This window comes from Hemiscyllium ocellatum, chromosome 20, assembly GCF_020745735.1.
Source record: "Hemiscyllium ocellatum isolate sHemOce1 chromosome 20, sHemOce1.pat.X.cur, whole genome shotgun sequence".
NCBI classification, from domain to species: domain Eukaryota; kingdom Metazoa; phylum Chordata; class Chondrichthyes; order Orectolobiformes; family Hemiscylliidae; genus Hemiscyllium; species Hemiscyllium ocellatum.
The window spans coordinates 49,934,379-50,078,557 of record NC_083420.1 but is presented as its reverse complement, the minus strand read 5'-3'; the positions used below and the strand labels follow the sequence as shown (position 1 = coordinate 50,078,557).

At 41.7% G+C, this 144,179-nt stretch overlaps 1 protein-coding gene across 1 annotated transcript; it reads left to right on the top strand.

Moving 5' to 3' along the window:
* Positions 1–95,492: 95,492 nt before the first annotated feature.
* fscn1a (fascin actin-bundling protein 1a) lies at positions 95,493–140,741 on the top strand. The gene is made up of 5 exons (XM_060840840.1): positions 95,493–96,498; positions 108,978–109,134; positions 128,216–128,337; positions 136,142–136,309; positions 138,431–140,741. The coding sequence occupies exons 1-5, from the start codon at positions 95,679–95,681 to the stop codon at positions 138,631–138,633; spliced, it is 1,470 nt and encodes a 489-aa protein (XP_060696823.1). The 5' UTR covers positions 95,493–95,678; the 3' UTR covers positions 138,634–140,741.
* The last annotated feature ends 3,438 nt before the right edge of the window (positions 140,742–144,179 follow it).

Below are 144,179 nucleotides of genomic sequence, written 5' to 3'. Positions count from 1 at the left end.
ATAGTTTCTCACACAGTGAACTGTAAACATCTCTGCCTCGTTCCTGGCCCATTGGAAAGACAGCCCCTCTGATAGGATAGCACTCTCTCAGTGCTACACTAGGAGTAGCTGCCTGGAATTTTATGTTCAACTCTCTAGGTACAACAACAAGTCCACAATTTTCTGACTCAGAGGTGGCGATGTTAACACTGAAAAACACATCTGACTTGGCTTGTTGTTGACAGCAAGCATGTTACAATTTGCTTGGATTCCAGTGATGGAGAAAAGGCCCAGACTTCCACACCTAATCTCTATAATGTCAGTCCTAGGTTGACTCATACAGTGAGGTTAGAGTTGATTTCTATGCTTCCTGAGATTAAAACAGCCTGCCAACACTCACTGTCCAGGCTGACAGACAAAGACTGGCCACATGGGAGAGCTACCGTCAGACCTTCCTGTGGAATGGTAAACATGAGACACTGCCCCTGAAGTAGGAGCAAAAGCTATTGGGAAAAGGGAGATGAAAAGTGCCAAAATGTAGAGTACAAATGTTGTAAATTCTTTTCTAATTCCAATAGACTGCAACAAATTTCAAGACATTTAATACTCAAATTAGGATACAGGGCCAGTCTCCTCTCCTCACGTATATATTCTTAGATTGAACTCATCGAAGCAAGGAAGTACTTAGTTCCTGATAAGGACCAGCACAACTGTCCTCATAACTGAGCATTGGACCCCACTAGGCTTAATCTTGCTGGAAGTTATCCAAAGTGCTGGTAGAAAGAAGGAGAGATGGCAAGGCTTGGCCTTTGTTGAAAATGCGTTGCTGGTTAAAGCACAGCAGGTCAGGCAGCATCCAAGGAATGATGCTGCCTGACCTGCTGTGCTTTAACCAGCAACGCATTTTCAACTATGATCTCCAGCATCTGCAGACCTCATTTTTTACCCGAAGGCTTGGCCTTTTTCTGGATCCTCTGTGAATCAAATGCCAGCTCCAAAAGCTTCATGAGAAAAGTTTTGTCAATGAAGAACTATGAGTGATGTACACAAATAATGACCAATTGGACAAAGTATTGAAGGTGACAAAGATGTCACCAAAGAATTTAAAATGGCATGTTTAAAGAAAGAAAGAATCTTTCTTTAAGAACTAAAAATATGTTGGATCGCATTACGTATTTATTTTCCTGTCTCTTTTGATACCAATTTAAAATGAGTATAATTGCATAAAACCTGAACTTCCAACCATCATATAAGCTCTGCAAAGACTGGAGAGAAGAATGTTGAATTGCACACCCAAAGCTAGCCTTGAATTAATTGGCTGTCATTCATTTTTTCACATCTGAACATTACTTGATTTAGACTTGTCAAGAACATGTTAATTAGTTCCAATCGTTTGAAGCAATGAATTAAGAACACATAGATTTGAGATCTAAATGAGAAAAAAATCAAATTATTATGATTTAGCAGGTAAATCATATTAATCATATTTTTTATGATCAGCATTGGGACTAAATCACAATTTTGTTTTATTGATATTCTCAATGGTTACCACATTTCCTAGATTCACATGTGAGGAACAACAGCTTGAAAGTTACAGTAGAACTGTTAAATAGATGTTACCACAGCGTGTCAGCAGACAGGAGGCTAGACAGTCAGATAAAGTACAAATAAGAATTGATACACTGACCCAGATACTCAAGACTCCATGACTTATTCTAAATGATGCTGGGAACCAGAATCTGGGAAATCATAGCAATATTTCTGAACAACCCTATTTTTGCTGACAGGAAATTATGTACAGAATATGACTCACAATGGGGAAGACCCAAACTCAGTAAGGGCCATTTGAACTCATTATTGTGTTCATACCAAGTCTAATTTCCACGGACCATTATTCCCCAGCATGTCACATCAGAATAGATTTTCAGAGTAGATTTAGGTGCTTTTAGAAAATGAATAAGATCTGTGGAATTGTCAATTTGTCAAGCTATTTAAACACCCTACGCTTTAAATTTTGAAAAAGACCAGTCTACCTGCCCAAATCTCTAAGTTGCAAAAAAAAACAGTGCTCGCTCTATCAATGGCTATTTGTGGGCATAACCCTATGGGCTATAATTATAGCATTATTAACTGCTCCTACAAACCATTATCAACACATTGAAGAGCTCCAATTTCAGGGGTTGATTGGCAGTTTATTCTTAAAAGATTAGCTGTCTTTGATGTGGGGCTATGGATATGATTTTTTAAATACTTAAAAGGCATGAAAGTGAAGTTAAGGATTATCATATCAGCCATAATCTCATTGAATGGTGGAGAAGACTCAGTCTGGTGTATGGCCTGCTTCTGCTCTTAAGCCTTATAGTCTTAATAATTTAAAGTTACTGAATGTGCATTTATCAATGTGAACTTCTTGATAAAGTCTGCAGTAGTTACTTAGAACTTTGTTTCTCAGCAAGTTATTAAAGGGGCTAAAAAGGACCACATGAATAAGTAGAGGGGCATGGGTTGGCATGGAGGGTACGAGTAACCATTGGGGGTATGAGGGAACATAGTTTGGCATGGATACAACATAGGATTGGGCGGAGGTGATCGGGTGTCAAAAGTGAGGGCTAGAGGATCTAATATTATATAACTCAAGTGGGACGAAGTTCTAGAGAAATGAGGCAGACCTTTAAACAATGCTACCTTGGCACTTGGTAACCTCTGTGTTCATCCCCGAATGGTGATGACCCCAGCACACATCCAACACGCCCCCCCCCCCGCCCCCAATCATTTCTATCATCATTCCTCAGAATGGAGATCCTACTTTTCAGGGTACTTTATTCTTGATGCTGATCTGCCAAGACAGAAAATTTCTGGACTCTGTCCACCTACCTTAGGAATGAAAATTCATATCACTGGTTTGAGGCTTCACATTAGTTCGCAGAGACTCATACATAGGAAGAGTTTAAAGGGTTTTTAGTTAGCAGATGACCCATATATAGGAAGACATTGAGGAGTTTATTAATTAACGGATTGCCCATACATAGGAAGACGAGCAATTTATAGTATTCAGTGCCTTCCGTCTCTTCCATCTTCAGTTAGATTGTGGATCATCTATGTCTTAACATTCCACGCTTCGGTTACATAAACCTTACTTTCTTTGGCTAATGAAAATCGAATGTTTTGAAATGAAGTGTTGCTGATTTCCACTGTTGTTTATTTGAAATTATACTTCCTTGCATCATTCGAAAACAGTTTTGCTCTTGGCGGCACAGTGGCTCAGTGGTTAGCACTGCTGCTTCACAGCTCCAGGGACCTGGGTTCAATTCCCGTCTCAGGCAACTGTCTGTGTGGAGTTTGCACATTCTCCCCATGTCTGCATGGGTTTCCTCTGGGTGCCCTGGTTTCCTCCCACAGTCACAAAGATGTTCAGGTTAGGTGAATTGGCCATGCTAAATTGCCCAAAGTGTAAGGTGCATTAGTCGGGGTAAATGTAGGGGAATGGGTCTGGGTGTGTTGTTCTTCGGAGGGTTGGTGTGGACTTGTTGGGCCAAAGGGCCTGTATCCACACTATAGGGAATCTAATCTAATCTAAATTTTTAAGGATATGGCACATCGGTCTGGATTTTTCCCACTTCTAAAAACAGCTTCAGTTTACCCTATCAAATCCCTTAATCATCATCCTGCAATCCAAAAGCAGAAAGATCCTCACAGTAATGCTGGAGTCATGAGAGTTGGTTCACTTTACTTTGATGAACAATTCTCTCTCTGGTTACAAAGGGAAGGTCAAACAGGGCTGTTAATGGCTATCCAGCAACTCAGACAGGGATGCATCTTTCATGAAATGAGGTAATAACAAACTCAGACCTGATTGTGATATCCCTCACATTGATTGGAATGCCATCACTCATTGTCAAAGGTTAAATATGAATAATGGATCTTTGACAGTTGGAGAGGCTGAGGGAAAAGCATTAGCAGAGAAATATTAACACTATAAGTATTGGCTATGGCTTCCATATCTTCTTCAATTTCCTCATTTAAATTAAAAATTATTTTATACACAAACTCTAATGAAAAACCATTCGCCCACGGAACCAACAATGCTGGCAATCTGGATGGGATAGATAATATTATTTTATTTTGTAAGGTAATATCATTTTACTTTGGAAAGCCATTATTATTCCTACACCTTTCAAAATATCCATTGAACAAATAAATTATTACAGCTCAGTATTCTCAATTTGCCACTGCAAAACCACACAGCTAAACTGCGGTTAGTTAGGTCAAACAGGTTTAGAAACAGAAATCGAGAATCCCATTGAGGTTCATAACTATTCCACCTAATGATGCTGTGGCAATGTCTATAAATGAGTTTCCATAGATGGAACACTGAAACTGTTTGTTGTTGTTTGATTCTGTCAAATGGAAAATGTGAAATTAAATCAGAGGGATCTATGGATTAATCCTTTGAGAGCTCTTAAGGTCTGGGGAACAAATGAATGAAGGCCTTGGTCTGAGCTGCAATGATGTCTCGGCATTGATCATAGTTAGGCAACTGTGGAGCAAGACGCACAGCCAGCAAAACCTTGACTATACCATGGTTTATGTGCTGTCTGCTGGTAGAGAATTTATGATGTGCATACACCAACACACCCATACACAAACCCATTCACCCGTCTATTCCTGAGTGGCTATTTTTATGATAGATGGAAAATTCCTCCCTCTCATGACATTACATTAATACAAGGCAGGATTTAAAGTAGACAAGGCCCTGGTCCTACCCACCACATGGGTCAGATAACTAGTTTCCTGGAGTTGTGGCTTCCAAGGCAGGATGACCCACCTCCAAAATGGACTCCTCTTCTGTCTAAGCAGTGTGAATGGAAAGAGTCCACATAATCTGGAGTAAGCTCGGGTGAGTGAGACCAGGGATTGCCGAGGGCAATTCCTCATCAGGGATAGTCGACTGTAGAAAGCGATGGTGGGTTGTATCTTATAGCATGGTAATCAATGCTGCTGGCAATGCAGCCTATTAGGACAACCCCACCCTTTGTCTCACAAGCAGGTCATTAATGTTCAGTTAAAGCTATTACATGATGCTTAGTGGGACAATAAATACAGTATTGGAGTTATATCTTTTTGTCAATCACAGGCACATCCTGTAAACAACATTTTTTTAATTGAATGAAAGGAACCTAATCATTCCTTCATCTGCAATGATTGCAAGTCATCAGTCTGTCATATTCATGAGCTAAGATCATTAATGCACCACTGACAGCACAATATTCTGTTCTGCTTCACAACATCTTTATTTCAACATTCAAGAATGACCATAGTCATTGCCAATTTTATTGATCTCAAAAATAATTATAAACTTGGATTATATAAGATGTATTTTAGAGGCTACCTTAATGAACTCAACCAGCAGGATCTTTGGATAGAAGCCCTACAAATTTAAAACAGTTTTTATTTTAATTGAACGTGCATTTGTTTATTCATGAATTGCCACGGATAATTCTCATCATTTCTCCATAATAAAGGTACTTGCTGGAAAAGGGAGAGATTAATGCTTGACATTCATGTATATTGGAAAGGGTAGGAAGCATTTTATTGTCTGTCTTAGTTGAGAAAGTCTTCACAGTCAGTTTCTTCTCCCACGCTGCTGGTTTCCTGAAAGAGGTGCCTCTTGTCCACAATCTTATGGTAATACTTAGTGGGCAAACTTGCCTCAAGTGGTGTACAATATAAACAGGTGGAAAAATAAGACTCTCTTGCCAGTTCAAATCTCATTATGGAGAATACTAAAGGGGGTTATCCAGCCTATTTCAGTGCAATAATGCAGAATTATCTTATAATGCTCCGATTGCAGCACCTATTTTGTTCTGGAATTATTCCAATATCTTTATTTTCACGATGCTATCTAAGAGTCCATTCTATGTATTCATTATTCTCTCCTTAAAACCTATGCTTAGGCAGCTGTTATCATCTCCTGATGTGGCTCAATGGTGAGTTTTGACTGATGACATAGCTGTGGAAATGTCCTGGGACATTTTGCTGCATTGAGCAAATTCTAAAATGCCAGGTTTTTATTTAATCATTACCATAGAGATGTACAGCATGGAAACAGAGCCTTTGGTCCAACCCGTCCATGCCGACCAGATATCCCAACCCAATCTAGTTCCACCTGCCAGCACCCGGCCCATATCCCTCCAAACCCTTTTTTTAGATTAGATTAGATTAGATTTACAGTGTGGAAACAGGCCCTTCGGCCCAACAAGTCCACACCGACCCGCCGAAGCGAAACCCACCCATACCCCTACATTTACCCCTTACCTAACACTATGGACAATTTAGCATGGTCAATTCACCTAACCTGCACATCTTTGGACTGTGGGAGGAAACCGGAGCACCCGGAGGAAACCCACGCAGACACGGGGAGAACGTGCAAACTCCACACAGTCAGTCGCCTGAGTCGGGAATTGAACCCGGGTCTCCGGCGCTGTGAGGCAGCAGTGCTAACCACTGTGCCACCGTGCCGCCCATATATCCATCCAGCTGCCTTTTAAATGTTGCAATTGTACCAGCCTCCACCACTTCCTCTGGCAGCTCATTCCATACACGTACCACCCTCTGAGTGAAAAAGTTGCCCCTTCGGTCTCTTTTATATCTTTCCCCTCTCACCCTAAACCTATGCTCTCTGGTTCTGGTCTCCCCCACCCCAGGGAAAAATCTTTGTCTATTTATCCTATCCATGCCTCTCATAATTTTATAAACCTCTATAAGGTCACCCCTCAGCCTCTGATGCTCCCAGGGAAAACAGCCCCAGCCTATTCAACCTCTACCTGTAGCTCAAATCCTCCAACCCTGGCAACATCCTTGTAATCTTTTCTGAACCCTTTCCAGTTTCACAACATCTTTCTGATAGGAAGGAGACCAGAATTGCACGCAATATTCCAACAGTGGCCTAACCATTGTCCTGTACAGCTGCAACGTGACCTCCCAACTCCTATACTCAATAGCTGAAAAATATGTTGCTGGAAAAGCGCAGCAGGTCAGGCAGCATCCAAGGAGCAGGAGAATCAGCGTTTCGGACATAAGCCCTTCTCCTGCTCCTTGGATGCTGCCTGACCTGCTGCGCTTTTTCAGCAACACGTTTTTCAGCTCTGATCTCCAGCATCCGCTGTCCTCACTTTCTCCTGACTCAGTGCTCTGACCAATAAAGGAAAGCATACCAAACACCTTCTTCACTATCCCATCTACTTGCGAGTCCGCTTTCAAGCAGCTCTGAACTCTAAGGTCTCTTTGTTCATACTAGGAGAAAGTGAGGACAGCAGATGCTGGAGATCAGTCGAAAAGAGTGGTGCTGGAAAAACACAGCAGGTCAGGCAGCATCCAGGAAGCAGGGGAAAAGGATGTTTTGGGCATGCTTTTCAAGGTTGTTATTTATGTAAGGAGAAATTGCCAGATAATAGTGCAAAATTTGCCTTTAACTGGCTAGGGTATAGAATGCTACAGTTTGTTCAATGACCCATATTTGCTTTTAGTAACAACAATGCTACCTCACTAACCTTTGATCTAGTGAATGTTATATGGAACTTTGATAAGGCAAATCCTGCTTGCACCCACCATCCATATCTGGAAATTTTCCTGCAAGGATCACAAAGAACTGAAAGAAAGCCTTGCGTTCATGTAGAGCCTTTCATGACTTCGTGACATTCCAAAATGTTTTACAGCTAATAATGTACTTTTCAAGTGTAGTTGCTGTGTAGGAACTAATGCCTCAGTCCTGCACTGGAGTATTAGTCTTGAATTTTTAATGCAAATCCTGAAGTCGGACTTTAAACCACAAATACTATTACAGTGTTTTGCCAAACAAACGCAGAGCATACCAGAGTGCAAATAGAGAGCCAACTCTTGTTGGACATATTCCTGGAGGTTTATTACAAGATCTCATGCCTCCAACCACCTGGTATTGTACCACTGCTATTCATCACCTAGAACATGCTTCTGCATATCTTTCCCCCAAGGTATTAGTCATAAACAGACACCCATTGACTGTGTATAGCACCCTTTTTTTAAAAATCATTCAATATTTTTTGAACAAATAATTGGAAAACTGCTCAAGAAGGGGAAAAAGACTCTTTTAAGATATCGTTATAATGTTTAATCCAGATTGTTTGCATCGCTATCCTGGAAGTAACTCCTGGAGAACTAGTGTAATCCAGAAACATTGACAATCATATAGTGCTATCAGTAGGATTTTTTTTGTGTAATTCATGTGAAATGTTTAATAGGGTCTCTGCTACGTTTTTATGACCACATGTTAGATATTTCCTTATCAACCTGTTCAGAGATATTATCACATGCCTCTGGAGCAGGTGGGATTTGAACATGGGCCTCTGGCTCAGAGGCAGGGACACTACCACAGCATCACAGATATCCTTTTCTTCTGCTTTTTTATATATCGAAACAAAGACTGTACATTTAACAATTCGAGACAGCTGCTTATACCGTTCAGAGGCATGAAGTGTCCCTATTTCATTGGTTTGATGTAGTTTCAAGGTAATTATGTTCTGGTTCTTTCATGTTCTTCAGCAAGTATTGCAATTTGCATACATCAGATCTTTTAGGTAGGCAGTACTGTAGTTGATACTTTTTACCAGAATGTCTTAATTTATAATGGCTCTTTATGAACACCTTCTAGTTGCTTTAGCTTGCAAAAGCTTTCTGTTTAATATTCCATCGATCCAAACAATATATTGTGAAATTGCAAAGGTTAATTGTAATCTTTAGGTCACACATCCTGAAAAAGGCGAATCTTGCTTGTGCTTCCTGGTGACTTGGACTGAGCAGTACAAGCCTGGTACAATCTCTGGTCTCTACTGATTTGACCAATATCAATTGAAGTGACAACAGGAGTTCCACAATTGGCCTCAATGTCACTGAGAATTGTCAAGGGCTCATACTCCTGACTATTGAATGGCAGCCCTTATTAGGTGTGAATGTGATTGTTGGTTGAAATAGGCTTGGACTCAGCAGAATTATAACCAGACCCCGGGTGAGCTTCACCAAATTATCACAGTTCTGGACAAGACACACCAAATCGCCAAACTCCTAGGTGTGGAGGGATGAACAGGCTCCCCTCCTGATTAGATTACCTACAGTGTGGAAACAGGCCCTTCGGCCCAACAAGTCCACACCGACCCTCCCCGAAGAGCAACCCACCCAGGATTAAATCCCCTAGATTTGCCCCTTCACCTAACACTACAGGCAATTTAGCATGGCCAATTCACCTAACCTGCACGTTTTCTTTTGGGCTGTGGGAGGAAACCAGAGCACCTGGAGGAAACCCACGCAGGCCCGGGGAGAATCTCCACACAGACAGTTACCTGAGGCGGGAATTGAACCCAGGTCTCTGGCACTGTGAGACAGCAGTGCTAACCACCGTGCCACCGTGCCTGTTCATCCCTCCACACATAGGAGTTTTGGTATGTCTCATCTAGAACTGTGCCGTTCTGTATTCATGCACCCATTCTGTTGGTCAAAACATGGTTCATGTTGAATCAGATCCCTTCCCTTGTGAAGGTCTTTCTTCCAGACCAAAGTTAATTATATGTTAAAAGGAGCCCATTTAGCTAGGCTTTGGTGAGTTAATGAAAGAATGAGTTTTTTTTGTTATTAAATGCAGAAAATATATAATTGTATAATCCCCACATTACAGACAGAGGCTACTCAGCACATTGTGTTTACACTGACCATCTGAAAAGCATCCCTCTCCTCCCACCTTATCCCTGTAACTCCATTTACCGCACTAATCCAGCTAGTCTGCACATGCCTGGACACTACAGAGAAATTCAGCATGACCTATCTATCTAACCTGCATATCTTTGAACTAAGGGAGGAAACAGGAACACCCGGAAGTAATCCACATAGACACAGGGAGAACGTACCAACAGACCGTCACCCAAGGCTGGAATCAAACCTGGGTCCATGACACTGTGAGGCAGCAGTGCTCACCACTATGCTGCCCATAATGCAACATATAAGTACAGATTAGAAGCGAGAAGTCAATCATAAGAAAGATAAATGTTAAGATATACAGGTCAATCTCAATGAAGAATAGAAAGTGGAAGAATGTTGTAGCAGGGACAATGGATGAAGCTCCTGGATGAAGCACTGTTGTTGTGATCTGCTTGGAATTTATACGGTTCTGTCTGTCATGGCTGATGCCTTATTTTCGATTTTATACTGTAGTGGTCTGTAGATGTGGTCTACTTCAACATGTTTGTTCATGGCACCAGTGAATGAATACCAGGCCACAAGGAATTCCTGAGCTTGTTTTTGTTTTGCCTGTCCTAGTACTGTAACGTTGTCCCAGTTGAATTGGTGTTCTTCATTGTCAGTATGTATTGATATGAGGGAGAGCTGGTCATGTCGTTTTGTTGCAAGCTGATGCTCACATGTTCTGGTGGTGAGTTTCCTGCCTGTTGTCCTGTGTAATGTTTCTCGCAGTTGCTGCACGGTATTTTGTATAGCACATTTGTGCTGCATGTTATGAGTATGGGGTCTTTTGTCTTGGATAGTAGCTGGCAAAGTGTGGCTGTTGGTTTGTGTGTTGTCATTACTCCCAGAGGACATAAGAGTCTTGGTAGTCAGTTCTGAGATGTTTCTAATATAGGGTAGGGTGGTCAGTATGTTGGCGTGCGCAGTGTCTTCTTAGTATTGTTTGTATGCTAAGCATTGGTGGATGAGCAGTTAGGATACCCATTATTAGCAAAGACTTTGTGTAGGTGTTCCCTCTTTATTTCCTGTCATTTTTTTTTGCAAAGCTCTGGGGTGTTGCAGTGTGTTATAGCTTGTTTAAGTAGAGGCTTGACACAGCTCTGCTCGTGGATGTTGAGATAGTTATTGTTGTAATTAAGAACCTGGTCTGTATGTGTAGGTTCTGAATCCCTTACCAGGGTGTACAGAAAGGATCACCTATAAGTAAACATCAGCGATGACAAATCCCCAAACAATTTTTCTAGTCAATGGAATCTCTAAAGTAGCTTTACCATAGCATTTGAAAAAAAGTGTGCAGAAAATTAATCACTTGTAGGGCTTTCAATACAGTACATTTCTGCTTAAAGTATTCACCTACCACTCCAATTAAAAAGAAAAGCAAATTGGTTAATTTTCGTACAATTCGTCACAAAGCATCACAATTCTTCATCAGGCTGCATCCTTTAATAGTTCAATTAAAATCTAATTATATTGAATTTGGTGACATAATTAATTCAGAGACAAGGGCCTCAATTTTGGTGCCCGTCCCTGCCTAAAAGACAGAATGATGGTCAGGGAGGTTCAATCTTTGATGTAGCTGTCTCCTGGTCATGTGACCTATTCTTTCACATTCCCCCTCCTGATCATCAGCCACAGCTTGCAACTCATACTTTCTCACTGCCCCATAACTATTGATGACTGAAAATCGTTCCCTTGGTTCGTGGCTTCAGCCTCCTTTTATTAATTTCTTCCTTGACATCCAGACTGTCAATCTGGCTGGTTGATGGACAAGAGTCTGCAGTAATTTCTTTAACTAACAACCTAGAGTTGAGAATGAATCTCCATATTCTGACTAGACTAACATGACTAGGCTCTACCATAGTCTAGAGTCCTCCCATTAAGGCCAATGTTCTGACTTATAAAGATTATATTATGATATCATTTATCCAAATAATATAAATTCCCTTCCTAATCATTGACAAATCCATTTATCTCCCCTTCTTTCCTTAAGAGATGCATATGAATTACAGCAGAAACTAATTATTTGACCAATCAGTGCATATTACTGTTTATCAAACACATTAACAATGTTCTCAATATCATGTGCTTGCTCTGCTCCATCTGCCATTTGTCCCTCTTTTCTGCAACAAGTCTATTCTTCAAGGTTAATATGGTTAGTGCTTCAGTTTCCCACACCTGTAGTTGCTCTGTAGTGTCACAAGTAAAAAATGAGGTCTGCAGATGCTGGAGATCACAGCTGAAAATGTGTTGCTGGTTAAAGCACAGCAGGTTAGGCAGCATCTCAGGAATAGGGAATTCGACGTTTCGAGCATAAGCCCTTCATCAGGAAGGGCTCTTCCTCCCTCTACAAGGATTTCAGTGAGTCTCTCTCTCACTGCACCCCCCAGGTCATCTCCTCTGCACAGAAACTCTTCAGCCACGTTCTCAAACAGAAAACCATTCCTGATGAAGGGCTTATGCTCGAAAGGTCGAATTCCCTATTCCTGAGATGCTGCCTAACCTGCTGTGCTTTAACCAGCAACACATTTTCAGCTGTAGTATCACAAGCCTCAGTATAAATGATATTCCCTGCATTTAGTGTGGTACATTTCCATACTGTCTCTAACAATGATAATAATTGCACGTTGTAGGTAGCTTTTAAACCCCCTTATTTCCAATCTTACATCCGCCATCAGAAAATAATGCATTACTAAACAAGTGATGTCTGTAACAAGGTCTGACTTCCAGAATGGAATTTATTTCCATTCCCTTGAGTTGAGCTTGGAGGCAGAGGGGGAATTTCATTGTGCAGGATGATGAGAACTATCTGCTTGTGTTCTGAATAATTCTGTCAGGGCAACTGAGAGCCATTCTTCTGCCCTTGCCTCCAACCTGTCCCCACCCCTCTATTGTGATTCCATCTGCCTTTATTCAACTAGTTCGCTTGCTAGTTCTGAGACTTGGGTGATGCATTGCCCATGGTAACTACCAGTGATGCTAATGGCCATGAAAAGCTTCCACTCTCAGATCAGACTGCAGCTTTTGAGGAAGCAGGACCTTAGGGTCTTTGACTCTGGGGAAAACCCACCACTGGCTATTTAATATAGTGGAGTTTCTCCAAAGGAGGTAACATGGAGTACACACTGTCTCTCTAATGGCAAGTCAAATACCATTCCTTGTTCTTCAGCTAGCTGAAGGCATCAGTAAGTCTACAGCATGGATTGCTTTGCTTAAACTTCATCCCTAGAATGTGGGCATCATTGCCAGCAATTATTTCTCAAAGTTGTTCTGAAGTGGTAGAAATGTAGAGTCTGCTACCCAATTTGTCCGGTCATTTCAATGGTTAGCACAAAACCATGGAAATGGAGTCATGTATAGGCCAGATTAGAGAAAAACTTTAGCATGATGCTGGAGACTGTCCAAGTGGAATGCAAGTCCTCCAGTCACCTCTGATGTGACCTGTGTGGTAGACAGTGCTGGGAGGGTATTCATGGATCTTCCCTGCATGCAACAGAGGCCTCCCAATTCTTGCTGTCATGTATCAAACAGATGTACTTACTAATGTAACTTCTTACAAATTTGGAACTTGCAAATCTGGTCAAAATATTCAAAGACTCACAGAGTCATAGAGATGTACAGCACGGAAAAAGACCCTTCGGTCCAACCCATCCATGCCGACCAGATATTCCAACCCCAATCTAGTCCCACCTGCCAACACCCGGCCCACACCCCTCCAAACCCTTCCTATTTATATACCTATCCAGATGCCTTTTAAATGTTGCAATTGTACCAGCCTCCACCACTTCCTCTGGCAGCTCATTCCATACAAACATCACCCTCCACGTGAAAATGTTGCCCGTAGGTATCTTTTATATCTTTCCCCCTCACCCTAAACCTATGCCCTCTAGTTCTGGACTTTCCCACCCCAGAGAAAAGACTTTGCCTGTTTATCCTATCCATGCCCCTCATGATTTTATCGACGTCTATAAGGTCACCCTTCAGCCCCTGACGCTCCAGGGAAAACATCCCTAACCGATTCAACCTCTTCCTACGGCTCAAATCCTCCAACCCTGGCAACATCCTTGCAAATCTTTTCTGAACCCGTTCAAATTTCACAATATCATTCTAATAGGAAGGAGACCATAATTGCACATAATATTTTAAAAGTGGCCTAACCAATGTTCTGTACAGCCGCAACATGACCTCCCAACTCCTGTACTCAATACTCTGACCAATAAAGGAAAGCATACCAAACATCTTCTTCACTATCCTATCCACCTGTGACTCCACTTTGAAGGAGCTATGAACCTGCACTCCAAGGTTTCTTTGTTCAGTAACACTCCCTAGGACCTTACCATTAAGTGTATAGGTCCTGCTAAGATTTGCTTTCCCAAAATGCAGCACCTCACATTTATCTGAATTAAACTCCATCTGCCACTTCACAGCCCATTGGCCCATCTGATCAAGGCCCCTTTGTAATCTGAGGTAACCTTCTTCACTGTCCACCACACCTCCAATTTTGGTGTCAACAGCAAACTTACTAACTATCCCTCTTATGCTCACATCCAAATTATTTGTATAAATAACGAAAAGTAGTGGACCCAGCACCAATCCTTGTGGCACTCCACAGATTACAGGCCTCAGGCCTCAGGCCTCCAGTCTGAAAAACAACCCTCCACCACCACCCTCTGTCTTCTACCTTTGAGCCAGTTCTGCATCTAAATGGCTAGTTATCCCTGTATTCCATGAGATGTAACCTTGCTAACCAGTCTCCCATTGGGAATCTTGTCGAATGCATTACTGAAGTCCATATGGATCATGCCTACCGCTCTGCTCTCATCAATCCTCTTTGTTACTTCTTCAAAAAACTCAATCAAGTTTGTGAAACATGATTTCCCATGCATAAAGCCATGTTAACTATACCTAATCAGTCCTTGCCTTTCCAAATACATGTATATCCTGTCCCTCAGGATTCCCTCCAACAACTTGCCCACCACTGGCATCAGGCTCACTGGTCTATAGTTCTCTGGCTTGTCCTTACCACTCTTCCTAAACAGTGGCACCACGTTAGCCAGCCTCCAGTCTCCGGCACCTCACCTGTGTTTATCGATGATACAAATATCTCAGTAAGAGGTCCAGGAATCACTTCCCTAGCTTCCCACAGAGTTCTAGGGTACACCTGATCAGGTGCTGGGGATTTATCCACTTTTATGCTTTTCAAGATATCCAGCACTTCCTCCTTTGTAATAAAGGCATTTTTCAAATGTTACCATCTATTTCCCTACACTCTATACCTTCCATATCCTTTCCACAGTAAACACTGATGCAAAATACTCATTTAGTATCTCCCCCATCTCCTGCGGCTCCACACAAAGGCTGCCTTGCTGATCTTTGAGGGGCCCTATTCTTTCTCTAGTTACCCTTTCGTCCTTAATGTATTTGTAAAGATCCTTTGGATTCTCCTTAATTCTATTTGCCAATGCTATCTCATGTCATTTTTTGCCCTCCTGATTTCCCTCTTTAGCATATTCCTACTGCCTTTATACCCTTCTAAGGATCTATCCTGTCTGTACTTGACAAATGCTTCCTTCTTTTTCTTAATCAAACCCTCAATTTCTTCAGTCATCCAGCATTCCTGCACCTCGCAACCTTTCCTTTCACCTTAACAGGAATATACTCTCTCTGGACTCTCATTATCTCATTTCTGAAGGCTTCCCATTTTCCAGCTGTCCCTTTAACTCGAACATCTGCCCCCAATCATCTTTTGATAGTTCTTGCCTAACACCATCAAAATTAGTCTTCCTCCAATTTGGAACTTCAATTTTTAGATCTGGTCTATCCTTTTCCATCACTATATTACATTCAACTGCTACTTCTGAAAGAAACTGCATTCAGCCATGAGAGGGATCTAGCAGTGGCGTTCCTTAAAGGGCCAGGATACAGTCTTGCAGGTACAGTCATTTGGAACAACATCATCCATTTCAAAAAGAAGTCTTCAATTTGGCAAGAAATGTTGCTGTATCCTCAAAGGGAGTACAGAGCATCTTCACCCAACGGCAGCTACTGGGGACTGTATTTGCAGTGCCTCTAGATATGCAACATGACAGTAAAGATGGAGCAGAGGATACAGAGTGTACAGGTAAGAGGATTTGTTAATAAGATTTGCAGTCTCAAAGGAGACAACAACATATATTGTAAACACTACCTCATTATTATTCTTTTAGCACAACAATTCCATTACTTGCAGTACAAATCAAATAGTTTGGGCTGTTTACAACGCTACTAATTTAAGATGTAGAGATGCCAGTGTTGGACTGCAGTGGACAAAGTTAAAAATCACACAACACCAGGTTATAGTCCAACAGGTTTATTTGGAAGAACAAGCTTTCAGAGCGCTGTTCCTTCAGCAGGTAGCAAGTGGAGTAGGATCATAGGACACAGAATTTATAACAAAAGATTATGGTGTCACACTGATGCAATTTTTAAACAAACCTAGATTTGTTCAAGATATCACGTTCAAAATATGTCCTGTGATCCTACTCCACTAGCTACCTGATGAAGGAGCAGCATTTTGAAAGCTTTTACTTCCAAATAAATCTGTTGGACTATAACCTGGTGTCATGTGATTTTTAGGCTAATTTAAGAAGCAGAGCACTCTGGTAGGCACTAGCTACAGAGATAGTGGATGCACTGCTCAGGTCTAAGTAGGAATCTGTGAAACAAATTTTTCCAACTTCGAAGGAAGGAATCCATAGATCCGGGAAATGTCACAGAGAATTGGAAATCTGCTAGTGAAACACTCTTTATTTTAAAAGGAAGTAGTCAAGATAACTATGGGCTAGTTAGCTAAACATCTTTAATGGGAAATTGTTAGTGTCTACTATAAAGGATGTAATTGCAGAGCAATTAAAATACATAATATGACCAAGCATGGCTTCATGAAGGGGAAATCATGCCTGTCAAATTTACTGGAATTCTTTGAGGCAGTAACAAGCAGCAGAGATAAAGGGGAAGCAGTAGATGTAATAAATTTGGATTTTCAGAAGGCAGTTTGCTAAGATTCTGCTTAATAAGATAAGAGCCCATTGTTTGGAGGCAGTATATTAGCGCGGATAGAAAATAAGAGCATTAGAAATAGGAACAGGCATAGTTCATTCAATCCCTCAAGCCTGTTCTGTCATGCAATAGGATCATGGTTGTTCCAACATTCATCACATCCACTTTCCTGCCCTTTCTCCATAACCCTTGATTTCTTTAATGTCAATAATCTATCTATCTCAGCCTTACATGTACACAAGGACACTGCCCCCGCATCACTCTGTGACAAGGACTTCCAAAGACTCTCAACCTTCTGAGAGAAGATATTCTTCCTCAACTTAGTCTTAAATTGGCACCCCTTTATTCTGAGACTGTATCCTCTTGTCCTGGACTCTCCCATCAGAGGAAACATCTTCTCAGCATTTACCCTGTCAAGCCCTTTAAGAATCCAACATGTTTCAATTCGATCACCTCTCATTCTTCTAGATTCCAGTGAGTAAAGTCCCAACCTGTTTAACCTTCACTTATGACAAACTCTCTATATCCAGAATGAACATTCTTAATGAACCTTCTTTGAACTGTATCCAATAAAATTATCTCTTTCTTTAGAATTGCGGACCAAACTGATCACAATACTCCAGATGTGGTCCTGCCAGCACCTTTCAGTAAAATGTCTCTACTCTTGTACTCCAACTCCCTTGAGATAAGGGCCAATATTCCATTAGCCTTCCTGATTACCTGCTGCACCTGTGTGCTAACTTTCTGTATTTCATGCACAAATATCTCCAAGACTCTTTGTGTTGCAGCTTTCTGTAGCATTCCCCATGTAAATAGTACCCTGTTCTTATGTTCTTCCTTCCAAAATGAACAACTTTGCTTGATTTTTTTTTCTTTTAATGTAAAACTCTCCTTAACTGCTTTGGTTAACCATGCTTGCTTTATCTCTCTCTTAAAATGTTTTGTCATTACTGGGATGTATTTTTGCTGAGAGTCATGAATTAACTCTTTAAACATCTGCCCCTGCTTGGCTATTGTCATTCCTGCTAATCTATCTACTCAGTTCACTTTAGCTTATTTTATCTTCATTTCTTTGTAATTCCTTTTATTTAAGTTAAATACAGTTGTTTCTGACCCAAGTTTCTCACTCTCGAACTGAATATTAAATTCTATCATGTTACGATCATTACTTTCTAAGGGATCTTTTATTCAGACATCATTTAAACCTGCCTAATTATCCATTACCAGATCCAAGATTGTCTACTCCCTTGTTGGCTCAATGTTATATTGCTCTAGAAGATTACCCAAATATACTCTATGAATTTGTTATCGTAGCTGTCCTTTCCAATTTGATTAACCCAATCAATATAAAGTCACCCATTATTATTGCTCTATTGTTCATATATGCCCTTTGCTGATTTATAGCCTTTCCCACAGAGTGGCTACTGTTTGGGAGGGGGGGGGGGTCTGTACACTAATCCTATGACAGTCGTCTTTCCCTTGCTGTTTTTCACCTCTGCACAAATGGACACTACATCATCGAAGCTTAGATTGATTTTCATAACTGTTCTCATTTCATTGCTTATTAACAGTGCTACTCCACCACCTTTTCCATCCTTCCTGTCTATCCAAAAGGTCAAATATTCCCAAATGTTAAGTTCCCAGGTTTGATGTCCTTGTAACCATGTTTCCATAATGCCTCTGAGATCATATTCATTTACTTCAATTTGCACTAGTGGTTCATCTATCTTATTCCAAATGCTTCATGCATTAAGATACAAAGCCTTGAGGTTTGTTCTATTATCGAATTTCCCTACACTTTTATGGTTTCTTGATACAATATGACAATCATACCTTGTCTCTTTTTTTTTATTTTCTGGTAACATTCAGATCCATCACCAATCTGCAAACCTACCTCCTCCTTTACCTTTGACTTTCTAGTTTTCCATGTAATTGACTCCGCCCCCCCCACCTTCCCTGATATACACACCCTCCCTACCTTTTACTTACTTACTTACTCTCTCTCACACACACACACTCACTCACACACACTCACACACACACACTCACACACACACACACACACACAATTTAAAGCCCTATCTACAGCTCTAGTTATACGATTCATGACAACTCCTGTCCCAGTGTAATTCAGGTGGAGCCAGTCCAATCAGAACAGCTCCCAATTACTGGTACCAATGTTCCCCAAATTCAAATGAGCCATGCGATTACCTCTTTAATCTGGGGTTGACCCTGTTTCAATTAACTCATGGCTCCAGTAGAGTTCCGGAGATTATTACCTTTTAAGTTTTTCTTTTTAATCTAGCCTCTTGCTGCTCATGTTCCCTCGGCAGAATCTCTTTCCTCTTGCCATCTATATTGCTGGTACTTGCATGGACCATGACAATGGGATCTCTCCCTTCCCATCCTTTGCAGCCCAGATGAAATATCCTGGTCCTGGGCATCAGGCAGGTAACACAGCCTTTGGAACTCATGATCCTGGCCACAGAAAACAGTGTCTATTCCCCAGATTTTACTATCCTGATTCCAACTACATTTCTCTTTTCTTCCCCCCAACCCTTTGAATGGCTTCCTGTACCATGGTGCTATCGTCAGTTTGCTCATTTTCCTACAGCTGTTGGCTTTGTCCACACAGTGAGCAAAAATCTCCAATCTGATAGAGAAGCTCAAGGGTTGAGGTTCCTTCAGATCTACCTCTGCAATCCTGTAGTCATCCCCTCCTGCCTCTGACCACTGACTGAATTCAAGTTAGTTAAGATAAGGGATTGAACTGCTTCCTGAAACACAATGTCCAGGTAACTCTTGCCCTCCCAGATGTGTTCCAGTGTTTGAAGTTCAAGCTCCAGCTCATCATTTCTGAGCTGGAGTTCCTCAAACAACTAACACTTGCCACAGATGTGGTCACTTTGAAATGGGGTCCACCAGCTCCCACATCATGCAGGTAATACAATACATGGCCCTGCATCTCTATTTTATTTACTTCATTCTTAATTCATTTTTTAAAAAATCTTATTGGTCTTTTATCTTGTAATCTGTAAATATTCCCCTATATACCTTTTGAAAATAACCTATAATAGATGGTCAAATTAATAGCTGTTACAAACCAATTAAATTTATGGTTTTCCTGTGTTAATACTCTTTGCTTTGTACTGGGTCCCAATCCCAGGCTTTAATTTAATCTGTTAAAAAGACCTGACAAATGATGAGCTAAAAAGGCAAGCAAAAAACACCTCTTCCTCTCTGCACCAAATTTCTACATTGTTCCAATATCCCCAAACGATATACTCACTTGGGCTGTGTCTCGCTCTGGTTGTGATCTCTCCTTCCTAACCATGTGCAGCTTAATGATAAAGGATTAGCAAACCAACAGAAGATAACAAGTTGGGATAAGGGGGACATTTTCAGGATGGCAAGCTGTAACTAATGAAGTACTACAGGAATCAATGCTGGAGCCGCAATTATTTACAATGTATATTAACGACTGAGTTGAGAAAAGTGAATGTACTATAGTCAGGTTTGGAAATCTTAAAACTTAAAAATTTGTAAATGGAATATAATGTGGGAAAGCATCAGGTTTTGAACTTTGGCAGGAAGAAATAGAATATTATTTAAATGGAAGAATAAGTGCAGAAAGCTACAAAACACAAGGATTTGGGAGTTCTTATGCAAGAATGACAAAAAGCTAGCATCCAGTTTTAGCAGGTAATAGGGAAAGCAAATAGAGCGTTGGCTCTATATCAAAGAAAATGGAGTATAAAAGTTAGGAGGTTTTGCTAAAACTATACAAGGCACTATTCAGACCAAAGCTGATACAGAATCATAGGAGCCTTACAGTGAGGAAAAGGCCATTCTGCTCATTGAGACCCTCCAAAGAGCATCACACCTAGAGCCCCACCCTATCCATGTAACCCCACATTTACCATGGCTAATCTACCTAGCCTTCAAATCCCTGGACGCTGCAGACAATTTCCAATAGCCAATTCACGTAACCTGCACATCTCTAGACTGTGGGATGTAATCCCCACCCACACAAGGAGAATGTGCAAATTCCACACAGACAGTCATCCAAGGCTAGTCTCACATCCAGGTCCCTGGCACTGTGAGGCACTCACATTCTATGAACAGTTTGCAACCCTGATTTAAGGAAAGATATATTAGCACTGAGGGAAGTCTGGAGAAGGCTCAGTAGTTTGAGGGACTGTTTTATGAGGAGAGGTTGAATAGTTTGTGCCTGCACTCATTAGAAATTTAGAAAAAGGAGCGGTGACCTTATTGAAGCATGTAAGACACTAGGGGGACTTGGCAAGGTCAATGTTTCCCCTTGTGGGAGAGTCTATGACTCTCAGAATAAAAGTTCATACATACAAGACAGAGATGAGGAGGCATTGTTTTTCTCAAGAGAGTGGCAAACCAATGGAATTGTTTACCACAGAAGGTGTTTGAGGCTGGTTTTTGGTATTATCAAGGCTGATGTTGATAGATTTTAAATGGAATTGAGGGTTATAGAAAAGTGGCAGGAAGCGGAGTTGAGGTTTGTCAGATCAGCCATGATCTTGTTGAATAGCAGAGGAGATTAAATGGGCTGAATCGCCTAGATCTGCTCCTTGCCTCATGGTTACATTGAGGTCACTCTGTCTGAGCAATAGAGCCAAAGGATGCCTCAGGTTCTATTCATGGCTCAACAATATCTCTATTACTTCTGAGCCTTGATGTTGATGTAACTTTCACTCCAGAGGTTCAAGTAGATAATTCAGACTGATGCATCACAGCGTTAAAGCATCATACTGATGTACCATCATTCACATAAGGCATTAAACTATATACTGTACACACACACACTCACTCACTGACACATGCACACTCTCTCACAGACAGACAGACAGACACACACACTCTCTCTCTCTCTCTCTCTCTCTCTCTCTCTCTCTCTTTCCCCTTCCACCCCTGCTCATGGTGTTCTTCAGAAAGGGGCAAGCCAATTCTCATGATGTCCTGGCTAATATTTATCCTGTCAAGCAAATGAAGACAAATTACCTCATTGTTGTTTGCGGGAACTTGTAGTGAGCAAATTGGCTGCATTTTTTTTAACATTAGAGCAATGCAGACTATACTTTGAATCCATCATTGGCTGTGAAGTGTTTTTAGTCACCCTGAGGTCATGAAAAGCCCAATATAAATGCATGCTTTTTTCTGAGTCTGTGCTGGGTAGGTAGGTCTGAGCTGGGGTGGAGTCACTACAGTTGGCTGCAGTTGATAGGAACATCTGCCTAGGTTCCTACTCCCTATTACCTCACAGGATATGCTTGTCAGTAATTGCTAATTGAGGCCTGGATTGAACATGGCTGTCATTTCCTCTACAATTGTGTAGCTTGCCAGCACTCAGTATTAAGGCTCACACATCTAGAAAAGCCTCGGGCAGGGAACCAGATGGTAACCACTGCCTTTCTAACCGTATCCCATTCAGAAAGTCAAAGAGGCTGAAAAAAATCGAATAACATTCATTCATCAGGTTACTCAAGTGAAACGTTACGATGGTAACTACCTAGGTTTGAAGACAAATGGGCTCCTCGTTATCTGACTGGATGGTAATCGAGTTTCAAGTAAACATCTCTTGAAATCCCAAACGTCGAGGCATGCTGTAAATCAGAAATAATACTCAATTCTGTGTTCACTGAAATGGTCCATATAATAAAAAAATGAGTATTTGCATTCATTTTCCAAACTGAAGCCTCTTCCTTGAACAGCACATAATGCACCTTTCAGTGCTTACTGGATGTGATTTTTTTCGTCATTGATAATGCTCATAACCATGAATGTGATGTGGCAAAGTTTCTGATCTGTGCTCATAACAGGTATGATTGCAAACCTTAAGGAATTGAAGGTTGATTTGTGAGGATATTCCTGCTTGTAATCCAGCATAAAAAGCATGGGACATTCAACAAAAAATTGGATTTGCTTTCTCATTTCCTTTTGAATTTCTATTGGTTATAAAATTATGGGAGATGATAAAAAGTATTAGTTCTGAGAAAGAGTCATTTAGTTGAAATACATCAAATATCTTTCTCTCTCTCTCTCTCTCTCTCTCTCTCCACAAATGCTGTCTGGCTTGCAGAGTATTCCCAGCAATTTTCATTTTTGGTTTGGATTGGCAGCACATCTGGTGTTTGGCTTTTAGATTTAAATAGATGTTTAATTGAAGGTTGAGCATCATCCATTTGGGAAATGATAAGTCTGCTTGCGTTCAACTAAGTTGGATATGGTGGGCCAACATGAGGAGGGACATGGGCAGCACAGTGGCTCAGTAACTAGCACTGCTGCCTCACAGCACCAGGGACCCGGGGTCTATTCCACCCTCAGTGATTGTCTGTATGGAGTTTGCCGTGTTTGTGTGGGTTTCCTGTGGATGCTCCAGTTTCCTCCCACAGTCCAAAGATGTGCAGGTTAGATGCATTGACCATGGAAAATGCAGGATTAAAGGTATTGAATGGGATGCTCTTCGGAGGGTCTGTGTTCATTCGATGGGCCAAATAGCCTGCTTCCATACTGTAGGGATTCTATATCAGGGAACGAATGGCAAAGTACTGAGGACAATTTGGAAGAGCGGAACAGGGCAGTTGGAAGCTAGAAGTCATCGGTTTCTGGGAATACTCCAATTAAAATTGACAACCCAGATGACAGGGAGCCTCCAAGCTCAGATTATCAACTTGGAGTGACCGTGATGATGTAATCAAGTGACCTTTGACCCATCATTTACAAACCCATTCCCAATAACGCTTTTTTTTATTTTAGTATGGATGAATGGTGTAAACTGTGAATTTATTGCATCTCTATGTAGATGGGCAACTTTTTCACACAGAGGGTGGCACGTGTATGTATTGAGCTGCCAGAAGAAGTGGTGGAGGCTGGTACAATTGCAACATTTAAAAGGCATCTGGATGGGTATATGAATAGGAAGGGTTTGGAGGGATATGGGCCGGGTGCTGGCAGGTGGGACTAGATTTATTTGGGACATCTGGTCGGCATGGACGGGTTGGACGGTAGGGTCTGTTTCCATGCTGTACATCTCTATGACTATGTTTCAATGGAAAGTAGAAGCACACCCTGATTTCATTCCAATCACAAGTATTTATTCTGTGAATCATCCTTCCCATTTGAACAATACAGAGCTTCGATGAGTGGTCAAATCTGCACCGCCCTATTAACCTGCTTACATCGTACGCTGCAGCAAAGCAGAATCTGGCCCGCTCAGATGTGAGTAAGGTCTCTTAGAAGAAAGCTGCCTATGTTTCTAAGTTTTTAGATTTTTAATCAATGTGATTTATCTAGTAAAGTGATTGGCTGAAAAAAGTCAAACTGCAAAATATAATGACTCTCTCAGAATGTGTTTAATAGCCACCAGGGGGTTGATGGCAAATCTGATACGTTTCTGGTCTTATGCCAGGGTTGCCAACCTTACTCTCAACTATGAAGTCAAACTTGAATGTTAGCTCTTAGTTTCTGATCATGTCATGTTGTCATATTGTTCAAAAACAGCACAAATGCTGTTTTCTTACAACTGGTTGAAGACCTTATCACAGCCTCTTATCTGTCTATATATAAAACTTTGTCTTTTGATGTTTCTTCACATAAATACCTCTCATCTTGCTGAAGAGGTAACAGAAATAGTCAAAGTCAGAAGTCACATGACACCAGGTTATAGTCCAAAAGGTTTATTTGAATTCACAAGCTTTCGGACCACTGCTCCTTCATCAGGTGAAGTCTTTGGTTCACCTGACTTCATTTCTCTTCACCTGACAAAGGAACAGCGCTCCGAAAGCTTATGATTTAAAATAAATCTGTTTTACTATAACCTGATGTCATGTGACTTCCGATGTTATCCACCCTAGTCCAACATCGGCACCTCCACATCATAGATAGTCAAAATACGTTATTCTTTTAACTGTAGGATTCTGAAGATATCATCGAAGGAAAGAAACCGTATATAGTCTAAATGCTGAAACATTCAATTCTTTATTACTCAGCAGCAGAGGAAAGATGAGAAATATAGTGAAACAAAAACACAAGAAAACCCTTCCACAAGGGCACTTTTAAGAAGTAAATTCTCACAGCTTTGTCCATTAGGATGCAACAATTATCACCTCTCAAATACCCATTATCTTCACAGGAGCTTGAATGACGTCCATAAGCTCTTTGATTACATAGGTCATTACAATCAAATTTAATATTGTCTTTATGGTAGAACGGGGGGCAGGGAGTGTCTCATGAAGAATCTTCACTGAACTTTTCTGAATTCCCGTGCAGTTTCTTTCCATCTTCCAACCGAGATCTTCAAAAGTGAGGAAAACACACTATCGGATCTCTTTCTATCTCACTCTCCTAACTCTCTCCTATTTCTCTCTCTTTCTTTATCTACTGTGGCTGCTTTCAAAACATTTCTTAATAAATGTAAAAAAAAAGAAATGCAGATGCTGGAAATCAGAAACAAAAACTAGAAATTGCTTTAAAAACCTTGGCAGGTCTGGTAGCGTGTGTGGAGAGAAAGCAGAGTTAATGTTTTGAGTACAGTAAATGGTCCAGTAAATCTTCTTCGGAACAATGCTTTCTCTCAACAAATATTGCCAGACCTACTGAGTTTTTCCAGCAATTTCTGTTCTTGTTTTTTTAATAAATGTTCCTCCTCAAAACCTGGTTTCTGTCAAGTTTCTGTAGGACCTGTTTTCCAACAATGACAACTTCAGCAATAACACATAATAAGGTTTAAGCTTCACCTATTTGCATCTCTTTGCAATATGAACTAGCTTTTGCATTGTTTGGACAATGGTAGTCATTATTCATAGGAAGGATCCACGGCATTACATACTATTTCAATGAAAATTCTCAAGAATCATTTGTATTTTTATGGTTTATCCAGACAAGGAAGCTGATTCTCAGTCTAGTGTAATTACATGTATATTAGCAGAAAGGAGGCCACTTTAGGGGAAAAAGTAATTTAAAAAAAAGTTATACCAAGAAATGAACATAGAGTCATAGAGATGTACAGCATGGAACAGACCCTTCGGTCCAACTCGTCCACGCCGACCAGATATCCCAACCCAATCTAGTCCCACCTGCCAGCACCCGGCCCATATCCCTTCCTATTTATATGCCCATCCAAATGCCTTTTAAATGTTGCCATTGTACTAGCGTCCACCACTTCCTCTGGCATCTCATTCCATACACGTACCACTCGCTGCTTGGAAAAAGTTGCCCCTTAGGTCTCTTTTATATCTTTCCCTCTCACCCTAAACCTATGCCCTCTGGTCCTGGACTCCCCCACCCCAAGGAAAATACTTTGTCTATTTATCCTATCCATTCCGCTCATAATTTTGTAAACCTCTATAAGATCACCCCTCAGCCTTCGACGCTCCAGGCAAAATAGCCCCAGCCTGTTGAGCCTCTCCCTATAGCTCAAATCCTCCAACCTGATCTCTACTTTGAGGAATACAACAGTCATTTGGAAATTTTACAGTTTTTTCCTTCCGAGCCATTTTGTTTCAAATATAGTTTCCATTCTTCATTTTGTTTTTAAAAGCAGTGTTTATTTTCCATAAACCATGAAAATAATTGTGCAAATGACACACTACATAAAAGCAGCATGCAGCACATCAGGTTGTTTAAGCTGATGGCCCAAATTCCCAAACCAATTTTGATCTGGGGAAACTTGTGACAAAAAGGCTTTAAGCTGGTCTTCCTGGCAGCTGGTTCAATCTGATTTGCACCCTTACATTCTGCACTCAAGCTTCCTTTAGTTGGGGCACCTGCTTGCATCCGCCAGAACAACTCACATTTATACAGCTCCTTTACTGGATTAAAACAACACAAGGTTTGAGAATCAAACAAAAATAAATTGTCAGAGGCAACAAAGGAATCTGTTTCGAAATCAGCTAAAATGGAGGAGAAAATTGTAGAGAGCTTATTCCATCTCAGTTGAACATAAAACTATGAGACTTTGAAAAGACTGAGGTTTCCCAGTGTTCAGGTTGACAGTTCTAATCACACAATGTATGCCCTTTAGAGAGCTAACAAGGATAACAATTATTTACATATTATTAGTTACTGAAGCATGCCAAGATTTGATTTCTTACTCATGTATCAGTTTTATTTCAACAGCAGACTGTGCTAGCTCTTAATTCACCACTTGATCGTATAGTATATTTTATTTGTGGTTGCAGTGTCTAATTACATTATATTTTAAAAGTATCTTCATCTAAAACTCTTTGGGATATCCTGTGGTTGTGCAAGGTGCCTTATAAATACAGGAAGTTCTTTTTCATGTGACTAGCTGTCCATACTTGGAATAAAATTTTGGATGTTTTGTTTAAGCAGGAATAATATGTTGTCATTTAAGAATCATTGAGTTCAGTGATGGGAACAATTGATTCTTACTGATTGATGAGCTGCGATAATCTGTTTTATCCCTCATTGATGTGACATTGTGATGAGTCTTCTCAAATGATTTGTAGACTCCTATTGGTAACAAGGTGAATAAGGTCATCAGTGAATGGAACTTGCAGGCATGCTTAGGGATGATTTGGAGATGCCGGTGTTGGACTGGGGTGTACAAAGTTAAAAATCACATAGCACCAGGTTATAGTCCAACAGGTTTAATTGGAAGCACACTAGCTTTCGGAGCGATGCTCCTTCATCACGTGATTGTCCACAACCGCCTGATGAAGGACCGTTGCTCTGAAAGCTATTGTGCTTCCAATTAAACCTGTTGGACTATAACCTGGTGTTGTGTGATTTTTAACTTTATGCTGAGGGATGACATACAATAGAAAGGTTCTGTTGACATTCTGCTTCACTCATCTGGTAATCAACATTGTATTCTGCTTAACTTCAGACACACACTATTACGTCGTGCTGTGTAACTATATTTCTTGAACTTATTAATTTTTTTCTTGAAAACATGACTGCCTTTGCCTAACCAGTTATTACCAAACTAACTTCTGCAAAGGCTTCTGTTCCCAGTATCAAATGTTTAATTCCAGTGAACCAGGAATAATTAATTCCAGGATCTACCTGTAACCTCCCCTATTTCTCATCCACATGTGTCCTTGGTTTCATCTCCTGAAACCATCATGTCAGGTTCCACATGTGCGCTAACGATACCCAAATCTATCTCACCACCTCCATCTCTTGATCTTTTAGGCTTGTTGTCAAACATCTGAATTTAATAAGATTGTTTATATTCTGGTGAATAACCATTAAGAAGTTTTATAAAACAAACAATATACAAGGAACGTTAAGAGAGGACATTTTCTGGAACCCTACAGACTCATGTTTCAGCTCTGTATAATCTGACATTGCTTGGACTTAGTTACACAGCATTGGTAGCTACTATGAGTGTAAATATATACTGGATAAGTAGAAATTTTAACCAAACGCTGGGAAGACCAAAGTCATAAATTTTCATCCCTGCTACAAACTCTACTCCCGCCCACTCATTTCATCCTCCTTCCTGGATATTATCACAGGATGAACCAAACCATTTGCAACCCTGTATCCTATGTAAACTTCAGCTGTGTTTCTGACCCTATCCTCTCTGATACAAAGCCATCAAATTCCATCCCAGTATTATTGCTTGCCTCCACCAATGTGTCTGCCCACTTGCTATTGAATCTCATTCTTTTATTATTTACAGACTCGACTATGCCATTCATTAAAGCCAAACACTGCAGATCCAGGAAATCTAAAGCAAATACAGATAATGCTGGAGAAACTCAGCAGCTCTGGTAGCTACTGTGGAGAGCGAAACAGAGTTAACATTTCGAAGACAGTATGATCCTGCTGCAGAACTTGAACACATGACTGCCTTCGCTGAACCAGTTATTATTGAATTGAATTTATTGTCACGTGTACCGAGGCACAGTGAAAAGCTTTGTCTTGCGAGCAATACAGGCAGGTCAGAGTTGAGTAACACAGATAAGTAAACAATAGATAAAGGGAGCAAAAACAAAAACACAGGTTTAGGTGAATGTTAAGAGATTGTGAGTCCATTCGGTATTCTAACAACAGTACGAAACTGGCTGGTGCGTGTGTTCAGGTTTCTGTACCATCTCCCCGATGGTAAAGGTTGTAGCAAAACATTGCCAGGGTGGGATGGATCTTTGAGAATGCTGCCAGCCTTTCCTTGACAGCGGGCCTGTTAGATGGATTCTATAGATGGGAGGTTGGCCTTTGTGATTGTCCGGGCCGAGTTCACCTCTCTGGGTAACCGTCTCCGATCTTGAATGGTACAGTTGCCATACCAGATAGTGATACATCCAGACAGAATGCTCTTGATGGCGCACCTATAAAGGTTCGCAAGGGTATTCACCATCATGCCAAATTTCCTCAGCTGCCTTTGTAACCAGTGTGTCCACATGAAGAATCCAACAAATCTTGTTGTGGACGACCACTCCCAGGAGCTTGACACTCTCCATTTGTTCCATCTCTGTGCTGTAATTTGTAGGGGGACATGAGTAACATCCCGCTGAAAGTCAATAATGAGTTCCTTGGTTTTGCTGGCAATGAGAGCTAGGTTGTTCTCAGTGCACCAGTTTCCCAGGTCTTCTACCTCCCTTCTGTAGTTTGTTTCATCGCCATGTGAGATTCAACCGACTATGGTGGTGTCATCAGCAAATTTGTAAATGACATTAGTCTGATATTCGGCGATGCAGTCATGGGTATACAATGAGTGCAGTTGGGGGGTGAGTATGCACCCGTGGAGGACTCCAGTGTTGAGTGTTAGTGACGATGAAATGTTGTCCTCAATCTTCACTGACTGTGGCCTGTGGGTCAGGAAACTGAGGATCCAGTTACAGATCACTATGTTTAGCAATCAGTTTTGAGGGAATAATAGTGTTGAAGCCTAAGCTGTAGTCATTGAGTAGGATTTTTACGTAGTTGTTCTTGGTGTCAAGATGTTCAAGGGAGGAGCGAAGGGCAAGTGGTATGACATCTGACGTAGATCTGTTGGTCTGATAGGCAAATTGGAGTGGGTCACAAGTAGTGGGGAGGCTGGAGTTGATTAATGCCATGACCAGCCTTTCAAAGCACTTCATGACCACCGGAGTTAGGGCCACTGGGCGGTAGTCATTGAGACATGCTGCATAAGCCTTCCTAGGCACAGGGATGATGTTGGCCCTCTTGAAACAGGCAGGAACAGTGGTCTGCTGCAGGGAGAGGTTGAAGATGTCCGAGAAGGCCTTGGCCAGTTGATCTGTGCATGCTCTGAGTGCACGGCCTGGTACTCCGTCTGGTTCTATCACTGCCCTTGGATTCACACCAAGGAAAACTAATCTGACCTCTGATCCAGTGACTGTTGGGATAGGTTCATCAGGACTTGTTGCCTCTCCCCCAAAATTCTGCTCAAAGCGAGCATAGAAGGCATTGAGGCAATCTGGGAGGGATATGTCATCGTCTGCTTTGTTGCGCTATCTCTTTTTAGAGCCTGTGAAGTTATTCAGTCCTTGCCATAGTTGCTGAGTGTCTGTCTGGGTCTCTAGTTTGGATCGGTATTGGTCCTTGGCTGTCTTAATGGCTCTGTGTAGGTCATACTTGGATTCCTTATATTTGAGTGGGTCTCCTGATCTGAAGGCCTCAAGCCTGGTTTTTAGCAGGTTCTGTATGTCCTGATTCATCCAGAGTTTCCTGTTGGGGAATACTCGGATTGACTGCCTCGGTATGCAGTCCTCCATACACTCGCTGATAAAGTCTGTGACAGTGGTGGCGTACTCGTCCAAGGTACCTGCGGACTGGTATCTTGAACATGGCCCAATCAGCCGATTCCAGACAGCACCGCAGTTGATCTTCTGCCTCCTCCGACTAGAACTGGACCTGTATCTGCGAGGGGGTCTCCTGCTTGAGCTTTTGCCTGTAAGCCGGGGTAAGAAACATGGCACTGTGGTCAGAGTTCCCGAAATGAGGGCGGGGTATGGAGCGATAGGCATTCTTCACAATGGTGTAACAGTGCTCTAAAATGTTCGGGCTCCTGGTGGGGCAGGCAATATTCTGATGTACTCGAGCCATTATCAAACTTGGGTTATTACCAAACTAACTTCTGCAAAGTTCTATTGTTCACCTGGTTGGTTTCTCATTTTCCATCAAAAGCCCCTTCTACCATATTCCATTCCCCCTTCTGCTGTACTCACTGACCTCCAGTGACTTTGAGTTCATTTTTGTCATCAATTTAAATTTCTTGTCCTGTGTTCAGCTCCCTCCATGGCCTCCATCCCTATGTCTATAATCTCTTACAGCCCGAAAGCCTTCCTAGATCTTGATGCTCATCCAATTCTGGCCTCTAGCCCATCCTGATTTTCATCACTCCACAATTGGTGGAAATGACTTCAGCTGTCAAAAGACCTAACCTCTGAAAGTCCCTCCTTAAGCTTCTTCACCTCTTGGCTTCTCTCATTTCCTTTACAATGCTCCTCAAAATCCATCTCTTTAACAAAGCATTTCATCACATCACCCCATATCTCATTCACTGGCTGGGTGCCAATTATTTATTTATATTCCAGTGAAAAACACTGGGACATTTTTCTGTGTTAGAAATACAAATCACTGTTGTTTATCCACTAGTATTGGAAGAAAGAAGCTTTGATATGAAGTAAAATCATACGGTGATTTTCTTGTCCCTAACACAGATCCTGTGAACCTGACATACAGATTGGGGCCACGTAAATCTCTCATCTGGGGCTGCTGTTCTTCTTCAGGATTTCTATGTATAAATGCATCCTTTTCACGATTGTTAGTTCTAAACAGTGTGTAAAAAACATCTTTTTTTAAAGCTAAATCTGCTTTATTGCGGTGAATTGAAAGAAGCAATAACATTCAATCATTAATTAAATGTATTTTATGGCTAAAATTCAGTTAAATTGCTAAATATCATTTTAATGACTAAAAATATTATATCTTGGTCCAATCTAATATTTGTTGCTGAGGGCTCTATTTAATCGGTAATGATGGAACTACTCACTTAAATCTTCAAAATTTCCGAAGAATATGTTTCACCTTTTATTTCTAGGGTTTGACTAAGGATAATAGGAGAATCTCATGTAGAGAGTGAACATGGTATTGAATAATTGAACCAAATAACTTGTATCTGAGCTCTTGTTTCTATCTCTCCACCTTCCTGTTTAACCGGAACACAACACACATAGAAGGTGAAAGAAAGTTATGCAGTTTTGGGGGCTTTTTAAGTCAGTGTGATGATCATGAGTCAGGTTAGGTATTCAGGTCTTTTCAGATATTATTTTATATTTTTTATTTCGGGGAAAATGTACAAAACACTTTTACCTTGATTATCATTTACTTGCATGCCATTCACAAGTATGCATAACTGTTAGACTGACAACTAAATTTCTTCCATACCATGTTTTGACAAAGTGCTCAGTTACGTTCATCCATTATGGTTGATCGATTGTAAAGGACAGAGACTGTTTCTGTATCTCATGTTGTTTTTGGCAACCTTTTTTATGCTTGTTTTCCTGTCTATGTTGGCAGTGGTAGAGGAAAGAGGCTGAGACAAAACCACTTTGAACACGACAGAACCTGGGTTCCCACACTTTCTGAACCAAAGCTTCTCTGGTTCACAGCACCTCCCCCAACCCAAAAATGTCACAAGCTTGTTGAGAGTATTGTTTCTGAGTCAAACAATTTCAGTGCTTTGCATTCATACTATGACAAGTAGGTGATGTTAATTAACCCTTTGAAATTTGAGTTCTTCCAACTAAATAATGATATATACATAGCCACTTACAGTGTTGCCACTTCACATTTTCATTCATTTGGAATTGGTACCATTGTTTGTCCAATACTCTCAAAACCTTTTACTTCATGATAAATTCCAAACTTGTTTTTAAAATACTTTGCCAATCTACCACTGGCAAGGAATTAGCAAAAGATTGGGGTAAGTCTAGCTATCTTTGCAATAGCTTCTTATAACAGGACATCAAGGCCTCTCAGCCCATCTAAATCCACTCAGCAACTCCTTGCATTTGCATCATACCTCTGACATTGGGAAACATCTCAATATGCTTCACAGGGACATTATCCATCCGATTTCATTTCATTACTGAGACATAGTAGCAATTGATACAACTGAGTGGCTTGCTTGGCCATTTAAGAGGGCAGTTCGGAGTCAATCACTTTGCTGTGGATTTGGAATCACACATAGGCCAGGTCAAGTCAGGATGGCAGATTTCCTTCTGTGAAGGACATGAGTGATCATAGCTGAGCTGTATTTCCCCTGACCATTGAACACTGGAACCAGACATCAGCATTATGATTCTGTGAGTGACAGAGATGATGTGAGGTTTGCTTCCAGCAAGGCATTTCACGAGAAGTGTCAGGAGGGATAACATAAACATTGCCTTAAGAAACTAGACATAGATATCGTGGGATTGAAGAATCCAACAAATGTTTATTACAATTAATGATTATTTACAAACATTTCATTCCTCAGGCTTGAATCTTACATTTTTTGATGAAGTCTGAGTTGCTTCATGTTTTTTAGATTGCTTTTTAATCAAGGCTTAATGAATTTTCTTGTATATCTTACCAAACTTGATGCAATAATTACCCGCCCCCACCATTATGGCATCTCTCACACCCATTCTGGTCCCACCTTAATACACAGAGTTCACAGAACATCTCACCACTCAGAGTGGATAACCCAGAACTTAATGGCATTCCTTATGCTTCTGCCATCTGTAAAAGCCTATGGTGCACCCAGACAAGCACTGTCAGTTGAGAGCTGCCCTGCACAGTTTCTGACATTTACCTTGCAATGGTAGCCAGGGGGAAATCGTTGCCCCACTTTGCAGGCAGTGTCCTGGTAGACATAGTGGTGCACAGGCAGGAACTCCTCTTCCCACAGAACCAGCAGTGGAGTCCACAATCGCAGACCATGCCAATGTGATCTGAAGTTGCCACTGAGTCAATGCAGTTTGCAGGTTCAGAATAAGTGTACACAATGGCAGCAATCAAAGAGCCCAGAGATGTTGCTTGCTCCAATTTACGAGCAGAGTGCAGGCCCTGAGTACACAGAGTACTTGCTGCAAGAATGCAATGAGAGGTGCTGGTGCAACATTGAAGTGCATAAATGTCCTATCCGTGGATTGTGATGTGCTACTGTTCGAGGCTGATTCATACTGGATACTAATGTCCATGGGCATTTGGTATGTGTGACTGGTATCCATGGAGTGTGCCTTGAGATGTTGATAGCTAGTGCCCAACATAGAGATTGATCGGAATGAGTGGTGAACTGAATTCACCAGGTAACACCTTTGGTTTCCATCGAGAGTTTCCTTGATGTCTAATTTGTTTAGCAAGTTTGGTAAGTAAGAAGCTTAATATTGATAAGGCAAGTTGAGCCATTAACAGGTGTTTAACAAGCAATAGTCCCCCTTAATTGGCAACTTGCTGCTGCCTAGCAGCAGATGCACCTTGACACTTGAGCAGGGTATAAAACATGGTGTGAGTTGGTCCTGACATTGAAGTGGGCCTTGCTGGAGTTCTCATCTGATTCTGTCAGACATCTTACCGTCCATGTCACTCAGGCCCCTTAAGATTCCACGTATTAATGTCTGGGCTAACGTCAAGGTATTAGTCACAGCAGAGCAATATTCTTTCAATTCAGACTCAGGGTGATGTGCCAACTCTGAGGGTTATATTCTTGTGGGTTCAATCACATGATTACTGACCTCCTACTGCTATAAGAAAGAAAGAGGTTTTATGCATATTAAAAAGTATTAAGATAGATAAATCCCCCAGTCCTGATGGGATCTATCCCAGAATATTTAGGGAGATAAAAGAACAAATTACTGGAGCATTGACAGACATCTTTGTCACTTCTTTGGTCACAGGTGTGCTCCCGGAGGACTGGAGCATAGCCAGTGTTGTCCCATTAACAAGGTTAGTTCTGGAAATTACAGATCTGTGAGCCTCAATGGGAGGGAAATTATTGGAAAAGATTCTCAGGGACAAGACTTATATGCATTAACAAACAAATGACTTATTCACAATAGACTGCATGGTTTTGTGTGAGGGATGTTGTGCCTCACCAACTTGATCGAGTTTTTTGGGGAAGTGACAAAGTTGATGGATGAGGGTAAAGGGGTTGATGTCGTCTACATAGGCTTCAGAAAAGCCTTTGACAAGGTCCCTGGTGTCAGACTGGCGCAAAAGATTAAGTCACATGGTATCAGGGTGAGCTGGCAAGATGGCTTAGTCATAGGAGACAAAGGGTAGCAGTGGAAGGATGCTTTTCAGATAGAGGATTGTGACTAGTGATGTTCCACAGGGATTAGTGCTGGAACCTCTGCTGTATGTGATCTACATAAATGATTTGGAGGGAAATGTAGCTGGTCTAATTAGTACGATTAATTAGTCTAATTAGATGATGCAAAGATTGATTCAGTTGCAGATAGTGAGGAGGATTGTCAGAGGATACAGCAGGATATAGGTCAATTGGAGGCATGGCTGGAAAATGGCAGATGGAGTTCAATCTGGGCAAATGTGAGGTGATGCATTTGGAAGGTCATCACTGACAGAAATTTACAGTGAATAGCAGAACCCTTAGGAGTATTGATATGCAAAAGGATCCGGGTGTGCAGATCCATAGATCACTGAAGATAACCATACAGGTAGATAAGGTAGTAAAAAAGGCTTATGGCACGTTTACTTCCATTGGAAGAGACACTGAGTATAAGGATATATAAGTTATGCTGCAGTTTTACAGAACTTTAGTTAGGCCACACTTGTAATATTGCATACAGTTCTGATCACTGTTGGGACGGACCCGTAGAGTCTCGTCTCCACGTGTTCTTTTGGAAGGAGAGATCAGACCGGCTAGAGTTTGGAGCAAAAACACCGTTTATTACAGAATCAAGACTGGCAAGCTATACAACGAATTCAAAGGCATGCAATTCGTTGGAGAAGGCGTTCTCCCTCCCTCTACGGTCCTGGAGCAGTTATACTTCGCGCTTCCTCGAGTTCCCGGTCAGGTTCCCCTCGTTCGGTTCTCTCATTGGTCGGTTCACCTGTCTGTGAAGGGATTAGTGTCTCTATTGGCTGCCCCGAGATACCTGTCCAGCTCCTGCTGTGCTGAACAATGGGTAGACATCCTGGGTTTAGCAGTTTCCGATCTTGTAATTTAAAAGTTTATTGTTTGGAAGGGTTTCCTCATTGCTATGCGCCTGGCTGTCTGGGCGTTCACAATAGTTCTCCATAGTTGAATATACAGGTATTATCATTTAACACAGGACCCGAATGAGTTTGACGTCAGCGGAGGCATTAGCAAGTACTTTATCAATCAAGTGTAGTATCGGTGCGATTTACACTATCCGATAGTTACCGGTTTCCTTTATTAACAATGAGAGTGTAACAGGATGATCTGAAACTGACGGACATGTTCTAATCCCCCAGGAATGTGGCCTCAGGCAGTCAGTCCTGCAGTGGCTGGGTTTACTTTACATGGCTGTGTTTTAGCTGGTACCTGACAGTGTCTGCTTTAATAATGGTGCTCCCCTCCCTAGCCCCAATGTAGGTACCCCGATAGCAGATTCTCCCCAACATTCCCTCCCTTGGCCTCGAAAGAGGCCACACCCCCTTATCCCGTAAGGAACGCAACCCCACGAGGCGACCGGTGTCCGGTGTTGCATCGACCAGATTCACCGGTTCTAAGGAGACAGTCATATGGGGATGAAGGGTGCCCTGAAAAACGCGCCGCTACACAATTAAGCAATAGATGGTCACAGCTGCATGCTAAGCTAAACTAATAGTTGAAGTAATTGAGGCAGCGTCTGCAGAAATAACGAAAAGCACAGGATTAGACAAGCATTGCAATAAGTCATTCAGAGCTGGCGGAATGTACGCGAGTGGGTTAGAATGAGTAAGCCATTTAGTAAACGCAAGTCTGTAGTCCAAAGAGCCGGCAAATGTAAATAGGCATTGTAAGTTTGGAAAGGGAGTAGGAACAGCCTGGTACCAGCAGGTAGGTACCCGCTAGAGATGTGAAACCCAGTGTGAAACTGTACTGTGCCCCGGTGGTCCCGTAGATCAGTATGTTCCAGAGAGCAGCAGTGCTGTCCAACCGTCCGACATGGATGCAGGCAGGCAGAAATCTCATCAAAGGGAGACAAACGGAGGCCACCCGTTCCGATGTCAATGCGCGACTGTGCCTGTCTTAGGTTGTCCCTCGCCCGAGGGATCTTACCTGTCATTGGCTAACCAGTCATGCTGCATTGAGTACTCGATGCCGTTTCACCACCCCAAGGACAGGCGTGGGCAGCTCAGTAGCATGGTCAGTGGCCTCCGAGGGTGGCTGAGGCCAGTCAGGAATACTGGACAGTCCGCAAAGGCCGCTTGCGAGAACAGCAGTGTCTCAATTGCCAAGGCACACAGTACATTTCACCCACCCACTGTTATGGAAGGATGAATTCACATATCCCCAATTTAAACGGGCAAAATAAATAAGTGGGGGGTTCTTTGGACAACCGGGCTTCATTTAGCGTACATGAAGATGAAAAGTTAGTCATGAGTACAACAGGATCAGACGAATTCGAAAGAAAGCCATTGAGGGAGCCGACACGCACCGGAGAGATAGCACAGACGCCTGTATGTATTAAAAACGCAATGTTTGAAGAGTAACAAACATTTGGCCAAGAGTTGTGTCGAAAAAATAGAGTAAGTCCCTTGAGAGGGAAGTGGGATTGGTGATAGTGAGAAGGGGACCACAGTAGACTGCATAGGGGAAGGCAAACGGTACGCTTTGATAATGAACGGTAAGGGGCACAAGTAGTATCGATTTGTACCGCGGGGAACTGCCCGTGCTCGGGGTGCGCAACCAGTGGGGCTGTCGTAGGACTACCGTTTGATGAGCCACCCATGGAGACCGTTTAGGATAAGGGTCATTAATGTGGAAATGATGAGGATCCCCATCAGCTCTGTGGTAATAGGACAATAGAGCAGGTGAAATTCCAGTGTGTGGTTAGGGAAGAGAAGGAGATGCCCCTAGCCTCACAGGGCGCGCAGAATAAGCGGCAAGGTAGCCGGGGACCCCCTTTAGCAAGCAGGGCGGGATTGTCACCCCCAGACACTTGGGTAGAATATTGGAGCGATCCGCGACTGTGAGGCAGAAAGTATTGGTAACATCAGGAAAGGTGCCTATACAATGGAGAAAGACCAATGTAGACAAAAAGGGGTTGAGCCACCAGCTAAAGGGCACAAACTTATCCTGACGGCTATTTGCCCGCTCGAAGCGGAGTCTATGATAAACAAGGTGGACCTCCCAAGAGAAGGCCCAATGGAGAGTTTAGACAGCAGAATAAAGTACAAGAAGAGCAAAGATATCAGTGAAACAGACCCATGTCGGTGTAGAAGGGCAGCAACCCAAACCCTACGTAGAAACCGTGCCAAGGTGGGGTTGCATGATCCCCTCTCTTTCTGCACCTCCCCGTCAGGTCCCGTCTCATCGAGTGACTTTAGGGTTATATTAGGTTGTGCTGACCTGGAGCAATGAGAGAAGTGGTGTGTGTGGTGGCCTATGTGTTTCCAGCCAGCTCAGTATAAGATATGATGATGATGATTATGGAGAGGGGGACAATGTAAAACTCTGGGCAATTAGGAGATTTGCGGTGGGACGAAATTGGACTGTTTGCCTGAGGGGACTTGTCCCCCCAAACGAGATACAGAACGAGAGGTGCAAGTATAATCCTTGTGTATGCAAGAATCTGTGTGTGTGAAGGGCCGTGTGTCATAGCCAAAAGAGAATGCGCAGGTGCTGCGGGCATATCGGACTTCATCCCTGTGTAGAGGAGAGGGAGAGGGAGAGTATCATAAAAGGATGGTCAGACAGGTCAGGACAGAAATTGTCTGTGTAGCACTTTCCTCCGTTTGACACTTGAGGATTTGATCAGTTTGAGGGAAGTGACAGCCTTTAAAAGATACCCCGGGAAAAGAATCATAAAGGAACCTGGTGACCCTGCTGTTCTCAGCGCGAACCAGCGCCTTGCAAAAGATACAAACAGATGAGTTGGAGAGGAGTACTCGCAGTTGAAGAGACTGAAGGATTTGGGCAGGAGCTGAGTATTGATCCCTGTGGGAGGCGATTGTATGTATAATGCCTTCAAGCAAAAGGCGACGGCAAAGTGCTGCTGATACTGTAGGTGCGGTGGAGGACAAAAGAGAGCGTTGGCCAGGAGTGTAACAGAGAAAAATGAAAGGCAGGCGTGAGCGCCCACAGTGCAACAGAGGGGTCGGGAACCTTTAAGTTTGCAGTGGCGGTGGCACCATTTATTATTTGGAGATGACGTGATGAATCCTGGTAGCAAACCTCAGGGAGCATGAGAGTGGGGAAAGTCCTGGTAGCAAACCTCAGGGAGCATGAGATTGGGGAAAGAAGCCATTTAGTTTTTGGAGATGACGTGCCGAACCCTGGTAGGAAACCTCAGGGAGCATAAGACTTTGGAAAGAAGATGGGGCGCAGAGCACGGCAGTGGAAGCATAGTGAGTGAAATGCCCTAATGGAGAGATGAGGCCAGAAGATGAGTTACTGTGTCCTGGTAGAAAACCTCAGGGAGCTGAAAACCTTAAAAGAGATGGAGCGTAAGGATCCGCGGATCTTCTATTCAGCAAGACCCAGTTGAATTCATGCAAGCTGAATGAAAGACAGAACTAAGACGACCTCAGATCTGGCGGTGAACATAAAGTGTGTGGGTTTGGGAGAAAACGATAAAGGGGCGTGACTATGGCGTGGGGAATGGGGAGCGGGGTTGTAGGATAGGGCAGTACAATCGGCAAGAGGAGTCTGTACGAGATTTCAATGGGAAGGTTTGGTACTGACTGTCAGTTACAGGTTGCATGTTCAAAGCATTGGAGAGTGTAGCCTCAGACAGGTAGACTGGCTGGCATCTTCACCCCGCACGGTTGCCAATACCCGCTTTAGGGACTGGAAATGGCAGTGTCTGTGGCAGCAGTAGCTCAACCCTCCCTAGCCGCAAACTTGAGGAGGGGGGGGGGGGGCAAGTAGCAGGAGGAAATTGCTTTAAAATGAGCGTCCATAATGCTTTAGCGAAAGAAAAAATCTGTGGACTTGGGAGAAAAGATAAAAATGGGTGCGTGAGAAGGGGCATTAAAATTTGGAGGGCATAGACGGAAGAAGGAGTAGGTGGGCCCCCCCTCATTCTTGGCACTTTGTGAACAGAAGGGGAAAGGGATGGCCTAAACACCCATGTCGGCGGACAAAAAGATGAGTGAGCGGCCGCGAGGAAAAGAGATGGGCCAAGCACCCTGCTGTGTGCTGAGTAGCACGTCCTAGTTGGAGGCCTGAGGCCTGTGACCAGCGGGGGAAAAAGAGAGAGAGACAAAAATAAGTGGGTTGGGGGATATTTGGGCAGTGGGACGGCCAAACACTGGACATACAAAACATTGTAAATGAAAACGCACAGTATGGCGATACGGCAATGCGCATGTTGTTGGTCGGGACGTTATAATTAAAAGTAAAAGGTACAACCTGTCAAACAAGATGTGGTTAGAGGCATGATTCATATCGACATCCCAGTAACTGAAGAGGACCTGTTCATCGAGTAATGCCAAGGAGTAGGGCAATGACGCTTGAGAGACCCATCGGTGTAGTGGTGGCGCGGTAGTTGAGCTAATAGGGTGGCGGAACGTCCGCAGGCGAGCAGCCCCTTCTAGACTGTGCAATCCTGCCAAGAGTGAGCATTCGCGCCAAAAGCGAACGGGCACCGCCCCAACTGAGCGTTCGCGCCAAAAGTCAGCTGGCCCCGCCCAACCTGAGCCTTCGCACCAAAAGCAAGAAAGCCCGCCAAGAACTGAGGTGACCCGCCCAGAGAAGGGTGACCCGCCAAAACTAGGGTGAGCACGGGACACCCCGGGATTTTCCGTCTTAGGATTCCACAACCATAGTGTTATTAAAATAAAAAGCTCCACCATCCCTTCCTGCGCCCCCTCCCTACATCCAGGTATTCCTTTCCAAGTATAAGAGTAATTAAAAGTGATAGTGGGGGAACAAGCGGTATTTAATCCTAAAAATCAAGACGAGACTATGGACAAAAACCCCAGACCATTAAGTGATCAATCCCAAACCGCGAAGTGTAGGGAACAACACTCACATACTCCGACAGCAGTAAAACTGCTTTCGGCTGCTGGGCGGCTTCCCACGGTCCCTCTCCGTCACTCAGGCTGTCTTGCCGGTCCACTGTACACCGAGACCTGGGATGAAACATTTGCTGCGACACCTCCGTTCGCCACGTCTGTTAAAAATCACTGCACTCACTCACTCACTCCCTCTCTCACTGGGCCGGCCCCACACTGGTTTTCATCCACATACATGCCAATCCACGCATACTGTCGGTGTGTCCGTACTCTCGTCTCAGCCTGTCGCAGTCCCTTGTCCCTAGTTTTAGTGACATGTTTCGAGGCATTATATCCTCGCAGAAACTGACAATCTGTGTGAAATCGTAGCAAATCTCGGTCGGGGGCGTCCGAAATGGCTGGGGCTGTGGTGGAGGTACAGTGGCCCCCTTGCCACTGCGGGTTGAATGTGACTAACAGTTTCGTCTTCCACCCCAGGGATTTATCGGCGGTCGGTGGTGCCCAATCAGTAGGGGGTTTCCCTAGGGCTATTGTTTGCCGCACTGAATACTGCGGCGAGAGTAGGAGACCGTTTAAAATCTTGGTCATTAGCGCCGTATCAGTGAAGGTCTCTTTTAGTCTCGTCAATATCAGGTCTTTTTGGGCGGGCGCTTGGTTAAACACTTGATCCAGTGCTGTCTTGTGCACTGCTACACTGTCCAGTAATAATTGGGCATGCCAAGTTACGTCTGTGCCAACCGTGAGGTGCCACCAGGGCACTCCGGGGCGTAATGGTCGAAATTGGGTCATTTTTGGTGGTCCAAAGTTCAAGTCCCCCATGACGGATCTCACCTGGTGGGTTCCGCTTTAAAAACAGAGCGTTTTTCAAAAGCCTGACCTTCGCGTGGCAGATCTCTGCTCTTAACAACCGGTCTAAGGCAAACGCCTGTGCAGGTAAACCCTAACCAGGAGATGAGATCCGCCCTCTGTCCCCTTAGGATGCTAGCAGCGAGTGTGTCTATCGATAGTTGTCAGAGTTAAAGTGCTTATTAAAAAGAGAAAGGATCCAATCAGTCAAGTGCGGTCAGCGCTGTATTAATTAATTTCAAAAAGCGTCCAGGCTCCGTAAGCCACGCGGTACCTTAACTCAGACCCAGAGTTTTTTTCCCCACTAACGCATCGGGCCCAACAAAATCCCCCATTCAGAAGAAAATTACTGCAGCACTGGACGTCTCGCGTGTCAGAGCCTTCGTTACCTCTGAAGACAGTCCATCAGGGCACCTTGTTACCTTCGAAAATTGTCCGTCAGAGCACCTTGGCACCTCTGAAAATTGGGCAGTACTGGACATCTCGCGTGTCAGAGCCTTCGTTACCTCTGAAGACAGTCCATCAGGGCACCTTGTTACCTTCAAAAATTGGCCATCAGAGCACTTTGTCACCTCTGAAAATTGGGCTGCCGGAACCACTTGTGACCTCCGGGAAAAACACACTTTAAAAACTCAGAAACCGCGTCCAGGATCCGAAATCCACGCATTAACTTAACTCAAAAACTGCGTCCAGGATCCAAAATTCACGCATTAACTCAACTCAGAAACCTCGTCCAGGATCCAAAATTCACGTATTAACTCAACTCAAAAACTTCATCCAGGATCCAAAATTCACGTATTAACTCAACTCAAAAACTGCGTCTAGGATCCAAAATTCACGTATTAACTCAACTCAAAAACTTCATCCAGGATCCAAAATTCACGTATTAACTCAACTCAAAAACTTCATCCAGGATCCAAAATTCACGTATTAACTCAACTCAAAAACTGCATCTAGGATCCAAAATTCACGTATTAACTCAACTCAAAAACTTCATCCAGGATCCAAAATTCACGTATTAACTCAACTCAAAAACTGCGTCCAGGATCCAAAATTCACGTATTAACTCAACTCAAAAACTTCATCCAGGATCCAAAATTCACGTATTAACTCAACTCAAAAACTGCGTCCAGGATCCAAAATTCACGTATTAACTCAACTCAAAAACTGCGTCCAGGATCCAAAATTCACGTATTAACTCAACTCAAAAACTGCGTCTTAACTTAAGGCTAGCCATGGATCAATTAGTCACTTCAGTACCGCGAAAACAGGCAGGTATTAGTGAAGAAGTGAGAAAATAGCTTACCAGTATGGACTCTGCAACGTTGCTGCCAAACTGATTTAAAAGTACTGTTTGTGTTGGTGAGGATCAGGGAGCAGACAAAGACTGACTAACTAAAAAATTTACCTACTGGAAGTCTTTGCTTTAACAGGCGCTTCCTGACCTTTTAAAAGTTCGGCCGAAAGTTTGTCTGCCCTCTGGTCCGCCAACGTGGCCAACTTGCGGTCGTCTCTTTCCCTTCCCACGTTCAGGCTCACCATCTGTTGGGACGGACCCGTAGAGTCTCGTCTCCACGTGTTCTTTTGGAAGGAGAGATCAGACCGGCTAGAGTTTGGAGCAAAAACACCGTTTATTACAGAATCAAGACTGGCAAACTATACAACGAATTCAAAGGCATGCAATTCGTTGGAGAAGGCGTTCTCCCTCCCTCTACGGTCCTGGAGCAGTTATACTTCGCGCTTCCTCGAGTTCCCGGTCAGGTTCCCCTCGTTCGGTTCTCTCATTGGTCGGTTCACCTGTCTGTGAAGGGATTAGTGTCTCTATTGGCTGCCCCGAGATACCTGTCCAGCTCCTGCTGTGCTGAACAATGGGTAGACATCCTGGGTTTAGCAGTTTCCGATCTTGTAATTTAAAAGTTTATTGTTTGGAAGGGTTTCCTCATTGCTATGCGCCTGGCTGTCTGGGCGTTCACAATAGTTCTCCATAGTTGAATATACAGGTATTATCATTTAACACAGGACCCGAATGAGTTTGACGTCAGCGGAGGCATTAGCAAGTACTTTATCAATCAAGTGTAGTATCGGTGCGATTTACACTATCCGATAGTTACCGGTTTCCTTTATTAACAATGAGAGTGTAACAGGATGATCTGAAACTGACGGACATGTTCTAATCCCCCAGGAATGTGGCCTCAGGCAGTCAGTCCTGCAGTGGCTGGGTTTACTTTACATGGCTGTGTTTTAGCTGGTACCTGACAGTGTCTGCTTTAATAATGGTGCTCCCCTCCCTAGCCCCAATGTAGGTACCCCGATAGCAGATTCTCCCCAACATCACCACACCACCAGAAGGATGTGGATGCTTTGGAGAGGGTACAGAAAAGGTTTACCTGGATGTTGCCTGATATGGGGGTTTTAGTGATGAAGAAAATTTGGATAGACTGGGTTTATTTTCACTAGAACACAGAAGATTATGGGGCAACCTGATAGAAGTTTATGATTGTGATTTGGACATACTGGTGTTGGACTGAACTGTACAAAGTTAAAAATCATACAACACCAGGTGATAGTCCAACAGGTTTATTTGGAAGCACTAGCTTTCAGAGCGCTGCTCCTTCATCAGTGGTTGTCCACAAATACATGAACAGCAAGGGAATAGAGTTTTGCAGATTCTGTAAGTGACAGTTTTAGTTTGGAAGGACAAAATGTGTCAGCACAGGCATGGAGGGCTGAAGGGCCTATTCCTGTGCTGTATTGTTCTTTGTTCTTTGTTTTCCAACCAACCCACCCTCACAATCCTACCATTGTTCACCCAAACATATTATTGTAGCTTAGCAACTGTAAAATCGACAGATTTTTCATGATTTTTCTTATCATATTAAAATTAATAAATGAAAGTGTTGAATGATCCCAGTGAGAGATGAAGTATGAGACTTCTATATCCTCAGGTTACCTGCTACAATGCCGTGATGATTTCATAAGTTTTATGTTTAAGATTCTGTGACACACTGACCATGAGACAACAGAAGAGACCTTAAGCAGTTGGAAAATGGTTTTTGTTTAAAAAATGTCTGAAATATTATAAATGTAGGACTAGAAAACCATATTATATCTGACATAATGGTTATGAAAAAAAATGCTTTTTGTGTTTATTGGCCCTCCATAAACAATAAGAGAAAACAATTTACAAAGTATTTTCATGAAGGCCAGTACTCTTTAATGTACAAAGTTAAAAATCACACAACACCAGGTTATAGTCCAACAGGTTTATTTGGAAACATCAGCTTTCGGTGCGCCACTCCTTCATCAAGTGGTTGTGGGGTATAAGATCAATTTGGAGGAGCTAGTGTTGGACTTGGTGTGTACAAAGTTAAAAATCATATAACACCAGGTTATATTCCAACAGGTTTATTTGGAAGCAGCAGCTTTTGGAGCACTGCTCCTTCATCAGGTGGTTGTAGAGTACAGTATATGTGAAGTATACTCCACAACCTCCTGATGAAGGATCTGCGCTCCGAAAGCTGATGTTTCCAAGTAAACCTGTTGGACTATAACTGATTTTAAGATCTTAAGACACAGAATTTATGGCAAAAATTTATGGTGTGATGTAACTGAAAATATAATTTTCACACAACCTAGTGTTGTGTGATTTTTAACTTTGTACACCCCAGTCCAACACTGGCATCTCCAAATCTTTTAATGTAGTACATACAAAAATACTAGGCACAAAGCTATTTTGAAGGCAGGTCTTATTTTCTCAAGTTGTCCCCATGGTGAACTGGCTGGGTTGGACAAAAGGTTGTGGAGGAAGATAATTCTGTCAGCTCCCTGACACTCCTACACTACTTTCAGGATTTTCTGTCCAATATGAGATTAGGCATATCATGTGTCTTAAGTACAGTGGAAGTATTATAATGGAATGCAATTAGTAGGTCACATTCAGCATGCAATGGTATTTTCTGTTATTTTCACCTTGGCAATGCAGAACAAAAAGAATGTTAGTGGACTCCCACGGTGGACAGGTGAGAATCCTTACCCAGTGCTTGAGAACTAAATGTATTTAGTTTTTACAAATACATCCAATTCCTCAGTGGACTATCTGTCACTGATGTGGAGGTGCCGGTGTTGGACTGGGGTAGACAAATCAAAACTCACATGACACCAGGTTTTCGTCCAACAGGTTCATTTGAAATCATAAACTTTTGGAGCTTAGCCCCTTTGAAGCCCTATGACACAGGAAGAGAATCATAAGGACAATTCAACATTTCATTTATTAATTTGTATATGGTCAGAAAATTGCAAAACATCTGTTGATTTTACAGTTGCTAAGTTACAATACTATGGTTGGATGAACAATGGCAGGCATGGAGAGTGTGGGTTGGTTAGAGGTTGGCAATCATGTGATTAAACCGCCAGGATTATAACCCCAGAATGTTGGCATGTCACCCTGATCCTGAACCACCACCTTCAGTCTCCCCCACAGCCCCCACCAGGACAATAGTCACCAGGGGACCTGCGGCTCGGGCAGCCCAATCCCATTGTTTTGCTGAAGATCTGCTGCAAACAGGAAAATTGGCCAGTCAGTATTTTCCATTGAGGAATATTCCTCCATCTACTCTGACAGCAGCTGAAGATTCCTCAGAGACTTAGACCTAGACTTAGATGCACAGATGTGGATGAATTAGAACTTAAGGCCCTTACATAACTCTTACAGAATGCGTCTACAAACATACACTCCCTTTGTTCTGAGTGAAGGTAGTTTTTGGCCCATTTTTTTTTCACATAACTTTACCCAGATGAGTTTTAAAGGTTGTGGAGAAGGAACTAGCAATATCCCACAGGGGTATGTTACAAAATGAAATGATCATTTCTGATTGGTGTGAATTCTGAGTGGCCTGATTGCAGAACAAGTGCTGGCCGAGAGATGCACTCTGCAATGACCCAGCTGCCTGGGCATGACAATCTGTGTTTTACATCTGTTTCAATTAAATGCCGATCTGCACTGAGCATGTTGAGTCCAGCTAGTGTGCTCTCATTCCAGGGTTGAACGGAATGGTCCTATTAATTATCTCTTGCTGAGATATCAGATAAGGAGAAAATTCCCTAGGTCTTGCCACAACTTACTCTCCAGGACCCTGTCTGCAAAATGTCTCCTCATTTTCTAAAACCATAAATGAAGGATATCAACTCATCGGATCGTCAGGTGCAAAGCGTCCACCCACTTTTGGTGACTGCGTAAAGAAGAAGCAGAGATGAAGCCTGTGAAATCAATTCCCAGTAAATTAATCTGGCCAGGGGAGAAAATTGGAGGAGGGGTGCAGGCTATTATCTATGATGGAAGCTTTCAGCTTATGATCAATTTCATTGGGGGGTCATGTTTCAAACCTCATGTGAGCTACATAAAAATGTGAGCAGATTTAAAATACACTGTGTTCCTCTTTAAATATAAAGTGGGACAAATGTTAGAGAACAGCTAATACTAACCAACAGGCATGAACAAACTGTACAAGTGAGAGAGTGTGTTGGAGGAGGAAATTGGGGAACAATGGCTGCTAAGTGGTAGTTTTTTTGAACAAAAATTGTAAATAAGTACAAAATTAAAAATCACACAACACCAGGTTATAGCCCAACGGGTTTATTTGGAAGCACTAGCTTTTGGAGCTCTGCTCCTTCATCAGGTGGTTGTGGAGTATAAGGTTGTAGGACACAGAATTTACAGCATAGTGTGATGGAACTGAAATTATATATTAAAAAAGACCTGGATTGTTTATTGAGTCTGTAGATATGTGTAATTATAATGATTTATAAAATGTATTGTCATTAGAAGGGCAGTTAAAACAAAAATTGCCCATATGGTTACCCAAAAGATTAGTCAACATGAAAAGGAGCACAAAACTGATAAGCATGATTTGGAGTTGCTGGTGTTGAACGGGGGTGGACAAAGTTAAAAATCACATAACACCAGGTTATAGTCCAACAGTTTAATTGGAAGCACTAGCTTTCAGAGCGCTGCTACTTCATCAGGTGGGTGTGTAATGAAGGAGCAGTGCTCCGAAAGCTAGTGCTTCCAGTTAAATCTGTTGGACTATAACCTGGTGTTGTGTGATTTAAAACTGATATGGTTTGGGAATCACTTATTGATAAGAGCAGGATTTGTGTCATATCATGAACAACTTCATCCCAAGAGTATCTCACTCAAATGTTGCAACAGTGCAGACTCCAGATGGGTTTTGTCGCTGGCAACAGATTGGACTGGAAAGATCTCGAAGTAAAAACGAAAAATAAAGACAGGAAGTTTCATGGAGAAGATTAGCACAAAAGGAAAGTATTCTACTGAATTTGAATTGGCTCTTTTGAAGAGCAATCCATTTAGTCCATTTCCCTGCACTTTTACCTTATCCTTGCAATTTTTTCCATTCCATGTTTTATTCCATCTTCTTTGAACTGTGATTAGTATTTCGCCAGGCCATGAATTCCAAATCCTAATCTCTCATTGCTTTTTAAAAAAAAGATTTCCTCTTTCTATACTCTGCTTAAACACCATGACTTTGAACACCTCTGTGAAAATACTTCTCTGTTCTGAGGAGAACAATCCAGTTTTTATCCATCCATACAACTGTATTCTATCATCTCTGAAACCACTCTGGTAAATCTCTTCTTATATTCTCTAAAACCTTCAGGTCCTTCCCAATCTGTTGATTGTGAGATCCCAGAAAAGCTCTCATTCAAAATATCAAACTTTTCATAGCTAGGTACCATCTCTTATTTTCATTGGAAATGATTGAAGTCTGCTTATTGCATACTCTGATCATGCATGATATTTTTACAGGAAAATGTACAAAGAACAGAGATGTAAGACTAAATTTTCCAAGGACCAGCATAAGCATGATATACTAAGTGACTATTCCATGCTGCATCATTCTATAATCTATGACATCATCTAGATATGCTTCAATTAACACTCTGCCTCACAAAGACACTTGAATTAGGAGCCAAATTTAACAACCAGTTTGCTGTCAGCAAGATCCTATAAATAGCAAAAAGCTAAATGATCTTTTGAAGTTATTTGAAGGATAAACATTGGTCAGGATATTGCAAGTTCTTTAGTGACTTCAGATCTTTTACACCCACAAAAGAAGAAATTAAACTTCATTTTCATGATCCAGATAAGGGCTTTAGACTTGGAGATAGATTATTTTCAGAATGGAGCTGGTTACACATCATTGGAACGTGTACTGACTCTAACCTGAAGCCATTATCACTACATTGACCCAACAGACAGAAAACAATAAGTCTCCTTTTCCAATGACTTCCCACTCATTTTATATTACAGAATGTAGAGGGGTATAAAGTCCAGCAGTGTCTTTAATTGAATGAATTGAATTGAATTAGCTTTGTCACATGCAGTCAAATGAGTACAATAAAAAGTTTACAAGTGACCACTTATGATGTCGTCTTAGGTACAGATTTTTCAGTACAAGTTCTTCGGTAAAAAAAATTAGGAAAATGAAATAAAAAATGTCTAGCATTACAGATCACAGGAATAAACTAGAAAAGAGAAATAAAAAGTTGAGAACCCAGTTCACAGTGGAACCTAGCATCCTATCCAAAACATGGTGGGCTTCACCTCGAAGTTCTCCAGGCTAGGAGACCGCTCTGGAATCACCTTGAGGCATGAAGTCCACCCTGAGGCCACGCTAGGCCAGACTGGCAGACAGCCACATCAGGCCAAGAGGGTATCACACTGTGTCCAAGGCTGAGTCCAAGCTGAGGCCAAGAGTTCAGGATGTTGCTAGGAAGAGAGAGAAAAACACAGTAGATTAAAAACAAAGAAATCTTTAAGACTAACACAGGTATTTCCTTCTGTTTCTAGTTAACCTGCTCCTCACCTAGTTTGTGCATTCCCAAAGCTATAGTGAGCTGAAGCTCAGTTTGGACCTTTGCAGTATTGCAATGTTGCACAATGTATTAATGACAGGAGAACTGATGGTCAGCATGGCTTTGTGCATGAGAAATCACGTCTCATAAACTTTATTGAGTTTTTTTGAAGATGTAACAAAGAGGATTGATGAGGGCAGAGCGGTGGACATGATCTATACGGACTTCAGTAAGGCGTTCAACAAGGTTCCTCATTTGAGATTGGTTAGCAATGTTAGATCTCATGGAATACAGGGAGAGCTAGCCATTTGGATACAGAATTGTCTCGAAGGTAGAAGGCAGAGAGTGGTGGTGGAGGGTTGTTTTTCAGACTGGAGGCCTGTGACCAGTGGTGTGCCACAAGGATTGGTGCTGGGTCCTCAACTTTTTGTCATTTAAATAAATGATTTGGCGTTAACATAGGAGGTATAGTTAGTAACTTTTCAGGTGATACCAAAATTGGAGATGTAGTGAACAGCAAAGAAGGTTACTCAGAGTACAACGGGATCTTGATCAGATGGGCCAATGGGCAGAGAAGTGGCAGATGGGAGTTTAATTTAGATAGATATGAGGTGCTGCATTTTGGAAAAGCAAATCAGAACAGGACTTATACACTCAATGGTAAGGTCTCAGGGAGTGTTGCTGAACAAAGAGACTTTGGAGTACAGGTTCATAGCTCCTTGAAAGTAGATTCGCAGGTAGAAAGGATAGTGAAGAAGGTGTTTGGTGTGCTTTCCTTTATTGGTAAGAGTACTGAGTACAGGAGTTTGGAGATAATTTGGGACTGTACAGGACATTGGTTAGTCCACTTTTGGAATATTGTGTGCAATTCTGTTCTCTTTCTATCAGAAGGATGTTGTGAAACTTGAAAGGGTTCAAAAAAGATTTACAAGGATGTTGCCAGGGTTGGAGGATTTGAGCTATAGGAAAGAGGTTGAATAGGCTGGGGCTGTTTTCCCTGGAACGTCAGAGGCTGAGGGGTGACCTCATAGAGGTTTATAAAATCATGAAGGGCATGGATAGGATAAATAGACAAGGACTTTACGCTGGGGTAGAGGAATCCAGAACTAGAGGCATAGGTTTAGTGTGAGAAAGGAAAGATATAGAAGGGACCTGAGGTACATCTTTTTCACGCAAAGGGTGGTGTGTGTATTGAATGAGCTGCCAGCAGAAGTGGTGGAGGCTGGTACAATTACAACATTTAAAAGTAAACTGGGTGCGTATATGAATAGGAAGGGTTTGGAGGGATATGGGCCAAGTGCTGGCAAATGGGACGAGATTAGATTAGGATATCTGGTCGGCATGGACAAGTTGGACCAAACAGTCTGTTTGCGTGCTGTACATCTCTATGACTGTATAACTGAAAATGTGATTACTTTATAGTCCTATGGATCATCCAGCTAGCACAGCTTGTATAAAATTAAATCATCTGGTGCACTCATCTTCCATTGGCCTTTATCTTCAGAATTAATATTTATATTATCCCTAACAAAGAAATTATGTTGGAAATCTGAAGCAAAAACAGAATTTTTCCAGCAATTTCTATTTTTGTTTATATTGTCCTTGTCGGGTTTATGTAAAAAGTGAGGTCTGCAGATGCTGGAGATCAGAGCTGAAAATGTGTTGCTGGTTAAAGCACAGCAGGTTAGGCAGCATCCAAGGAGCAGGAAATTCGACGTTTTGGGCCGGAGCCCTTCATCATGAAGGGCTCTGGCCCGAAACGTCGAATTTCCTGTTCCTTGGATGCTGCCTAACCTGCTGTGCTTTAACCAGCAACACATTTTCAGCTTGTCGGGTTTATGGTAATTTCCCCCCCTCTTGCTATTTGAACAAGAAGCTTATAGAGAAGGGGGAGCTGCAATGATGATAGTGGATTGTTTGTCAGTTCCCCGAATTTATGGAGATACAACTAAAAAAAGAATTGATTTGGAGATGCCGGTGTTGGACGGGGGTGTACAAAGTTAAAAATCACACAACACGAGGTTATAATACAACAGGTTGTTGGACTATACTTATAACTATACCTGTTGGACTATAACCTGGATGTTGTCTGATTTTTAACTTAATAAAATAATTGAAACACTGGGTCTAATTTTAACACAGAAATATTATAAAACTAACTTATCTATGTTATATTTGTAAGGCTGTTTGGCTAAGGTATCTACAGAAATGGAGATTTAGGTTGAAGTGTCTCTCTTTGTTGCAATGGTCTTTTATCTGAAGAACACAATGGAGTCAATCATCTGTAACCTTCCTTAAAGTAAGGTCAGTCACTTGAATCCTAATGACCTTCCGTGCATGGGATTTTGTGTGTGTTTTGCAGAGACTTCTTATCCACCTCCCTCCCCCATTCCGACAGCCTGTTCTTCCTGCTGTGTATTCCTCCAAGAAACAATTGGCTGCATTTAGACGAAAACATGGTTGTAATCTCACTAACTTTGCTTCAAACACAAAGATTCCCTTTCCCTCTTGACCACCCGTGTTACATTGATGGGACTTTTGCAAACCACCTGCAAACAAATTGGGAATAGATCAGAACGCCAGTTGCGTCTGGTTAAATCCAGAAATGACAGACATCCTGCTGCAAAAATCTTCACAAAGGTTTTCACAAAGGCTGACAAAAAAAGTACTTTGAGGATTAGGATCTCAAACCTCTCCATTCAAGATGCTCTTGAAATGCAAGAAAGGATTATTGGGTGTGAAGTATTCATTTCTCACCCTCCAAGAGAGGAATATGACCCTAAGGGGAAACTGCCGACAAAATTAACAATGGTCTGTCAGGTTAACAACTTTCTCTACACCATAGGTCCTGAAGGCAGTGGCTCATATTACAGTATTGTTCATTGGGTGTTAACAGCTCTCCTCAAATTAGGAGTTTGTCTGAATGCAAGTGTTCTAATTTATATTTTTCAATTTTGTATTACAACATTAAGACCAGTTAAGACTGTAGATGCATTTAAAGGAAAGCTGGATGAATACATTTGACAAATGGATTTGAAAGGTATGTTGATGGAGTGGGAAGCAGTGCATGTGGAGCTCCCTCATCCATAATTAACATAAACTATCTTCACCTTCATGGAATGAGGAGGCTTTTACCACACATTATTATCAGTTGCAAACCTTGGGTGACGCAAAGTGCACACAACAAATATCCAGCAAAACAAACACAGAGAATACAGGACTGGACAAACTCAGCAGGTGCGGCAGCATCTGTGGTGAGAGAAATACAGTTAATATTTCACAGCAATGCAAAAAACAAGGAGGCTGCTAATTGTGCATGGGCATCTCCAGCAGGATACTACCACCAAACACATCTTCCTCTCCCTTTGACTGTCAGCATTCGGCAGAGACCATTCCTCTGGTGAGACCTTGGCCCTCACTTCCATCACTTCTTCACTCCACCATGACACCTTCCCATGTAATCCCAGGTACAACACTTGCCCAATCACCTCCTGCCTTCTCACAGTCAAAGACCCCAAAATACATTTCCCTTGTACATATTTCAATCCAGTCTAGTCTGTTTGCTGCTCACAATTTGGTCTCCTTTGCATTGGCAAGACCAAATACAGGCTAGGTGACTGCTTTGTGGAATACCTCCGCTCTGTCTGTAGGAATGACCTCCCAGTTACTTGCCATTTCATTAAAGCACCTTGCCATCAGAGTAACATTTCTATCCTGGGCCTGCTGCAATATTCCACAACACTAACTCAAGGAACAACATCTCATTTTCTGGTTAGGCACTTTACAGCCTCAAGTTCTCAAAATTCAATTCAAGAATTCAGAGACTGATTGCATTGTGGCTATTATCCATATTTTCTCAAATTCCTCCCCTCAGCTGTCACTACCACCACCACAACCAAGTCTTGTTTGTCCCTTGTTTATTTTGCTCTTAGTATAGTGGACACATTACTTCCCTTTTACATCTTAACTTATGCCCATTTTACATCCCTTGAGAAGGAGTCACCATACTTGTTAACAGTGCTCTCCCCTCACAGAAGTTGTCAGACCTGCTGAGTTTTGCCAGCAAAGTGTGTTAATTTGTGCCTCTTCTTCTCTTTCTCCACCATTAACAATCCCTTTGATCTTTGCTCTGAGCCTCTGCCTTTGTCAGAAGTCCACAAGAACACATTTCCGATGTGACATGAGCAGTAGAACACACCCTTCAATTATGAAGAAGGCGCATTCCAGACTCAAAGCATTAACTCTGTTTCTCTCTGCATAGATGCTCCCAGACCTGCTGAGTTTCACCAGAAAACTATTTCAGGGTTTTCTGCATCCACACTAGTTTGCCATTATTCAAGAAATCCAACAAATTGATTTCATGATGCAGAATTCTTCCCCAGCAAAAACACATACATAATCTTAGTCCAGAAACATGTCGTTTTCTGAATCATTAATGTTTCATTACACTGTAGTTTGAGCTCTTGTGAGAGAGCAGGCTTCTAACAAATTGACTTAAAAAGCAATCTGCTGATTTTTTTTGTGCATTGCATTTTGCTAATGGCCAAGGGATGTACATTCAAATGGATATGTGGCCCTGAAAACATTATTGAATCTCACAACAGTGTCTTTTTGTCATGAAGGTGGGAGCACAGCAAATTATTGCATAGGCAATGTGATATTTCTCAAAACTTATCCTTCCCTCACCCATTAATAGCACACAATGAATTCCTTTACAAACAATTCTAAGGCAGGAACTGCATCCTCTTGTTAACAATGTTTAAATTCTACACCTCAACAGCATACTTCGGTTGGATTCCAACACTGATTTCGGTAAAATTCAACAGAATAGTTGGGAAATCCCAAAGAGAAGGCTTTTTCAATAAGAAACGTTAATCATATAGAATTTTCCTTCTTATTTCGTCTCAATGAGCATCTCCGTCTTTACTTGACAGTAGTTGTTTGTGAGAGGGACATGAGCAGCAATTCAGTCCTTTGCCTTCTGCCTGCACAACCTCCCACCTCATGGTAAAGAAATAATTGTTTTTTGTAACTTATAAGGTCCCTTCAATCCCATCTGGAGGATGTTTATTCTCACTATTTATTGTCAGCAGGTGGTTAGGTTCTTGCAAAGTACTCTTGCAGCAAACTGAAACCTATTCAGTCCACTGAAGTTGTGTTCAGTTTACAGTGTGTTTATACTCTGACTCAGTCGCCCAGTTAGTGCAGAAAGAATAACTATTTTGACTACATTGTAGAACACATGTAGAGCCATTCTTCACCCCCTGGCCATGTGTATTCTCTGGTAGGATGTATTCCTGAAGATTTCATCACTTGATATCCTACTGGCATCTGCTTTATCCCCACACTCCTCCCAATGGTCAGCTGACATGGTCAGTCATGGGATGTGCTGCCTATCCATGCCAATCAAAACATGAATAGCCAAGGACTCCTGGTTGTGGTAGGCCCAGATCCGGGGTCTCCCGGTTATCGGCAAGGTGGCGGTGTCAGCGGAGCCGGGGGTTCCTGGTTGCAGGACCCAGCATCAGCGGCCCATTGGCAATATGGCCTCAGCGAAGATGAGATGTTGCTTGAAGAGTGACATCTTGGTGGGTCTGGCACAAGTGGCAGAGGGTTGGCGGTGCAGGTGTTGTTGGTCAGCCAACACAGGACTCATGGCAGAGGCAGTGGGATGAAGATGGACTCTCTTCCAGCTTTATCTTTTCATTCTTATTATCTATTCAAAATGGCACCAGCTTGAGGTGACAGAGCTTTTCACTGTACTTTACTGTGTTGTTCATTGTAGAATACAAGTGACAATAAATCATTATTCAGCATACATTCATTCTCTTCCTTAATCAGATTGTTGATGAACTGCCCTATCCAGTATTTTCATAACAAACATAATAAAATTGTTCAAAATATTAATGTTGTAATAATTATATTGTAGCATCCTCGAGATTAATCTTTAATATCTTGGTATATTTAGTAATGCTGGAAGTCCACAATCCTATCAATACCACTTTGAAATCTTCTGTGTTGTTTTTGGATACATTAGCCAATTCAGCTTAATCCACAGATCAAATCAGAACTTACTTCATTAATATATAGCAGCATAGGGGAACTTCCTGCAACCTAATGTACATTTGATGAACTATATGGTAATATTATTCATAATGGTATCTTATATTTCAGTCAATGTAAATTATGTTAGTTTAATCCTATAATTTATCATTATGGCATTCTTTTAAAATGCAACTTCAACAGTTCAGTAAATATTTGAGACTGACTCATCAAAGAATGCTGTTCCATTAGGAAGAAACACCAAATTAAAAGGCTCAGAGGATCCTTTTATTAAAGGATCTCTGTTTCAGAGATTCACTGAGCATTATATTCCAGTGGCAACACAATGATATACAGGCAGCTCCATCAGGCCACCATTCCTCACTCAATATGTTCCATCCAAAAGACGAGTTAATCATTCATCTCCATGCACTTTGTGGATTCTTGTGTTAAACAAAAATGGCTGCCACATTTTCTCACATAACGTTTGTGTCCAGGAATGTGCAGGCTGGGTGGATAGGCCATGGGAAATGCAGAGTTACAGGAATAGAGTGGGGGATTTGAACTTAGTGGGCTGCTCTGTGGATGTTCAGTGTGGACTCAATGGGCTGATAGCCTGCTTTCACAGTCTGATTCTTTGACTTAGAGTCATAGAGCTGTACAGCAAGGAAACAGACTCTTCGGTCCAACTCGTCCATGCTGACTAGGTTTCCCAAATTAATCTAGCCTCATTTGCCTGCATTAAGCCCATTTTCCTCCAAGCAGTGAAATCGACATTTCGGGCAAAAGCCCTTCATCAGGAATAAAGGCAGCCGAAACGTCGATTTCATTGCTCATTGGATGCTGCCTGAACTGCTGTGCTCTTCCAGCACCACTGATCCAGAATCTGGTTTCCAGCATCTGCAGTCATTGTTTTTACCCATTTTCCTCCAAGCCCTTTCTATTCATATACCCATCCAGATGCCTTTTAAGTGTTGTAATTGTACCAGCTCCATCACTTTCTCTGGCAGCTCATTCCAGACACACACCACCCGCAATGTGAAAGCATTGTCTCTTAGGTCCCTTTTAAATCTTTCCCCTCCCACTCTACACCTATCTTACCATGGGGAGAAAGGACCTTGGCTAGGTAAAAATAATGACTGCAGATGCTGGAAACCAGAGTTTAGATTAGAGTGGTGCTGGAAAAGCACAGCAGTTCAGGCAGCATCCGAGGAGCAGTAAAATCGACGTTTCGGGCAAAAGCCCTTCATCAGGAATACAGACAGAATGCCTGAAGAGTGGAGAGATAAAAGGACCTTGGCTATTCATCCTAGCCATGAACCTCATGGTTTTATAAACCTCTATAAGATCACCCCTCAGCCTCCAACCCTCCAGGGAAAATATCCCTAACCTATTTAGCCTCTCCCTGTAGCTCAATCCCTCCAACCCTGACAACATCCTTGTAAATATTTTCTGAACCTTTTCAAGTTTCATAACACCTTTCCTAAGCAGGGAGATCAGAATTGAATGCAGCATTTCAAAAGCGGCCTAATCTATATCACAATCACAGCCGCAACATCCTCTACTCAATTCATTGACCAATAAAGCCGAAAATGTGTTGCTGGAAAAGCGCAGCAGGTCAGGCAGCATCCAAGGAACAGGAGATTTGACGTTTCGGGCATAAGCCCTTCTTCAGGAATGGGCTTCTTCCTCATCAGCCCTTCTTCCTCATCGACCAATAAAGGCAAGCATACCAAATGCCTTCTTCATTATCCTGTCTACCTGCGACTCCACTTTACAAGAACTTTGAACCTGCACTCCAAGGTGTCTTTGTTCAGAAATATTCCCCAGGATTGTACCATTAAGAATATAAGTCCTGCCTGATTTGTCTTTCCAAAATGCACATTTATCTAAATTAAACTCCATCTGCCAATCCTCAGTAGTCTGTCCGTTACACCTCCAATTTTGGTGTCATCAGCAAATTTACTAACCATACCTCCTATATTCACATCCAAATCATTTATATAAATGATGAAAAGCAATGGACCCTGCACCGATCCTTGCGGCACACCATTGGTCCCAGGCCTCCAGTCTGAAACCTTTCAATCCCTACCTTCTGTCTATGGGGGAGAGGTATGGGGGGATATAGGCCAAATGACTAGTTCTCCTTGTTTTCCATGTGATCTTCTAGCACTATTAACAAGCATCAGTAACGCTGACCATGAAGAAGAAAAATAAAGACTTGCATTTACATAGAGCCTTTCCTGCTATTCCAATGAAATATTTCTAAAATACAGTCACTACTATAATGAAAGAACTTTGACTGCAAAATTTCATACATCTAGCTGCTACAAACAACTGATGATCTTTTTCTGCGGTGTTTCCTGAGGATAAATATTAAATAAGGCACTGGGGAAACCTACCGTTAGTTTAATCAAATTGTGCTACGGGATCTTTTGAGTTTATCTGCTTGAGTGTGCAGCACATCTGCTTAATGTCTTATCTGTAAAGTGAATCTGACAATGTGACATTCCCTTCACTCTACACCACAGCATCAGTCTGGATATTGTGGTAAGTGTTCACGAGTGGGACTTGAACCTGTGATTTTCTGAGTCAGACATTGCTGGATTGTCACATAAACAGATTAACTCTCACAACAATGTGATCGTGTCTCAAACGTTCTGCAAAGTGGAGTAGCAGGCGTTTGAATTTAACACAGTCCATGAAGCAGACTTGCTGACAACTTCTGAGCTGAGCTAAGAATGGACAATAAATGTCACCAACATTCACTGCCTGAAGACAATTTTTTTACAGAAATATTTGCATCTCTGCACAATTAATTGCATTCAAAATGCTTCAAGACGTTAATAAGGAAGGTCTTAATGGGCTATATACATGCAAATCTTTCCATTATGAAGACCAGCAAAAACAGCCTGCATGAAATGTAAATTCAGATTCAGGTTGTCCAGAAATGCCCCTGACCTTTCCTATCATCGTCTGAACCCTTAGATTAAACTAGGAATTCATTATTCATCCCCATTCACCCAATGTTCTCTTCGTTATTCAACAGACACAGCTCATTCTCCTCATTATGCAATCTGTGATTAATAGCTGCATACACCTCCCTTTGGCATTCACCCTTCATTATTAATCCTTTGTCACACAGGAGCAGAAATATAGGAGTGTTACTTATTGAATAATGTATAAATCTTATTAATGGGCTACTTGATTTTTTCATTATTCATTCATAACAAAACCAAAGATTACTACTTATTGGCCTTTCATACACAGCAAGTATACTCCCATAGGGTGGAAAACTAATGGAAGTTCCTGTCTCTGATCAAGTTGATAGTTTAACTTTAATCCAGGATGGCAGTTTTTTTTCTTGGTCAATGCAGCATGTAACTGGGAATTATCATTGCAGCAAGAATATGAAAGGAACAAGGTGCAATGAAGCATGCTAGTCAATTGCAAGATTTGAACAGAGTGAAGATTTTGGTATGATATTCAGTATGCCCTCTCCTCTCCCAGAATACTGAAGTGTTATTTTCAGTCCCTGTTCTGGTTACTTCTAGAATTAGAAGCAGCACTGCCTACAAGGAGCTAGTGACCACAAAATTTGCTTCCACAAGTGCCACTGTTTTCAATGGTACAGGAGTATGAGATAGAAAGAGGAGGGGTTGGGGGAGTGTGTATTAGCTTGTGATGACCTCCAGCACAGCTTGTTGTAACTGGCAGCATCACTGCTGGCCTGGAATCAGACAGAGTGTGCAAATGATGGCATCAATCAGGCTCTAGAGCTGATTTGGTATATAACTACCACTTTTGATTCTGCAGCCCATGCTAACACCCTTTCTTAAGGGAGAGATGGCCTGGTGGTAGTATTGCTAGACAATTAATCCAGAAACTGTTCTGATGACCCAGGTTCAAATCCTGCTGTGGCAAAAGGTGGATTTTGAATTCAATAAATATCTGAAACTAAGAGTCTAGTGATGACAATGAAATCACTGTTGATTGTTGGAAAAACCTGTCTGGTTCAATAATATCCTTCATGGAAGGAAATGTACCATCCTTATCCTGGTGTGGCCTGCATGTGATTTCAGACTCACAGCAATGTGGTTGACTCACAGTTCCTCTCTGAATTGGCCTAGCAATCTACTCAGTTGTGTCAATTGCACAAAGTCTCAATAAAAAAATGAAACTAATTGAACTATCTGGCATTAGCCTAGGTAGCGGAAACACCAAGGGCTTCAGAGCACATCTTCAGGACACCCGCACCAACCCCACCCCATGTAGTCTCATGGCTTCAGGCCAAGCAGAGACAAGGAAAGTTCCTGCTGATTGCCCACATATCATCCTCCCTTAGCTGATGATTCTGTGCTCCTCCATGTTGAACAACATTTGGAGGAAGCATTGAAGGAACAAGATGTACTTTTAGTGGGGGATTTCAATGTGACCATCAAGTGCGGTTCGGCAGCAGCACTACTGTTCAAGCTAGTTGGGTGCGAAAGGACGTAACTGCTAGACTGGGTCTGTGGTAAGTGGTGAGGGAACCTACAAGAGGGAAAAACCTCATCCTTACCAATTTGCTTACGATAGATGCATTTGTCCATACCAGTATTGTTAAGCGTGACCATTGTACAGTCCTTGTGAAGATGAAATCTTGTCTTCATATTGATATTACCTTACATCGTGTTGTGTGACACAATTGTTATGGGCCAGACAAAACCCCCTCAAAGTACATTAGGAAGGTAACTAGATCTTAACTTCTTCTTATTTCAAAGCTAAGGTGTTGCATTCCAGATGCAATTTAGTTGGTCTAACTACTCGACTTTAAGCAAATTACAATTTAGATTTGCACTACAGTTAAAGTACAGGCAGAATAAAAACAAAATAAAAGAATTTGCTTAACTGTAACTTTATCGAAATGCTTAACAAAATAATATATATATTAAGTATTACTAATTAACTGTTCCAATGTGGTAAAATCCCATAAACACACCTTAGGCAAAGGCAAAGTCAGTAAAATCAATTGTCTCACATGCAATTCTAGCAGCAGGAAGAGAATCTCCAGCTTTTAACTGTAACAGAGAGAGGAATAAGAGCTTCCACATCAAGCTTCAAACTCCCAGCAACTGCAGAAAGCTAAAACTAAAAATCCTGTTTCTGTGGGAGCTTGACCCCACCCATTCAGAGTGCTTCTATTATTCTAACATTTTAAAAAACTCAAACTTCAACCTCACAAGCTGGTTACTTTTTTGGCTCTGAGTAGACTACTCGTCAACCACATCTCAACTTTTCTTCCCAAAAAATAGACAATATCCACCTCTTAAAGCCATAGCATTAGCACTATGCTAAATGGGATTGACTTTGAACAGACCTAACAAATCAAGACTAGGTATCTATGAGTGGACCACGTGTGGCCGCAGAATAGCACTTTAACGCAATCTGCAATCTCATGGCCCAGCGTATCCCCTATTCAATCCATTACCATCAATATAGGGGATTAACTCTGGTTCAATGGAGAAAGCAGGAGGACATGCCAGGAGCAGATTCAGGCATACCTGAAGATGAGCTGTCAAGCTACCAAACAGGACTACTTACATATCAAACAGCATTGGCACCAAGTGACAGACAGAGCTAAATGATCCCAAAGCCAAAAGATCAGTTCTAAGCTCTGCAGTCCTGCCAGAGCCAGTTGTGAAAAGTGGTGGACAATTGAACAACTAACTGGAGGAGGAGGCTCCACAAAATCCCCATTGTCAATGCTGGAGGAGCCCAGCACTTCAGAGCAAAAGATAAGACTGAAGCTTTTGCAGCAATCTTCAGCCAGAAGTGCCAAGTGGATGATCCATCGCGGCCAACTCCAGTGGGCCCCAACATTGCAGATACCATTCTTCGTTCAATTTGATATCAAGAAACATGTGTTATCAAGAAACAGTTGGAGACACTGGATACTGCAAAGGCCCTTTCAATATTCTGAAGACCTGTGCTGAAGAGCCTGCTAACAGCCTAGCCAAGCTTTTCCACAACACTGGCAAATACGCAACAATGTGGAAAATTGCCCAGTTATCTCCTGCATACAAAAAGCATGATAAATCCAACCTGGTCAATTACTGCCTCATCAGTCTATTCTCAAGCATCAGTGAATTGATAGGAGAAACAGAAAAAATGCTATCAATGGTGTTCTGCTCAGCAATTACCTGCTCACTGACACTAAGTTTGGGTTCCACCAGGGCCATCCAGATCCTGATCTCATTACAGCCTTAGTTCAAACATGGACTAGACAGCTGAAATCCCAAGGTGGGATGAGAGTCACCTCAAGGTATCAGGGAGCTCTGGTAAAACTGGAATCAACGGAAATCGGATGGAAAACATTCCGCTGGTTGAAGTCATACCTGGCACACAGGAAGATAATTATGGTTGATGTTGGTCAGTCATCTCAGCTCCAGGACATTTCTTCTGAAGTTCCTTAGGATAGTGTCCTAGGCCTAACCATCTTCAGCTGTTTCACCAATGACTTTCCCTCCATCATAAGGTCAGAGGTGAGGATGTTCACTGATGATTGTACAATGTTCAGTACCATTCATGACTCCCCAAATACTGAAGCAGTCTATGTTCTAATGCGACATGATCTGGGCAATATCCAGCCTTGGACTGAATAATAGCAATTAACATTTATGCCACAAGAAAATGGCCACTTCCATCAGGACGAATCTAACCACTGCCCTATGTCATTCAGTGGTGCTACCATCACCAAATGCCCACTGTCAACACCCTGGGAGTTACCACTGACCAGAAGTTGAACTAGACTCACCATTTATAAACTGTGGTTCCAGGAGCAGGTCAGATGTTAGGAACATTGTAGAAAGTAGTTCACCTCTTGAACCCCAAAGCCTGTCCACTATCTAAAAGGCACAACTCAGGTGAAGTGCTTGGATGAATGTAGCTCCAAAAGCATTCAAGAACATTTTTTACACCGTCCAGGACAAAGCAGTTCACTTGATTGGCATCACGTCCAGAAATATTCACCCCTGTACCCGCAATGGTCAGTGACAGTAATCTGTAGGAGCACAAGATACACTGCAAAAATTCACCAAACTTCCTCAGATAGCACCTTCTAAACCCATGACCACTTCCATCTAGAAGGACAGGGGCAGCCGATATATGGGAATCCCATCACTTGCAAGTTCACCTCCAAGTCACTCACCAGCCTGACTTGGAAATAAATAATCATTTCTTCAAGTTCGCTGGGTCAAATCCAGGGATTTCTTTCCTAATGGCAATGTGAGCCAATACAGCACATGGGCTCACAGTTCAAGGCAATTCACCACCACCTTCTCAAGGGCAACTAGAGATGGGCAGTAAATGCTAGCCCAACCAGCAACTCTCTCATTACACAAGCTAATTTTTTTTTAAATTAAGAAGAAATATAGCTGAAAATTTCTGATCAGGTGCCCAAGGAATTTTCCTTCTCATGTGCACATTCCTCTCTCACCACCCAACCCTCGTCACCAGAGTTCACCTTGCAGGGAAAGCGCATTTGACTTCCTTTTGCTGTTGTATAATTGGTGAAAATATCACAGGAGTCAACAAAAATTCTTTCATTCACAAGAAAGTGATGCTGAACCTTGAGGGATGAATTTGTAAGGTCTCCCATTGGTTACTAATCTGGTGCCCCCAAGAAACTGTACCCAGAGCCAAAGAGCAGGTCAAAGTCTATGTTTCAAAGACTATCAAAGTCCAGATTCTACATTTCAGATCAACTTCTAGCTCGAGCTGATGAGATTGGCAATATTGTTCTTTTCACCATCCATTGTACCATCCAGGAAATTACAGGGATCTTCACCTCAGGACAGATAGGAGGAGGGGCCAAATGGCTTTACTAGGCTGTTGGAAAACAGAATGTATAATAAACCATCAACTGGATACACATGTTTCTCCACAGACATTTTCATGAGCTTAAATTAAAAATGGCTTCAGTAGAAGGTTCATCACTCTGGAGATGGGAGTGTACGTGGGTGGCATGATGGAGGCAGCTTTCATTTTAAATCTGCAGGTTGATTGGAAAATCCCAACCAGAATCTGTTAACAGACAACAAAAGCCCCTTAATTACTCAGATCAGGTCTCCACTACATGTGGGGAAATCCCATCGCTGGGAGGGATAGTGCTGACAATCACCATGCAGACCAAGGGGCACAGGATTACAGATGTGCCCGTTCTCTATTCCTGCCACCATATCAGGGTTAAAATCCTGACCCAGATCTGAGTTAATCACAGGGCCTTAGAAAAAGAGTATCTACTCAAATTGCACTATGTAGGGGAGGGTTAAATATTGCATCATAACTGTTATGATTCTTAATAACATTCTCCACACCCTAAAATAAAGTAAGCTTAGAACCATGCATGCATGAAATTAATGCTTGACAGCAGCTCCACAGGCGATTCTTGTCACAAAACAAAATCCTACGAAAGGTTTAGTAATCAATGTGAAGGGAAATCTTCAATGGCTGTTGATGTTCTCAATATTATTTAATGCTGGAAATATGTTAATACATGTTTTGTGAAAGAAACTGCCTTCGTCATGGAATGATGTAACACAGAAGATCATTCAATCCATTATGACAGCGCTGGCTCTTTAAACTATCCATTTCCCGAGATAGCCCTTTTCCCTGCTCTTTCCTCACCCTCAAGTATTTGAAAGCTACTATTTAATTTACTTTCACCACCCTGCCACAAGATGCATTCCAGATCATAACACTGCCAATGTTATCTAGTTCCACCTTGAACAACGCTATCGGAAGGATGTTGTGAAACTTGAAAGGGTTCAGAAAAGATTTACAAGGATGTTGCCAGGGTTGGAGAATTTGAGCTACAGACAGAGAGAGGCTGAACAGGCTGGGGCTGTCTTCCCTGGAGCATCAGAGGCTGAGGGGTGACCTTATAGAGGTTTACAAAATTATGAGGGGCATGGATAGGATAAATAGGTAAAGTCTTTTCCCTGGGGTGGGGGAGTCCAGAACTAGAGGGCATAGGTTTAGGGTGAGAGGGGAAAGATATAAAAGAGACATAAGGGGCAACTTTTTCACACAGAGGGTGGCACGGGTATGGAATGAGCTGCCAGAGGATGTGGTGGAGGTTGGTACAATTGCAACATTTAAAAGGCATCTGGTTGGGTATATGAATAGGAAGGGTTTGGAGGGATATGGGCCGGGTGATGGCAGGTGGGCGTAGATTGGGTTTGGATATCTGGTCAGCATGGACGGGTTGGACCGAAGGGTCTGTTTCCATGCTGTACATCTCTATGACTCTATGACTATGACCAGGTTATAGTGCAATGGGTTTATTTGGAAATATTAGCCTTCAGATCACTCCTCCTTCATCAGGAACAAGTTAGACCACTCTGACCAGAATATTATGAAAGAATTTGCTCAGGTGTCCCATAAAACCGAATTGGTCAAATCAATACAAACACAAGCGGTTACAGATGCAAAACAGTCCCAACTCGATTCGGAACAAAGTTGCAATAAACTTTAATACGAAACATACAATCTCCAATCCAACTTGGCCCTTAATATTACAATACTTCCCAAGTCTCTTGTAGATTTATACAGTCGCTCACTCTCTGCTCTAGGTCTGTGAAGCTGCTTTCTCCTTCTCTCTCTCTCTCTCTCTGGATGCTCAGCTGGTCTCTTCCTCTTGCCACACTGGTCTCTCGGAAAGCCTCCAGAAGATTCCAGAGAGGTTCCAAGAGAGAATCCTGTTTTTTAGCTTTTAGATCATTTTCTGGAACTTTCTACAGTTCTGGCCAATCAAGGAGATATACAATAGTTTGAAACAGAATCAATCATTAGGATGGCATACTACTGTTAGCTTTCTTCTGTAACAGGACCCGATGCCTTCCTGTCTGGGCTCTCTTTTGTTTAGTGGGTAAGTTGTTGAGGGTATGTCTGTCCAGGATATCTGCTGCCTTTTCCTTTATGCTAATACAACTAGCACCTGGCTGCTGTGTTTACATTGTGTCTGGTGTGTGGGTTTTGTGATTTCAGAGTTTTACTTGGCCAGTTTAGCCAATATTCCTAGCTATTTGGTCAAGTTAGCAATTTCTATGCTTTAGCAGCCAGGAGGTAACATAATAACTTGCTATGTAAAGGAGAACTTCCATTCCTCTCTCCTGCGGCTGTCTTGCTGTTTACTGAAAACCTTTATCTTCTAATTCATGGCAATCCTGGCAGTGGGAACAGTTTCCTTATTTACTCTATCTAACATTTTTGTAACCTCTCCATCCATCAACCCTCAACCTTCTCTGCTCTAAGGATTGAGAGGGAGACAAGCGGGAGGCTGGAAGAACACAACAAGTCAGGCAGCATCAGGAGGTGGAGAAGTCAACGTTTTGGGTGTAACCTTTCTTCAGGAGTAATACATTCCATCTTCTCTATTACCTCCATGTGATTGACGTCCTTCACATCTGCAGGGTCATTCTTGTAAATCTCAGCTGTACCCCCTCCAAGGCTTTGACAAAACGTATTGATCAGAGCTGAGGCCTAAAAAACGATTTGTAAAAGTTTAACATAATGCCTTGCTTCTGCACTCTATGCCTCTATCTATGAAGTCATTTATGAAGATCCCTTATGGCTTTTTAATAGCCACATCATATTGACGGTCTTAATCTCAATTTTTATTTGAGCTTTCTTCACAACTCTTACAGAGAAGAAAGAGTAATCTTGTATTTTGTAATGTGCTTTGCAACTTGAGGATGTCTCAAAATACATCTCAATGAATTAATGTACTTTTAAAGCATAGTTCCTGTTAGAATGCCTCTAATCATAGAATGATACAGTGCAAAAGAAAACAGTTTGATCTGTCATGTCAGTGCTGGCTCTTTGAATCAACTATCTAATTAGCGCCATTCCCCTGCGCAGCAAGGTCATGCAATTGACCAGCACGTGTGTTTTAATAACGTTAGTTGAGCTATAAGTATTTGCCAGGGAGGGCCCTTTTGTGGTGCATAGATAGTGTCCCTACCTCTGCACCAAGAGACCCAGGTTCAAACCTTACATGTTCCACAGGTCTGCAATCACATTGCTGAACGAGTTGATTCGAAAACTAGGTTAATTTTTTTAAAAACAAATATTTGCCAGGACAGTAGGAGATCTCTCTGGCTCTTCGTTCAAATACTGCAATTGTATGTTCACCTGAATGTACAGACAGGACCTCAATTTAATGGGCTTATTTAAAGGACAAACCTGTGACAGTGTGAAAGATTTCTTTTACATTGCGCTGATACCTAGATATGTGCTGGTCAAGGTACTGGCATGAAAACACATCCCTCTGAGGTAAGAGGACTCCCAGATCTGACACAAAGACAAGTGGATTGAAACCATTCTATCAGAGTACATGCCAGTTACAGATCATTTTAAAAAGCAGTTAGGATTGGATGATGAAGCTTGGAACTAATTTCTGTGCTAAATCGGACATGGGAATTTTCCCAGCTCTAAAAGACACATCGCTGAGAAAGTTGGGAAAATCAGGTGAGATCCACAGTAGCGACATTCTTGCTGTCAAAAGCAAAAAGTTCCAATGCCTAAACAAGTGCTGATTGGTGGGATAAGAATCCCATGGTGAGAAGCCTATTTGCAAGTATTGCCACCTCATTATTAGTTAATTTCATTCCGTTTCATGGACAGAAGTCACAAACAACTCAGGGCATGCTCCATGAGCAGCAACTGTCTGCACCTCCTCATCCATGGACATTGGCATCAGACACATGTCAGTCTCTCCTCATTCTCATGGCCAAATCTCTGATCTATTTACAATACTTCCCTACATTTCAGTGCTACACATTGTAGCACACCAGTTGCAATGCTGCTGCCGAGACAGGTACGGCTACCTAAGTCATGGTTTGAACCAGGGTGTATCTGAAGACCTGATTCTTGCTGTCCTAGTGATCTCTCATTTTATGCTTACTTGGATGTTCACAGTATTTCTGCCTTGTCTTGCCTCACCTTTTTGTGCTTTGCCCCTCTGCTAGACCTTAAAGGCTCACAATATTTCTGTCTTGACTTGCCTTTTAATGCAAACACAAAGCCAGGCAGATTGTCCAAGGTTGGTAAATTGTTAAATGGCCCTGTGCTACATCAATCTCACACTTGCACCATGTGCCAGTAGCTCATGTGGCAAACACACTGTGCTTTAACCAAATAGCCATGTCTCAAAACTAAGAGTGAGACAACAGACAAGTCAAGGGAGACAGCCTTCAGTCAGGGAGTCCTAGCACTGTGAGTCAAGGGCAGCATCTGTTATCAGGGAGGAATTGAGGACTGCAGATGCTGGAGAACAGAGTCGAGAGTGTGGTGCTGGAAAAGTACAGCATCTGAGGAGCAAGAGAGTCAATGTTTCAGCTATTAGCCCTTCATCAGGAATGAGGACTGTGTGGCAGTGGGGCTGAGAGATAAATGGGAGGGGGTTGGGGCTAGAGGAAAGGTATCTGGGAGTGCGATAGGTAGATAAAGTTCCGTGTGGAAGTGATAGGTTTGAGAGGGTGGTGGAGTGGATAGGTGGGAAGGAAGGAAGATGGACAGGTAGGAGCGGTCAAGAGGGCAGTACCAAGTTGGAGGCTTGGGACTGGGATAAGGTCGGGGAAGGGAAATGAGGAAACTGGTGAAATCCACATTGATCCCATGTGGTTCAGGGTCCCAATGCAGGGTGTCCCAGAGATGTTCTCTGAAACAGCACCTGTTATCAGTCCAGGGGTTTGAATATAGCTAGTAAGTTAATTGGGGCAGTCAGGCTCAGGGGGCCTTTATTGCTACAGTCCAGGAAGTGGGCCACAACCTGTCTTACAGGTCCAGTCCAACCAATCAGGAAGTCATGTTAAGTTTGTCAGAGAGCTGCATAGATTATCAGTCAGGAGTCTGGACAGTGATCAGTTGGGGCTGTCTATCCATGTCAGCCAGAAGTTTGGCCCATGGTCAGTGCTAGGGGTCAGCCCAACTAAAGTAAAAGCAGGTTATCAGGGCCACTGATGTTTTTTTTAATTCCATGTGTGGGATGTGGGCGTCACTAGCTGGGCCAGCATTTATTGCCCATCTCTAGTTGCCCTTGAGAAGGTGGTGGTGAGCTGCTTTCTTGAACTTTCTGTGGGTTGATGCACAATGCCCTAAGGGAGAGAATTCCAGGATGTTGACCCAGCGACAGTGAAGGAACAGTGATATATTTCCAAGTCAGGATGGTGAATGGCTTGGAGGGAAACTTGTAAGGGGTGGTGTTCCCAAGCCTTTGTCCTTCGAGATGAAAATGGTCATGGGTTTGGAAGGTGTTAGGGAATTTAGGAAGTCAATTCTTGGGATTAAATTGTTAAGTGGTCAGTAATTGTGAAGGGTAATCTCAACATCTAAGGGAGTGACACAATAGTGCATTGGAGGACATGGGTTACTGCAGGGGGTGTTACCAGCAATTACAGCCACCCAGGCCTCAACAGGGTTCAGTGCAGTGCAGAGGTTGGCACGATTAAGCTGTCGGCTGGCGCTAGGGGTAAAGTTGAGAGAATGTCATAATTTAAAGAGGTATATGGGAATGTGTGGATCTCAGTACTGATGAGCTCGACAGGGAGTGCTTGGAAAAAAGGGACCATGGGAGGGTGGGGGAAGGGGCCTTCATTGCCAGGTTGAGTTTGAGACTCATTGTTCCAAGTGTAACCTATGTTGTCTTCCATTCTCATGGGAAATTGTAAATATGTAATGGATGTAGAACATGGCTGCAACCAGACCTGATTGGGCAGAGTAAGGGATTTATTCTCCAACCTGATTGCATGGGTTCTGTGAGATGCCTTGCGATGCATCAATCAGTACAAGGTGATGTCATCTATAATTATAGCACATTATCTGAGTGTCAAACGGTGTGGGATACAAATCCTGGCCAAAAGCAATGTTGAACACATCACTGGTCATTGCAGATTGAGGATAGTCATCTCTGCCAAGCAGAAGTGATCATTTAATTATTTAAAAGTGGAACCCACGGATCATAATTCACAAAGACATCCTCAGATTGCAGAGGCTGCACAGGAGCACAGAACTAATTTCCTCTCACGTTGAGCTGAAAGTATTCATCAACATGTTATTTTATGCTTGAATAACATGGGGGTGGAAACAAAATATATCAGTAATCATACTTACAACCTCCCACTGTTTTCACACAACATGACTTATGTTGTATTCATTGAATCAGGTTCAATATCAAAGGTCCATATGGAGGCATTCCAGATCCCTTCTTATTAGAGTGCTGTATGTCCCACTGTATGTAGGACTAGTGCTAAACCATCCTTTGTCAGTGATACGCATGCTGTCTGCTTTTGTTACAAAGGACCTGATCTGTTTTGATTTTGCCCGCACAGGTTCATTGGAAGCAGAAGCAATAGATCGAGCCACAGCAAGGGGTATTGTCACTGTGGCACAACAAAGGCACAAAGATGAGCCGCAAGCAAATCTTAGCAGCCACCAAACCGTCTCCACATGAACTGAAGGACCCTTCAAAATGAGCAGGAGATACAGGCTATCACCATTGATGCCATTTTTTCCCAATGAGTGAGGTGCAGCATCAGTGCAGATTGGGACACTGTTACAAAACTATGACAACTGCTGAGCAGTACCTGTGACATGAATGTGTGGGTGACCGTCCTATTTGAACTCAACTTTTATACAACTCCCAGCTGAACGGAGGGACCCACTAGGGACCTGTGTGAGATCTCACAACCCTTGACCCCCCACCCCCAAGTATTAAGGCAGTTATCCATGGATTTTGTGCTGGATCTCCCCACTTCATCTGGTTTCTCCAGGATGAGATCAGTGCTGCTGCTTGAGCAAGCGACTTTCCAACATAGCTGGCTTCCCCCAGGTACAGGGTGCTATAAATTGTATGCATGGGGCACTGAGGCATCATAATATTAGGTATTGGACTTCATGAACAGGAAAAGATTCCATTCTATTAATGTGCAACTCAGAGCTGTGATCATTGGCACCAACATCTAGAAGTCTGCAAATGGTGCGACAGTCAGTGTACTGGTGCTGATACTCTCTGTGTTTTGGAGGAGGAGAGTTTTCTTTTTCTCTCCTGCCACCCCCTCCCTTTCCAGAGGAGATATTTGTTCCCTTTTGGTTTTCTTTATTGTTTTTTTGTGTGTTTGTTTTTTTTTCCTTTATTTTGAACTGTGTTCAGCTGGACAAGCAGCTACCACTACCACTGCTGCTGCTGCTGCAGCCTGGGCCTTGCCCACAACTGAAAACTGTTGCTGGTGCCTGGGGCCTGCCTCAACTGCTGCTGCCTGGGGGAAAAAATGTAGAAGTCTGCAAATGGTATTTTGGGAATCACCATGTTGCCTATAACCTTGTGATGCTGTTTCACTTCAGGGACTGGATGACTTGCCAGAACAGTTATTGAAAGACAAGGACTACACTCTGTAACCATTGTGATGATTCCATGATATAACCCCTGACTGAGGACACACTGCAGCCAGATTCTTTTATCTTTAATTCATTCACAGCATGTAGGCATCACTAACTAGGGGAGCATTTACTGCCCATCCCTAATTGCCCAGCATCAAGAGACAACCATAATGCTGTGGGTCTGGAATTATATGAGGGCCGGACCCAGTGAGGATGGCAGTTTCTTTCCTTAAAGTTCATGAACCAAATGGGTTTTTCCAAACAATTGACAACAGTTTCATGATCATCATTACACTCTTAATTCCAGAATTTTATTGAATCCCAATTCTACCACAGTAGCATTTGTACCCAGGTCCCCCACAACCTTACCTGGATCTCTGGACAAATAATTTTGTAATAATACCACTAAGCCATTGCCGCCCATCTACTAGGGGCATCATTGAACAGATAATAAGCCCTGAAGATGAGGTCTTGATGCTTGGATCAGTCTGGAAGGGCCTTGATGTACAGTCCAGACAGGGTGTGTTGCATAACCCTTGTACACTGTGCTCTGCAGGGGATGTGATGAACGCTGAAGAGTAATTTTCAAAGGAGGAAGATAAGGATATTGAGCAGGGGAACATCATTTTCTGCATAATAGAACACTGTAATGTCAGGTACAACAAGGCAGACAGGATTTAATTGACTCCCACTTTCATCAGATGTGAATTGAATGCAATGATTATTCATTGTAAATTTGGTATTGCTCAGAAGTAAAGCATTCCCTGCCTGTTCCCAATGGCAAATGGATCTTCTGCTTATTGGTTTAGTGGATGTTTTCAACTGCTTGAAGGCTTTCCAGTTTGTAACAGTCTCATTTTGAACAATGAGAATATTTTTGTTATTCACTCGTGGGATGTAGGTATTGCCGGCTGGGCAGCATTAATTGCCCATCCCTAGTTGTCCCTTTAGAAGATGGTGGTGAGTTGCCTTCTTGAAACAGTGAAATCCCATTTGGTGTAGGTACACCCAGAAGGAAAGTAGTTCCATGATTTCAACAAAGCAACAAGGAATGGTGATATATTTCCAAGTCTGGATGCTGATTGGCTTGGAAACAAATCTGCTGGTTTCCTTCCATATATCGCTGCCCTTGTCCTTCTGGATGGTAATGGTCAGGGGTTTTGGAAGGTGCTGTCTTTAGAGCCTTCATACAAGATGCAAACAGTTGCTACTGAGTTGCTACTGAGCACCAGTGGTGAAAGTTTGTGGTTATGGTAGATTGCTTTGACCTGAATGGTAGTAGAGTCTGGTGCTGGCGAAAGCTCAGTAGGTCAGGCAGCATCTGAGGAACAGGAGAGTTGACGGTTCAATCAGGACTCTTCATCAGGACAAGGGAGGGGGAAGGGGGCTGAGAAATAAATAGGGGGAGTTTCTTAGCCCCCTTCCCCCTCCCTGGTCCTGATGAAGGGTCCTGCCTGAAACATCAACTCTCCTGCTCCTCAGATGCTGCCTGACCTCAGAGTCACAGAGATGTACAGCATGGAAACAGTCCCTTCGGTTCAACCCGTCCATGCCAACCAGATATCCCAACCCAATCTAATCCCACCTGCTAGCACCCGGCCCATATCCCTCCAAACCCTTCCTATTCATTTATCCATCCAAATGCCTCTTAAATGTTGCAATTGTACTAGCTTCCACCACATCCTCTGGCAGCTCATTCCATACATGTACCACCCTCTGTGTGAAAAGGTTGCCCCGTAGGTCTCTTTTATATCTTTCCCCTCTCACCCTAAACCTATGCCCTCTGGTTCTGGACTCCCTGACCCCAGGGAAAAGACTTTGCCTATTTATCCTATCCATGCCTCTCATAATTTTGTAAACCTGTAGAAGGTCACCCCTTAGCCTCCGACACTCCAGGGAAAACAGCCTCAGCCTGTTCAGCCTCTCCCTATAGCTCAAATCCTCCAACCCTGGCAACATCCTGCTGTGCTTTTTCAGTACCACACTCTATCTACTCTGAATCTCCAGCATCCTCAGTCCTCATTATCCCCTTGACCTGGATGTTGTCAAATTTCTTTAAGTGTTGTTACAGCTGCACTTGTCCATGCAATTGGGGAGTAATCTATCCTGACTTGTATTTTGTGGACAAGCTTTGGGGAGTCAACAGATGATTTAATCACTGCAAGATTCTTAGCCTCTGACCTATTCTAGTGGTCCCAGTTCCTGTATATCTAGTCCAGTTCAGTTTCTGGTCAATGGTAACCCCTAGAATATTAATAGAGGGGAATTCAATAGAGTGCAATGGTTAGGTTATCTCTTGTTGGAAACGATCATTTGTTTAACACCAAGGTTAATTGGTACTAGTTATCACAAGCCTGGATGTTATCCAAGTCTTTGTTGCATTTGAACATGGACTGCTTCAGTACTTGAGGAGTCATGAATGGTGCTGAACACAGTGCAGTCATCCATGAATATCCCCAGTTCAAGGCTTATGATGAAGAGAAGACCATTGATGAAGCAACTGAAAATGATCGGGCCAAAGACATTACCTAAGAAATACCTTCAGAGATGTGCTCGTGCTGAGAAGAGAGACTTCCAACTATCACAAATGTCATCATATGCCTGGTATGGCTCCAAACAGCAGAGAGTTATCCTATGATTCTTACTGACTCCAGTTTTACTTGGGCTCCTTGATGTCACACTTGGTCTTGATGTTAAGGGCTGCCACAACTCACCATTGGAATTCAGCTCTTTTGTCCATGTTTGAACCAAGGCTGAAATGAGGTCAGGAGCTGAGAGCCCTCATGGAACCCAAAATGAATATCAGTGAATGCTTCCCTTTTATTATCTATCGGGGTGTTTGTTGAGCCTTCTCCAATGGGTTCTCAGCCATCATTCATCACTAGATGTCACAAGAACTGCAGAGGTTAGATCACAACCATTGATTACTTGGTACTGCATATCATTTGCTGTTTGGCACATAAGTAGTCTGCTCCTGCCCCTTGGATGCTGCTTGACCTGCTGTGCCACACTTTTCGACGTAAGAAGTCCTGTTTTATAACTTCATCAGTTTGATACCCCATACTTGGGTATGCCTGGTGTTGCTCTTGGCACGCCCTCCTGCACTCTCCATTCACCCCAAGATTGATCCCCTGGCTTGATGGAATATGCCAGGCCATGAAGTTGCAGATTATGTTGGAGTACAATTCATCTGCTGCTAAGGGCTCTCAGCACCTTATCGATATGCAGTCTTGAGTTGGGAGATCTGTTTGAAGTCTATTGCATTTTGCATAGTGATAGTGCCATGCGAACTGACAGAGGGTATTTTCAGTGTGAAGACAGGACTTTATCTCCATGACGACTGTGCAGTGGTCACTGTTACTGGTACTGTTATGGACAGATGCATCGGCACAAGGCAGACTGGTGAGGATGAGGTCAAGTATGTTTTTCCCTCTTGCTTGTACCCTCACCACACCAGCTCGATCAATACTACCGCTGCAGAGCCACTCTTTACGGATGACATTGAAATTCCTCAATGTTAGATGTCCTGGAATTCAGGGAGAACTCGCCATTTGGATACCGAATTGGCTCAAAGGTAGAAGACAGAGGGTCGTGGTGGAAGGTTGTCTTTCAGACTGGAGGTTTGTGAGCAGTGAAGTGCCACAAGGATCGGTGCTGGGTCCACTACTTTTCATCATTTATACAAATGTTTTGAATGTGAGCGTAAGAGGTATAATGAGTAAGTTTGCAGAAGACACCAAAATTGGAGGTGTAGTGGACAGTGAAGAAGGTTACCTCGGATTACAATGGCATCTTGATCAGATGGGCCAATGGGCTGAGGAGTGGCAAATGGAGTTTAATTTAGATAAATGCGAGGTGCTGCATTTTGGGAAAACAAATCTTAGCAGGACTTATCATTAGGTGTATAACGGTCAAGAGTGTAGTGCTGGAAAAGCTCAGCAGGTCAGGCAGCATCCAAGGAGGAGGAAAACTGACATTTCAGGTATAAGCCCTTCATCAGGAATGAGGCTGATTCCTGATGAAGGGCTTTTGCCCGAAACATCGATTTTCCTGCTCCTCAGTTACTGGCTGACCTGCTGTGCTTTTCCAGCACCATACACTCGACTCTAATGTCCAGCATCTTGCATTCCTCACTTTCACATACTTAATGATAAGGCCCTAGTGAGTGTTGCTGAACAAAGACACCTTGCAGTGCAGGTTCATTGCTCTTTGAAAGTAGAGTTGCAGGTAGATAGGATAGTGAAGAAGGCGTTTGGCATGCTTTCCTTTATTGATCAGATTAATGAGTACAGAAATTGGGAGGTTATGTTGCGGCTGTACAGGACATTGGTTAGGCCACTGTTGGAATATTGCGTGTAATTCTATTGGAATGATGTTATGAAACTTGAAAGAGTTCAGAAAAGATTTACAAGGATGTTGCCAGGATTGGAGTATTTGAGCCATAGGGAGAGTTTGAATAGGCTGTTTTCCCTGGAGCATTGGAGATTGAGGAGTGAGCTCATGGAGATTTATAAAATCACGAGTGGCATGGATAGGATAAATAAACAAGTCTTTTCCCTGGGGTGGGGGAGTCCAGAACTAAAGGGCATAGGTTTAGGGTGAGAGGGAAAGGATATAAAAGAGGGGCAACTTTTTCATGCAGAGGGTGGTGCGTTTGAGGAATGAGCTGCCAGAGGAAGTGGTGGAGGCTAGTACAATTGCAACATTTAAAAGGCATCTGGATGGATATATGAATAGGAAGGGTTTGGAGGGATATGGGCCAGGTGGTGGCAGGTAGGACTAGATTACGTTGGGATATCTGGTCGGCATGGACGGGTTGGACGGGTTGGGTCTGTTTCTATGCTGTACGTCTCTATGACTCTATGACTCTAAGTGTCAGCTATGATTCCTACATTTGACTCTCCTCCCACTACATGCACAGTGAAGGGCATCTCCTGACTGACAATGTATACGACTGGCGGCATTAAAAATGGCGCTTGTGCTGGGAATCCTGGGGAGGTCCTGGCAGTGGCAAATATATTCACCTCTGGTAAGAGGAAGGAGGATGAACAGAGTGCAAAAGGGGGTGTGGTGCACAGATAATGTCCAAGTTTGGAAAGATAACATGAGGAATCTAACTAGGGGTCCTAGGGAGAAACCTCCCATGACTCCATCAAAATTTATCATAAAAGTCAGCCCCATATTTACAATGTTTAGATTGATCCATATTTAAAACCATACAATATTTAGTCTTGTAAATAACATAACTTAAATAAAATGAGAGGAAAAATTGGAATTGTTAATGTGTTGTCAAATGTGAGTTCAGCTCTGACAGAGGTTGCAGAAAAATCTGTCACAAATATTATTCAAAATTTCAAATCTCACACAACGCATTATAGGAAGGCTGTGGAAGCTTTGGAAAGGGTTCAGAAGCGATTTACCAGGATGTTGCCTGGTATGGAGAGAAGGTCTTATGAGGAAAGGCTGAGGAATTTGAGGCTGTTTTCATTAGAGAGAAGAAGGTTGAGAGGTGACAATTGAAACATATCAGATAATCAGAGGGTTAGATAGGGTGGACAGTGAGAGCCTTTTTCCTGGGATGGTGATGGCTAGCACAAGGGGACATAGCTTTAAATTAGGGGGTGATAGATATAGGGCAGATATCTTAGAGTTATAGAGACATAGAGATGTACAGCATGGAAACAGACCCTTCAGTCCAACCTGTCCATGCCAATCAGATATTCCAAACCAATCTAGTCGCACCTGCCAGCACCCGACCCATATCCCTCCAAACCCTTCCTATTCATAAACCCATCCAAATGCATCTTAAATGTTGTAACTGTACCAGCCTCCACCACTTCCTCTGGCAGCTCATTCCATACCCGTACCACCCTCTGTGTGAAAAAGTTGCCCCTTAGGTCTCTTTTATATCTTTCCCCTCTCACCCTAAACCTGTGCCCTCTAGTTCTGGACTCCCCAACCTCAGGGAAAACACTTTCCCTACTTACCCTATCCATGCCCCTCATAATTTTGTAAACCTCTATAAAGTCACCCCTCAGCCTCCAATGCTCCAGCTTCTCCCTGTAGCTCAACTCCTCCAACGCTGGAAACATCCTTGTAAATCTTTTCTGAACCCTTTCAAGTTTCACAACATCTTTACGATATGAAGGAGAACACAATTGCATGCAATATTCCAACAGTAGTCTAACCAATGTCCTGTACAGTCGCAGCATGACCTCCCAACTCCTGTACTCAATACTCTGACCAATAAAGGAAAGCATACCAAACTCCTTCTTCACTATCCTCTCTACCTGCGATTCCACTTTCAAGGGGCTATGAACCTGTACTCCAAGGTCTCTTTGTTCAGCAACATTCCCTAGGACCTTACCATTAAGTGTATAAGTCCTGTTAAGATTTGCTTTCCCAAAATGCAGCACCTCACATTTATCTGAATTAAACTCCATCTGCCACTTCTCAGCCCATTGGCCCATCTGGTCAAGATCCTGTTGTAATCTGAGGTAACCCTCTTCCCTGTTCACTACACCTCCAATGTTGATGTCATCTGCAAACTTACTAACTGTGCCTCTTATGCTCGCATCCAAATCATTTATGTAAATGACAAAAAGTAGAGGACCTAGCACCGATCCTTGTGGCACTCCACTGGTCACAGCCTCAAGTCCGAAAAACAACCCTCCACCACCACCCTCTGTCTTCTACCTTTGAGCCAGTTCTGTTTCCAAATGGCTAGTTCTCCCTGTATTCCATAAGATCTAACCTTGCTAATCAGTCTCCCATGGGTAACCTTGTCGAACGCCATGTCAGAGGTAGTTTCTTTACTCAGAGAGTAGTAGGGGGATGGACTGCCCTGCCTGCAACAGTAGTAGACTCACCAATTTTAAGGGCATTTAAACGGTCATTGGATAAATATATGGATGAAAATGAAATAGTGTAGGATAGATTGGTTCCACAGGTTGGCGCAACATCGAGGGCCGAAGGGCCTGTACTGCGTTGTAACGTTCTATGTCCAATGGCACATCAGGATCCTGTAAACATGACACAACAATATGTTAACAGTGATGTATCAACTCAACTGACATTGAATATTTGCATAATCCCCTTAAAATGTTATTTTTGCTGGCTAAGGATTTTGCTGTTTAAAGTTTTCTCCAGGCTAATGTAAATACTCAAAATGCATGACAATGCTTTCTTTTTGCCAATTATGCTTCCCGGTCCTGTTTAATTCCTAGAGCTTACTTTCCTTAATGTCTTAAGACTCTAAAAGTAAAAGAGAACAAAATGAAGTGGGATTACTGATAATCGAATTCCCACTAGTCTATATAATTGTTACTCAACAGTTGGAGCATGGCAAAGCAGAATCATTGTTTTAATATTATGCTTTTCCCCAGTGAGAGGGAAAATAGAAGGCTAAAAAGCTGTAATACTTGGAAATGAATGTACATTGGAGAGCCATTTTGAACGAATAATTAATCAGTATGTCTCATTCATGAATTTTACTGGTTTTTCTTCTGGTCAGGATACTGGGAGACCCCTTTCTTCCGACAGTGTCATGGACTCTTTTAAATTCACCATTAAGGACAGACAAGACCTTGATTTAATACCTCATCATCTGATTGAGTGGGATCATGTACCCACCCATGCTGTTCTACTCTGTAACAGTATGCATTAGTATCCTAACACTCAGCTTTGTAGCTCCCTCTGATTCTAAATTTAGATAATGATTTTTCCATCTCCATCAAATGCCATCTTAGAAAGGACAGGAAGTCTTGATTTAAGACAAAATTTCTCTCCGTATTCCATGTAAGTAAATAATAAATCACTGGTGCTTCGATTTTAAGAGATGATGCATGTGATACGTGTACTCCAGATGTTCATGGTCCACTACAACCCTTCAAATCAGTTTTGAACTCTGCTGGATCTCTTCAATCTCTCGATCCAGCTCCTCGTAGATTTGGTGAGGAAGCGATGACTACTTAAACTGCGCAGATCTCAGATCAAAATAGCACGGCAGCCACCAATGGCTTAATTGGAGAGCAACTTGCAGATGTCAGGAAGACTATGCTGCCTAGCTGGGAAATTCTTGCCACCTTCAACGTAAGTAGCAGTGGATGAGATCAAGCCAGGAAAAGAAATAAGCTCACTCCCTCTATTTCACTTTCCCTTCCCTCTTTCGATTCCATGGTGAAGTTAACATTGTACATTCACGTCTGATGTTTTGCAATTGGTGACAGCCTTATCACCAAACAGCCTATGAATGGATGCACTGTTTCAGCACATTAGAATCCACAATGCAATTCAATGTTTAGACTTGTAGAAAGGGAAATGCGTGCATTTTTTCAGGCAGTAACAAAAAATGGACAGAGAAACACATTTGACTTCACAAGCATTTAATGAGGCTGTACCCTCACACGGTCCCGTTTTCTCACTCTGATCTTGATTAAGGATGACACTAAGTTAGATAAAGCTTCCCGTCAATGGAACAGTTCTGAATACGTGTCAGAAAGTATCAATACAGAATTAAGGAAGGGCTGGCCAGGGGCAAAACCAATTGATTGCTATTCATTCCTTTGGCTTCTGTACATCAACTGACAAACTGGCACAAAATGGTCATGGAGAGACTGGCCACATAGGAATTCATGCAGTTGGCCCAGGGCAATGAATAAAGAACCCCCCAGTTTTTTTCTACAAGAATACCAAAGAATCAACAGGGATTCAATGACGTGCCACATGAAGATTTGCTAAAGGGGAAAATAGGACGGGGGTAATAAATCAGTTTGGGCAGAGGATTAGTGAAAGGACAACAAACAAATGTAGGCATAAACAGTTCACTTTGAGACAGTTACATGTGGACTGCTGCAAGGTTCCTTTAAGATTGCTGCATGTGCGAGCATACATTTAAACGGAACACTGATGGGAAGTGTCTGGAGTCTAAATTCTTGAATTCTCCCCTTAAACTTCTTCTCTCCCTTCTTTTCAGACACTCCTCAAAACCCCTCCCTTCACTCGAAGCCTTGAGTCAGCTGTGGAAATAGCTCCTTAGCGGATCACTGTCAAATTTTGTCTGATACTCTGCTTTGAAGCACCTTTGGACATTTTACTACATTATAGGCACTATATAAATGCACATGACACAGATGTGCACAGGTTTGTGCAATGGGACTCAAAAGACAGACACGACCACAGCCTCTTATTTTAATCCATTGGAGTGCTCTCTGCAGCTTGAGTTTTAGATTATTACTGGCTTTAACTGATGAAATCCACTTGATTTGGGAAAATAATCTCTTTTTATCAAACTAGTATCTGGTTCCTGTTCTTAAAAGGCCTCGTGACCACAGCATGTCATAACTCCATGAATATCACAATTTTGCTGCTATTACTATTTGCCAGGAAAATTTACATAAAGCACAAATGCAGAACTGAAAAAAATGCAACAAATTTGTTATTTTTTTAACGACTTAATTGTAAATCCTGACAAGGAAACTAACAAAATGTTAACATGCACATGTAGGGAAAAGGAGGATTTTTCAAGCATCAAAATCAGAAGTATTACTGAGCAATATGAGAATAAATTTCAAAATGTTGGCCCAGATATTAGTGGGGCCAGGAAACTGTGGAGGGAGCAACATTTGCAGGAGGAGTTGGAACTTGTGGATGGGAACATATGATTTAGGATTAGGCGACTCAACCCTTCAAACCTGCTCCACCATTCAATCAGATCAAGGCCGACCTGATCACTCATAAGTTCTTGCTTATCAAGAACCTATCTAACAATACTCAAAGACTCTGTTCCTATCTTATGAGAAAAGAAAGCTCATAACCCTCTGAGAAAGAACTTACTACATTCATCTTAAAATTTCCAAGGATTGCAGAAAACCTTTTTGGTCATTATTGGTAATTCCAACATCATTGGTTGGGGAATAGGGATTGTGGTTGAGGACATTTTTAAAAATTCCTGTGATGTGATCACCCCAGTCTGGACCAGCATTTATTGCTCATTCTGAATCGGCTTTGAGAAGATGGCGGTAGACTGCCTACTTGAAGTTTTGCAGTCCATGAGCATCAGATACACCATCATCAATATGATGTGGGAGGGAGTTCCAGGTTTTTAACCCAGTAACAATGGGGTAAAATGTAACAACAATGTAGTTCCAAATTAGAATTATGTGAGACTTAAAGGGGAACATGTAGATAGCAGAGTTCACATATATCTGCTGTTTTTGTGTTTCTACATAGTAGAGATCACAGGTTTGGAAGGTGCTGTTGTAATAGACTTGGTGAGTTTCTGCAGTTTATTTGTAGATGGTACACACTGCTGCTACTGTGTGTACAGTAGGGGAGTGGAGGAGTGAGGAGGGAGTTAATATGTAAGGTGGTGGATGGGGTACTAACCAAGTAGTCTGATGTTACAGGTACGATATTGAGCTTATTGAGTTGGTGAACCTGCATTCATTCAGGCAAGCATACAGCATTCCATCCCTGTCCTGACTTTTACTTTGTAAATGATGGATAGGCTTTGAAGAATCAGGAGATTAGATTACTTACAGTGTGGAAACAGGCCCTTCGGCCCAACAAGTCCACACCGACCCGCCGAAGCGCACCCACCCAGACCCATTCCCTTACATTTACCCCTGCACCTAACACTACGGGTAATTTAGCATGGCCAATTCACCTAACCTGCACATTTTTTTTTGGACTGTGGGAGGAAACCGGAGCACCCATAGGAAACCCACGTAGACACGGGGAGAATGTGCTAACTCCACACAGTCAGTGTGTGGAATTGAACCCGGGTCTCTGGCGCTGTGAGGCAGCAGTGCTAACCACTGTGCCACCCACGGTGTGTTACTTGTTACTTGTTACAGAATTCTCTTATGTGTACACTATCTACATGGATGGTCCAATTCAGCATCTTGTCAATGATAACCCAACAATATTAATATTGAGGAATTCAGCAATGGGGTATTTCCACTGAACAGGCGAAAGTGAGGACTGCAGATTCTGGAGATTAGAGTCAAGATTAGAGTGGTGCTAGAAAAGCACAGCAGGGGCTCATTCCTGATGAAGGGCTCCTACCCGAAACATCGATTTTCCTGCTCCTCGGATGCTGCCTGACCTGCTGTGCATTTCCAGTGCCACTCTAATCTTGACTCTATTTCCACTGAATGTCAAACATCAATGGTCGGATTCTCCTTTGTTGGAAATGGTTGTTGCCTGGGACTTGTGTGGCACAAATATCAGCTCAAACTCGAATATTGTCCGGGTTTTGCTGCATTTGAGCATGGTTGTCTTCAGTGTCTGAGGAGTCACAAATGTGCAATCCTCAGTAAGCCTCAGGTCTTCTGACTTTATGATGGAGAGAAGTGGCTGAAGTAGGTTGAGCCAGGATACTACCCTAAGAGACTTCTGTAGGGATGTCTTGTTGTTGAGATGATTGAGATTCAATAACCACAACCATTTTCCTCTGTCCTGGGTGTGACTCAAGCCAACAGACAGGTTTCCCCTCAATTCCCATCGTCTTCAGTTTTGCTCGGGTTCCTTAATGCCACTCTTGGTTTAATGCTATCTTTGACATCAAGGGTAATTACCCTCCCTTCCTCTCTTGAGTTTAGCTCATTTGTCCATGTTTCAACCAGGACTGTAATGAGATCAGGAGCTGAGTAAACCTAACAAATCTCAAAACCAAGCATCAGCAATCAGATTATTGTTGAGTAAATGTTGCTTAATAGCAAAGTCGAGGACACTTTCATCACTGTCCTAATGTTGAGTGTGGACAGGTAGAGCATTAATTGACCAAGTTGGATTTGTCTTACCTTTTGAGGACAGGTTACATTTGGGTCATTTTGCAAATTGTTGGCTAGCTGCCAGTGTTGTAACTCCATTGGAATAGCTCAGTTGGGCATGGTCAGTGCTTCACTACTATATTATACTTAAAGTTGTGCAAGTTAGACTCCTGATTCATTATAAATCAGTTTTGCCTGGCTGGCATGGATCAATTTCACCCTATGTAATTATGTACCACAGAAGGAGGCCATTCAGTCCACTGTGACAATGCTGGCTTGTAGTGCCACATCCTGCTTTTTCCCATAGTGCTGCAAGCTTTTCCCTTTTGGAATCCATATCCAACTCTCTTTTAAATGTTACTATTGGCAACCATTTACATTATTTTGTCCAGCCATACATTTGAGATTTTTCTATGGCCTCACCTGCACTGAACCCTGACCCACCCCCACTTCAGTTTTGTTGTTTGCTAATTTGCCATTGCAAATTGTTTCTCTGAGCTACTTTACCAAACTCCTCGTGATTTTGAGCAGCTCTGTTAAATCTCCCTCTAACCTCCTCTCAGGAGAACAACTTCAACTTCTCTGGATTAACTGAAGCCCCTTACCCTTGCTATCATTTAATGTAAATCTTTCAAACTATCCATAATGGAAGCTGCTTCCAGTAGTGATCAACGTGTTATAGCTCAAGTTGCTGGCAACAGGGTGTTTGAATGCAGGGCACAGCTGTATAAACTGTTAACACTCATCTTGTTTTCTATCTGCATGAGATCAAAACAAGATTCCTCTTGCTATGGGGTGATTTGCCAAGTTATTACAAACCAAGTCACGGTGGCTACAAACACACAGTATCAGCACTGCATGATTTGTCTTGATATGAATCATAACAGGCATCACGTATACAAGAAGGAAATCACAAATTTACATCTACTAAACCAAAGAGTTACTGATTATAGTGAGGTTAAAAAAAAATCACACGACACCAGGTTATAGTCCAACAGGTTTATTTGAAAGCACTAGCTTTTGGAACGCTGCTCCTTCATCAGGAACATCCAAATCATGATATAATGAGAAATGTGACAACTTTTTACATCGAGTTTTATAGAATTTCATTGAACTAATGCAAAGAATTTGTACCAAAGCTAAAACCATTTGATCTCTGCTTCAATACCTCATACACAGTTTCCATGTTTCCTATTTTCAATTTCAATCTTGCAATTTTAAAAATTATTTTAAGGGAGTGGACCTGCTTGCCCATCCCCTAATTACACCAGCGAAGGTGAGCTACCTTCATGGACTGTGCAAGCCATCTGCTGTAGGTAGACCCACAGTGCCATCAGGAAGGAAGCTAAGAGACATGGAATCATTCCATGTTTTTGATCCAGCGACAGTAAGGAAACAGTTAATTTAGAATGGTGTGTGACTTAGAGGCGAACTTGCAGCTGGTGGTGCTCCAGTGCATCTGCTGCTGTTCTTCTTCAATGGGCTAGAGCTCTCATGTTTAGCAAGGCTTGGCAAGTGGTTGAAGTGCACCTTAAAACAGGGTCTACATGGCTGTCACTGTGTGTCAGTGGTGGAGTGAATGTTTGAGGGGGTGAATGATGTTCCAAACAAATGGGCTGCTTTGTCCTGGATGATGTTGAGCTTCTTCAGTGTCGTTTGTACTCTGGTGAGCTGAGATTAGACCAAATTAGAAGGATGGGCAAAACTTCCATGGAACATGCTAAGATTTACAGACAAGTCAAGGATTTAAATTAACCTGTTTCAGGGAAAACAAAATGTGAACCTTTCTGTTTAATGCAATACAAGATTTATAATCTGCATGTGACATGACCACACCAATGACTAAGACGTATAAAAACATCCCACTTTTAATTAAATATCAATCCCGTCTTAAGATTATTAAGAAATTTTCTGACAATACAGCTACAAAGTGAGGTTAGCTAATTAACTTCACATCAGCAGAGACGCAACAGGAATGCATTGAATTCAAAGGAGGGTATATCTGGGACAGAAGCTTTAAAGGGTTACTGCTCATGATGAAAGTATAAGTGAATGATCAATCAATCAGTCTGTTTTCAGTTACAAGAGAAAGGATAGTTGAGGCATTGGAAGAACTGCTTACATCTATTCGAAAAATGCTGCAGCACCATTGCCATTCACATGAATTACCAGTCCAAACATCTACATCACATCTAAAGGACAGCAGACCTTTCTCAGAACTGTATAGAAAACTTTGCCTAGATTAAACAGTTCTTCCCTACTTGAAGGTGGCAAATATAACTCAACTATTTGGGCAGGACAGTTGGTTCAATGACTCAGCACCAGAGACCCCAGGTTCAATTCCAGTCTTGCGCAACTGTCTGTGTAGCGTTTGCATGTTCTCTCCCTGTGTCTGCATGGATTTCCTCTAGATGCTCCAGTTTCCCCCTCACAGTCCAAAGCTGTGCAGGTTAGGTGGACTGGCTATGTTAAATTGCCCGTAGCGTCCAGGCTAGGTGGGTTAGCCTTGGGAAATGCAGGGTTACAATGGATAGGCTAAGGTGGGACACACTTTGGAAGGTTAGTGTGGACTCAATGTGCCAAAGGGCCTGCTTCCACACTGTAGGGATTCTAAGATTCTATGAGGAGAGAAATGGGGAATGTGGAGAACTTCAAAACTGTTAGCTTCACAGTCTTGGTAGGAAAATGTTTGAATATGCTATAAAGGATGTGATAACTGAACACCTAAAAATGAATGCAAAACTGAGCAGAGTCTGTATGGATTTGTGCAAGGTAAATCATCTTGATAAATGTTTGGAGTTTTCCAACAATGTTATTTGTAGTATTGACAAAGACCAAGTCAGTGTCGTGTATTTAGTTTTCAAAAGCCTTTTGGTGAGACTCCAAGCTGTGAGTGAATGTAAGTTGTGGATAGGGAGCGTAGGCTTCAAGAGGATTTGAATGGTTTAAATAAAACCTAGGATGGGACAGATTGAAAATAATGTGAAAAGTGTGAAGTTATTTCCTTCACTTTGGGAGTAATAACAGAAAAATAGAATATTTCTTAACTAGTTAGAGGTTCGGAAATGTGAGAGTCCAGAGGGATCTGGGTGTCCTTGTTCGTGAGTCAATACAAAGCTAGAATACAAGTGCAGCAAGCAAGATCTTTATAACAGTATGTTGGCATTCCATTCAGTTTTGAACTAAAAAGATGTCTTGCTGCAGTTTATAGAGCCTTGATAAAACTGTTAAAAATCACACAGCACCAGATTATAGTCCAACAGATTTATTTGGAAGCACTAGCTTTCGGAGCGCTGCTCCTTCATCAGGAAGCTGCTCTGAAAGCTAGTGCTTCTAAATAAACCTGTTGGACTATAACCTGATGTTGTGTGATTGCTAATTTTGTATACCCCAGTCCAACATCGGCAACTCCAAATCTTGATAAGACTGCACCTGGAGCATTGTGTACAGATTTGGTCGCCTTATCCAAGACTTGCCATAGAATGAGTGCATCAGAGGTTCACCTTAATCCCTTGGATGGCAGGGTTGCTTTATGAGGACAGATTGAAGTTTGAAGTTTTGAGTTTTGAAGAATAAGAAGTGACCTCAATTAAACTTACAAAATTCTTGCAGGATATGGGGATAGGATGTGTCAGCTTGCTAGTGACTCTAGGACATATCCGAATAAGAGCAGGCCATTTAAGGTGAGGATGAGAAGGAATTTCTTGACTCCATGAGTTCTGAATCTTTGGAATTCCCACAAAAGAGGGGTTGGAAGCTCAATCATTGACCGTGTTCAAAAAATAAATCAATAGGATTCTGGAGACTAAAGTCATTAAGAGATGTGAAGGTCATGTGGGAAAATGGCATTGAAGAGATTTATTGGTTATGGTCTAGAATGGGAGTGTGGGCTTGATAGGTTGAATGGCTTCCTCCTAACCCAACGTTCCTTTCCTGAAACGGTGATGTAGTGCTCAAGTACGGAAGCTTTCAGAGTCACGTATGCTATCAGTTCAGTCAAACTAATGTGTTAAAAAAAACTTATATAGTACCTTTCAAAATTTAAAGAAGCCACTAAGTGTCTTATAGCCAATTAAGTATTCCTGAAGTGTAATTGTTGTCTCCTTCCTAGAAGTGTCCAAGTAAGCTGTAGTGATGGGCAGATAATTGGACCAGAGAAATACTCACCTTCTTCCTGCCTCCTCAGAAATTAATTTCTGGGTATGTTAAAAAAAAACACAACGTTGACCTTCCTGATCTGCCAGCAATTAAGATTTATCAGTGGACAATTAAGGATGGTTCAAGGGTCTCATTCCACCTGTTATGACGTTGGAGGCGTGTACTGTAACTTTAAGAGTGGGTGAAAGCAATTTTGCACTGAGAGCCTGCAGGCACCTATCATGTGACTGACTAGCAGTCTCAAAGTGTACTGGAAAATTGAAAATATATTACATTTGGCTGTGAAACAAATACCCAAGTTTTGGTTGCTGTTTTGACAATCATTCAATTAGCCAATCAGTTTAAATTAAGCACCAGGATACCAAAACCCAATTGATTTTGAATTTATTGTCTTTGTCAACCTCAAATCAATGAGATGATCCGATGTTTGGGTTATAGAGAAACAGGCATTTTGACAGTTAGCTAGATAGACCAACTGCCATCAACAGAATAACTGTCAGCAAAACACTCTCTATCAAAGGTACCTTTTTCATATGAAACATCTTTGCAGCAAAAGACTGAAGATGACGCAGGAAGATCTATAACCAGAGGAAGACAGACACTGACAACAACAGCCGCTGTGTGGTTTTAAAATTAAGTTGATGTAATTTTAATATGGAGTTTTATGGGAACAAATTTTTATTTTAAGAGAAGGATGCATATAACAAGCATTTGAGAGAAAGGAGGCTTAAGACTTGTTGTTTAATGTTCTCTTTCAGAGTTAAAGAATAAATTGATTTCTTTTTAAATAGTGGAATTTGGGAGTTCTCTGTCACTCATACATTAACAGATTACGAGGCGAGGTGAGCTTTTCTGGGTGTTTGGTTTAATTAGCAGAGGAGTTTACCGCCATGTCATAACACACCACCTTGCTGATTAACTGTGTTCCTGACTGCTACATCAGAGCAGCCTGCCTACCAGTTTGCAGGGAACTTTGACTTGCCCCAGTCTGGGATGATCATACACAAGGTGGGGATTGGGGCATGGCCACTGAATCTCACCTCCCTGCCTTGCTTCTGATCCTCCTCCACCCCCAACCATTCTCTCGCTCTATATCCCCACCCTGCCATTCACAGCCCCTAAAATGTCACCTACTGTCCCTCTGCAGTTGGTCTCAAGCACTGTAGTGCAGCCATCTGAGGTTGACTAAGAAGCCTACAGAGGGATACTGCAAGTGCCTGATTTGCATTTATTCTAGTGACTCTCATATTGTTGGGGGGGGGGAGGTGGAGGTGGAGGAGGGAGGAGGGCTGTCTCACTGGTAAAAATACCCCACCCCCATATATTAACTAAAAAAGAAGTTCTGGCCATTAGTTACTGCAGCTTGTTGGTTTCTGAGTGTTTCCAGTATTTTCTGGTTTAAATTATGGTACAGTCATGGATGATGGAGTAGAGAGAGAATGGGGCAAGTACATGCACAAGCAACAAGAGTCAAATGGAGGGAGAGTTCAATGGATTGCACAGCTGGAGGAGGTCACAAAGATGTGTGATATGGCATGAAACACAAACACAAGGCTGAGAATTTTAAGTGGCCACTTTTCAGGTGCCACAATATACTTGAATTTCTGGAAAATGCTTCAACAACCATGAAAAAAAAGGGCAAAATCTAAGGTCCTATTTAGTACACTGTCTGCATTAAGAACATTCCCTCTCATCCTTCCTTTAAGGATGGAGAGCTACAAAGATGGAAATGAAAAGGTAGCCTTGAGTACTGGTATGTGACCTGGGGGCACATCTAACAATGTAGCATTTATTTTAAACACTGAAGCAAACTTTAGAAAACAGCAGTCAGACAGACATTTCATTCCGATAAATCCCAGCCATAACAATAAGTAAAATTGGAATGGGTCAGCACAACTGCTTATTTTCACATTTTATAGCTAAGGTATTACATCAGTTGATTTTACTATGTGACAAGAGGTCATTAATAATATGATTAATGGCAAGTTACAGACCAAACTATTGTAAGGTAATTTTAGGTCATTGAAGTGTATGCTAACTGAAAATTCACTGCCACAAACACACCAACTTTCATTGAAAAAAGGGAGGAAAAGCTTAATCATAATATGTAATATTCTTATTCAAAGTTCTCATATTTAACTTTAAAATTTATGTGAGCCCAAGCAATGGAAGGAAAGCAGTAAACTCAACCAATGTACCATCAGATGAAGCTGGCAGGTAGGTGAGCAAAGAGAATCAAATTTGATCTATGGATGAAGAAGATGGTCTGGTACAATAACTAAACAATAAGATGTCACATATTCTTCTTCAAGGTCAGTGATAATCTACTGAGACAAGAATGTTAGCAGCCTCTGCAAAAGCTGCTCTTATCTGCAAGGTATATTTTGATGGGAATGAAGGATGCTTGGAATAAAACTATCTGGCAGAACCCAGTTACTGGCTTAAAGTTGTGCAAGCTTGAAACAGAGACACAATTACCAAATATTGGAGCAGAGTAATGTTACAACCACCATTCTGAGGAGATGATTCAAAAATGAGTTAGTAACAAAGACAATAATTCTGACAATCACTTCAGAGCACTCCCTGTAATTTGCAGTCTGTCTGAAATGAAGCAAGGTCACTGGTACTGCAATTTATGGTGCCAGTCTGATGATGCATTAGACAGTGACATGCCAAAGATGTGCCAACATCTTATAAGTGTTTATAGGAATCTTCCTGGCAGAGGTGAAACTTGCCTCTGACCTGTCTGTTACCCATCCCATTGGTAGACCTCATCTTTCACTCTCCATGCCCAAAAAACATAAACAAAGAAGAATTCTCAGTTAGGAAACTCATTATTCCAGTGTCATAGATGTACTAAACCAAACCAAATCACTATAAGTTATATATTAAATACACATCTGATGCTGCTACACCCAAAAACCCTACCCAGCTGTTTTATCCTGACAGACTTATGTTGGATCATTTTGCAATTGAGAATGCCAAAGGAAAACTACATAGAGGGCTAAATGGTATAATCCAAATTTAATCAAATACAATTAACTCCAAATTACTTCTTGGCCAGTAAAAAAAACCTGGCCAGAAAACCAACTAAACTGCTAAATGGATCAATTTGGGTATTACCAATCCAAAAACATATATTTGTTTGTACAACCCACAAAAATGTGCAGCTGACTATTCTAACTCTGAAGCCATTCAGATAAACTGCCCATCTCCATTTCAAGTTCAACCTCATGTGTGATGCAAGTTATGATTCTGTAAACTTTCCACACAAGTATCCCTTGTCACCTCTACATGCACAACAAACTCTAGCTTCAGTCTCCAGAGCATTTCCAATTCAGTGATTCTATGTCAGCAGTTTTTCACGCAATCTGAAATGCAATCACTGGGAAAAACTGCAAAATAACAGGAAACAAATTAGTAAGATTTCAAGACCTGGCCATGCACATCAATCATAATAATTGTTCAATCATTAAAATTTATATCTGCTGCTAACCGTAAGATTTTTCTGCATTTTTTTTTGTTGGTTACATTGAGACATGAGTGGAGTGGAGTGAATTGAATTGAATTTATTGTCATGTGTACCAAGGCACAGTGAAAAGCTTTGTCTTACGAGCAATACAGGCAGATCACAGAGTTAAGTAGCATAGATAAGTAAATAATAGATAAACAGCGGAAAAAACAAAAACACAGGTACAGGCGAATGTTAAGAGATTGTGAATATATTCAGTATTCTAACAAACAGTACAAAACCGTCTGGTGCATATGTTCAGGTTCTGTACCTTCTCCCTGATGGTAGAGGCTGTAGAAAAGCATGCCAGGGTGGGATGGATCTTTGAGAATGCTGGCAGCCTTTCCTTGACAGTGGGCCTGGTAGATGGATTCTATAGATGGGAGGTTGGCCTTTGTGATTGTCTGGACCAAGTTCACCTCTCTCTGTAACCGTCTCCGATCTTGAATGGTACGGTTGCCATACCAGATAGTGATACATCCAGACAGAATGCCCTCGATGGTGCACCTATAAACGTTGGCGAGGGTATTTGCTGTCATGCCAAATTTCCTCAGCTGCCTGAGGAAGAAGAGACGTTGTTGGGCCTTTGTAACCAGTGTGTCCATATGAAGAGTCCCAGAAAACTTGTTGTGGATGACCACTCCCAGGACCTTGACGCTCTCCACTCGTTCCACCTCTGTGCTGTTGATGTATGGGGGGCGGGGGGCATGAGTAACATCCCACCGAATGTCAATAATGAGTTTCTTGGTTTTGCCAGCATTGAGAGCTAGGTTGTTCTCAGTGCACCATTTTTCCAGGTCTTCCACCTCCCGTCTATAGTCTGTTTTGTCACCATCTGAAATTCAACCATTTATGGTGGTGTCATCAGCAAACTTGTAAACGGCATTAGTCTGGTATTTGGTGACACAGTCATGGGTATACAGTGAGTACAGTAGGGGAGTGAGTATGCACCATGTTTTAAGTAATGCTAAAAAGGAAGGGAGTTGCAAGTTAGGAAATCATGGACTAACAGCTATATTCTGTGAGAAATTCTTTGACAAGATAGTATTGTGATCCTTTCAAAACCCATGGAGCCTGGAAGGGAGAGTCAGCATATTCTTAGAAACCACAGAGCTAATTGTAGTGCTCTCATTGTTATCTTACATAAATACATCAAACTCAGCATTACCTGGGGATCGAACTTGGGGCTTCCTAATCTCGGTGGCTTCGTACTAGCAATAACTTGTCTTAGTAAATCACCATTACAAAGTAAAATCTTTTCAAGCTGTTTCACTGGAGCTTTATCAGGTAGAATTTGGCACGGAGGTATGTGACAAGGTAGAAATAGCTACTCAGTAGTACAAAAACTTGCATATTGCTGAAAATACATTTGTTAAAGCTTTTCACTTTGCACTCATCCAGACCATTCACAAAAAATACTCAGTTAAGGGGGAAACCCACATTTATACAGCAGGAGAGGACAGAAACATGTGATTGACAATTAGATTCTAATTGGCAGAGCTGTTGCTATGAGAATGTATGCATTGACGCTGATTGACAGTTAATTGCCAAGCCTTGTCTAAATCTTGAAACAGGCGTTTGACTCTGATTGGTTACAGCATTGTCATGGAAAATTAACCAGCAAATGGTTGTCATATATTTTGTTGATTGAAATAGATGTAGTGTGTGTATACAATAAAAATTGAAAGAACTGCAGATGCTGCAAATCAGAAACACAAACGGAAATTCATGGAAAAGCTGAGCAGGTCTGGCAGCATTTGTAGGGATAAATAAAAGTTAACATTTTGAGTCAAGTGACCTTTCCTCAATGCTAAGAGACAGTGAGGTCTTCAGATGCTGGAGATCAGAGTTGAGAGTGTGTTCATCAGGAAGGACTCCAGCCTGAAACGTTGATTTTCCTGTTCTGCAGATGCTGCCTGATATGCTGTGCTTTTCCAGCAACACACTCTCAACTTCCTCAATACTGCCAGACCTGCTCAGTTTTTGTTGCAGTAAGTGTATATGTTTGTTCTGTCTGCAAAGAACAAGGATCCAAGTATTAATATATTTCACTTACGCTACACACAAGTAAAACTGTATGGTTGCAGAATCACACCTAATGTGGGACTCTATTTTGCAAGCATGGGCTGGTTTGCTATGGTCAGTACCTTGCTTGTTATGAACAGCAAGAGATATATTCTTTGATATGATCCACTAGTCTTTGGGGTGTACAGCCTACATACCTGGCATCACATTGCTATTGAAATTCACAGACCGCATTACTCATTTGTGTGATAGGCAGAATGTCTGTTTGGTCTGATAGCAGCATCCATGCAAACGTGATGCTGGAAAGGATGTATCAAAGCCATCCTGCAGGATAACGGACACCCTGATTAGATCACTTCGCACTGTATTAACTCATGAAAGGCCAAGTTTGTCGCTTTGGTTCTGGAAAGTGTCCAGGTTACCTCAGAGAAGGGTAAGATATCTCAAACACTTGAGCAAACAAGTGAAGTTAGCTGTCTCATAGTATTATTAGGCTGTAGCAACACAAGTGTTATTCGCCACAAACAGGATGCTGCTGTCACGCTAAAGAGATACTCTGTATTTCACACAAACGAATAATGTGGTATGCGAATTTCAGCGTGGTGTGATGCCAGGTATGCAGACTGGCTGATCATATCAAATATGTGTGCAAAGAATTACACTGCCAAATAATCTAGACTTGTCAGTCCAAACTCACAGTATGGTGCACTTGCGTGTACTGTAAGTTACAGAGGCTCCTGTTCGTTGCTGATAGAAAGAATGTGTGCATGCTCTGTGCCTACTTCAGCTGAATGAAGTAGATGATAACCATTCACTGGTTCACTTTTTAAGGGAGACACACTAACAGTCAGAATTAATCTGCCTAGGTTAAAATTTAAACACACTGCGATAAGCAGTAATGGGTTTGGAGGTGCTGGTGTTGGACTGGGATGGACAAAATTAAAAATCACACAACACCAGGTTATAGTTCAACAGGTTTATTTGGAAACACTAGCTTTCAGGGCACTGCTCCTTCATCAGGTGGTCATGATGATTAATGGGTGCATTCCCCAACACTTTTAAGAGTTCATTTGCCAGCTGGCCAACCAAACCTCTGTTGTCTTGCATTATAAATGTTGGTTTTCCTTTTTAACTGTATTCTTGTGAATTGTCCTGATGAGATGAAAATCTTTTATAATTTTTTTTCCCAGTAATAATAAAAAAGGTAGTTTGGTCAAAGCAGTAACTTTAAGAATGGATTCAAAAAAAATTACTGAGGTGTTGAGGTTTAGGGAAGATATTCCTGAGTTTCATGCCTACATTGCTGAAGGCATGGTCAACAGTGCTGGAGTGATGACATTCAGGTTATGGAAGAATTGGAAATGTGCAGTGATCTTGGATAATTGTGGGGCTGCAAGAAATTACAGTGATATGAAGAGGTGACAGCTGTGGATGGATTTGAACACAATTTCACTATGTTAAAATTGAGGCAAAGCTCAACTGGGAATCAATACAAGTCAGGGACTGTAAAGGGGGATGGGTGAACTAGGATATTTACTTAGTGCAAAAGGATTAGAGGAACTTTCAAATATAACATGGTATAACAAGTATAATATCTGTGAAGAGGAGAAGGTGAGGACTACAGATGCTGGGGAGATCAGAGACAAAAAGTGTGATGAAGGGCTTATGCCTGAAACATCGATTCTCCTGCTCCCCAGAAGCTGCCTGACCTTCTGTGTTTTTCCAGCACCACACTTTTCGACTGTAACATCTATGAACAGAAAAAAGAGTTAACCCTTCCTGAGGAAGGATCACTGGATCTGAAATGTTAACTCTGATTTTTTTCACTGATCCTGCTACACCTGCTGAGCTTTTCCAGCAATTTCCATTTTTGAAGCAGATTTACAGCATCTGCAGTTCTTTTAGCTTTGACTTAGTTAAAAAATGTTAGGATTAAATCCAATAATTGATATATATATATATATATAGCTTACATTCATTTGCAGAAAGTTAAGTCTACACTTTATCAAGTACAATGAATCACCTACTAAAGTGTAGTAATCTTACAGGTACAGGTTTAACATTGCTCATGGTACTGGCCACTCTGGTTACCTGCCTCTGTATATGTCTGACTGACCTTGGAAAACGAATATGCAATATCCACAGGGATGCAAGATCTTCACTCACATGTATCACAGGATGTCTGCTGAGCGTTGATAAAAACTTTCATCTTTAAGCTTCTCTAAATACTATTTTTTATGGTTGAGTTCCTTAATAGTGGTAACCTAATAAAACGAAAACAGGCACTTCTGTTTGATGACCGTGGAGTCAATGCACTGGCCCTCAAGATAGGGTAGATTGGAACCAAAATACTTTCACTCGTTTCGGAATTTCAAACTAGGAGGCATAGTCAGAAGATTAGAAGCAGTCCTTTTGGTAATGAAATTGGGAAATGTCTCTGCAAGGAAAGAATGGTGGAAATTTGCAACTGTCTTCTGCTAACAATGATTGATACGAGATTAAGCAATTTTTTTAAAATCTGAGATTATAGATTTTTGTTAACACAAATGGAGCAAAGGGAGTGGGTACATAAAGATGGGTGGCAGGTCAGGTATGATCTAATGGAGTGACAAAACACATTTAAGGAGCTAAATGGCCAACTTCTGGTTCAATTATCTTATGTTCATTTTTATGAGTTTATTTGAAAATAAAACTGTGAAATTACAGCCAATTGTCTTTTATCAACTGGTCGCACAGAGTAAGAACTGTCAAGTTGGTGTGGTTTTTTTTGGGAGGGGTCTATAATCAGGGTGAAAGCATCAAGCAGAGTAACAACAAAATGCAGGGCAGTGTCAGTGGTTGAGAAGAAGCCTCAGGGTCTGGATTTTGGTGGAAGGCGGTTCTAGGCGCCTGACGTCAGGCACGGTATAAATGATACCGCGGTCGCCAGCGCTCCAGCCTTTACTGGAGGAGGCTGAGTTCAAATTTACTCGGGGGAAGAGGGGATCTTCATTTCAAACAAAGAGGTGGAACACAGCCCGTGCAACATTCACCAAAAAAAAATCCCTGTTTTAAAGCAAAACAAAACCCCTGAGATTGAAATAGTGTTAACAAAAGAGCTAACCATGCCAGCTAACGACCCCAGCCACAGTCTGCAGATCCAGTTTGGGCTCATCAACTGCGGCAAGAAATACCTAACGGCTGAAGCCTTTGGCTTCAAGATCAACGCCTCGGCCACCTCCATGAAGAAGAAGCAGATCTGGACGCTGGAGCAGAACGGCGAGGACTCCAACGTGGTGTTCCTGAGGAGCCACCTCGGGCGGTACCTGGCCGCCGATAAGGATGGCAACGTGTGCTGCGAGAGTGAGCAGCCAGCCGCCGACTGCAGGTTCCTCATTGTCGCCCACGACGACGGCCGCTGGTCGCTGCAGTCCGAGCCCCACAAGCGCTACTTCGGCGGCACCGAGGACCGCCTGACCTGTTTCGCCCAGACCATCTCGGTGGCCGAGAAGTGGAGTGTCCACATCGCCATGCACCCGCAGGCCAACCTCTTCAGCGTGACCCGCAAGCGGTACGCGCACCTGAGCGACAAAGACGAGCTGGCCATTGACCGGGACACCCCGTGGGGAGTGGACTCCCTCATCACCCTGGTCTTCCAGGATCAGAAGTACAGCCTCCAGAGCAGCGACAACCGCTTCCTCCGCAACGACGGCCAACTGGTGGAGAAACCCGACCGGGGCACCGGCTACACCCTGGAGTTCAGGTCGGGCAAGGTGGCCTTCCGAGACTGTGAGGGCAGGTACCTGGCTCCCTCCGGCCCCACTGGCACCATGAAAGCTGGCAAAAGCACCAAAGCGGGCAAGGATGAGCTGTTTGTCTTGGAGCAGAGCTACCCACAGGTGGTCCTGAAGGCAGCCAACAGCAGGAACGTTTCCATCCGGCAAGGTAAGGGTTAATGCCGGCACACATTTTTGGTTTATTCTCTTGCCTTAAAAACCATTTTCCATCTCTCCCCTTGATCCACTCCAATACTAGCCACCCCCGTTGTAAATATAGGAGCATACAAAACTGGTTGGGGGAAACTACATCCTATTTATATATAAATAAGATCTGATTACTTTAAGAATTCCATTGACTTCATTCCCTCAATTTCGTCTGCTAGGGAATTGAATATCAGACTTGGAAGATTTTCTCCAATATGGCTCCTATTTTCAGTCCAATCCATTGTTTTCCTATAGGATTTTTTTTCCTTTTGGAAGGCGTGACCCTTGATGAATACTTCACATATCCATCAACCCTTTCCAATCTCTCTTGGTAACGGTATTTAATTACTTTGGGCGGTGTGTCAAAGGTTAACTAGCTCAACCAAGTCCCATCCTGTGGTCTTCCATTTGCAAACCCTTTTGATTAAAACGAGACCACGTATTAAATGTGGGTAACAGTATAACTGGCTGGAATGGGAGAGCCATGAGTCCCAACAGATTTTCCAGATCGTACGTGATGGAAACACGCGGGATATTTCTTTATGGACTGAGAACGCGCAAAAGCTTTTTTAAAAAAAATCACTCCCTCATTGTCTGCAATAACGGTCTTCCATAGCGGTGCTCAATGGCTTTGCTGGTTCATTACATGAATGGTATAATGATTCCTTTGTGCAGTGAACAATCCAAACATTTCCTTACAATACTCTGCCAGTAAGGCTGGTCACCCCTCTCCCAGCCAACACTTCGAAGGTGAGGAGTGCAATTGGTTCGTGTAGTAAAGAGTTTGTGTCCGGTCAAACCAACGACCCACATCCATGACCAAGCTTGGGCTGAATACACTTATAAATAAAAACATCCGCATGCAATTTAATCTTAATTCATCTGCTCTTCTAAGGGAGTTTTTTTTGTGAAAAATGGATAGCGGATATCTCATCTAGCACTTTTATCTTGCGATTAGCTGAAATTTCCCTTCCTCATCTCTTGAGAAGGCGCTAAATAACAATTTAGTTTCAGACACAACAAAGGAAATGTGCTGTGGTTACTGAGAGCGTTTTTAACGCTCAACAAAATAGGGTTCCAGAGCGATGCGATTTATAGGCAATACAGAGAAATAACTCACTTTTTTAAAGGAAGCAGCCGTTATGGTATGAAATATAAGCATTTAAAATCCTTTAGCCCCGCAAAAAGGCTTCAGTGTGATCTCACCCGTGACTGAAGAACAAAACCAGATGTGCTATTTGAGCTCTTAAAGGGGAGACCTTTTCAAAAAGCCTAGGGTCTGCCGACAGAAATATACTTCAGGCGCCTCGACTACTAACTGCTGCAAATGTGTTGCTGGTCAAAGCACAGCAGGTTAGGCAGCATCTTGCCTCGACTACTAAGTCCGGTCAGAACCTTACGTGCAACAATTCACCACAGCATCCAGACCGCGTTGAACTAAAATTGACCAAAGTGTAGCAATGTTACTCGGTGGCTTTATTTTTTAGTTAATATTATTTTTAGTGTGAAGTCATTGAGCATCCAGTTCCTTGATCTCATGGAGGTTTACGACTAAGTTTTCTTAATGAGTTATGCACTATTTTAAAATCTTGTAAGCATCAGGTATTGTAGTGATTTATTGAAAGGTGTACAAGCAGTAAATTAAAATATCACCTGTATTGTATTTGCACTAATAATAAAAACAGTGGACATAGTTTTTATTTGAAGCTCAAGAAAACTAAGACAGCATATTTGGTTCCTTGCAATTGTGTGATCTTCCTTGCTCTGGTTTGATCTGCATAAGCTGCATTTATCTAGCACCTTTTAAGATAGTAAAATGTCCCAAGGTACTGTGGAGCTTTGCTACTGTAGAATCACGCGTCACTTATCGGATAGAACCAATCTATCAACGTAATATCCTCTAGCTTGGACTGACTTCAGCACCTTCATTTTAGGCAAAAAAAAATGTTCCATAAACATAAATTAGTTCAGAAGATTTGTATGGTTCTTATTTTCGTCACTTTTTTTAAAAAAACACATTGGTCTAAAATGTGAGTTTTTTTTTACATCCATAAAGAAGCCCGAAACTGCTTTCATGCTCGTGGTCACAGCTGCCATTTGTCGATGGTAATAATCTCCTCCCTTCACTTGGTTTTTCAAAAAAACCTTTGTTAGGGAGAGGGAATAATAACTGCACAGTCCAGGGAGGTCAGTATTTTTAAAGGAAAATGTTTCCAGTCAGTGCCCAAGCAGCAACATAAAGTGAAGCCAGTTAGCTGGAATTGAGCCCAAAATACTCACTCACTGCACGTGGGGAATTGGCTTCTGACCAGTTTGAAGTGGTCAGCCTTTTGTTTTCAAGGACAACACCTCTTATGCTGAAGAAGGGTCACTGGACCTGAAAAATTAATCTGATTTCTCACCATGATGCAGCCAGACCTGAGCTTTTCCAACAATTTCTGTTTTTTTGATTTCCAGCATCGCCAGTTCTTCTGATTTTTTTTTAAACCTCTGGGGTGGGTACTGTCCAGTGGGTGTCTGCACCTCTCAAATGTTCTGCTTGTTACTGACCCTTTTCTACGAGCTTAATTACGGAAGATTGCTTTCATCAGGAATACAAGTAGCTTATAATTTGTATCCTCCAATCTTTTGGAGTTATAGTTAAGAAAATTATGAGCTATTGATGCACAGCATTCTCTGCTGCATTCCGTAACTTGATGACTGTGCAGTGCACATTGTAACGGTACACAATCTACAGGATATACTGCAGCAAACTGCTAAGTCATTTTTGACAGGGCTTCACAAACTTGTGACCTCGGTTAGATACAAAGGATTAGGACAGTGTACACTGGAATGTCATGTGTCTGTGAGGCACACCCCAATCTGACGAGCATTTATTGCTGCCTCAAAGCCCCAGGCCTCTGTATTCAGCAGCCCTGTAGGAACATCTTTGCCTGGTGGACTGTGGCCAAAAGGCAACCTACACTCCCCTTGTCAAGAACGACTAAGGATGGGCAATAAATGCTGGCTTTGATAGCCATGTGCATATTCCAATGATTGAATTAAAAATGAGTTTTTTAAAATGCTGCTTGTGACTAAGCTAGCCCACAGGTGGATAGATGATGGCAGTGTTCTGAGATGTTTGGTGCAAATGTGGATGTCTGGCAGGGACAAGGTGGAATGTGGCTTATAGTATTTTTTCTGTAGCTGAAAAAAAACTGCCAGGACCATTTAAGTGCCTCAATAGTGACTTGAATGAGGCTCTGCTGAGAAATTGGTCCTGGTGGTATCTAAAGGAGATGGGTTTTTGTTGAGATGAGAAGCATTTCAAAATTGAAGTGTGAAAATATTTTGCTATTTTATAGATAGTGGGAGCATTATTTAACTCTTAGGTAGACTGATCTAATAACTAAAAGATTCAACACTTGATTTGACTGCAGCTTGTTGCAGTTGGGCATTTGGAACATGAGGTAGCAGATGATGCTCGGAGGGGGATGTAGTCTGTGGCCAGTGACCAGCAACTGAGGCCTACCTTGTTGAACTTGGAGGATCACACTTGTTCCCTCCATGAGAGAATGGTCAATTTTTAATGGTTTTAAAAAAGAATCTACTTTCTGACTGGACGCCACTGCACATGAGCAGAGTTTTAATCACAAGTGCAGCCATGCATCCATTAGGATTACTACGTGGCCAGGGGTGTCGTGTGCAAGGGAGGTAGTGGGGAAAGAAAGATGGGACGTGATGCCTCTACAATCTTGCACTGTGTTTTTACTGAACTCTCTAAGAAATGTTTTTGATTTTTCTCTGGTTTCCCTTTTTAGTAGAGAAATTTTCCCAAAACTCAAAACTGGTTGTAAGTGGGAATTTTTTTTATTCCGAACGCTAGGAAGACAGTAAAGGAAATTTCACAGCACAACTGATCAATGACTTACTGGATGTAAAACATAGGTCTCGAAGATAAGGTAAACATAGGTTGGCATTTGTTTCTGTCATTTATTTCCAAATAGAAAACCTTACTCTCTTTTATATTTTAAGCAAGTAGGTTGGCAACAAAGGGATAGAATATAGTTTTTTGGATCCACAAAGCAACTCGTATTCACTTTCTGATGTGAATGTTTACTGTCTCCTTTGTTGAAAGGATGAGTGTGTCACTGGCTGGGCCAATGTTTATTGCCAATCCCTAACTTCCCTTAAGGTCATGGTGCGCTTCTCCTTAAACTGCTGCAGTCCTTGGGATACAGGGACACGTGCCATGCTGTTGGAAGGGATATTTAGGGTTTTGATTATGATATTGAAGGAATGATGAAATAGTACCAAGTGAGGATGGAGTGTGGGTTGGAGGAGAGTTTGCAGCTAATGGTGTTTCTATGCACCTGCTGTTCTTTTTAGGTGGTAGATGTCATCAGTTGGAAGGTGCTGTCTTGTTCTCTGCTGTTTGAAATTGGATTGTGCATTAAAGATGTATGAAGGATGCGAAAATTGTTTCAGACCTGGTACATTAGATGCTGAGAAAAACAGGACAATCCAGAGATGACCATTTTTTGCTTTGTCTCCTTGCACTTGAAACCTAAGCTTTGACACAACTTGCCAATCAAACTTCAATATTCCTCTACATTTGAACCTTGCAGTTTGTGTTGTTCTAAAATAAACCTTGGGTCTTTGAAAATATCCTGGAAACTAACATGACTTCTTAACTTGTACCAAATGTACCTGTACTAAAATGAACATACTAAACCAACTTGGAGTATACCTAGTGCTGCTTTTGTTTGATTCCCAGCATCTACCATTTTCTACCAAGCAAATATCATTGGTCTGAAATATTTTTCTACAACCTCTGATCATTTAAGGGGCCCAGAACTGGACAAGTACACTTCTTGACGTGGCCATACCACAGGGAGATGTTAAGAACTGGTATTATATTTATATTCAATTGCCTTGTAATTTCATTGCACTTAAAGTGAGGATTTTCATTTCATTCCTCCTTTTTTTTTCTCAGTACACTGGTTGTGGACCTTCAATGAAAAAAGCAAGACTTGAGGATGCTGGACATTTGAAACAAAATCGCAAATTTATGGAGAAGCTCAGCACGTCTAGCAGCATCTGTGGAGAGAAAGCAGAGTTAAATGTTCAGAATCCAGTGACTCTGCATTAGAACTGTTAACTAGAAAAAAGTGGTATTGATGCCGAAGCTGAAGTTTGGGATGGAGATGGGGGGGGGGGGGGGGGGGGGGAGGGGGAAACAGGAGAGGGAGGGAAGAGGTGAGCACATAGGTAGAGATGAACTCTGAGAGGGATATGAAAGGGGAAGATAAACGAGATTGAGTAGCAGGTCAGAACTGAAGAGAAGCTGAATAAGTGATCAGTTTTATCCACCCCACACTTGAGTGCTTTTAGCAGTCACCCATTCCCAGGTATTCCTCAATCTATTATCATATTATACAAATTGCATTCAGCGAACCCATCCTCTCTCATGTTACCACTTATTCAGCTTTTCTGAAGAAGGGTCACTATATCTGAAATGTTAACTCTGCTTTCTCTCCACAGATGCTGCCAGACCTGCTAAGTTTCTCCAGCAATGTGTTGGTTTCAGACCTTCAATGTATTGTGATTCACACTAGTCCTTCAGTCCTTGCCTAGTAAATCCATGGTTGGATTTACTCCAGTGCAAGTCTCTCCTTTGAGCCTGAAGGGAGCATTATTAGTTGCCTCATCACCAATGTACTTCCAAATATCCTTTTCAACAGCGTCACCAAACTCAGTGAGCAAAGATTGATTTTTAAGAATTGATGCCAGGCGCCCAGTCCTGGAAGGTTTGGTGTGTTAACAATGACCTTTTGTTCTAAATTAACTTCTTTTGTGGTTAGTGATGTATTCCTTCAGTTCCAATACTTGCTGACACTTTCTTTTAATGTTCTAGTGCTGTCATGCACATACTCAAGTGATTGTGTGCCATTTGTTTTAAAAGGACGGATAGACGTCTGATTGTATTTACCTTTTTAATTTGATTTTTGTTAAACCTTTTTCACTGAAACTTTTGCTTTTATTGTACTTCCTTGTCATTCAATCACTCAGCCAACTGAAGGCCTATTCATACATGCCTTGAACGTTTTTTTGTACCTCAAAGCCTAGTTGAATATCATCTGCAAGTGAACTCTGCCTGATAGGCAAGGAACGCATTATTACATGGCTGTAGCAGCATAGCCATTGTATTTATGTATAATGAAAAATATTCTTATGTTACAATATGAATGGAGTACTTAAGTGACAACTTGCCTGAGGTCATATGGGATACTTTACTGTTTGTTGAAGTGGAGTGCTGGAAATAAAACAGCAGATCAGGCAACATTTGAGGAGCAACAGAGTCAACCTTTCAAGCTTAACCCTTCATCAGGACTAGGGAGAGGCTCCAGGGATGAGAAATACATAGGGGGAGGGGCGGTGGGGCTGGGGAAAGATAGTTGGGCTGGCAAAGGTAAGTGGTGATTGTGACAGGTCAGTGGGAAGTTTGGAACAGATAGTTGGGAAGGAAGATGGACAGGTAGGTTGGTCAAGAGGGTAGTGTTGAGTCAGAGGATTGCATCTGGGATAGGGAGAGGGGAGATTTGGAAGCTGGTTAATTCAGTGTTGAGGCTGTGTGGTCATAGGATCCTGAGGCAGAAGATGAGATATTCCTTCTCTGATTTGTGGCTGGCTTTGTTTAGGCAGTTGGAGGAGGCCCAGAATGGACATGTAATAGGGAGACAGGGAGTTGAATTGGGTGACTACAGGAAGGTGGGGTTGGTTAGTGCACATGGACCAGAGATGTTCCCTGAACTGTTCCACGAGATTGCACTCTGTCTGTCTGATGTAGAGAAGGCCACAATGAGAGCACTGGATGCTGTAAATGAGGATATCATGTCCCCCATATACTTTACTGTGTCCACCTTGATGAATAATATCCCAGTGTTATTTACAAATCTGGTGACCTGCTTTTTGACCTTTATTATCAAGACATCTCATTCTGCTGGTTTGAGGTGGGTTAATATAGGAATTGGGTTGAGTTAAGTGTAATGGAGTCTCACTGGCAATAGTCTGGCAAAATTAGGGGAGGTGACAAGGAAACTGGCTGAGCCTAGAAATTCAGGATTACAGGCATTGGACAGAGGTCCAAACCATGCGTAGACCATGACAACCTTTCATTCTTGCATGTCATGCTCTCTCACTCCTGGATATAAACTCATACCCCCTTGGGGGGAAATGGGTGCAGGGCTCCTGAAATTGAATGGAAGAGTTAATCTTGACATCATTTAAAAAATGAAATGCTGTACCGTAGCATAAGCTTATAACAAGTTATACAATGAAAATAAACTGTCAGTACCATCTTTGAATTTGGACAATATGCACGGTACAAAAAATATACTGGTTGAAAAAAGCTTTTAAATTGACTCCAAATTAGAACTCGCAAGATTTCACATGAGTTCTATTGATATGTCTGCAATTGTGTATGCTTTTCCCAACTTACTCAGTGCTGGGTAAGAGTTGTTTGATTCATCTTTGAAGAAAAGATGATCCAGGATAAAATAACTTCCATCAATTATGTTTATTGTGTAGGCCCTTTTATCTATTTGAAGGGATTTAGAAATATTCACTACCTCTTGGTGTTGGTCTGCTTTCCTCCTGGATTTTTTTCCTTCCCCGCTGCTCCCTACCCAAACAAAAATCTGAGGAAACATAGTGGGTATATTAAATCATCAGACGATGAGTAATAACTAGAATAGCCTTGCATTTGCTTCAGTTGTGGAAAACTTGCAAGGCCTTGGTGGAGTTTTACACTCTATGCGTCATTTCTGTAAAAGATTATGCTACCATGTGATAAGTTGGGCAAGGTCACCATGTTTACCTCTAACAGAGAAGTATTTGAGTTTATAACAACATCACATTTCTGATTCCTGTTTTGTTGCATTGCTGAAGAAAAGGTATTTTGTGAAAGCTTTTTGCCTTGCACTGATCAGGATAATGGTGGTGTTGTTGCCATAGTCTTACCAGACAATAGGGGCTGCTGTCTCATTAGAGAAGTGACTGGTGGTGATTCAACCTGAGAGCCGCCAGATGTTAGGTGAGGGAAGAGGTTGAGGAGAGTCCTTCACGGTAACCTCAAACCAGTGATGGGAATTGAACCCACGCTGTTGGCATCACACTGCTGTGTAAACAGACAATCCACCAACTGAGCTAAACCGACTCCCATCAGGATAATGTGCAAGAGTACCAATAAAAGAAGAAAACCAACACTAAAACTGTATTAGAGACTGCAATCACTCAAATCTGTATTTTTCTCCTTCATTGGTATTTTGTGAATTGTTCTTGAGTGCTAGGCACAATGTTTTGTATTACCAATATAAAGTTCTGTACTTCCAAACAACTTTTCTATTGTCATGAATTCTGGGATTAGATTATTGGAATATTTTAGAATGAGATGTACAATTAGAGCAGAAAGGTGATCAGCAAAACAAAAGATTCCATGTCACCTTGATACAAAGGATTCCGATGAAGAATAAGGGAATAATGTTGGGTATTAAATTCTCAATCCTCCTCTGATTAGAAAACACCTGTTTAATTAGGGTTACCTAAATGCCTGAAACCAGTCGATAATACAACCACAGAGAGGTTCTGCATGCTCCCTGTCTTGCAATGATATTGGGACAAATTATATGCCTGATTTAAATGGCTGATAATCCTCCCAGAAAATGCTGGAGAAACCCAGCAGGTATGGCAGCATCTGTGGAGAGAAGTTCTGAAGAGTCCTACAGGACTAAACGTAACTGCTTCACCACAGATTCTGCCAGACCTGAGTTTCTCCAGCATTTTTGTGTTTGTTGAATATCTTAGTAGGAAAGTAATTTGTATATCTTAAGTAGTTCAATGGTTAGTACTGCTGCCTCACAGCTCCAGGGACCTGGGTTTGATTCCAGCCTCTGGCAACTGTCTGTCTGTGTGAAGTTTGCACTGGATGTTCTGGTTTCCTCTCTGTACAAGGATGTGCAATTTAGGGTGGATTGATCATGTTAAGTATCCCTGTGATGTTTGCATTAGGTGGGTTAGCCATGGTAAGTGCTGCGTTATGGGGCTAGGTTGTGGGCTGGGTTTGGGTGTGATCCTCTTCAGAGTGTTGGTGTGGAATTGATGGGCTAAATGGTTTCTTTCTGCACTTTGAGTAGTCTGATTCTGTGATTTTAATTTTTAATGTAATATTCATGCCTTGAACATTTTTTGTACATCAAAGCCTTGTTGTCGTCTTAAAAATTTCAGTAGTGAAGTAGACCAGGTGATGTACTGTTGAATTTCTCAACTGAGTTTATAGACAAATGTAGGTTTTTGTTTATTGAGCCAGTGTCAGCCAAATAGCTGTGTTCAGGTTGTGTAGCGAGTCTGTCTCTGGGCTCTCTGAAGGTAGAATTGCAGCATTGCTACTAGGGCATGTATAGGATCAGTGAGTTTGGTCATGTGGTTTCTGGCATCCATCTAAAAGACCATCTTGAATAAGATGCTTGAGGCTTTGACCTTTGCATGACAACTTTTGAGATGCAATTGAACAAATGGAAAGGAAACTAAATAATTTAACAGAATTAGCTCAGTTATAGCTTCCATTTTGCAATTCTACGCCATGATTCTTAACTGTCAGTCTCACTATATATAGTTTCTTGGTTGCAGTCTCCCAAAATAAGTTGTCTGTTTTAAACACAATCTCCCATTCTCATTGTATTTGACTGCACAGGGACTTGTACAGCTGCTTCCTCTGTGGACTGCTTCGGCATGCTGGGATGAGTGGAAGTCTTTTGATTTTTTTTAACATGCTTGTTAAATTACAGTTACTATTTTAAAATCTTCCAGACTTCGGGAGGTATGGGTGGGAGTAGGAAACACTTTGAAGCTGCCCTTGTTGACACACTCAGGGTTTTTAAAAAAAAAACTATGGAAAGGTTTTGAAAATTCCCTTGAACATGAGAGAGCTACCCATTGCTTTACAACTCACTTAAAGACAGAACTATGAAACTGCTTTCCATTTAGGATTCTTCTTAAAAATTGCCAGAGCTACACAAATATCCTCCCATGCACCACCCATCTGCCTTAAGAGGACTTTAAGTTGGCTGTCGACTTGAAGAAGATTCCAACTCACTGGCATGGTCTGTAATCTGATCTGTGGCTGGTGTGGAATGTTATTCAATAAAAAAAATTCAAAGGAAACTACTGTTCAGTTCTCCTTGGTCTACAGTTAACTGGATGAATCTGTCTTTGTATAGTCCTCTGCTGGTTTAGAATCATGTAGTAACTGTCCCCTTCCCTCTTGATAACTATCTACATCTCTTCCATCTTGGCACTGTGGTTAGGTTGGTGAATTTGCTTCCCAATTGTAACCAGCTTTGAAAAGCATATGACATCTTAAGTCCAAATCTTTGCAAACTTTATGCTAAATGAAGTGCTAAGCTGTATCGCTGGCTAATGTAGTCCTCATTGCTAAACTAAATTAGAGGAGAAAGTTGAAACTCCAGAAAATTTCATTCTAAGTTTCAATCTTTTGTGAAATTAGTCAGAGTTGTAGAGTCCTAGAGATGTGCAGCATGGAAGCAGACTCTTTGGTTCAACCTGTCCATGCCGACCAGATATCCCAACCCAATCTAGTTCTACCTGCCAGCACCCGGCCCATATCCCTCCAAACCCTTCCTATTCATATATCCATCCAAATGCCTCTTAAATGTTGCAATTGTACTAGCTTCCTCTGGCAGCACATTCCATACATGCAGCACCATCTGTGTGAAAAAGTTGCCCCTTCAGTCTCTCTTATATCTTTTCCCCTCTCACCTTAATCCTATGCCCTCTAGTTCTGGACTCCCCGACCCTAGGGAAAAGACTTTGCATATTTATCCTATCCATGCCCCTCATGATTTTATAAACCTCCTATAAGGTCACCCCTCAGCCTCTGACGCTCCAGGGAAAACAGTCCCAGCCTGTTCAGCGCCTCCCTATAGCTCAAATACTCCAACCCTGGCAACATCCTTATAAATCTTTTCTGAACTCTTTCAAGTTTCACAACATCTTTCCGATAGGAAGGAGAACACAATTGCACGCAATATTCCAACAGTGGTCTAACCAATGTCCTGTACAGCCGCAACATGACCTCCGAATTCTTGTACTCAATACTCTGACCAATAAAGGAAAGCATACCAAACTCCTCCTTCACTATCCTCTCTACCTGCGATTCCACTTTCAAGGGGCAACGAACCTATACTCCAAGGTCTCTTTGTTCAGCAACACTCCCTAGGACCTTACCATTAAGTGTATAAGTCCTGCTAAGATTTGCTTTCCCAAAATGCAGCACCTGTCATTTATCTGAATCAAACTCCATCTGCCACTTTGCAGCCCATTGGCCCATCTGGTCCAGATCCTGTTGTAATCTGAGATAACCCTCTCCACTACACCTCTAATTTTGGTGTCATCTGCAAACTTACCAACTGTACCTCTTATGCTCGCATCCAAATCATATATGTAAATGACAAAAAGTAGAGGATCCCGCACCGATCCTTGTGGCACTCCACTGGTCACAGGCCTCCAGTCTGAAAAACAACCCTCCACCACCACCCTCTGTCTTCTATTTTTGAGCCACATTAGTTCAAACCTCTAAAGTGAAACTGAGCAAACATTTTGGTACAGGTGAGTATTGCTGTCATTTTATATGTACAAAGCTTAAGTATTTTTTAGTCAAATATTAAACAACTGTTTAGGTTTGGTTCCTGTTTGTCCTGAAAGCCCTTGCATCTATGCTTTCTCTTGCAGTCTGTTTTAGCCTTTTATTGTTTTAAGGCTTGGGGTTAAAAATCAAATTTTCTGGACAAGCATCTCTTCCCTTTTCGCTGACATGAAGGACTGTGGATTCTCCAATTCTTTGCAATAGACATGTCTGGTGTAGTTGTGTTAGTTGTCTATTATGTTCTTGGGTTGGCATTCAGTTATATCAGTAAATGGACTCTTGATGAGATACTACCCAAAACCAATATCTACCCCTTTGTGTTTCCAATGCCGATTTAATCTCTGGTGTTTTTTATACTGTACTCAGTTCATGTGTGCTCTGCCTGATGGCAGGCCCTTGGATTATTGTTGATGCTGCATCCTGAGCTGCTGCTTCCTTGATGGCTTTTGTTGTTGGTGGCTGGCTTCCAATGTCTGACAGGATGAGGAGGCAGGTCACTTGTTCCGCTTAAGGTGGACAGGAATTGAAAATATGCTATTGGTGTTATTCTGTAGTGTGTGAAAAGCATCTCGCTAACCGCTCCAACATTAGCATGTTCGAGCAAAGCTACTTCTAATGGTGTCTCGTGTTCCAGCCAGTACAAAGCAGGAAAAAGGGATTTGGCTTGTTTAGTATTCTTTTGTGTTGCTTATGATTCCATCCAGATTTTAAAAAATGATGTATGATTTGTTCCCTGAAAGGTATGGACCTCTCTGCTAATCAAGATGAAGAAAGTGACCAGGAAACTTTTCAGTTAGAAATCAATAAAGAAACCAAGAAGTGTGCTTTCCGAACCTGCACTGGGAAATACTGGACTTTGACTGCCAATGGAGGGGTACAGTCCACTGCTTCCACAAAGTAAGTGCTCTGATCCTAGTTGATAGTAACACTGGCTAAGGACAGGTGTGAAGCCTGGCTTGCTGGGTCAGAAGCATATTTTTTGCATTTGGTTGGTTATTCACTGAACGTATTCACAATGCCAATGTTAGATAATAAATAACCTAGGCCTGTTAAGGAGAAGAAAAAATGGCAAAAATACAATACAATTTGGAGGGATCATAACATAAACAGCAAAATGTTCCTCCCAGCAATATCCTTTACAGTTAATCAACCCAGTTTAAAATCATTCATACTTAACTTTAAGACATAATTGACTCCTTTCAATTCTGATGGCCTTGTTGTGACAGTTTGAGAACATCTATGCAAGCACTCATTGCTTGGAGACTTCATGAACTAACATCCCCTCCTGATATAACATTTTTGAACTGAGCCCGGTTCCTTCTGAGTTGAGCTCAAACTGCATATGGTTTCTGATCTGTTTTTCTGTATGTAATAAAAGTTCAACTTAGTAAGCATTTCATCAGGTAAATTCTTGGTTATCTGACCAGGATATTTCATGCAGAATCGGAGAATTCTTTCAATGTGGAAGCAGGCCATTTGGCCAATCAAATCCACACTGACCCTCCAAAGAGCATTTCCTCATCCCCATCCAACCTATTCTCCAACTATATCCCTGTACACTCTGGGCAAGTTAGCATGGCTAATCCATGTAACCTACGCATCTTTGGACAGTGGGCAGAAAGCAGAGCAGCCAGAGGAAATCCAGGCAGGTACAAGGTGAATGTGCAAACCCCCATTTGTCAGAAAGTGAAATTGAACCTGGCATTGAGGCAGTGAGCTGACCACTGAGCCACCATGCCCCACTCAGATTTAACTTAAATCATAGGCTTCTTTGAAAATTCTTTATTTCATTATTCCAAATGACTTTCTAACCTCTCTTCAAAAGCAAGTTACCTCCATGTAACTGAAACCAAAAACCTGTTTGCCTTTGTTAAAATTTGTATTTTAAAATAATAATGTTCTGTACACCTTTATCACATCCTCCAAAGAAAACAATAAGTATCCTGAAGAGGCATTTTTCATTTTTGTTTCCTATCAGCTTTTCTTCTTATCACTATTTCTACTTTACATTGACAGTTTAAAAAAAATACAGCAAACATTTTATTAACTGGCACCTATGGGACCAGGAATGTTCTGGTTGATCAAGAGGTCCACATAATACAAAAATACACTAATAGAAATGTAATGTAGGGAGCATACGCATCACTGTTATACTTTATTTATAAGCATAAATCATTTTTTAAAAAAAAAGTAATGCAACTTTGCCTTAAATAAAACTTAATGTGAGAGAGCCTTCACACTCACACCCTTAACTGACTACTTGGACATTGTGGAGATCACAATAACACAATAAACGTTCCTGATGAAGAGCTTTTGCCCGGAATGTCGATTTTCCTGTTTCCCTGATGCTGCCTGACCTGCTGTGCTTTTCCAGTACCACACTCCTAATGCAATAAATGTCTGGTATTAATTTTTGTTGGTTTAGTGTGCTGCGATAAGGTGCCAGTTAAAACAAAGTTTGCCCTATTTACATTAAACATGATTTTCATAACCATAGTCCACAATACTTTGCTGCTTCATATGGGCTCGTGATAATGGGTCTGCTATAATATTAGTATTTTCTTTCTACGTGAATGATTTTAAATTGTGTGGTGTAACATTAAACTCCACTAAAACAGCTGTAGCTCTTTGTCAGAATCTGTGAAATAACCAAAGGGATAAAACGCATGGATGTAACAATCCCTGTCGGATATGTAAAGTTCAAACCTGTATGGAACATCAGAAGGCTGTGTTTCTCCCTCTACTGTCAAATATTCCTGACCAGCTTTTTGGCTTTGAGGAGAGTAACTGACTTGCTGCTTAATCCCCTGCAACAACACTGACATCATTGTCACCTACTGTCAATTTAAATGGATTCTTATAATGTAATGCTGCTACAACGAGTGCAATTATCAACATAACTTACAATTTGCCAAAATCACATTCTTCTGTCCATTTGAATTTCTTGCCTTTAAGTTCACCGGGGAAGCATTACAGTGCCGAAATTCAAAATAGACCTCCATTAAAATCCATTCATGTCAATATATCTCAGAATCTTATCCTTTGCCTTGGACACAGACAAATCCAACATAGCCCTTATTTTTGCTTTTCTTGGTACTACTTGGCCTTGTTCCAAAGTGCAGCCTAAATGAGTCACTTTTAGTGGTAATTTCACTTTTTTGCCAAATTTATGGCCAAATTGTGTCTCTTGGAATCAATCAAGCAACTCCTTCAAATGGTGTAGAACCTTGTTCTTCCGAGGTTTCATTGAATATAACCAACTCGTAATGCAGCCAACACAATTGCACAATCCTTAATTACCTTGTTAATTGTCAGCGTTTGAAATCTTGATTTTCAATTTTTTTAAATGTTCTGATTATATTTCAATTTTTTTTCATCACTAAGTATACTCTGTTCATTATTTCATTAACAGAACAGATCTGACATTTTTCTGTTCTCTGGAGAATTCACTACGTAATTCACATTACGAGTTTTATTGAATGTCATTTTTACTGATTTTTTTTTCCCCTGAGACCAGTAACAGCAACAAAGTCCTCTTTTTAATCTGGTCTAGTTTTCATGGTTGAGCACTTTTCAAATGTCCTTTTGCCACCTTACAAGCTTTATTGATATGTGGGATAGAAATGTAGTTTCTTTGGTTTACAATTTTCCCTTTAATTTGTAGGGTTCTCTTATGCCGATATCAATTCTAAAGAACGGGACTGATTCATGTCGAACAGTAACGAGGGAACTTTCTTTTTTTAAAAAAAAAAGCAGCAGAGTATTTAGAAACATCTCCTATGATCAAGTAGATCATGAAGGGGACATTCTCTCTCTTTTTTTATTAAAAAAAAGTAGAATTCTTTTGAGGAAGTGACAAGCAGGATAGATAAAGGGGAAGCAATGGATATAATATGCTTTCCAGAGGTGTTTGACACGTTGGACTGCTTAATAAGAAAAGTGCCCATGGAACAGAGGAGATTGGGAGTCCTTATCCATGAATTATAAAATGTTAGAATCCAACTTCCGTGGGTAATTTGGGAGACAATTGGAATGTTGGCTTTATTTCAAAGGAAATGGAGTATGAAAATGGGGAGGTTCTGTTAAAATTATAGAAGGCGTTAGTTAGATCACAGCTGGAATTAAATGAACAAACTTCGTCACCTTTCAGGAAGAATATTTGGCTTTGGAGGCATTCCAAAGAAGGTTCATTAGTCTAGTACCAAGTATGGGGATACTGTCCAATGATGAGGTTTAGGAGCCTAGGTCTGTAATTGTTGGAATACAGAAGACTGAGAGGTGATCTTATTGAAACATATTGGATTTTTGGGGGACTTGACAGAGTAGATGCAGAAAGTTCATTTTCCTTGTAGGAGAGTCTAGGGCCAGTGGGCATAATATCAAAATAAGGAGGCGCAGGAGGATTTTTTTTTTTGATGGCAGTAAATCTGTGGAATTATTTACCACAGAGCTGTTGAGGTTAGGTCATTAAGTCTATTCAAGGTTGAGATAGATTATGAATCAGCAAGGGAATTGAAGGTTATGGGAAAAACAAAGATGAGTAGTCAGGATTATCAGATCTGACATAACTTCATTGAATGGCATAACAACTCAATGGACTAAGTGGCCTGCCTTCTGCTTTGAAGTCTTATGGTCTTTATCCCAAAATAAACTTCTTTTAATCATTATCGTCAAAGTTTGATGTCACCTTTCCAATGCAACGTGAAATGATGGATGATAAACTGAAAACGTAAATAGTTTCATTCTTTGGGAACTCTTGTTTTCTTTTCTTAAAAAAAACTTGGATTAACCTTTTCCAATATTGTGTGTTTTCTGTTGTGGTTTTCCCTAAGTATTCCACTTCTTCAGGAAATCTTGTCAACAGATTGTTAATTGATAAAATATACTGATCCCAGCTGCTTAATTTTAGGTAGGAGTTCTACATGGATTTTTATGCCCCTGCTGAACGATTCTTTGAATGCTGTCATTGAAATTAAAAGTGTAGGTTTTGTTGTTTGGGGTTTCTATATCACCCTGACATACGTTATTTTTGACCAATTTCACCACATATTTTGTGTAGGTCTGGACAATAAAAATGCTGTAGTATTTTGACCTGTGTTTCCTATTACCTAGTTGTTCTGCCATTGGAATTTCATGAGCCACTCAAATTTTGTTGCAATACTCGGATGGAGTTTGCACCTGATGGACTGCTGCCCATTCCTCACTGCCTGTTGTCTGAAATGGTCCCCATTTCTTCATTCACACTGTCTGTAATTGGTTCTGATTTTCATTTGAGTAGACTGGTATAATTCTCCCAGTTCAGGATCCACCTATTGTTTATTCCATTGTCTACATTACAAATACATGTCAAACTCATTTACTTCACCTTCATCCTTTTTAGATCCAAATTTTCAAAAGCTGTAAGAACAAAATTTCCAAATCATCATCTCTTTTTTCATTGGACACATTCTCTTCCTGTCTCATTGTGTGCCTGAAACCTAGTCTCAAGTCAGAAAACCATCAACAGTGTTCTTCCTGCAGTATCTCTCTCTTTCATTTTATACTGTTTGCTCTGCCAGTTTTGGTGAGATCAGTGTTTTGAAACCAGTCAAGATAAAATAAATTCCTTCTATAGTGATTATTGTACTACTCCCAACTACAATTTCTCCATTTAATCCAACTCTAAAATGATTTTGGAATCTCTGTGCATACTTTCAATTAATATCTCCATCAGTTCCCCAGAAGTCTGACTAACTGTATCATCAGCCAAAATCAGTGACTGACTTGCCCCAGTGTGTCTCAATTAGTTTACCTTGATTGGAAGCATACAGAAATACCTGTTCCGTTTTGAAATTAAAATATTAAAGCTTCCAATCGTCTGATTCTCTTCAATGATCATGGAAGTATTTTCTTACATTCTACCTTTTATTAAATGTCTGTGTGGAGTTTGCACAATTCTTCCTGTGTCTGCATGTGCTTCCTCTGGGTGCTCCGGGTTCTTTCCACAATCCAAAGATGTGCAGGCTAGATGGATTAGCCATGGTAAATGTAGGCTTACAAGGATAGGATGGGATTGTCTTTTAGAGGGCCGTTGCAGACTCAGTGGGCCAAGTGGTCTTTATCTGCGCCTTAGGGATTCAATGATGCATCATTGCTCCCTCCCTAGTAGGTTCTAAAATAACATATTCCACTTGTGTTACTGTTTCAATTTTTAATAACCATTTCCTTTCCTTTGAGGATTCCTTGGGTGTTCCCACTACAGTCAACCTACCATTTAACTTCCAGCAATTGGGTTGGTATACCCTATCTTATTACAACGGAGACAAGTAATTGTCTTATTGCTTTTAGGTTCTAGCCTTTCTCCTTTTCAATTTGTGACATCTTTGTTTGCTAGGAGAAACTGAGGACTGCAGATGCTGGAAAGTCAGTGTTGAAAAGTGTGGTGCCGGAAAAGCACAGCAGGTCAGGCAGCATATGAGAAGCAGGAAAGTCCATATTTTGTGCAAAAATTCTGAAGGGCTTATGCCCCAAAAACATGGACTCTGCTGCTTCTCAGCTGCTGTCTGACCAGCTGTGCTTTTCCAGTGCCATATCTTTCTGTTTGCAGCTAAAACCAAAACTGATACTTTCTTTTTCTATCTCCAGATTTTCCTTATCTCTGGAAAATGCAGCATTGGGGTGGGGGGCAGGGTTGGATCAGGGCTAGGTTTGCATGAGATGCTCTTTGGTGCAGACTCGATGTGCTGAATGACCTTTTACCACACTATAGGGATTCAGATTCTTTGATTCCCATCTGACCATTTCTCTACATCTACCTTGTCAGAGGTATCTGTGAGAACCATTTCTGCTTGTATTTTTGATAGTTGAGTAAGTCTTAATGATCACCAAGATACTATTTTGGAATTTTTCCAAAACTGACTTCTGGGATTGAAATCACTAATCCCATACTATTTTATTTTCTTCCAAATTTAACGAATGTTTGATTTGAATTTTTTTTTGTTGTAATTCTTCATTTTAATTTGGAAGCTTCTGGCACAAGCTTAAACATTGAGTATTGCTTTTTAAAAGTGTAGTCCGCAGATTGACATGCTGCACGCATGCATTCAATGTTGCACCTGTCAAAACACTCTTTGTAACATTCAAGTTCAAACATCCTTAGTCCACTTCATCTTTTCAAATAGGTGCCAAATCATTCCGTGTAAATGTAAGCTCTGAACAGATTTCTAGTTAAATGAAATCCTTCATTGGAATCTGAATCACTTGAGGTACTATCTCCTCTCTTTCTTTCTTTTAAGCCTTTAAGTATTATGTTGTCTTAAGTTCTCTTCCCTTTGAAGATATTTTAGTTTCTGTTCCCATTCCATTCCTTTTTTTTCATTTATTTTCCAATTCAAGCTTTCTTATCATCTTTCTCTCACAATTCAAGTATTTTTTTTCCCCCATTTCTAATAGAATCTTGGCTAATTCTTGGTGACATCTTAATTTCAGGTTTCTTATCTCTTAATGCTGGATGAGTCATTTCCTTTCATTTCTGCTTTGAATTGATCTGCTAAATCTCTGCATTTAGCTTTAGTCCAAGTTTTCAGAAAAATCCACTCTTTTCTATTCCCAGAAAAGTCTTGGCAATGTTCAAAGCCCTTTTTGAACTGTTTCCTGATCAATATACTTTGCAACAAGAATGATAACTAGATTTCGGGAGTTAAATTGAGATGAGATCAAATTAGACCTGTTTTCCCTAGAATTCAGAAGGCTATGGGGTGATCTGATCAAAGTCCTCAAGGAATTAATAAGAAATTGGTAATTCTAGAGCTAGTGGAATAGACTGTGAATTAGGGCCAGACTATTTAGAGATTTTAGGGATTGCTTCTACACACAGTGGTAGATGTATGGAACAAACATCTTCCACAAACAGAAATAGATGCTGGATCATTTTAATCTGTGACGCGATGAAATGTTTGTCAAGCAAATGCATCTAGGGATATGGACCAAAGGCAGGGATATGGAGTTAGTCCACAGATCTGCCATGACCACATGGAATAGTGGAACAAGCTCAAGAGGCTGAATGGTCTACTCCTATATTCCCATAACACTCATTTTATGGCCAAGTACCTCCATTTACTAATTTCTTTAAAGATTCACAGTTCCTTCAAAATTCAATGAATTCTATTCCACCAAAAATCCCCACTTTGATTCCAGCTGAAGGAGAAACAGTTTAGAGCACATGACTTGATCAATCAAAAGACTAATTTTTGCACTGGGTTGCTTACTGATTAGTCATTGAACATGCCTGTCAGTGTTCTTTAACAAAAGAACTAACATCTATTGGACAACATAAAGACAATTTAGAAAGATCTGAACATAAACAACAAAAAGAAAATCTGGTCTTTCTCCTCAAGTATTCTTTACAGACAACCAATAGTATTCCTGATTTGGAGATGCTGGTGTTGGACTGGGGTGTACAAAGTTTAAAAATTACACAACACCAGGTTATAGTCCAACAGGTTTAATTGGAAGCACTACTCCTGATGAAGGAGCAATGCTCCGAAAGCTAGTGCTTCCAGTTCAACCTGTTGGACTATAGTGTTCTCATGTCTTAACTTGAGATTTCTTTCTTAACTCTTTCCAGTTTTGTTGGCCTAGAGACTACTTTGCAGTTCAAAATCTAGCTTGCTGATATGACACTTTTACACTTAGTTTGATGCAGAAGCATTATGCTATCAGTGGCCCAGAGTGAGATTGTGTTTTCTGTATCTAATTAAATTTCAACACTGAGCACTTCATTAATGATCTCTCCAGTCATCTGATCGGGGTATTTAGCCTAAATCACAAGCTTAGGGCTATTGTGGCACAGTTTGTGTCCCAACCCTTGAGCCAGAAGGCCCAGATGTGTCTCCCAAGGTTTGTAACAACATTTGAGAACCCTGTTTAATTGATTGGGAAAATATCTAAACCACAAGCCTCCTTGGGGAAAAAAATAGTTCACTGTTTCAAATGACTTTCTTAGAACTGAAATCAAAAACTTATTTGCCTCTACTTTTAAAGTCAACTTTTCAACCTTTTGTCATGAATGCAAATCTACATTGTTAATAGCCCAAGAGCTACATTTCAGCAAAAGCCTTGCATGCAGTCACCAGCTGCCATTGTTGAATCACATCGAGCAACATTGAGTTCCTTAATGAAAACTGCAAGCATTTGGTAAATTGGCTTCTATAGCTATAGCAATATGAAAGCTGCCTCTTTGACCTTTCTTTTCCTTGCAAGATTAAGATGAACATAAACATAACTCCCAAATATTTGAGCCTGGATAGATTGTTTTGATTTGTCCCAAAAAACACTTTGAAAATAATTTTAAAGTATTAATTTATGTGAATGCATCACTTGCCAAGCTTTTCTAGCTCTTCTCTATTTTTGACTCTCTGCATTTTAGTCTGTAGTTGAGACCCTTAAGTGAAGCTAGTTTCTATAATATTGAAAATCTCTCAACACCAAGTTATAGTCCAACTGGTTTATTTGGACTATAACCTGATGTTGTGTGATTTTTAACTTTGTACACCCCAGTCCAACACCGGCATCTCCAAATTATAATATTGAAGGAAGAGTGTGGAATGACTGAAATCTTCTACAGAGTGATTGTTTAGTATCCCAGTTGATGTTATCAGACAAATCAAATCCCAGAAGGGAACCTGTCGGATAGGTCTTACATTGATTTGTCTTTTGGTTTAATGAAGTGGTCTCTTACTGAAACGAAAGTATGGAATACTGCAGACTTTTTAAACAATAAAACAGAAGTTTATTAACAATAGCAATTATGATAGAATAAATGAAACCACTACACACAGATTTTTAAATACCTTAAAAATACAATCTAATCCCAAAACAGTCTTTCATAAATTGAAAAGGGAGAAAAATGCTTTTGTATAGTACCTAAAATATAATTTGCATAAAAGTCTCTCCAGACTACCTGTGGCAAACAGTTCAGTGGATTGAAGTCCAGTGTGACTTAACTATTACCCTGTAACTGATGGTAGCTTCTTCCTAGAGCTATTATAATGCACATAGTATTGGCTTGAGCTAACACTTAACTGTTCATTCTCAAACTATGGGAAAAGATTTGCTAGTAAAAAGTGAGGTCTGCAGATGCTGGAGATCAGAGCTGAAAATGTGTTGCTGGTTAAAGCACAGCAGGTTAGGCAGCATCCAAGGAACAGGAAATTCGACGTTTCGGGCCAGAGCCCTGATGAAGGGCTCTGGCCCGAAACTTCGAATTTCCTGTTCCTTGGATGCTGCCTAACCTGCTGTGCTTTAACCAGCAACATATTTTCAGAAAAGATTTGCTAACCCACAATAGGCCCACAAAAGCAAAATTGGCCAAACTGTACCAGAGCACCCAGAATTCCCAAGCAGCCCACAAGCCGAATCAGACAGCATGCAGACAAGGGATTAGGCTTTAAGCTCCCATGGACATGACAGCACCACAAATGTCTCAAAGCCCTAAGGGTAGTTTCACAACCCAGCAATACCAAAGCCCCACAAACAGTAAGTCAGACAGAGAGGCACCACTGGACAATGGAAGCACCTCACCAATTCAGAAGAGACATTAACACCTACGTGTGAAGAGGAATGGAACCGTTGTTACTGTCAGAATGTTGCATTGTGAAGGAACTGAACATCCATCCGATAACTGTTTTCCAATTAGTATCCTTGTAACTAGATTACTCCATTTCCAGATACGTTGTAGTTTCCCATTTCTTAATCAGTGTCATTGTGCAGCATTACAATAAAACTGGTCTCATCCTCTGCTCTGGGAAAAGACATTCTGATCTACCTGTACAGACTGTCAGCCTAGTCAATTTCTCTTCCAGCAACATCGCTTGCAATACTGTTTTGTTAACTTCACTTTGAGCGGTGTTTAGTGATCTCTAACCTATTGGGCAAATTTCTCTGACACTAAGACAACTTACTTCACTATATATCCTTCCTTTCTCTGGAGTACTAGTCTGCGGAGCCATCCTATTCCAAGAACTTCACAGGACAATCCAAAACTGAAAGAAAATGTCTCCCTCTGTAAACTATCGGTGTTTCCCTTGAGCATTTTTTAAAAAATTCCAGAATTTAACAATCCTCGAGGGCCCTTTATTGACCATGCTGAATGCAAAACAATCAAAGATAAAACAAGGCAAAAAAAAATCTGTGTCTCTGAGACCAGACCGACACATTCAACCGATTCACATTAAAGCCTGGCCCCTCAAACTGTTGTAGGGGAAATCACCATGGCTAAAGAAATGCTTACACATCAGTTATTAATTTTAGGTGCACACACAGGTTACTAACTCAAACCAGAAACCCAAACTTTTTCTTATATAAAAAAAATCCACCATTTACATCAGAACTCTAATGAATTATGTGCTTCAATATTTTTTGGAAATGAATAAGTCTTTACGGCTTATAAAGATTTTGTTACTATCTGTTAAAGTCTTAAGGCAAATTTTAGAAATTGAACAATAAAAGGATTAAACCACATTATCGGAAAACCAGACCTGAACTGGAATACTTGAAATGGCCAAGGTCTTCTCTTGACCATTGACTCATTCATGAGTTAAGACCAGTTTTCTCCTCCCTAATGCAGCTGGAATCTGTAATCTATTACACACTGTAAGTTGTGGCATCTTAAGATGCCTGATTTGGTGTCAAAAATAATGCTATATATGAGTCAACTTTTCTATTGTAATAAATGCTGTTTTCTCATTAGTCATTTATCTTGATTTATATTCTCACCCCAGAAATGCCGTTTTTAATTGCCATGTACAGTAAGTCAGTGCATGGAATCAAGGGATTATGGGCTGTATGCACTTTAAGTGGGCTGAATCAAACCCCCGCGTCCTGCAAATGTTTCCGACTATTAGCTAGTTGGTGTAACCACTTTAACAACCTGCAGTTGTGGCAGGAAACAGCTTGCTCAGGCTACTAATGGACCTCCAGCTAAAACGACCAGTTTCCAGTGATTCCTCATCAAACCATGGCCAAATTAGGAGTACACTTTTGGTCACATGGAAATGCAGGAGTGTTTCATGCAGGTACCACTATATCCCTCCAGCCAAATTGTGGAGTGGAAAGATTAAAAATAAGATTTCTAGTGAAAATGACAAGAGCATGAGAGCGCATGATTCATAGTAATATGAGCATGCTTGGTCAATGGAACTAAACTAAAGCCTGTGGTAATTTTCATATATAAAACTGCATCATAAAGTTTCTTGCAGAAGGTTTTGTACATGTCCATGACTGTGGTTGGATGAAGGTGGAGCAAATTCATTGATCAGTCTGTGGAATAATGTCCAGGTGATCTATATTAAGATTGTAGCTTATTTCTGTTAGATGTGTTCAGATCCCTTATGACCACTGAGTTAGAGATGCCTGTTGTAAGATGATTCCTCATTGCGGTGAAAGGTCTAACTGGTAGAGCTGCTGCCAGCACCCTCTTTCCTGGTAAGCATTTGCACGTTCTGCTTGATCTGGTGTGGTAGAACAAAACCAGCTGGCAGTCCGAATGGAAAGAGATTAATGTCTTAAATGAGATATAATTTTTGCATGATGACCACGAGAATACAGGTTATATTGATGTAACAGACATTGTTACTTAGACTGAGGGAGACCTTAATGGTAAGTCACTCCTGAGTCCAATCCTCGGATGCTGCTTGAACTGCTGTGCTCTTCCAGCACCACTAATCCAGCATCTGGTTTCCAGCATCTGCAGTCATTGTTTTTACCTCCAATGATAGCATGTTGGGTGGTACTTAATACACTTCTCTGCATTAGCCCTTTTAAACCCTTGCACCTTTCTACTACAAATACTTGCCAAAAAAAACCCTACATTGCTATTATACCTAGGGTAGGAATTCTAATACCCATAATCCAATCTTTGAATGCATGCATTCAAGGCTTGTGTTCACACAAGATATGGTTAGCATGGCCGAGTGATTGAAGGCTCTGGATTTACATTCCAGTTTCTTTGACAATGGATTGAATCCACCACTGCCAAATATTCTGAGGCATGCGGTGGCTTTGGTAATATCATTGGACTCTTAATCCAGAATCCTAGGCCAATATTCTAGGGATCAAATGTAGAATAAGTGTTCAACCTGGAAAATTGTGAAGTGATTCATTTTGGAAGATTTGAATTTGAATGCAGAGTACAGGGTTAAAGACAGGATTCTTGGCAGTGTGGAGGAACAGAGGGGTCTTGGAGTCCATGGCCACAGTTCCCCCAGAGTTGCCACCCAAGTTGATGTGGCTGTTGAGAAGGCGTATGGTATAGCAGGGGGATTAAGTTTGAGCTGTGAGGCTGCAGCTCTCTGGAGCCCTGGTTAGACCAAACTTGGAATATTGTGGTCAGTTGCCTTATGATAGAAAGGATATGAAAGCTTTAGAAAGGGTGCAGAGGAGATTATCCAGGATACTGCCTGGAGTGGAAGGCATGTCTTGTGAAGTAAAGGTTGTGGGAGCGAAGGCTTTTCTCATTGGAGCAAAGAAGGGTGAGAGGTGACATGATAGAGGTGTACAATATGATGGGCATCGATAGAGTGGATAGTCAGACTTTTTTTTTCCAGGGCTGAAATGGCTATCACGAGGCAGCATAATTTTAAGCTGGTTGGAGGAAAGTTTTTAGGGGAGACAACAGAGGTAGATTCTTTACAGAGTGGTGGGTGCAGGGAAATGCATTGCCAGCAGTGGCAGTAGCATTAGACACATTAGGGATGTTTAAGTGACTCTTGGAGAGGCACATGGACGATCGTAAAATGAGGTATGTAGGTTAGTTTGATCTTTCGAGTAGGATAAAAAGTTGGCACCACATCAAGGGCCGAAGGGTCTGTGCTGTGCTATACTGTCCTATGTTCTACTGCAGGAGAAACTTAGCAGGACTGGCAGTATGTGTGGAGAAAGAAACAGTCAAGTTTCAAGTCGAGTGTGGTGCTGGAAAACCACAGCAGGTCAGGCAGCATCGGAGGAGCAGGAGAATTGCCGTTTCAGGCAAAAGCCCTTCATCAGTAAAGTTCAAGTCTGCTTTGACTTCTCCTAAATTTAAAGGTGACAGAAATCTTATTCCTTTACGGAAGTTGATGACGGCAAGTGGTGTAGAGACCCAGTACAAAAGGCGAGCTGTTAAAATGGTGAAAAAAGATGTAAAATGGGTATACATATCGTTCCTTTCCGACCCTGTGCTATAGTAAATTGTGCAATGGAAAACCATGATAGAAAATCATTATACCCACTCACTAGAAAGTTTGCGTTATCCAAACAGAATCCACAATTTGTCAATTGCGTTATAGCCCATTTGTATTAATGAAACGTGGGTTATACCAGAACGACTTGTAAATTAAAGTGTGAAAGTGGGAGAATAAGTCCTTCATACTTAAGAGCAAGGTAAACCAGAAAAGGCTGGGTGTTAGAAGGGTCCTTTTTAAATGCAGATACTGTAGGTGCAAAAACAAGGACCTGATCACATCTCCTCTGCCCTGCTTCCAGTAAGGATTGTGTTCCATTCTCCCATTTGCAGTTTCCTTCGCATCTGTTCTGCATCTTCAGTAAGGCTGCCCCCAGAATCTATCTGGTTCTCTTTGTCCTTACTTCCCACCCTGTTCATCTCTACATTAAAAAAGATCATCCTCTGCCATTTCCACTACCTCCAACAAGGTGCTGCTACTGTACAAACGTTCCCCTTCTCTCCAATGTCAGCATTCTGCAGATACCATTCCCTATGAAATTCCTAACACTTCTTCACTCCCCATGGCACCTTCCTGGGGACTTGCAGAATTTATAACAGTTGTCCATTCACCATCGCCCTCGCTATCTGAAGGCCCCAGACATACCTTCCAGATGCGGCAGTGTTCTTTTGCTTTGTTCAATGTAGTCTAGTGCATTCACTGCTCACAATGTGGTTTCCTTTACAATAGTGAGCACTGTGGACACAGACTGGGTGACTGTTTTGCAGGACACTTGCACTGTCTGTAGGAATGATCTTGACCTAGTTGCTTGCCACTTCAATAAACCATCTTGCTCTCCTGCTAACCTTTCTGCCTTGGTCTTGTTGCAATGTTCAACACAGCACAATACAATTTTAAGGAGCATCACCTCATTTTCTGCTAAGGCACTTGGCAGCCTCATGGTCTCAATGTTAAATTTCATAACTTCAGAACAGATCACATTTTCTGATTTACATTTTCTTATTTTCTAACCCCCACCTCAAACAGCTTTGTCCTGTTTGTCTGTTTACTTTGCTCTTAGGGAGAGAATAGAGGGCTTTGGGAGGGGCAGGTCATTCTTCTCAAACCTTATTGAATTCTTTGAGGATGTGACAAAACATGTTGATGAAGGTAGAGCAATGGATGTGGTGTGTATGGATTTTAGCAAGGCGTTTGATGAGGTTCGCCATGGTAGGCTCATTCAGAATGTAAGGAGGCATGGGATACAGGGAAATGTCGCTGTCTGGATACAGAATTGGCTAGCCCACAGAAGAGAGGGTGGTAGGAGATGGAAAGTAGTCAGCCTGGAGCTTGACCAATAGTGTTCTGCATGGGGCTGTTCTGGGACCTATGCTGTTGGTGATTTTTGAAAGTTACGTGGATGAGGAAGTAGGTAAGTAGATTTGCTGCTGACAAAGTTTGGAGTTGTGTATAGTGTGGAGTGCTGTTGTACATGGCAATGTGACATTGCCAAGATGCAGAACTGGGCTGATTTAGTAGGCGGCGTTCAACCTGGAAAAGTGTGGAGTGATTCACTTTGTAAGGTTGTATTTGAATGCAGATTACAGGGTTAAAGGCAGGATTCTTGGCTGTGTGGAAGAACAGAGGGATCTTAGGGTCCATTTCCATAGTTGCTAACCAAGTTGATAGCTTTGTTAAGGTGGTGTATGGTGTGTTGGCTTTCATAAGCAGAGGAATGATTGAGCTTAAGAGCTGCAAAATTATGTTGCAGTTCTATAAAAGTCCTGGCTAGACCACACTTGGAATATTGAATTCAGTTCTGGTCGCCTCGTTACAGGAAAGATGTGGAAGCTTTAGAAAGGGCGCAGAGGAGATTTACCAGGTTGGACTGGAGGGCATGTCATATGAAGTAAAGATTGAGGGAGCTAAGACTTTCCTCATTGAAGCAAAAAGGCTGAGAAGTGATTGATAGATATACAAAATGATGAGAGGCATAGATATTGGATAGCTGGAGATTTTTTCCCCGGGCGGAAATGGCTATCACAAGGGGACATAATTTTAAGGTGATTGAAGGAAGGTTTAGAGGAGCTGTCAGAGATAGGCTTTTTACTTAGTCGTGGGGGCCTGGAATGCACTGCCAACAGTGATGGTAGAGTCAGATACACTAGGGACATTTAAGCGACTCTTGGAAGTTAGTACAATGAAAGGTATGCAGGTTAGTCTGATCTTAGTAGGACAAAAGGCTGATGCAACATCAAGGATGGAAGGGCCTCTACTGTGCTGTACTGTTCTGTTCTAATAGTTCCTTTCTACTTCCACAACTTCCTTTCATTTATGTTTTATATCTTTCTCTCTTCACTACTATTAACAAACCCCTTTGACTTTTGCAATGGGTCTCTCACCATCTGTCCCCCTTCTTCACCACCTCTATCAAAAAAATATTTTAAAGTTTCCTGACATACCAGAATCATACCAGAGACACAATATTCTGTTTCTCTCTTCACAGATGCCACCAGTTTCTCCAGCATTCTGTTTGTTTGAGATTTCCAGCATCTGCAGGATTTTGCTAATAATCTGAACTCATTGGCTCAAATAGCACATGGTGAAATTTGAACTCCCTAAAAACTTGGGTGACGTAGCCACTGTCAATTGTTGTAACAACCCATCTGGATCACTAATGTCCTTTTTAGGGAATGAAATCTGCCATCCTTACCTGGTCTGGACTATGTGTGACAATAGACCCACAACAGTGTGGTTGGCGGATTGTCCTTTGGATCATTAGATATGAACAGAAAATGTTGATGCAGCTAGCAACACACAGGGGCCATCAATGAATTTAAAACCCAATAGAATAAATGGAATGTAGACTGAGAAAATAGTTCAGAGGGAACTGAATCATATCAAATCATAGTTAAAAATCACAACACCAGGTTGTAGTGCAACTGGTGTTTTCTTTTGGAGCAGGTAGTGAAGGAGCAGTATTTTGAAAGCTGATGCTTTCAAGTAAACCTGTTGGACGATAACCTGGCGATTTTTAACTTTGTCCACCCCAGTCCAACACTGGCTCCTCCACATCATGGCTGGTCAAATAATGGAACTCTAATAGCGTACCAAGTATTGTTAAAAAATGCAGATTTTCCAATCCAATGACCGGAGAAGGTGATTTGTTACGGAGGGAAGTGGCTCGAACCTGATCCAGAGTGGTATCCTTACCATGATGACATGGCCAAATAGAGTCATAGAGAGGAGCGTCAGAGGCTGAGGGGTGACCTTAGAGGTTTATAAAATCACGAGGGGTATGGATAGGATAAATAAAGTCTTTTCCCTGGGTTTGGGGAGTCCAGAACTAGAGGGCATAGGTTTAGGGTGAGAGGGGAAAGATATGAGACCTCGGGCAACTTTTTCACAGAGGGTGGTATGCGTATGGAATGAGCTGTCAGAGGAAGTGGTGGAGGCTGATACAATTGCAACATTCAAAAGGCATCTGGATTGGTATATGAATAGGAAGGGTTTGGAGGGATATGGGCCAAGTACTGACAGGTGGGACTAGATTGCGTTGACAACCTCTCCCTGTAGCTCAAATCCTCCAACCCTGGTAACATCCGTGTAAATCTATTGAGTCTTGCCTGCTGTCATCAGACTTTTGAGTTGACCTCTCAAACATCAATTTTGATGTCTCTCTCTGAATCTTCTCTGCAGCTGTAAAACTATAATCTGTACTCTGTTCTGCTACCCTGAGGCACTTCATGTGATATGATCCATTAGTTTAGCCTGCAAAACAATACTTTCCACTGTATCTCAGTATATGTGACCAGAATAAATTGACTTGATTGTTTAGATTAGAACTTTACTTCAGATAGTGGTTGTATCTGCCGGAGTGTGAGCAAATCTGGAAATGTTGCAAGAATATCGAAAGAATGAACAATTCAGAATCTCATTGCTGAGAAGCACTTTAGCAGTTCTCTCCAGCCCCTCCCCTCCACGCCTCAAGCCTTGAACATCATTCCTCAGATCTGCCATCCTCATCGCACTTCGTCAGCACCAGCAGAACACCAGCCTTTCACATTGTCGTCATGTGTACTGTTTGACTAACTCTGGCATCACCTCAGTCCTTAATCACTCCGGGGACATTTGACAGGCGTTCTTCGGTTAGGGTGCTTTATGCACAGGGACATGTTTCAGATGCATCTTGTGACTCTTAGTTTGCTTTGTTCGTGCTAACTCACTTTGCCCTTGCTGGGAGACCTCCATGCTTTGTCTTAGTCACATTGCTTTCTTTCCTGCACTCTCTCAAACTCCCAAACTTCAGCACTAGTTTATGGGCTGCTAGCCTCTCTCTGGGTTACACTGCCTTTGTGCACATGCCATGAAGTGTTCAGTTGCAGGCTTGCCAGCCTCTGTGGCTTGCATTGCTTCTTAGTGCAGAGGGAGTAGCAGACTGTTTGTTTGTCAGGGTGGTGAGCTCTGAACAACCAAATGTGGTGGACAGGTCTCTATGCAGCACAATGGTATGTCAACCGCATCCAACCCACGTGTGCCACAAAGTTTTTCAGAAAACGCGTACGTGTGCTTCAAGCAAATAGCCTTACGTGAAAATCAAAGGGGTGTTTCCCTCAACTCGAGTGGAAGGGCACCATGGTCAGCCTGGGGTACTACCAGAATCAGTCAAGCAGCTTGTCCTTTCTCTGTCCAGGGGTTTGGCCACACCTACCAGAGCTCAAGGGATTTATGCCTGTACAGTCTGGGGATTGGTCATGATCAGTCTGCAGATCAAATACAACCATAAGACCTAGGAGCAGCAATTAGGCCATTCAGCCCATTGAGTCTGCTCTGCTATTCAATCATGGCTGATAAGTTTCTCAACCCCATTCTCTCTCTTTCTCCCTGTTACTCTTGACACTCGAACCTTTCTATCTCAGTCTTAAATATACTTGACCTGGCTTCCACAGCCTTCTGTGGCAATGAATTCCATAGATTCACCACACTGGCTGAAGACATTTCTCCTTATCTCCATTCTAAAAGGTCTTCCCTTTATTCTAAGGCTGAGCCCTGGTCCTAGTCTCTCCTACCAATGGAAGCCAGTCTAAAGCCAGGATAACAGACAGGTCAGTCAGGGTGTTGTGGAGAGATTACCTTCAAATCTGTTCTGTGTTTTGTTGTTCTATTACAACTTGCACTCTATTCCACAACACTCAATGTTGGAGATGTGGTGTGACGTTAAGAATGGTTGTGCAGTCCATTTCATTCCCCCATTCATTGCCATACAGTAGGAGCTGGTGTGGACTTGAGGTGGAGTCTATGACCTGCTGCGCAGAGTCACAAGTTCTGGCAAAGAGGAAAAAGTGAGGAGGTTTAAATCGAGTTGTCGGTACCAGAAGCCCAGCACTGTCCAAGCAAAAAGACATGGAAGGTGTAAACTGTGAAATAATGTTTGTGCTCTTGGGTAGCTATTTGTATAGTTAATTCCAAATTTGAATAATTGTAGTTTTTTTTTGCTTTGAAGAAACCATTATAAGACTGAAACTGATCTATATCTATACACCTTCTTAAAGTTCAGTTGAGATGAGGATTAAAATTCCAAAAATTCCTGAACAGTTTGTGCCAGTTCCTTTTGTATAAAATAGATTACAGCAGTGAGAGGAATAAACTTGAGGTAAATGACATTAGCCAGTGATGGTTATGGGTTACATTACAAAATGTGCTTGCTGTGGATGCTGTGCAATGACTAAAGTCCTCATTTCAAATCCAGTTTTTTCAACCTACACAGAATTAATCTTCTTTCCTGTATTTTTGTTCCACAGAAATGGCAATTGCTACTTTGAAATTGAATGGCGTGGGAGAAGGATTGTTCTGAAGGCTGTCAATGGAAAATATGTGACCGCAAAAAAGAATGGGCAGCTTTGTGCCAGCATAGAAACACCAGGTAGGCCGAGGCTTCCAAATTATACACAGGCATGACTGTGGCTTACAGCCTCCCCTCCCCTCCCCATACATTGTCCCTTTTTTTGCAATTTGAACTGGTATTTAATTGGAGAAGTGGGACAATATGCCATTTTGTTTTTGAAGAATAAATTTACATTAATTATACACTTTTTTATTGAAGATTTCTCCACTGCTGATTTGTCAAGTTATTTTTAATTCTCTGTTACTTTGGGCCAACACTAACTCATCTGAAATTTGCTCCACCCTAGTCCTAGAAACTAATTTTAATCTCCTCTTCTACCCTAACTTTGAGTGTAACAGTTATTATCAGTCACTTCCATTACTCTACATTGATGTAGGTATTTGCACCATTTCACTTCTGGAGCTAAATTGAACAGCTCTCATTTTGTTCCCCACCTGATCATGCCCCACATTGCTATTTGCTGAGGTGTATTGACCTAGGAAGCAGCTTTAGATTCATTATAAAGTCTCCACCATTTTCTCCATGTATAGAACCTTTATTGTATCCAGTTCATCTTAGAATGGCTTAAAATCACCTAAATTTTTATACATTTTTAAAAAAACTTAAGTGAAATCGAGTATCTGGGCTTCACTGGTCAGGCCAGCATTTATTGCCCATATGTAGTTGCCCTGAAAGCGGTGTGGGATGCCTTATTGAACCACTGTAATCTGTTAGTGTACACCAAAGTGTTATTAAATGGTTTGGGGGCATTCCAGAATTTTGTCCCAGCAGTAATGAAGGAATGCAGCTATATTTCTGTCATCATGATTAGTAACATTAAGAGAACCTGCAGGTGCTGGTGTTCCCATGTCTTTTGTCCTTGTTCTTCTAGCTGGTAGTGATCATCTGTTTGGAAGGTGCTGTCTAAGGAGCCTCTGAATCTCTGCAGCGTTTCTTATGAATGGTATGCGCTGCTGCTACTGCGTGGTGGAGGGAGTGAATGTTTATGGGTGCAGTGCTGATTATGTAGACTGTTTCTCATGTTGGAGCTGCACTTCTGCAGAAAAGTGGAGATTATTCCATTACACTCCTGACTTCTGCTTTGTACATTGTAGCCAGGCTTTAGAGTTACTTACAAGATTCCTAGCCTCTGACTTCATGTAGCGACAGTTTCAGATTAATGATCATTCCCATGGTGGTGTTCATGGCAGATATGTTGGTAACACCACTGAGTGTCAAGAAGAGATGATGGATCTTGTTGGAGATTATAATTTCCATGCCTATAGAAGTGTGGAGACAGAACCATTCAGCCCTTCGAATCCACACCAACCCTCCAATGGGCATCCCACCCAGACCCACTCCATCCCTGCAACCTTGCATTTTCCCATGGCTAATCCACCTTGTCTGCACATCCCTGGGCACCATGGGCAGTTTAATATTGCCAACCCACCTAACCTGCATATTTTTGGAATATGGGGGAAAACAATTGAACACCAGGCGACACGGTGGCTCAGTGGTTAGCACTTCTGCCTCACAGCATCAGGGTCCCAGGTTCAATTCCAGCCTCTGGTGACTGTCTGTGTGGAGTTTGCACGTTCTCCCCGTGTCTGCGTGGATTTGCTCCGGTGTCCTCCCACAGTCAAAAGATGTGCAAGTGAGGTGAATTGGCCATGCTAAGTTGCCCGTAGTGCTAGGCGCATCAGTCAGTGGGAAATGGGTCTGGGTAGGTTACTGTTCGGAGAGTCACTATGGACTGGTTAGGTCGAAGGGCCTGTTTCCACACTGTAGGGTTTTTAATCTTAAAAAAACTCTCGCAGACACTGGGAGAATGTCTGGAATTTGCACAGACACAAGGCTGGGATCGAACCTGGCTCCTTGGTGCTGTGAGTCAGCAGATGCTAACCACTGCAACACTGTGCTGTCCCATACCTGAATATTGTCAAGGTTTTCTTGCAATTTGATGTGGATTGCTTCAGCATTGGAGGAATCAAAATAGTACTGAACACTGACTTTTTGATGAAGGAAACATCACTTATGAAACAGTTGAAATGGATTTAGCTGAGAACACTACATTGGGGAACTCCTACAGAGATTACTGATATCTAACACCTACACCCATCTTCCTATGTGCCTGGAATGATTGAAACCAGCAGAGAGAGTCTCCCTGATTCCCATTGACTCTAGTTTTGTTCGAGCTCCTTAATAACACACACTGTCAAATACAGCTTAATGGCAAGGGTAGTCATTGCCTCCCCACGTGTTCAGCTTTCTTGTCCATATTTAAGCCTAGGTTGTGATGAGGTCAGGAGCTGACTGGCCCTGGTGGAATCCAGCTGAGCGTCAGAAAGAAGTCCACTGCCAAGCAAGTGATAGCACTGTTGCTGACACCACCTGTAACTTCCCCAACAGGAGACTGATTGGGTGGTATTGACAGGGGAGGAGTTTGCCCTGCCTCTTGTGTACAGGACACACCTGGGTAAGGACGCATGGAATTGAGGTATCTAGTGTCTTCAGTTGTCCTTTTGTACGTGAAGTGAGTAGAGTTGACTGAAGACTGATATGGTGCTGGAAGGGGCTGAGATGCATCATCTACCTTGGTACTTCTGGCTAAAGATTGTTGTACATCTTTATCCTTACCCAGCCTTAGACTGTGCCCATCAGTGAGGATGGAGCTAGCTGCATCTTCAAGTGAGTTGTTTTGTATACTTTGTTTCATTGTTGAATGGCAGGGCTACAGAAGTTAGATCTGATTAGTGCTTGTGGAATTGTTTAGTCCTGTGTACCACTTGCTTATGCTGTTTGGTTACACTGTCTATAGTGTTGTAGACTCCCCAGGTTAGCACCTCACTTTCAGGCATGCCTGGTGCTGCTGCTGTCGCTGCCATGCTCTCCAACGTTGTTCTTTGAATTAGGGTTGGTCCTTTGATTCGGTGGCGGTGATAGTGTGGGAGATACACCAGGCCATGAAGTTGCAGAATGTGTTGGAGTATAATGGCCCACAGCACCTCGTGGACGTCCAGGCCTTCCAACACTGAGGGTACCTCTCCCACATATCTGGTCACTCTGACTGAGCAGGCTGTCACAGGCAGATGTCACTCTAGCAAGCTGATCGAGGAGGAGGTCAAATGTTTTCTCTCTCGCTTATTCGTCCACCAACTGCTGTACACCTAGCCTAACAACTGTCATTAAAACTTGACCAGCTTGGTCATTAATGATGATGCCAAGACCACCATCCCCTACCCCTACCCCCAAGATGCTGGACATTGAAGGATATTCTCTGCCCGTGCCACATCCTGTGCTTTCTCCAAGTGGTATGTGACATGGATTTGGGGAAGGGGAGTGCACTGTCGTTGTGGCATGGTGATACTTTATTGGTGATTAACCTCATTATTTTTTCCCGGCAGGTTTTCTCTCTCACTAGTTATTGTATTTATTCCCTCCCCTCCTTTTGCCGTTTGAATATTTTTAGTTTTGGAATGCAGTCAGTGAAGGCTGATTCTCCAAGTATTTATCAGTTTCCTTTGCTGGTTTCAGGTTCGTTATTGTTCCTTCCCCAGCCTCATTCTCTCCAGGATCTATGCTCAATTTGGTGTCTCACTTCCTTTCTGGCTGTTGAACCACATTTTACTGTCTGTTTTGATGTTACTTGCAAGTTTATGCTCAAAGTTTATTTTCTCCCTCTTTTGATTTTTGAAATTTACCCAATTTCTTAGAATCTTCCTTCCTCACTGGAATATACCTTTGCTGTAAGCCTTAAAATATCATCTTAAATGTCTGCCATTGTTTCTCTCTATCTTTGCTGCTAAACCCCTTCAGTCCACTTTAGCCAGGTCAGTCCTGATTCTTTTGTAATTAGCCAGGTTCAAGTTTCACGTAATCATTTCTGACCCAAGTTCTTCCTGCTTTATTTTACCATGTTCTGATCACTTTATCTGAGGGGATCTTTAATTGTGAATCATTTATCAAATCTGCTTTGTTACACATCATCAGATTAAAAATGGCCTGATCCTGGTTGGATCCACCATAACATTGTTCCAGGAAACTTCTGGAAGACACTCAATTTTTCCTTATGGTTTTTGCCAATCTGACTCTCCCAAACTACATGAAGGCTAAAGTCACCCATGGTGAATGAGCTGCCTTTGTTTTATGCCTCATTATCTCCTGAGTGTCTGTCCCACCATATAGCTACTCTTCGTGGGCCTATAGACTACCCTTCCAGTGTCATCTTTACCCTTTTCTATTTTACCTTCACCCAGCTATCATACTTTTTACATTTTCTGACTCAAAATTATTTCTTGCTATTACATTTAGAGTCAGAGATATACAGCACAGACACTTTGGTTCAACTCATCCATGCTAACCAGATAAGTCAAGTCACATTTGTCAGCATTCTCTTCCTATTCATATGTATCCAGATGCCTTTTAGATATTGTAATTGTCCCAGCCTTTACCATTTCCACTTCCTCTGGCAGCTCATTCCGGACATGCACTACCATCTGTGCTTTTAAAAGGTTGTCCCTTGGGTCCCTTTTTAAATCTTGCCCCCGTCACTCTAAACCTATGCCCTCTAGTTTTGGACTGCACTAACCCCACGGAAAAGACCTTGTCTATTTATCCTATCTATGTCTCTCATGATTGATAAACCTCTAAGGTAACCTCTAAGGTCACCCCTCTGCCTCTGATGCACCAGTGAAAATGGTCCCAGTCATTCCGCTTCTCCCTATGGCTCAAACACTCCAACCCTGGCAATATCCTTGTAAATCTTTTCTGAACCCTTTCACGTTTCATGACATCCTGTCTATAGCAGGGAGACCAGAATTGCACACAGTATTCCCATAGTGGCCTAAGCAGTGTCCTGTACAGCCACAACATGACTCCCAACTCCTATACTCAATGCTCTGACCAATAAAGGAAAGTATACCAAATGCTGCCTTCACTATACACTCTACTTGTGTTTCTATGTTCAATGAATTATGAACCTGCACTCCAAAGTCTCTCGTTTAGCAGCACTCCCCAGCACTATTAATAGTTCAAGTACTGCTCTGATTTGCTGTTCCAAAATGCAGCACCTCACATTTATCTAGATTAACTCCAACTGCCACTCCTCTGCTCATTAGCCCATCTGATAAAGGTCCTGTACTCTGAGCTAACCACTATCTCCAGTTTTGGTGTTGTCATATTTATTTCATTCTATACCAACAATGCTAGCCTACAGCCCTTTCCTTTTGTGCCTGTCTTTTTGAAAAGTCAGATACTTATGAAAATTTAGTTTCCAGTTCTGGTCTCCTTGCAATCATGTCTCCATAAGCACATACTTTGAGATCATACCCATTAACTTATATTTGTCCTGCTAATTCATCTATTTGTTCTGAATGCTAAATACATTTGAGCTATTAGTCCTGTCCTTTTCCTAACTTATCTCCCTTTGCTGTTTATTGTTGTTTCTTGATTACTCTGTCTATTTTCTATTGCTCTCCTGGGTACAGTCTTCAGTTCAGGGCTTCCCAGGTCCAGAAAACTGTAGCTATCTCTGTAATTATACTGTCCATAACCACAACTATATACCTATTTTCTTTCCCATATAAATAGTTCCCTTTACCAAAGTGTATTTCATTTACTTGCTTTGTTGCCCCCTTCTGTTCCTTTTATTCTTACTTCACCACCCTCCTTAAAACTCTAACCTTAAATTGCTGCCCCAGGAGGATGCAGTTGTTGGTAGGGCTCTAGGTGGTTGACAGTGTGGCGCTGGAAAAAGCACAGCACGTCAGGCAGCATCCACGGAGCAGGAGAATCGATGTTTCAGGCATAAGCCCTTCATCAGGAATGCTCTTCCAGCACCACACTATTCGATACTGATCTGCTGTCTTCACTTTTTCCCAGGACTCTAGGTGTTATAGAACAGAGCAAGGAAGGGATTCGGGTACATATTTCTTTGAAATTTGCATCACAGGTAGACAGGCTGGTTAACAAGGCATTAAACATGCTGTCCTTCATTGCTCAGACCTTTTGAGGATAGGAGTTGGGTAGCCATGCTAAAGTTGTACAGGATGTTGGTGAGACCTCTTCTGGGATACTGAACAGTTCTGGTTGCCCTGTTACAGGAATGATATTACTAAACTGGAGAGGGTTCAGAAAAGATTTACCAGGATGATGTTGGGGAAAGGTGAGCAGAGAAAGATTTAAAAAGGGTGAGGGGCAACTTTTTTAAAGAGTATGGTTCATGTGTGGAATGAACTACCAGGGAGAAAGTTCTTGAATTGGAAAGGTGGAGAAGGATATGGGCCAAATTCATGCAAATTGGACTAGTTTAGTTTGGGAACATGGTCAGCATGGATTAGTTGAACCAATGGGTCTGTTTCTGTGCAGTATTACGCTGACTCTGACATGCAGTTTATCAGAAGGGCATTCCTTATTATTTTGGTTTGGTGAGAGTGGTGTCCCATTAGTCTAGCGTTCCCTTGGCAAGTTTGCTGTAAAAGCCGTTCTGTTCTGTACAGCAGGTTGACTCAGTTTTCCTCTTTAAACTGACTCATGTATGGTGCAAGAAGCATTTCCAGGCTAGTCTTGTTTTTCATTTGTGCCCAACACATTTTAAACTTCCTATGCAAAATTTAAAATTGCATCTACTTTATTGCGGTGCTCCACGTTCCATGTTGAGGCACCAATGTGGATCTCCTGGTTTAGCTCCTTGCCTATCCCTTCTGGAAGCATTTAACCAGTTGTATATAATCTATTCCTAAACCAGAAGATTTTGAGCAGCATGTTCTTTTATGTTTTGTCTCAAACTGAAGTATTTTTCCAACCTTTCTTGAAATGGTTTTTCTTCATATTTGGTATTTAAGTAGAAAAAGATTCCAGTACTTTAGAAAACTGCAAATCCAGATAGCGCTTTGCAATTCTTCTATTTTAACATTGTCAGATGATTGCTACAGAAAAATGTCGATATTTGAAAAAGATTGTATCCTAAGTGCTAAAGAACTTTAGGTTTTTATTTTCTATTCACCTCTTTCAGAACCAAGTCCTTTGATTATCATTTTATCATGTGTCTGGTGACTTTTCACCAACAGCAACTTTGAAACTTGGCATTGGTACCATGTGGGGCAGGAAGCTTTTTTATTGGCGATGAAACAAAATTGACTGCAGCCATCGGTTTTCCCAAAGCTCTGAATTAAACTATTTTGCTGAGTCATGTATATTTTGTATTTTCTGCTTTAAGTAATATCTTCTAGATTAAAATGTCTTGCCCAGTGCTGGTGAAGTAAAAACTTGTTGACTGTAGTTCCTGATGGAAACTTCCATCTCCCACTGAAGTGATTCCAAACATCTGCATAACTGAATCCTGTCAAATTTTCCACACAGTGCCAATGGTTCCAAGTAGCTGAGACTAGGAATTGCTCATATTCTCTTCCACATAAAATCCTAGAGTTGTGCAGCATGGAAACCAACCCTTCGGTCCAACCCGTCAATGCCGACCAGATATCCCAAGCCAATCTAGTCCCACCTGCCAGCACCCGGCCCATATCCCTCCAAACCCTTCCTATTCATATACCCATCCAAATGCCTCTTAAAATATAGCAATTGTACCAGCCTCCTCCATTTCCTCTGGCAGCTCATTCCATATCCGTATCACCCTCTGTGTGAAAAAGTTGCCCCTTAGGTCTCTCTTATATTTTTCCCCTCTCACCCTAAATGTATCACTTTTTTTTTCTCCTTCCCTAAATGTGTTGATTCCTTGCTCCAGAGGGTATTGGTAAAAATGTGGGTGTGTCTTCTATTGTCCTGGCTAATTGACCATCACTGCCTGAATTGCTGTAGTGTTCACTTCAACTTTCCTGTTTTCAAGCGGAGACTGAAGAATTTGTGATGAAACTCATCAACAGGCCGATTATTGCTCTTCGTGGAGAGCATGGCTTTATCGGATGCCGGAAAACAACTGGAACCCTAGATTCAAACAGATCTTCTTACGATGTCTTCCAGCTGGAATTTAATGATGGTGCTTACAGACTCAAAGGTAAGCCATTCCATTTGTTTACTTGTTATAGGTTTCTCTCCTGTAGGTGTAATTTCTTGCAGGACATGATTCCATGAATCTCATTCTCTTAGTTCCTTTTTCATGTCTGGAGTCTGGAAAGTCTCAATCCCAAGTGTTGCGGTGCAGATTCATCCCACTGTCTGTACTGACTCTCCAAATATGCGTCATGACTGTCATTTGCAGTCTTTCCCCATACCTTTGCAAGCTTGTTTCTAGTTAAATAACTATCCAAGCCCTGGTTAAATGCATGAATTGAACCTTTCTCCTCCGTTTCTACACGGTGCATTCCAGACTTGAACAACTTGTTACGTGCAAGTTTTTTTTTCTGGTCTTCCATTTGCTTATTTTGCAAATCACTTCAAATCTGTGCCTTCCTGTTCCTTATACAAACAGGAACAGCTTCTCCTTTTCTGCTGTATCCAGATTCATCATGATTTTGAAAATTTCTATCCAATTTCCTCTTCAATCTTCCCTGCAATGAGGATAGTTCCACCAATGTAACAGAAGTTTCTCATCCCTGGAACCGTTCAGTTAAATATCTACAACAGGAGTCACTAAACAGAGCAATAACGCTGTTTTTATTCCCTACTCCTTCCTACACTTTAATTCTGGGAACTCTGACCCCAGTTGTATGGCATTGCTCTCTCTTTGGAGATCAAGCCTGAACTGTATCAGGAAGTGTTTTAGCTATTAGATATTGAGAAGAATTTAGTTAAGCAGATCAATATTGATACCAAAATTGGAGGTGTAGTGGACAGCGAAGAGGGTTACCTCAGATTACAACAGGATCTTGACCAGATGGGCCAATGGGCTGAGAAGTGGCAGATGGAGTTTAATTCAGATAAATGTGAAGTGCTGCAGTTTGGGAAAGCAAATCTTAGCAGGACTTGTACACTTAATGGTAAGGTCCTAGGGAGTGTTGCTGAACAAAGAGACCTTGGAGTGCAGGTTCATAGCTCCTTGAAAGTGGAGTCGCAGGTAGAGAGGATAATGAAGGTGTTTGGTATGCTTTCCTTTGGTCAGAATATTGAGTACAGGAGTTGGGAGGTCATGTTGTGGCTGTGCAGGACACTGGTTAGGCCACTGTTGGAATGTTGTGTAATTCTGGTCTCCTCCCTATCGGAAAGATGTTGTGAAACTTGAAAGGGTTCAGAAAAGATGTACAAGGATATTGCCAAGATTGGAGGATTTGAGCTATTGGGAGAAGCTGAATAAGCTGGGGCTGTTTTCCCTGGAGCATTGGAGGCTGAGGAGTGACCTTTATAGAGATTTAAAAATTGAGGGGCATGGATAGGATAAATAGACAAAAGTCTTTTCCCTGGGGTGTGGGAGTCCAGAACTAAAGGGTATAGGTTTACGGTGAAAGGGGAAACATACTAAAGAGACCTACGGGGCAACTTTTTCACGCAGAGGGTGGTACGTGTATGGAATGAGCTGCCAGAGGAAGTGGTGGAGACTGGAATAATTGCAACATTTAAGAGGCATTTGGATGGGTGTATGAATAGGAAGGGTTTGGAGGGATATTGGCCAGGTGCTGGCAGGTGGGATAGATTGGATTGGGATATCTGGTCAGCATGGACGGGTTGGACCGAAGGGTCTGTTTCCATGCTGTACATCTCTGTGACTCTGACTCTGACTGTGAGTTTATACTGTACATATGAAATAAACAGGAATCAATTTTTAAGCAAACTTCATTATCCGTTTCACAGATAAATAATTTCAATTCAACCGGTTTAGTGATCACAGCTGCCAATTTTGGTCAATTTGTCCTCCTTTAAAAATTTCCAGTTATAAAGTGTTTTGATATTAACATCAACTTTGGGGAAAGTTGAATATCAGTAGTTCAGGTTCCCATTATTATACCAATTCTCAAGATTTTTCTAAAAAAAACAAACACCTGCTTGCTACTCACCAGAGTATCTTATTTAAGTGCTACAAAAGGAGGACCAAACCTTGGTATGTTGCAGCTAACAATCATATGCTACTATCTTTACAGGATATGTCGATGAGTGAAATCATGCTGCATCTGTCCAAGACCGTGATTGTGTGTTGCTGTGCTAGGTCTGGGTTGGCTCACAATATCTTTGCACTCTTTTGCAGATTCTACTGGGAAATACTGGATGGTCGGAAGTGACTCTTCTGTCACCAGCAGCAGTGATCAACCCATCGATTTCCTGTTTGAATTCTGTGATTACAACAAAGTTGCAATTAAAATAGATGGGAAGTATTTGAAGGGGGACCATGCAGGTGTGCTGAAGGCATCTGCTGATGGCATTGACTCCTCGACCCTCTGGGAGTATTAAATGCACTTTATATATAAATGTGGCTTTCCAGCATATTTTTTTTTTGCAGTAGTCCTACCATGAGTCATAATGCCTGCCTGCCTTTCACAACATATCGTGACAATTTGTTTAAAGCAGATTTTGTATACTTATCATGGCAATAGTTATCGAAGATAATCTCCCTAGGTCTATGCAGGCTGTATAATTCGATTCTACAACGTAACATTCCCTTTAGTTTTTTTTTCATGTTAGGGTAGGGTTTTCCTGAACATCTGTAATGTGGTGTTGCCAAAGTTATGGTTCAACTTGCTCTGGCCATGGATTGCAGCTGCTGTACTAACAGATGTTCTAATATTAGCCATGTTCACAAGTGCATTGATCAGGCCAGGCTGGGAGTTTGGCCTCTCGCTGCCTCCCTTTCTAAAGGGTGGAAGGATGCAGCTTATTAAGGGAAGTTCTTCTAGCGAGCTGACTCAATATTGGATCTGTGAAAGCCATTCCTTTTTAGCAGAAGCAATTTAATTCTGGATTAGATAACAAACTCAATGCTCATCCCCTCAATGGACTGAGCATTTTCTAACTGTAGCCATTAAAATTCTTATGGTGAATAGATGAAATCCAATTGCCAGAACTCCTTAGTTGCCCTTCTAACTGAAGATGTTGCTTTAAGCATTATCTTCACTAGTTCTAGAAATCTTCAGAAATCAAATACAACTGGCACAATAGAATGGTGTAGAGATGTTTAGGACTTCAGTGGGCAACATTTTAATCACGGCAACGTTTCAATAATGTCATTTCCCAGAATAAAATTATGTGGATATGGAATGCCCTAAGCTGGTCTTGTGTTGTGCATTTCTATTGTTTATCCATTCTTCTGTAGTTCAGCAAGTTACTTTCTTACTGCAGAGTTGTACTAGGAAAAGAGGGTGCCAAGTATTAGTGAAAATGACAATGCCTCGAGTGCGACAAAGTTAATGCTTTACATTTCTGCCGTACATTGTGAATCCCAAATAGGAACTTGTATGATGCTCTCTCTTTAACATATTCCTTGAGGATTAAGACCACAATCTCAATGTTTCATGACTGCTCAGATTGGGCAAAATGCTGAAACACTGGACACTGCCACCTTGCCTGTTGCTGGAACTGGAGATGGGGATGTGGACTGAATAGCACTTCCCCAATGATCCAGGGGCTACTGGACTATTTTAGTATGTTGTTTATTAATGGGGTTGTTTCTGGAATTTATTAAGCCTTAACATTCCTAGAACTGGAAAGCCAGGGCATCCCTCCTAAACTGTAATGTGCCATTACATTGGTATAAAACTGGATATCCCAATGTGAATTGTTAATAATTTGAGCAGAGGGATCCTCTCTGTCATTACAAAATACTCTTTCCTGGCTAAGACTACATTTCCTTTATGGCTAATGGATGAGAGAAATTCATCTAACAAATTCCATTTTGAGCTACCCAATCAATTGTAGCAATTGAGTTTTGGAAGGAATAAATTGGAACTTTTTAAGGCAGCATTTCTTTTGAGGAAAATAGTTTCATGCATTTTGAGTGAAAGATGGACAGGCATTTAGACCTTGTATGACTTTAGTGGTCCATGGTAGAATCTCTTAATGCAGTGCTGCATTCACTGAGAATGTACTTAATGGCAAATGCATGTGGTCTTGTAATTTGAGGGAACCAATTGCCAAAACCCACATCTCATATTAATGTGGACTTGAGTATTGTCCTAGAAGATCTGAAGCTACTGGGGTGAACTAGAGAACAACCCTCTAGTTTATGGTATCCGTATTGAAAATTTACTGAAAGGAAATATTGTTTTAAATGTTGGTTACACCATTACTGTGCAGGAGGTTCAAGAATTGCTTGATCCAAAACTTTGTGGTAAGACACCTTCAAATGTTCTTTTATGAAAGATCAGTAAAACGTAGCCCTCATTTATCAGGACATTGAAAATGGTGCCAGCTTAAAGGTTTCACCTTTCAAATGTTGCATTATTTCCACCCAAATGTATCTTGTAGAAGTAACACGGTTCCACTTTTCTCTTTTTTGTACATGTCATTTGTATAACTTGAGGAATGTCATGTCAAATAAAACGGATGTTGCATATGCCAGAAAATCCATACTGTTTACCAAATAATTTGAGTTGTGGCAACTTAATCCTGAGATTTTGGCACTGAAACCAGCCATTCTGCTCAAGTGGTCTATGCTACATAAGAATAGCACAAAGGACTGTCTTTTGGAAATGGAGATGAACTAAATGTTTTGAGCATCTTGTCTGATCACCTGCCTGTTCTTTTCCTTTCCTGTTTGTTTTGATAGCTTTGAGTAATTATTGGTATTGTAGCTCATTTGAATGCAAGAGACATTTTAAACCATTTGACACATCCCACAGGTTTAATGATGTATCATTGTGGTTACTTTGCAGACCCCACCTCCAAGGCAGTAGCAGCTACCCCCCCATTCTTGTCATGGTCACTGCCATTTTTGTTTCCATTGTACAATTGTGATTTCACAATTGCAACAAAAGCCCTCAGACCATAGATTTCCTGGTCTGCCTTGCAGTGTAGGTTCCCCACACCCCACGGCTCCAAGGCAGCTGTCCACTTATCCATGAAGGAATCCAGATGACACATGCCTGAGACATGAGCGTTCCCATTGGTTACTGCATTCCTGCAGCAATTTCAATATGGTACCTATGGCCCCCTGTACTATGGTAACTATGTTCTTGTGCTCGTGCATTTGAATGAAGTCACATGGTCAACACCATGGTGTTCCTCAACCTGTACTGACTACTGGTCTCTTGCAGTTCTGAGTGACAATGGGCTGTAATGTCCCTAACCCTCGGCCAGTTTTAAGTCCCACCTGTTCCAGAGATATGTCAAACATGTTGATTTTATGTTTGTATAGGAGTATAAGATGCAGAAGGGAGAATTGGACTGAGGGGAGGGAAAAGAAAGCAGGCAATGCAAGAACACATTAAAAAAAATCAAAGGGAATCTAAAAGGTACTTTATTATACTACAGCAAAACTAAATAGGAAATAAATAAGGCATAACTGTGTTACTAAATGAGCATTCTGTCTCGGTTACCAAATAAGAGGACATTAAGGTTGTTAGGGCACTGGATAAAATTAGATTCTGTATTAGCAAGGCTGGCAGTGCATTTGAAAAAAGGATAAATCACCAAATCTGAATGAGCTGCTGAGGGTGCTATTCAGAAATATCCCATCCTCAGCAGCTGAGTGAAGGTTTGCAAATGTTACGTCCTTGTACAATATAATGAACAAGGATAAAACTGACCATTACTGGCTAGTAGTTTAATGCTGATAGAAACATAAAACAAATTATACAAGCACTTGGAACTGCATAGATGTGTTGCGGGTTGAGTTTGCTTTGATGGCAGAGGGTGAATAGGGAGTCTGCTGTTGGTCTCTTATAAAAGGCATTAATAAAATAACAGATAATACTTAATGCCCGTGGAATAAAAGTATAAACAAGGGGCAACATGGGTATAAAAAGTTGTGGTGAATGTTTAATTAAAAAGCAGAATACTACAAAAGCTTGAAATCTGAAATGAAAATGCTGGAAATATTCCACTGAAACGGAGTAAGAGTCAAAATTTTAAGTCAATTAAAGTTTGAAATTCTGAAACATTAATTCTTTTCTTCTGCTGAATATTGCTAGTATTATCTGGTCTCATCCTTTTCTGACTAAAGGAAGTTATACAATGATGTTCCTCTGAGTTCAGTACTATAGCAATGGTGTTAGTAAGACTGGGTGGTTGGGAGTAGGTACAAAGTACAATTTTGAAATTGGCAAATGATACAACTTGGAGTGGTAATCAATGATGAATGTTGTGATAAAATTAAAAATGATGCCGGAGTAATAAGACCTGACAATTGTAGAATTGTTAGTACAAAAAAGGAGCACATGCAGTCCATGTTTCTGTCAGGCTCCAAATGAACAATTCTCTTAGTATCACTCCCCATCTTTTTCTCTAGACCCTGCACATACTCTTTTCAGATAATAATCCAATTCCTCCTTAAACTTCAATTGAACCTGCCTCCAACATAATCTGCATTCTAGACCTTAAGCATTTGCTGCATGCAAAACATTTTCCTAATGGTGTTTTTTGTTGCTTTTGCTAATTACTTCAAATCTGTGCCCTCCCGTCATTCATCCCTTCATGAAGTGGAAATAGTTTTTTCTTCATCTATTCTGTCCAGACCCCTCATGATTTTGAATTGTGTACTTTATGAAATCTCAGCTTGGCTGCTTTTCTTCTGAGAAAGAGGCTTTTATCACTAACCATGCCAGAGTATCTTTTCTGTACCCTCTCAAAGGCTTTCCCACCCTTCCTAAACTGCAGTGCTCAAAACTGAATAATATTCCACCTAAAGCCAAATTAGCATTTGTATTAATAAACCTTTGAATACTGTACACTATTATCCACTCAACCTGTTTAGCCACCTTCAGTAACCTATGGGAAAATTTGAAGGTGTTCATTTTGGAAAGAAGAACAGAATAGATTACAATTTAAATGGAAAATAACTGCAACACCAGGATTTGGGGGATAACTGCACAAACAGATGTAGCATGTAATCAAAAGCTAATGGAATCATAGTATCCCTACAGTGTGGAAACAGGCCCTTCGCCCCAACAAGTCCACACCAACACTCTGAAGAGTATCCCACCCAGACCCGTTCCCCCATTACTCTACACTCACCCCTGACTAATACACTTGAACACTACGGGCAATTTAGCACGGCCAATTCACCTAACCTGCACATCTTTGGACTGTGGGAGGAAACTGGCACACCTGGAGGAAACCCACGCAGACACGGGGAGAATGTGCAAACTCCACACGGTCACCAGAGGCTAGAATTGAACCTGGGTCCCTGTTGCTGTGAGGCAACAGTGCTATAACCACTGTGCCACCCCTTTTCTACCCCCAAAGGATGTTTGTTGACTCTTTTATTTCAAGAAGGTTGGAGTATGAGGAAGGAAGTTTTACTGCAACACCCAAGGTGTTGGTGAGATGGCAGCTGGAGTATAGCAAGCATTTTGGTCCTCTTATTTTAAAAGGAAAGATTGTTTCATTGGAGGCAATTCAAAGCAGGTTCACTAGGAATCTCAGTATGAAGGAATTGTGTTATAAGCAAAAGGTCAAACAGGAGGAGAAAGTGAGGACTGCAGATGCTGGAGTATCAGAGCTGAAAACGTGTTGCTGGAAAAGTGCAGCAGGTCAGGCAGCATCCAAGGAACAGGAAATTCGACGTTTCGGGCATAAGCCCTTCATTAGGAATGAGGAAAGTGTGCCCAGCAGGCTAAGATAAAAGGTAGGGAGGAGGGACTTGGGGGAGGGGTGATGGAGATGTGATAGGTGGAAGGAGGTCAAGGTGAGGGTGATTAGGCCGGAGTGGGGTGGGGGTGGAGAGGTCAGGAAGAAGGTTGCAGGTTAGGAAGGTGGTGCTGAGTTCGAGGGATTCGACTGAGACAAGGTGGGGGAGGGGAAATGAGGAAACTGGAGAAATCTGAGTTCATCCCTTGTGGTTG

Coding starts and splice junctions, on each gene's coding strand:
- fscn1a (XM_060840840.1), top strand. CDS start 95,679: ATGCCAGCTAACGACCCCAGCCACAGTCTGCAGATCCAGTTTGGGCTC. Junction 96,499..108,977: donor GAACGTTTCCATCCGGCAAG/GTAAGGGTTAAT, acceptor GTTCCCTGAAAG/GTATGGACCTCTCTGCTAAT. Junction 109,135..128,215: donor CAGTCCACTGCTTCCACAAA/GTAAGTGCTCTG, acceptor TTTGTTCCACAG/AAATGGCAATTGCTACTTTG.